The sequence below is a fragment of the Pyrus communis genome, chromosome 15 (assembly GCF_041283825.1).
Source record: "Pyrus communis isolate YQ-2024b chromosome 15, ASM4128382v1, whole genome shotgun sequence".
Taxonomy (NCBI): Eukaryota; Viridiplantae; Streptophyta; class Magnoliopsida; order Rosales; family Rosaceae; genus Pyrus; species Pyrus communis.
The window spans coordinates 20,121,302-20,265,480 of NC_142579.1; the positions used below are offsets into that span (position 1 = coordinate 20,121,302).

At 38.4% G+C, this 144,179-nt stretch overlaps 5 protein-coding genes and 2 pseudogenes across 8 annotated transcripts; 3 read left to right on the plus strand and 4 right to left on the minus strand.

Annotated features, from left to right (window-relative positions):
* Positions 1-4,375: 4,375 nt before the first annotated feature.
* LOC148690654 (uncharacterized) lies at positions 4,376-5,637 on the minus strand. The gene has a single exon (XM_088686751.1). It carries the CDS (start codon positions 5,512-5,514, stop codon positions 4,456-4,458), a length of 1,059 nt encoding a protein of 352 aa, XP_088542877.1. The 5' UTR covers positions 5,515-5,637; the 3' UTR covers positions 4,376-4,455.
* An 8,613-nt stretch (positions 5,638-14,250) lies between these two features.
* LOC137713377 (putative E3 ubiquitin-protein ligase EDA40) lies at positions 14,251-17,148 on the plus strand. The gene is made up of 2 exons (XM_068452668.2): positions 14,251-15,116; positions 15,237-17,148. Exons 1-2 carry the CDS (start codon positions 14,685-14,687, stop codon positions 17,004-17,006), a joined length of 2,202 nt encoding a protein of 733 aa, XP_068308769.2. The 5' UTR covers positions 14,251-14,684; the 3' UTR covers positions 17,007-17,148.
* Positions 17,149-20,074: 2,926 nt separating this feature from the next.
* On the minus strand, positions 20,075-21,200 carry LOC137724675 (protein RMD5 homolog pseudogene; annotated as a pseudogene).
* Positions 21,201-45,693: 24,493 nt separating this feature from the next.
* LOC148690655 (uncharacterized) lies at positions 45,694-47,052 on the minus strand. The gene is made up of 2 exons (XM_088684977.1): positions 46,646-47,052; positions 45,694-46,425 (listed from the first exon to the last, which is right to left on the minus strand). Exons 1-2 carry the CDS (start codon positions 46,913-46,915, stop codon positions 45,694-45,696), a joined length of 1,002 nt encoding a protein of 333 aa, XP_088541103.1. The 5' UTR covers positions 46,916-47,052.
* A 1,008-nt stretch (positions 47,053-48,060) lies between these two features.
* LOC137742231 (protein RMD5 homolog) lies at positions 48,061-51,542 on the minus strand. 2 transcript variants are annotated; one of them, XM_068482052.2, is made up of 2 exons: positions 51,409-51,542; positions 48,061-49,769 (listed from the first exon to the last, which is right to left on the minus strand). In XM_068482052.2, exon 2 carries the CDS (start codon positions 49,753-49,755, stop codon positions 48,595-48,597), a length of 1,161 nt encoding a protein of 386 aa, XP_068338153.2. In that variant the 5' UTR covers positions 49,756-49,769; positions 51,409-51,542; the 3' UTR covers positions 48,061-48,594. The 2 variants fall into 2 exon arrangements, with proteins under 2 accessions (XP_068338153.2, XP_068338145.2); XM_068482044.2 differs by having other exon boundaries at positions 48,061-49,812.
* Positions 51,543-57,773: 6,231 nt separating this feature from the next.
* LOC148690656 (uncharacterized) lies at positions 57,774-120,256 on the plus strand (annotated as a pseudogene).
* Positions 120,257-131,904: 11,648 nt separating this feature from the next.
* Positions 131,905-139,148, plus strand: LOC137744609 (phosphoenolpyruvate carboxykinase (ATP) 1). Of its 3 annotated transcripts, none has more exons than XM_068484396.2 (13): positions 131,905-132,040; positions 132,312-132,591; positions 132,863-133,047; positions 133,445-133,598; positions 135,367-135,451; positions 136,725-136,825; positions 137,079-137,377; positions 137,534-137,707; positions 137,837-137,902; positions 138,034-138,212; positions 138,304-138,473; positions 138,561-138,729; positions 138,820-139,148. In XM_068484396.2, the coding sequence occupies exons 2-13, from the start codon at positions 132,317-132,319 to the stop codon at positions 138,961-138,963; spliced, it is 2,001 nt and encodes a 666-aa protein (XP_068340497.2). In that variant the 5' UTR covers positions 131,905-132,040; positions 132,312-132,316; the 3' UTR covers positions 138,964-139,148. The 3 variants fall into 3 exon arrangements, with proteins under 3 accessions (XP_068340497.2, XP_068340486.2, XP_088542158.1); XM_088686032.1 differs by having other exon boundaries at positions 131,908-132,040; positions 132,317-132,591; XM_068484385.2 differs by having other exon boundaries at positions 138,561-139,148.
* Positions 139,149-144,179: the final 5,031 nt, after the last annotated feature.

Here is a 144,179-nt window from a genome sequence, read left to right on the forward strand (position 1 = left end):
AAAGTTAATGAGACTCTCTCAAAGTAAGACTCTATATAGACTTTCTGTCACATCATAATTTAATGTTAATTTCTTCCTTGCTAACATTATAAAATGTTATGTCAAAAATATGAGATGATGGAGAGTCTATATAGAGGCACTGGTTCATTATTGTTATAAAAGGGTTAAAGTTTGAGAGATAACCTTTTAAGTGGTAGGTGCAAGGTAGATGTAAAATGTCACACTAAAAATATAGCACAGGCAGATAACAAATAAAAAGCAAAGGAATAGATGATGTTACAGATATTTTTCTCTAGTTTTCTTTCTTCTTCTTATTTTCTTGTAACTTACAAACATGCGGAGTGCTCTATTTATAGAGCGTCTCCAAACTGATGCAGTTAATGCATCCTGAAATTTATGAAATTTCGTCTGACAATACAATCTTTCACTTTGCATGGGCATTGAAAACTTTGCCCATGCTGAAGACTTTTGGTTTGTGGGCATTCATTGCCATCAGACATGAGACTTTTCAACACTCCCCCTTGGATGCCCACATATCAACATGAGTTGCCTCGTTAAAACCTTGCTTGGAAAAACCCAGTGGGAAAAAACCATAGCGAAGGAAAAAGAGTACAACTTTTCCTGGATCGTTGATATAGTGTCAAATATGCTTATGTTGCCTCGTTAAAACCTTGATAGGAAAAACCCAGTGGGAAAAATCCTAATCGAAGGAAAAAGAGTACAACAAGCATGTATCAGGGATGCTCCCCCTGATATGTATCTCCCCCTGATTCCGCATTCTCCAAATGTAGCTGTTTGGTAAGTCGACGTAATCCGATGTCTTGCACTAACTTCTGAAATGTGCACTTTGGTAGAGATTTGGTGAACAAGTCTGCCAGATTTTCATTTGAACGGATTTGTCTGACTTCAATAACTTTAGCCTTCTGAAGCTCATGTGCACTGAAAAACTTTGGAGATATGTGTTTAGTCTTATCGCCCTTGATGAATCCTTCCTTCATTTGGGCAACACAGGCTGCATTATCTTCATGGATGACAGTTGGATTGTCTGTCTTCGAAGTTAGACCACATGAATTCCGGATATGATGGATCATTGATCTTAACCAAGAACATTCACGACTTGCTTCATGTAAAGCAAGTATTTCTGAATGATTTGAAGATGTAGCAACTAATGTTTGCTTGGTTGAGCGCCATGAGATTGCTGTATCTCCATTCTTAAACACATATCCAGTTTGTGAGCGGGCTTTATGCGGATCAGAGAGGAAACCAGCATCTGCATATCCAACAAGGATCTGGTCATCTGTGGAGTTCTTTGAGTAGAAGAGACCCATGTCTGTTGTCCCACGAAGGTATCGCAATACATCTTTGATACCCTTCCAATGGCGAATTGTTGGAGCAGAGCTATACCTTGCTAACAAATTAACTGAAAAAGCTATATCTGGTCTAGTACATTGTGCTAAATACAACAAAGCACCTACTGCACTCAGATATGGTACTTCTGGACCAAGGACCAGCTCATCATCTTCTTTTGGACGAAATGGATCTTTCTTAATGTCCAAAGAACGAACGACCATTGGTGTGCTTAGTGGATAAGCCTTATCCATACCAAATCGCTTCAGAATTTTTTCAATGTAAGCTGATTGGTGGACCAAAATTCCACTAGCACAATGCTCGATCTGCAGGCCGAGACAATATTTTGTTTTTCCAAGGTCTTTCATTTCAAATTCGCTTTTCAGATATTCAGCAGTTTTATTGAGCTCTTCAGGAGTCCCAACTAGATTCATATCATCAACATATACTGCCACTATAGCGAATCCAGAATTGGATTTCTTAATGAACACACAAGGGCAAATAACATTGTTGATATACCCTTCTTTGATCAAATACTCACTGAGACGATTATACCACATTCGTCCAGATTGCTTCAGACCATACAATGATCGCCTTAATTTGATCGAGTGCATACCTCGTGGTTTATTACTTGTTTCAGGCAACTTAAGTCCTTCTGGGACTTTCATATAGATGTCAGTATCTAATTCTCCATATAGATACGCAGTGATGACATCCATAAGTCGCATGTCAAGTCTTTCTGAAACCACTAAACTTATTAAGTAACGAAACGTAATTGCGTCCATTACAGGAGAGTATGTCTCCTCATAATCAATTACAGGTCTTTGAGAAAAACCTTGTGCAACGAGTCGTGCTTTGTATCTTGCAATCTCGTTTTTCTCATTGCGTTTCCTTGTGAATACCCATTTGTAACCCACGGGGTTTACACTAGGCGGGGTTTGGACTACTGGTCCAAAAACATTCCGCTTTTCCAAGGAATTTAATTCTGTCTGGATTGCATCTTTCCACTTAGGCCAATCCTGTCTCTGTTTGCATTCATCAACAGAGCGGGGCTCAATATCATCACTTAGGATGATTTCAGTGGCTACTGCAAATGCAAACATATCATCAATGATTATTTCATTCCGATCCCACAATTCATTTGTACATGCATAATTTATGGAGATTTCTTTGCTTTCATGTACTTTTGTCTCTTCAGGGACAGATGTCTCATCAAGGACATTTTCTTTTGCTGGAAGTCCAGAATTATGAATTGTGGATGTATCATTCATTTTCTCTTCCTGAATGATTTCATTTGGATTCAGTTGTGCCCTCGACTTTCTCTTTCGAGGAGCTGAATCTTTTGAACCTTGGGGTCTACCACGCTTCAGGCGTGCACCAGATGACTCATTTGCTGCCACTTTATTTTGTCCAACAGGGACATCAATTCTTGCAGGTGCATTTGCAGCTGGTATATGTGATTTTGTCACTTTCATAGCATCATTAAATGCATCTGGCATTTGATTGGCAATACTTTGAAGATGAACGATCCTTCTCACTTCATTTTCACATTGAATGCTGCGAGGATCAAAATGAGACAAGGTGGGAACAACCCATGTCAGCTCTTTCCGTTCTTCTGGAACGGTCTTTTCTCCCCCTAACGACGGGAAAATTGTCTCATCAAAGTGACAATCAGCAAAACGAGCTGTAAACATATCACCTGTCAAGGGTTCCAAATATCTAATGATAGATGGTGAATCAAAACCCAAGTAAATTCCCAGTCTACGCTGAGGTCCCATTTTAGTGCGCTGCAGCGGTGCAATAGGCACATAAACAGCACAACCAAAAACTCGTAAATGGGAAATGTTTGGCTGATGTCCAAACACGAGTTGTACTGAAGAGTATTGATGGTTGGCTACAGGTCTCAATCGAACCAATGATGCAGCATGTAAGATGGCATGTCCCCATGCAGAGACTGGCAATTTGGTTTTCATAAGCAGAGTGCGAGCTATTAACTGAAGCCGCTTGATCAATGCTTCTGCTAAACCATTTTGAGTATGGACATGAGGAACAGGGTGTTCAACATCAATGCCCAATGTCATGCAATAATCATCAAAGGTTTGAGACGTAAATTCACCAGCATTATCAAGTCGGATTGACTTAATGGGATAATCTGGGAACTGCGCTCGTAACTTAATTATTTGAGCAAGAAGTCTCGCAAAGGCTACATTCCGAGTAGACAAGAGACAAACATGTGACCATCGGGTAGATGCATCAACCAAAACCATAAAATATCGAAATGGTCCACATGATGGTTGAATAGACCCACAAATATCCCCTTGAATTCTTTGCAGAAATGATGGGGATTCAGCATCAACCTTTAGTTGAGATGGTCTAATTACCAACTTCCCTTGAGAACAAGCTTTGCAAGGGTTATCATTTGAGGCAGCAATGTGTCTGCTCACTAATGGATGTCCATTAGAGTTGGTAATGATCCTACGCATCATGGTAGATCCTGGATGACCCAGACGGTCATGCCAAAGCATGTAAACCTTTGAATCAATGAACTTCTGGTTCATGACAGTATGTGATTCAATTGTCCTTATGTATGTATAATATAATCCACTCGACATACCATGCAACTTCTCCAATATACGCTTCTGGGTATCATTGGAGGTAATGCATAGATACTCCACATTTTCTGCACTTTTTGTTTCAATGTGGTATCCATTTAGACGTATGTCTTTGAAACTCAACAAATTTCGAGTAGATCGAGTAGCATACAATGCATTCTGTATGGACAATATTGTTCCATTTGGTAACATAATCTGGGCTTGCCCTGAACCTTGAATTACATCTGAAGGTCCTGATATTGTTGTTACCCCTACTCTTCTAAGTCTTAAGCTTGAGAAATACTTTCGATCACGAAGTATTGTATGTGTGGTTGCACTGTCTGCAAGACAAATATCTCCGCCATTTTTCATGTTCTGAGAATAACCACAATTTTTATCCATGCTCTCTGAGTAAGAGAATCAGAGTTAAAAGCAAGTTATAACAAGAAATTTACATGCCACTTTTATTGAATCTGAAAATACTACAAGTTCAGCATAATAAAAGTACATTAATGATTCAATCGGACCGATATACTTCATTTCCCCTTTCCACAATATAGTCTGAAACATCTAGATGAGTTGTGTTCAATTGCCCTGATAAGTCGAACACTGGATCAGGTATATCCATTGGTCTAGCCTGGTCGAGAAAGTTGGTCTCGACACCCTTCTCCTTGAGGGAGGCTTGATACAGATCCACTAGATGTTTTGGGGTACGACAAGTACGCGCCCAATGCCCATTGCCACCACACCTATGGCAGGCTCCTTCAGAGTTTCTAGGAGCATGGTTCATATGAGCTTTGCCTTTGTGGCGACTCGCATTTTTGAAGCTCGGGCCTGAATTATGCCTCGGAACCTGGTTGTGAAACTGAACTCCATGGTTCTTGCCTTTCCTATTCCATCGACCTCGCTTGTGGCCACGTCCTCGTTTATGATTATCACCACCAGAGGATGTGGCATTCACTTCGAGGGAAGCAGCATTCACTTCTGGGAATGGTGCAGATCCAGTAGGTCGGGAATGATGGTTTTTCATCAGGAGCTCATCATTCTGTTCAGCTACTAAGAGCACAGATATCAGCTGGTTGTACTCAGTGTAGCCTCGCGCTCTATACTGCTGCTGCAGGAGCACGTTGGAGGCATTAAATGTGCTGAGAGTCTTTTCCAGCATATGCTCCTCAGTAATAATATCCCCACAGAGCTTCATCTGAGAGGTAATTCTGAACAATGCAGAATTGTATTCTGCCACTGACTTGAAGTCTTGAATCCTCAGATGAGTCCACTTATAGCGGGCCCTTGGAAGAATCACCGTTGTCTGGTGATTGTATCTGTTTCTCAAGGCATTCCAGAGAGCTAACGGATCTTCAACCGTTAAGTACTCGCTCTTTAACGCCTTATCAAGATGACGGCGAATGAAAATCATGGCCTTTGCCCGATCTTGAGAGGATGAGTTGCTCTCTTCCCTAATGGTATCTCCAAGATTCCGTGCTTCCAGATGGATCTTGGTATCCAGTACCCAGGTCAGGTAATTCTTCCCGGTAATATCCAGGGCAGCAAATTCAAGCTTCGCCAAGTTCGCCATTTTCTTTTCTGAAAGAAAATGAGATGTGTAAGAACTTGCAATAATATGTATTCCTGGGGGAATATGATGTTAGAACTTCTGGTTCTTACAAATTTTTCATTTTGATCTTCAGGCCAAAATGATAAGCACTCGAAACTTCTGGCTCGAGATTTTCAGGGTGAATGAGATGGGCGATCGTACCGCACCATTTTCATTGAAATACTGTAATATAGAATGGGCGATTATTCCGCACCACTCAAGTAACAAGAAAATTAAATATGCAGAGCAGCGTGGGCGATTATACCGCACCACATAAAATTGCAATGAAATTAAACAGCAGGTAAATTCAAATATGCAGGGTAGGGTGTGCGATTATACCGCTCCACCTAAAAATTGTAGTAAAATTAAATCTGCAGTCCAAGATAGGCGATGATACCGCACCGTCTTGGATCGTAGTAAGAATAAATTTGCAGTTCAAGATGGGCGATTGTACCGCACCATCTTGGATTGCAGTAGAATTAACATAAATAAATATTGGGTTAGTAATCAATCTCTACACCAAACAAGTAATCAAAGATGTATGTAACCGTTAGTTGGAGGACTATGAGCAGGCACGGAGCAAACAATTCGTCGCGAGGGTACACGGCGCAGTTGAGGCAGAGGAAGAAGATGAACAGTAAAAACCTTAAAGGAAACATTTTTTCTTTCTTTCGTTCGTTCGGCGAAGAGAGATGAGAGAGTAATTATATATAGAGACTCGTGCTGATAACGTGTTATAAAAGGGTTAAAGTTTGAGAGATAACCTTTTAAGTGGTAGGTGCAAGGTAGATGTAAAATGCCACACTAAAAATATAGCACAGGCAGATAACAAATAAAAAGCAAAGGAATAGATGATGTTACAGATATTTTTCTCTAGTTTTCTTTCTTCTTCTTATTTTCTTGTAACTTACAAACATGCGGAGTGCTCTATTTATAGAGCGTCTCCAAACTGATGCAGTTAATGCATCCTGAAATTTATGAAATTTCGTCTGACAATACAATCTTTCACTTTGCATGGGCATTGAAAACTTTGCCCATGCTGAAGACTTTTGGTTTGTGGGCATTCATTGCCATCAGACATGAGACTTTTCAACAATTATGAAATATTATGGAATTTTTGGGGTGTTGGTAGCGCGGTTGGGCTGGGGATTTGGGGTGTCGCCAGCACCAAATGCTTGAGGGAGATGGCACTGGTTCATAATTGAAATTAAAAAGGTAATGCTTTCTCAAGAAGAGGCACTGATGTGATAAGGTTTTTCAAGCTTCTGATGCGATAAGTTGTTTTGAGGAAGATTGAGAAGTTAAGATTTTAAATAAAATAAATTATTATTTCAATATCTATATTATACATTTTTCAATCATTTAATATAGTCACAGTAGTTTTATGTAAAAATTTACCAAACAATCAAATTTTTTTTTTCAAAGCACTTTTACAAAAAAAAAAAAAAAAAAAAAGTTTACCAAACACTCTATTGTTTTATTTTACAATTTTTTATTCTTATAACACAATAAAAATAGCTTTTTCAAAAATCACAGCAATAACAAACTAGCTCTTCATATCATATATAAAAGTTAAGCTGCTTCAACCTGAAGCAAGACCAGCATTGCCGGTCACCCCTGACAGGCAACCAAAGCCTAGGCTTGCTCGTAGGGAGGAATCACGTGGCACATAAATGTAACCTACTCAACTATCCACATTCCACTGTAGCCGGTATCCGTGAAAATTAAAAAGCTTTGATTCCAAAAAAAAATTACTTAAACTACAGTATAATAATAATTTTTTCTTTATCTACAAATTTTAGATTATACTCTAGTTAAAAATGAATTTTAACTATAATTCTTTTTTTAATGTAAATAATATTGTTTTTTAATAATAAACAGAAAAATGAGTTGTCGATTTGGACCAATTAACGAGGAGGTTAAGTCTTAATTATTTGTCATTAATTAAATCATCCAGCCATTGCACAAATTTTTACGGTGACGTTATGATGACTGAGCCAGTTCCAACTTCCGAGGTAAAAATAAAGACGACCAAAATGTGCATTTGTGACTTGGTGTGACTTGTGAGGCAGTTGACTAACGCCGTCCAAACGACCCGGTTTCGCAGTCGGTAGGAGGTTAACGAGTAGATGACGGCGTAAGTGCTTGGAGAGGGCACATGAGTGTCAGTCGTCTGTCAAATAGTGTCAATAGTCAAATCAATGCCCCTCCGGGGTTGCTCATTTTGGGAAGGGTACTTCACTTGTCCTTCAGCTAAAAACAGGTTGAATTATTTGAAAAAATTGTTGAAATATATAATAAAATTGGAAGTAAAATCATAAATTAACATGAGTAATCTCCTTGGCTCATTTAGTGGCGGATAAAAATTCTTAGCAGTGCGGTGAGGAAATTTTTAGTGTGATATCTCGTCGATCAATTAATGAGTTATGATCATCTATCGAGCCATATTGCGCAGCTGTTAATAAATTTGACAACTTCTAAATGAGTCTTTCAATTGGTGTCGACATATACAAGGAAGTCTTATCATTAGATGTCGACAGCAACGGTCACAAAGGCAATGCCAAGTGTTGCTAAGTCTCACTTAGGCATTTTATCAAGACCTATGTGCACGAAGCGGTTACACCGGACGACTAAGGGATCATCTAAGGCAGTCCTGAATTTTTCAACTGCCACAGGTTTAACTGACCCTGTCGACGCCAATGTGAATCCGCTAGATACCTCAGCCATGGTTTATTGGGGGAATGCTAGCAACATTTTTAGTTGGGTCTTCATGTTACCTTGCCACTTCTATTCATTATGCAATGTTATATGATAAACCAAGTTGCTTAATTTGTAGACCAACGTTAAAGATTAGCTTACCTAAAATTAATCAACTTTGAAACGATTAAAAGTCATCTAACAATTACTTAATAAATAAGCAAAGCCATGATAGTCAATTAATTACTAAAACATTGATAACACAAGTTAAACGATTTCTTATTTAGTTAATTCTCTGCAGAGTTAATTTTTAAAGAATAAACTAGAAAGTGGACGATTTTGATCATTCTGCAATATTTAAAATTAGAAAAAGAGCTAAGAAAAAAATGAGAATTTTCGAATAAAAAGGTTGTTAGCATCTCCAAGTACTATTGTAGTGTTTGAATTTTTTTTTTTTTTAAAAAACTAATTTATTAGTTACACTTTCTTCGTACAAATCAATACTTTGACTTGGACTTTAAGATTAAAATTTTGAGAGACCATTAATAAAAAAAACTAAAAATGGGAGATAATATTTTCTACACAAACTAATTATTGATTTAAGGGGAAAATGTGTTGACCTTACGACACATTTACTAATTCGTAGTTAAAATTAGTGGAATTCAATGAAGGAGAAATTTGAACAAGAAGTTTTTAGAATCAAAGTAAAAATGGTACTGATTGAATATAATTATTTATTAATTCACTTGAATCGGAATGAAAAATGAAAACTAGCTCTTGACGGCAAAAATGCTGTTTTTTTTTTTTTGTTTTTTTAATTTGTAGAATTTTAGTAATTATGTGGGGCCATTATTGGTCAGCAATCGAAATTTAATTTCTTATTCTGATTCCCATTACAGTACGTATATTAATGTCGTTCCAAGAGTCTATCCATCAATAGGTTTGCCACCAGATTCAAGAAAAGCTGCTTACATGTATTTATAATATGGAATCAGAACCCCCTTGTCACAGTATTAATGGTGTGCCTATGTTTTTCATAAACAAAGTTGGTTCCTAGCTTCTAAATATTAGTAGAGTATAGCTTTGTCAATAATTAGATAATAATTTTGGCAATGTAGGCAACTTGCTAGGTTGCTAAATTGCTATGGCCAATGGTAATTAACATATTTATTTGCTAATGAATTACGTTTCCAAAACTCCAACAAAAAATTAATTAATTTTTATGGCCTGGATTGAATGCTAAGGCCTTTCACAATAATTTAGGTGAGTACGACTCTTTTCATAACTCTTATAAATTTGATAAAAGTAGATTTATCTTTCATGTAACTTAAATTTCTCGGTTCTCTATAAAAATTTAGTTTCAATAAACTTAAAAAAAATTAAGCTTAACTTTACAAACCATTGTGCAGCGATTTGGAAGGCTCGATGTACAACGATTTTTTATCAAAAACCTCCCTCTCCAAATCAGGTCATTCACTCTATTTCTTGTGCGGTGAACACCTTTGTGGCTGCTAATCTCAGGGCTCAGGCTCCCTCTAGTCTCGGGCAAAAGCAACACCAATCTTCTTTTAACCGACGTTAACGTTTTGTCGGTTACAACCGACGCCGTGTTTCAAAGTATTTAATAAAAAAATTAAAACCTATGTCGGCTACAACTGACACCGGCTTTGAAAATAATTTAAAAACAATCATTAGTGTCGGTCAGAAGCAACATCAGTCTTCTTTTAACCGACGCTAATGGTATGTCGATTCAAAGCGACATGGTTTTCTTTTTTATGTGACGCCACTATTAAAAATTATTAAAATATATGTTGGTTATAAGTGACATTAACAGTTTATGTTGGTTACTACCGACAGTAATTCCGACACCATGTTAAGTAGGTGTCGGAATGTCTTATCCACCACTATGTTATATAAAACCGACACCAACTACCGACACAATAAGACCCCTTTGTAGTAGTGCTCCTCCCTTTCCTTTACGGAAAGTTAATGTGGATGCTAACTGGTGCATGACGACGGGGCAGGGATACTTGGGGATTGTTATCAAGGATCACGCGAGAGTGTTTGTTGCAGCTCAGCGAGGTCCAATTCTGGCATTGTCGGTGTTGGCTGCGAAGGCTTTGGCGGTGCTTGGGGGGGTGTTTGTTAGCTCGGGAGTTGTGGTTTTCCAATATTGTGGTGAAATCAGATTCGAAAAAGGTTATCTCTTCTTTGGAAGGCTCGATTCACCTTGGCGGTTGGGAGGTTTTCTCGACCCTTGCAAGGGTCGTTCAGTTGGGAGAGTCCCTTCAAGCTTGTCGCTTGTTTTGGATTCCAAGAACAGCCAACTTGGCGGCAGACATGATTGCGTCGAGATTGTTTCAGGAGATGGATGCTGGCACTTGGGTCGTGAGACCTCCATCTTCTTTGGTGCATATTTTTAACTACGATGGTTTGCTGTGTCCTCCTACTAGTTAGTTTTCCCTGGATTTTTAGAGGGTGACGCTTTGCACTCAATGTAGTGTCCGAGACTCCTTATCCCCTCAACATTCCAGTTGTTGTTTGTAATATGTTATGCTTTCTATTAGCCATGTGTCCTTAGGCTTTCCATGTACTCAATTGGCTTTTGCCCTGAAAACGAATTTACCAGTTTCAACGAAAAAACAAAAAAACAAAAACCACTGTTAAAAAGCTCGAGTACAACCTAAAAATAAGATGAATAATGGGTCAAATAATATAAGCAACAAAAAGGGCAAATGACTCTCTATCACAATCAGCTCGCTAATTTAACTTGTAATCTAACAAAGGAGAAAAAAAATATAAGTTACGTAAAGACTGGTTGAAAAATACATGAGGCAAGTGACTCTCTATCACTGCCAGCTCACTAATCTAACTCGTAATCTTACCTGGGAGAAAAAAAATGTAGCATCTCTGCTCTCACAGCACTGGGATTTTGGATTCCTGGGGATCGATGCAACAATAGCAACAGCAAATAATAGTATTCTATCACAAATCAGTGAGTGAAAATGACCATTATGGCCCTCGTAACGAACGATTCCAACGGAGCGGACCCCACATTGGAGCGGATAGGAGGAGCAGGGAGGGATCAAAGTTTTGTGGGGTCAGCCTCAGCCGAGTCTGTGTGTGATGCACACTGCAACGATACCAACATGACTGAAATCAATTCATGGCAATAACAAGTCATTTCAAAAGGAATCACCAATTTCGATATTTTGTATTTTGCTTTGTCAATAAAAGCTAAAACATGTACAAGAACAAGACTAAAACTTCAATAATTGAAAGAGCCAGAGCTCGAAAATTTTACTTTGTTTTAGTGTATCTTAAAAATGTAATTTTTTGTAATGAAATTTTTTATAATTAGACCATCGATGAAGGATTAGTGGCTAGAATTTTATGTGTATTAACAAAACTAGAGTAAAATGATTTAACCATTTATATTTTTAATGCACAAGATAAAAATTAGAGCATATGGAAAAATTAGAGGGCCATTGAATGAAATCGTCTAATCTAATAATAATTTTTTTCATTTATTAGTGATATTGTAAGTACACCGTCTGCCATGTTAGAGAGAGGAGATTTGTGTGCAGCAGAGGTCGGTGTCCATGACATCGTAATGGGGGCAATGATGCCTCAATTCCAAGAGTGGGTCCCGTTGACTTGTTACCGTGGTTAGGTAAAACTAAAAACAATCTTCATTTGTTAGTCACCTAAATTAAAAATGTCAATCTCAATTAGAAACCAAAGTGGTCATTTACCACAGTAACGGAAATATGTTGAGTTATTGTATGATGATGTGAGTTCAAACTTTGTCAGTAACTAATCTAACATCTAATCTAACAAAATCTATTGTTTGACAAAAAAAAAAAAAAAAAATTAGAAACGTTAAGCTTATGTGGAAATGGTTGAACCCCTTAAGTTAGCAAACGTTAATCAATTAGAGCGGGTCCCGTTGACCTGTTACTGTAGAAATGGTTGAACCCGAATGACCCGTTTTACTAACAGATCAACCGTTTCACTCGTTTATATCTGTTAACAAAAAGTAACTTGTACAAAAAATTCAGATCCGTTAAAAAGCGTCCAGACCCAGCACCTTTTGAAGCTTTATGCTCTCTCTCCCTCTCGCCAAAAAGTCAAAAAAGAAAAAAGAATAAGAAGCAGCTGCTGAACTTATTGCAATTTTGCGGGTAGATAATCAAGCTTTTTATAATTTGGTCTTATGGCACTTCGTTATTGTCTGAAACGAAAAAATTTAAAGATGTTATATGACTTTGTATATATTTTTTAACTTGTTATATAAACTAAAATTTTAAGTAATTTATTATATTAATTTTTCAAAATTATTAATTTGTCATCTCACTTCAACTCAGTTATGTTTTCCATTCAATATTTTCAAGGTTATTTCAATCTTTTTAGCATCTTTTCATAGTTTTATTTTTTTCAATTAGTACAAATGCTTAAATCTTGTATTTGTGAGTATTCACGGGGATCGTTGTGAACAAAATCTCTGAGAACAAGTATAGCATAGCAGCAACCCCTTCTGTGGCTTTAGAAACCTTAGATTTTTTTTTTTTTTTTTTTTTTTGTGTGTGTGGAATACAACTTAATAAAAGGGAAGTGAAGTGTTAAAATGACCCAAATACCCTAAACACAAGTCATGTGTGAGGCACATGTCGTACATAACTTATAGTGGATGAAAAACTTAACGGACTTAGGGTAAGATAACAAATTAATGATTTCAGAAAGTTGATATGACAAATTGCTTAAAAATTTAGTCTATATGACAAATTGAAAATTGTGTACAAGTTCATATGGCATTTCAAAATTTTTCCCTTGCTTGAAATCCAAAGCCTTCAAATGGAGGAATGTCAATGTTTGTTAATTGTTTCAAACTATTAACGGATTCTTAACGGTTTTGTACTTTGACCAAATCGAACCGTTAAGTAATGGTTCATTAACAGGTTCATTCATTATCAATTAGACCCGTTAAGCATCTATTTAAATACTAATTTTAACGGGTGGGTTGATTCGGGTTAACGGGTTGCATGCAAATTGCCACCTCTAATCTCGATGGTATCAATTAGAGGTGCAACTAGGCCAGGTTGGGTGGTTAGATAGTCAACCCAATCCTAACCCAACATTCCCAATTTAGGTTTGTGTTAGGTTTGAGCTTACTCGGGTTGGATTCAGATTTGTCCAATTTTATCAAATTCAATCTTATAACACATTATTTTATAAGATAAATATCAAATTATGAACCAAATAACGGAAAACTATTTAAAATTCAATTTTACACCACCATTCATACAAATAACATGAGACACATTTTTCAAGTTTCAACCATGCAAAGTTAAAATTAAATGACAAGACAATACCAACATTTTAACCAAAAGAATCGTAAAAGCAACACTATGCTCATTTTCAAATGAAAAGCAAACAACAAACTTCCAAATAGAACTCTCCCAAACTTGTATCTAGCTCATGTAATATAAAGTGGAAGGAAAGGGATCGCCTCTAGATCCCTTCCACCTAATCCTCCTCATCAAACAATCCGGGCCCTTTTCACTCTAAAAGTTATAATAACTTTAGCTGTTGGATCAAATTTCAAGGGTTTGGATTGTTTGATGAGGAGGATTAGATGGAAGGGATACGGAGAGGATCCCTTTCCGAAGTGGGAGGGGTATTATGTACATGAGCAAATTCGAGCTAGAAATTGGGTTGGGTTTGGGTTGGTTTGGACGGGCAAAGCAGCAACCCAATCCAACTCAACCCAATAAATAATCAAGTTGAGATCGGGTTGAGTTTGGACGGATTTTTACTTCATTCTAACCTGCTCAATCAAATTTGAAATCAGGTTGAACATATGCAGATTTTAGTTGACCCAACTTAAATTGCACCCCTAGTCTCCATCCTCTAATTTTTCCAAGTACATAAATTGCATTAATAGAAACCAGTATAAATATCATAAATAATTCTTGGGTAACAAAAAAAGAATTCTTGTTAATAATAGAAAGGGAAGGGAAAGGAAGCCCCTGTAGTTGTCTGTGTATTGTATATTACATATTGGCACATGTCATATCTCTACCATCCTATAGCTAGAGGCCCAGAGAGAGAGAGAGAGAGAGAGAGTTTTAGAGAAAGAAGCATTAGATAGAGAGAGAGAGAGACAGAGTATTGAATTTTGGCAAGAGCAGTGAGGGCTTTTCAATTGCTGTGTTGTGTTTCAGAAAGAAAGAGAAAGCACAGGGGAAGACGCAGAGCAATTGATGCAATAAGAAAAGCAGAAGTACTTCTTACTCAGAAGCTGCAGAGTAATAAGGAAAAATGGACACATGAGAAAGACCAAGGTGACAAGCCTATCTACTTCTTCCTAAATCCCACTCTATTCCATGTCAAACCCCCTTTTCCTTTTTCCAAAAGTGCTTATTTGAGAAGCAGATTTTGAGAGAGATTCAAAAATGGTGACTGGCTGGCGAAGGGCCTTCTGTACATCCATACCCAAAGACAGAGACTCAAAAGTGCGTATTGAGAAGCAGCAATGCAACGACAACGGCAATCAGCAGAATCCCAGAACCAGCTCCAAATTTGGCTTCTTCTCCAACCCATCAACCCCACGCCTGCAATCTCAACCCCAAACTCAACCTGTAGTATCTAGCCCCGGCGGCCTCCGCTGCCGAACCGCCGCCACCTCCACCGCCACAAACACCCCCACTTCCTCGCTACCTAACAGCCCAAAACTCCAATGCGACGTCTCGTCCGCCGCCACAACCCCCCAAAAAACCACCAGCTACAGCCCGAGACTGCTTTTCCAGTTCCAGCGCTCCAATCCATCGTCCCCAAAATCTCCCTCCAGGTTCTCAATCCTCAGGTCCACCCTACGCCTCTCCAAAGTAAGCATCTTTTTCCACAATCCCCTTTTCATAATTCCCTTTTTTTTTTTTTAACAAAAGAAATTCAACTTTTAGTACTAAAAACTTTTTAGTGACGATTGTTTTTTCTTCTCTTTGCAGAGTAGATGCGGAATCTGCTTACAGACTGTGAAAAGTGGTCAGGGCACCGCCATTTTCACGGCGGAGTGCTCCCATTCCTTCCACTTCGCCTGCATCTCCGCCCACGCCAAGAAGAACAGCCTCCTCCTCTGCCCCGTCTGCAGCACTGCCTGGAAGGAACTGCCGTTAATCTCCGTCAACAAACCACAAACCCAGCAGCAACCGCTGCCAATTTCATTGCCCAAGAAGCCCAGAGATGCTAAGACCAAACCTCCGAGAGTTTACAACGACGACGAGCCGCTTTCGTCCCCGACTTCCGGTTCCCAGTTCAACCCAATACCAGAAGAGAACGACGACGAAAACGACGCCGTTGAATTCCAGGGGTTCTTTGTCAATGCGAGTTCCAGGCCTCAATCACGTTTCCCTTCGGCTGACCGGAATGTGAAGAATGTGGAGGTCAGTCTGTTGCCGGAACTGGCGGTTGTGGCGGTCGGAAGGAGCTACGAAACGCACGCGGTGGTTCTGAAGCTCAAAGCACCGCAAACCAATGAGTCCAAGACGGCGTCGTTAGAGCTCCGCGCTCCGATTGACTTGGTGACGGTGGTGGACGTGAGCGCGAGCGCGAGCAATGCGAAGATTCAGATGATGAAGCGCGCGATGCGACTTGTAGTTTCGTCGCTGCGCGACACTGACCGTCTCTCAATCGTTGCATATTCCTCCACTTCGAAGAGGCTGTTGCCGCTCCGGCGAATGACCTCCGCCGGCCGACGTTCGGCTCGTCGGATTGTGGACGCGCTCTGCGCCGTCGGCCAGGGGATCTGTCTCAACGACGCGCTCAAGAAGGCCGCAAAGGTGATCCAAGATCGGCGCGAGAAAAACGCTGTTGCGAGTATCATGCTTCTATCGGATACCGCTCAACCAAAAACCAATCAGAAGCGATCTTCTTCCCCCGTCGTGTCCTCCACGCGCTTCCCTCACCTCGACATCCCCGTCCACACAGTCGCATTCGGGGACGGTTGCGACGACGCGCTTGTAAAGTGCATTGGAGGCTTACTAAGCGTCGTGGTCCAGGATCTTAGTCTCCAACTCGGCGTCATTTCGGGTTCATTACCGGCCGAGATCGCCGCTGTCTACTCACTCACGGGTCGGCCCGCAGCTCTAGGATCCGGTTCGATCCGACTCGGCGACCTCTACGCTGGAGAGGAACGAGAGTTATTAGTCGAACTGAAAATGCCGTTTTCCGCCACGGCGGGGCCCCACGCATCCCAGAACATGATATCCGTGAGGTCCACACACAGGGTCCCGTCGTCCAATGAGATTGTGTGTTCAAAAGAGCGGGTCCTTCTCCTACCTCGATCGCAGACCGTCCGATCCTCATCGTTGAACCCGAACATCGAGCGGCTGAAGAACCTCCACGTAGCGGCTAGAGCCGTGGCAGAGTCGCGGAGGTTCGTGGAAAGGAGCAGCGACTTTTCGGGCGCCTACCACCTGCTGTCGTCGGCGCGAACGTTGCTCCTGCATTCGAGCTCAACTTCGGCGGAGGAGTTCCTGCGTGGTTTGGAGGGGGAGATGGCTGAGTTGCAGAGGCGGCGGCAGGTTCAGCTGCTGGCGGAGGTTGAGGCGAAGCAAAGCAAGAAGGGATTCAACAACGGACAGGTGGAGGAGAAGCAGGAGCCGCTAACGCCGACGTCGGCTTGGCGCGCCGCCGAGAAATTGGCTAAGGTGGCTACGTTGAGGAAGTCCATGAACAGAGTCAGCGACTTACACGGCTTCGAAAATGCCAGATTTTAGTTCCTGTTTTTTCTTTTTAGATTTTATTTTATTTTTGATATATTTTGTAATTGTAATACAAAAAGGAATATAATGATATCAAAAAATTTCATGGCGATGAAAAAAAATATTTGAAAATATGGGCCCAGGCCCATAATGGCAACAAGTATTAACGGACGGCTTGGCCCTTTTGGAAAGGAGAGGAAAAGTAAAAAACATTGAACAAAAACCCCCCAATGAAAAAAAAATTGAGTATGAAACGTTGTTGGTGGGGATGACTCCTTTGATTTTGTCTCTATCAATTAGTATATTCCCCACCAAAACCCAAGGAGCTGTGCTCATCAGTCGCGTAGCGTCATAGCCGTTGATGAGGATGAGACCCATGGTGAATCCACAATCATCAACGGTTATATCAGCATTCGCTTGCAACTGAAGTTAGCACTTCTCATGCATAAACCTCCGATAACGTGATATTCAATGAACTCTTTCCATATATTTATGTAAAGGAGCATCAAGGAATGGGTTGTGGAATTCTTAAATAATGAAGCATGTTTTTGGGTTTTTTGGATATGGTGGATGGGTCTAATGAATAATGAGGTGCCGGTGATGATGTAGGGGCTAGAGTTCGTAAGTTTGTGTGAGGTGGTGTCATGTTGGTGTGGTTTTTGGTGGGTTTAAGACAAATGGCTTGACTGCATGACAAAGAATCATGCTTTTGCAGAAGGAGGCAGAGAGTGATGCCAAGACCCAAAACACTTACAAATTGGTTATTTATTTATTTATAATTATACTACTCTGCTGGAGTATAGAATATTATGAAGAGAATTAAGAAATATAATTAAGCATAAGAGTGCAAAAGATTGAAAGGGGAGTGCTAAAATTACTTTCTATTTGGTAGAGATCCCAATTAATCTGTGATTGTATTATTTTGAAATTATTGTATATAACTCAAGTAGGTAAGAACATCTTACAATGCATCCGATGTGCTGTATTTGGATCCACCTACATCACTTGTTTCATAAAAATAAAATCTGCATAACCAAAAAAAAAAAAAAAAAAAAAAAAAAAAATGAAAAAGAAGGATAGGAAAGAGAGGTGGAATGCACATGTTCCCTTTATCCATCATAACGTTAGGAGGAAAAGAGAGAGGGGGGGGGGGGGGGGGGATCATTCCCAATCAATGGAGACCCCACGATTGTCACAAATGAAATGGGGGTGATAATAACTTGTTTGGAATTGGATAGCATGCATGCACTGTTCTTTAATACAAATTACACACACACACACGCATATATATATATATATATAACTATATATATATATATATATATATATATATATATATAGTTATATATGCGCGCACACACAATGTTTCCAGATTGCAACCTTGTGCGCTCTGAAACGTTTGCGTTGCAACAAAACAAATAGAAATGTTCTCCCAACCGCCAAATGAAACACTAAAAGCACATCCACACATCCTCCGTTCTTGATATCCAATTCAATCCTTGGTCACCAGATAGCCAAGAGAATGAGACTCACAACACGAAACTTGTACAGTTCATTGAGCTGTCCAAATCTTTACCCTTAAACAGGAAACATGATAAGCTTTGCAAAATTAAGAAGGAAATAATCTTTCACAAGGTCCCCTCCAAAGAAGTAACTAGTAAGTAACTAATCACATGCTTATATTCATGACCACTTGCATTCCCATCATATTAACCCGAGACTACTTCTAATACCATGACCCTTTTTTTTTTCTTCTTAAAAAGGGGATCAGCTAATGGCTTCGCCACAGTAATCCATCCTTCTGGGGTAGGGAAGACTCAAAGTTGCATTTTAGTCTCCCCCGAGCTGCCATCGTGTGATTCACTAGTGCAAAAAATCTAACTCAGGACGTGTTGTGTGAAATACGGGCCTGAAATTCATCTCCAACCACTGGACCATCCCGTGGTGATTCTAATACCATAACTTCAGTTGCCCGTTAGTAAAACGTTAAAAAAGATGAAAAAGGTTCCAAAAACGCTTTACAAGTCTAAATCTGCGTGAAGATTGGTGACAGTAACTTGAGCTTGAAAAAGGGTTTTGATTTCTTCCGAAACACAGACCCTTCCTTCTTCCATGGTTCTCTTGTGGCCAGAGGCCAGGGAGAGAGCTCTTTATCGCACTTTTTAGGGGGAAAAGGAAACTCATAATTTCCTTAAATTTCGCTCACTTTTGGAAGCACTTTTTCCATGAGTGACTGCTTTTTTTATTGCTGCTGCTGCCGCTTTTCAAATGTGCTTATCTCCTCCACCAACAACTTGTACATAAATTATATCCCTAAAGCCACTTCGTCTCTGCATAAATATGTTACCACCATGACATGATTACATGTGTGTGTGAGAGAGAGTGTGTGGTGGTGCTGGTGTATGATTACTTAATCCCTTCTCTATCTTATGGTTGTTGGATTGAATAAATCAAAGGAGAATCAAATGACGGAAATTAATGGGGTGGGGAAATCCTTTTCCTTCTTAAATCAAGGAGGCAACGAGAAAAGAGGAAAGAAGGGAAAAGTGCCACTCACTAGCTATCCTGAACAACAAACAAGATAAGAATCCAAAGATCTATCTAAAATTTGTTTGCTAAGACAAGAAATTGAGAAAACTGACTTGATTAAATTACTAAAAGTACAAATTCAGAGTCTCTGTTGTGTTGGTAAAAAAGATGCAGATAAGAGAAAAGTGAGAAATTATGGAGGAGGCTCATTATTCTTCTAAAGGCAGGCAGGTCATTTGGGTCAGTTTAGATGCAATAGACTCTACACTGCCCCAGACGACGCAGTTTTATAGTATCGGCCTGGATTTGAGATCCATGAATTGAGGAGCCAATTACAATTTACATGACCGAGCAGGAGAATTAGAACTTATTCATGAGAATGACCAGCATGTCCTTGTGTTGGGGATCCTGAATCCCTGATGATGATGATGCATTCAAATTAGTCCCAGGGGAAGTGGATTGATTTAACCGCCAGAAAGTAAAAAGAATATCTATTCACAAACAATGCTTCAACACACCAAATAAACCGGCTTTTGACACCATAACCACACATCCTACCTATGCGACACAGGATGACTAGTTTCTACAAGCTTAACGAGTGGCCTGCACTGTGCTGAATCAACGTCGGAAGGACAATATGGACACTTGAAAGCTTTTGTCCCGTTCTTTGACATCTTCGTAATAGACTGCTTGCAGAGCACATGTCCACATGACATCAACATAGGCGGATTTTCTTCAGTCGACTGTTCCTTCGACACAGGACACACAAAAATAGAATGGAATTGAAACTCATGGTCTAACTCTACTGGCACAGGTAACAGCTTCTGAGACTGCCATTCCTGTCTCTTTCCTGCCATTACATTCATAAACTTGAGAAGAGGTGGCAAGCCCTGAATCCCTGCACCCATGGTCACTCTCAACGGGCTCTTGTAAGATTGGCCCAGAATATTGCGGAACTGCCTGGTTAGCTCCCCGGTAACTTTGTCCCAATTGGCTGGTGATAATAAGTGAGAGTATGGGGAGAACTCAAGCCTTCCAGTCCACAGAAGACCCCCCCATGAGCTTTTGTATTTCAGCCATATAGTCTGAAGCAGAAGGAGCAAGACAAGTTTTTGAATACTGGAGAGCTCTATTTCTGTTTCCCTTTTGCACTATTTCGACAAATTGCAGACTGTGAAGTTTCAGTAACATGTCTGATCCATTTGGTTTGAGTTTATTGGAATTAGTCGCGGCCCAGCTCAGTGCTGGCTCCAGATTCCGATGTTTCATTGCCTCAACTATCCGAAATAATTCCTGAAACTGAGATTTCAATGCAGCCGCAGATTCTGATTCCTCAGTCTCACTTATAAAACAGTCGCCAACTTCGAATAGGCCCTGCTGATAGAAATGGCCGCCAATAATCGCATTAGTTGTGTGGGTATCAAAGTCAATGTTTCTATAAGCCTTGGTAATATCAGGAATGAGGGATTTCTCCAGAATCTTTGGATACTTGCTAAGTGCTAGGTTCAGTTCCTTCTGCATGCTTTCCAACTGAGTGAGTGGAGCTATATCTTTTATCTTGACTTTAAGTTCAGCAAGAGAAGACTTACAATCAACCTGAGATTCACAACCATTAGGCGATTGTAGCTTTTGTAACGTCTGCTTCATTTCTTTGTCGATCAGATCGAACACTTCTTGAGCTTTAGACCTGGAATATCAGATGTTTTATGTGGCTCTATGTTGCGCTATATTTTTTTCCCTCCCAATGGGGGATCTATATCAGTTCAGAGCTAGTTAGGCATTGGATCCACACCGCAGAGGCTACGACATAAGTCATCTTACAAACTAGAACAAACAAAGCTTGACAGTGTATTTCCAACTTTTTCCCACAGTTGTCTATTGCCCAAAAAACGTACAGCCACCTTAACATACAAACATTTGGATATGCAGTGTACAAGAAGTGAAAGAACTATGGGAGTTGTGTAGAAAATAGTGAGAGAGTTAATTCCTTACACTAATCACCTTTCATGTTGGCATGGTAAAAATGGGAGAGCTTCAAAAGGGTGAAAAACCTAAGGCCCTAGATTCCAAACCAGTTCAAGGGTCAACCATTTTTCTTTATGTTTTTTTTATTTTTTATTCCGCGATACTTTACACTACCCTAATCTACACGGAGAGAGATTCGAACTCGGTTGCAATGGAATGGGCACACTGTCCTAGACAACTAGCCTAACCCGCATCCAAAATCAGCAATATGGTATGAAAAGGGAAAAGCCTTGACATATAAAAAGTATCTAAACTTGACATGTTGGGTCAATTTTAATTGCAATTTCCCAAGATTCTTGATAGGTGCATTATTTATCATATTTTCATATTAATTATCCCTAAGTTTTGTTAAGGAATTGATTATAAATGAGCCTTATTACTTTCCTTTTCTCAGTTTCAGCCATTATGTGCACTTAGGACGTTTTTGGTGATAATTCTACTTCCCGGAGAAGTTTTGATGCAAGGCCAATTGGAGAAGGAAGCTAAGAGGTTGAAGATCGTTGTTCCAAATTTCATAGTTTTCCATGGAGCCATTCATTCCAGTTTTACAAATCAATTCCGCAGAAGTTGTTTTCCCTTCAGAATTGCGCAGCTGTGGGAGAATGAAGATTTGGAGGCTTTCCTGATTTTTCCTAGTGGTGTGTAATATATGTCTGGAAAGATAAGAGATAAAGCTACGTTTCCCATATTTTTACAGATTTTTCCAGAAGATAAATCGACCCTAAAACTAGCGTGCAAGACAGATGACGTGTTTCCCAAGTTAACAAGGATTCTTTCTTAGTTTGTGTCATTAATTGTTTAGGAGTTTGTTTTATTTTAGGAGACTTTCTCCCAGACCTTTTAGGGTTTTTCTAGTATAAATAAGTGCCCTAAGCTCTCTCTAAGACATCCATCAATCCATCAATCCATCAATCCATCAATCCATCCATCCATCCATCCATCCACCACCGCACCATACTACCATTCACCATCTCCGCAATTTGTGAAGAAGAACTTAGGGACGTGCTTTGCCATGGATTCCGGGTTCCATCTTTCTTTTATTTTTATTTCTATGTGTAACTAAGTTATTTTCTAAGGTTTATGATGAAGCCATGTCATGAATATTTGCGAAGTACTTTATTGATTATTATCCGATTATATGCCATGTTACATTCTTAATCTTTGTGGGTATTTTATTCTAGGTTCGAGTTTCTAATGATTGATCACCTTTAGGAATTTTGCATCTAGAGATTTAGATAAATCTATGAGGATGACCAATGTCAATTAGGTTTATTGGAACTAAGATTAAGAAGAGTAGACAAACTAGTGAGGATGACCAATATCAAGCTAGTCCTACTTGGTTGACAAGATTCTTCTATGCTTATTGGGTTTTTATGTGTTTAATTGTATGCCTAACCAATAGGATATAATTATCATGTAGAGATACAAGAATTGATGCCTGACCACTGATTAATTCATATTTTAGAAAGAACAACATTTAACATTGGCATGGTAATTGGATAGTAATTGGCTCTAGGAAAAGTAAATAGGATTGTTATTGGTAGATTCATAACCTTAGGCTTTCTTGTGTCGTGTGTTTATTTTAATTCATTGTCTTTTCTTTTTCTTGTTAATTATAGTTTTACTCAATTATTCAATTCTATCTATCATTTGTTTGTTTAATGAAGTCTAGCGTGATTAATCGGTTAAATTGGTGTTAAAGCAATCCCTGTGGGATCGACCTCGTATTTTCATATATTACTACAATTGATTTGTGCGCTTGCGAGTTTAATTTGGTTTAAGTTAATCTATTATTTAGGTTAGTTTAAATCTACATCAAGTTTTTCTCATTAAGCATATCAATTTCAAGGGTCAACAAAGTGGGAGCTGTATGTGGATAGGTCATTTTAATTTCCCTTGAGGAGGTAGACCTGGAGTGTTCAGTTCAGTTAGATTTTCCAGCATCAAACAATGTGGTGGAATACGAGGCCTTGATATTGGGCCTCGAACTTGCGAAACAATTGAAGATAAGCCGCATTATCGTTCATAGTGATTCACAACTAATCGTTGGCCAAACAAATGAAGAGTACACAACCAAAGATGCGAGGACGGAGGCATATCAGGAGCTGGCGAACAAATTCAAGTATTTTGAACATAACCAAATACCTAGGGAGATGAACAAAAGAGAGGACCAGCTAACATGCATTGTGTCTGCAATTCAAGATAACTTAACAAGGGTAACCGCGGTAGAGGTTTTATACTCTCCGAGTATTGGAACCATGGAACCAGAAGTGATGCAGATAAACGGGCAAGAGTCGAGATCTGACGACACGTTGCCAAAGCAAGCTCAAGTTGAAGATGAAGAATGTTGGGTGATGCTGGTCGTAAACTACCTGATGAAAGGGATCAACCTAGAAGATCCGGTGGAAGCGAGGAAGCTCCGAATAAAAGCAGTAAGATACGTAATCATCAACGACACGCTTTACAGAAGGTCCTTCTCAGGACCTTGCCTCAGGTGCTTAATCCAAGGCAATCTGAATAGGTTATAAGAGAATTGCATGAAAAAATGTGTGGTAATCACTTTGGAGGAAAAAGCTTAGCACATAGAGCATTAACTCAAGGCTACTTTTGGCCGTACATGGCTCGGAACGTAGAACAGTACGTAAGGAAGTGTGATAAATGCCAAAAGTATGCCTTGGTTGTCTTACAGCCTGCTGAAGAACTCAATCCAATCGTGGGACCCTGGCCATTTGTAAAGTAGGGCATGGACATCGTAAGCCCGTAGCCGAGGGCACCTAGGAATAACAGATTTGTTCTTCTCACCACAAACTATTTCACTAAATTGGTAGCAGCATAAGCGTACATTTCTGTTACGCAAGATGATGTAATAAGATTCGTATGGCAGAACATAACATGCCAGTTTGGCATACAAAGGGCAATAGTGAAGGACAATGGAACATAATTCGATAATCGAAAATTTAGAAGTTATTGCATTGAGAAGAGGATCACATTATAATTCTCTTCCACAAGTTACCCCCAAGGTAATGGCCAAACTGAGAAGACAAATCGAACGAATTTCGATTGTTTAAAGAAAAAGTTAGAACAATGCAAACGAAAATGGCACGAGGAGCTACCCAATGTACTGTGGGCTAATTGCACCACGAAATAGAAGCCAACGGGTGAAAGCCCATTCTCCCTCGCTTATGGCACTGAAGTGATCCCACGGAAGTCAGTCTACTTGCAATTAGAACATTAGTGGTGGAAAATGGCAAGAACGATTAACAGCTAGCCTATGACCTCGACTTAGTTGAGGAACAAAGAGAGATTGCCGCACTGCGACTTGCGAACTACCAGAACCAAGTTGCCACTTACTTCAACAAATGGGTTAAATCAAGAAGGATCAACATAGGTGAATGGGTATTGCAAAGGTCATGAAAAACAAAAAAGATTTGAATGCAGGAAAGCTTGGACGCATATGGGAAGGACCATACGAGGTGACTGAAGCCCTTGGAAAGAGTAATTAGTTATAAAACAAAATAATAAAAATAGTCACACAACTTATTATCCTATTTTGTAAGGGTAGTGAATTCTACATTTCTTTTTTACTTCGTGCACTCCTCTCTTTTTCTCTAGCTATGAGATTGAATTTATTAGAAGGGAATCAAGAAATATAATTAAGCACAAGAGTGCAAAAGATTAAAAGGGAGTGCGGAAATTACTTCCCATTTAGTAGAGATCCCAATTAATGTGTGAGTGTATTATTTTGAAATTATTTCATGAAGCTCAAGTAGGTAAGAATTGTAAGAATATGAGCATAAGTATGAATTTGTGATCTTGGTTATTGGAATTTGAGATTAAATAGGAAGTCTTATTGGGAATGCATTTGTAATCCATATTATATTGAATTACTATTTGTAAGGGATTAGTTTTCTATAAGAATTCTAATAGGGGAATCCTATAGAACTTGGCAAGGATTATGCTATGTATATATATATATATAGTGGCCTCTGCTCTTGAAGTGTATATGCTCTTTTTCTAGACTAAGACCTATTATTAGTTAAGAGCAAAACTGATTACTGAAGAGAGGAGAAGGTGCACTGCTGTTGTATTGCAGAACTCCGACATGGCAACTCCTTCTAATTCATCTGCAGGTATGGTTCTTTTCTTTACATTGTGTTGGTGAATTATGGTTGTGTTTTGATTGCAGTAATTCATATTACTTGTTCTTGGTTTTATGTTTATTCTAACATGTGGTATCAGAGCCTGGAATCTGCAACATCTGCAATATCGTTGAAGACCTTGAATTTGTCAAATATTCCAATACTCACCCGGGGGGGGGGGTAACTACAAGAAGTGGAAGAGAGAAATTGGTTTGATGCTGACAATCAATGAATATGATATAACCATTGATACTCCAAAACCAGTGATAACAAATCAAAGTACTAGAGCGGAGAAGGCTGATCATTAGAGGTGGACAAGAGCAAACAAAGTTGCTTTCTCTATTCTTGAAAATGGAATGACTGATACAGTTCGAGGAGGGATTAAAACACATGACTTGGTAGCAGAGTATTTGAAATCCATTGAAAAGAAGTTTAAGGAGTTTCAGAAAGCAGAGATCAGTCAATACATGTCACTCCTAACAACTTACAAAATCGATAATGCTGGTTCAATCAGGGATCATATTATGAAAATGACTGATGCTGCTGAGAAGTTAAACTCCATGGATGTCAATATTGGTGAAAAGCAATTGGTTTTTATGGTTTTGCACGCCCTCCCAAATGAGTATTCTCAATTGAAGGTGTCTTATAACACACAAGATAAAAGTTGGGATGTGGATGAGCTCATTCGACAAAGGCAAGAGAGAGGCAAGGACACTGAAACTGTGAACTTTGTGCAAGGAGGGAAAGAAAGGAAATTCAATAATGCTGGAAATCATCCAGGCAATGCTGGAAATAATCTAGGTAAGAGTTTCAAGCACCTTAAACCTTACGATAAGTGATGTGTTACGAATGTGACACACAAATTAAACCCTATTTTTGACAATTGTAGTAATGATGTAAGTAGAGATCGTTCTAACCGGGGATTAACTAGGGGTGCTAATCTAATATAAATTGACTTAAAAACACAAAAACTAGACTTGAAGACTCTAACAAGACTACTATGACTCAAAACAGATTTGAAACACTCAAAGCTGCCTAAAACAATCAAATTGACTCAAACAGAAACTAAAACTTGAATTGGACGAATTTGGAAGTGCTTGTGATTCCAAATACTTAAAAACACAAAATAAGATAGATTTGAATGACTAAGACTCAACAAAATATGGGGGGATTGTGTTTGGACGAAATTAAACTTAATGGGCAGATTGTAAAGAGAACAGATTGTAAGATAAATTTGTGATGAATCAATGGATGATGGAATAGCTAAGGGGTTCTTCTCCACACATGAAATATATGCAACGTAAATCAATTTCCAGTTATCAATTCAATAAGTTATGAACCTCGACACTCCAAGTTAATTAGGTCCGCTTAAATTAACCTTCAGATTTCCCTAGAATCCTTGAATTGGATGAATATGCATCGCAAACAAATTATTCCTAACAAATTCTCTATATGAACAGCATGATAAAGACACAAGTTAGAATCATTACGTTCTTTGGAAATCATAAGCATCAACAAGGCATTTGTAACTATGAAAAGCATGATACTCCTGCCAGGAATCTACTTAACACGATCGTGACTAGCGACATTCACCACTTGCGAATATAAATTCATAACGATTAGGTGAAACAAACTTATACCCTAGCACCAGATTCAAGCATGCAAATTAAGCGTGCACTCTCAATCAACATACAAGAATAAGTTCTAAAACAAACGGTTAAGCAAATTGTATTCACGACTTATGTAACGATAACTGGAAGTAATCAACTTATTTCACATATATAATCATGGTTTCGAATACACCCTTAGCCAAACGAATTTAGCCAATCATACTCAAAGAAAAACAAAGATTACATGAATTAGACATTGAAATATAAGATAGAATACACCTAAAATTGTTCAACAACTCAGAATGAAGAGCCAAACAATTGCGTGAAACTGTCTCCTTTCCCTTGCTTGCGGCAGATTGGATGGGATGATTTCTGGGTTGTTTTGATGATGTAGAATGGATTTTGGGGGGTGTAGGTGCACGACAAGGGGTATAGGTTGAGTGTGGATGAGTGTTTGATGGTTGGAAGGTGGTGGAGAACTCGGCAAAGAGGGTGGAAGAAGGTGGAACGGTTGCTTGTATTTCTGGGCTCTAGAATGGTGTTTTTGGGATGAATCGATGTGTGTGGAATTGAATGGACGAATTTCTGTGGTGAATGATGAATGGCTGCCTAGGGTGTGTGTGTTAGGGGTTGCGGCACACTAATAGATATATATATATATATATATATATATATATATATATATATGATACGAGCATTATACGCATACAAATTAAACCCTCTTTTTGTCAATTGTAGTAAGTATGCAAGTAGGGATCGTTCTGGACCGGGGATTAGGAGGGATTGCAAATCTCTTGGAAACTGACACAAAAACGTAAAAACAATATAAAACGCTATCCTAGACTCAAAGAATGCAAAACTAAAGTTTAAAACACTAAGACAAACCAAAAACTCAAAATGCTTTAAAACATAAACTAAACAGATTCTAAGCACTAAAGAATAAGAAAGTAAAGGGGGATTGAGTTTTGAACGAAATTAAACTAAATGAACAAATTGTAATTAAAGCAGAATGTAAATATGAATATGATGAAAATAGAATGAATGGATGCTAGCCAAGGGGTTCATCTCCACACATGTTACACTTGCATAATAAAAAGATTTCCAATTGCGTTTCAACAAATCATTAATTCTCAACGCCCTGGGTCAATTAGGTCCGCTTAAATTAACCGTCAAGTTTTCCTTAAGTTAATGAATTGGATGGGTTAGCGCAACGCAATTCACAACATTCTCCAAAAGTCCTTTACGTGAAAAGCACAATAAAGATACAATCAAAGATCATTAAGCATCATGAAAACTATAAGTGTTGACGAGGCATTCGTTACTATGGAATACGCATGAAACTAGTGCCAAGAATTCATTTAACGCGATTGTTTATAAGCAACCTCCACTACTTGTGAATATAAGTTCGTAACTATTAGGTGAAACTCACTTATATTCTAGCGTCATATTTATGCATGAAAATTAAGCGCGCATTCTCAATAAACATACATAAATAAGTTATCAATCAAACGGTTAAACAAATTGAATCCACAACTTATGAAACGCAATTAGAAGTAATCAAATTATATTGCAAGTATAAACATATAATTCGAATCACCCCCTAGCTAAATGGGGGTTTAGTTCCTCATACAAAACAAAGAGAATTGAAATTAAACATTGAAATCAAAGAAACGCCTAAACATTCCAACAACTCAAACTTGAATTGTATGAACGTTTAGGCCCTCTTCTCTTCCTCTTTATTGTAGCATAAGGTCTAGGGATAATTGGTTTGGGGGATGGAAGTGTGGAATGGAAGAGGAGTGGTTGAGAAGTGGAAGGGGAATGGAAAAATGGTGTTTGGATTATAAGGGGAGAGATGGGAAGCTCACGGCTAGGGAAGGGAGAATGTGTTTGTAATGTGTTGTGTATGAAATGAGATGTCGGATGAATGAATGCAAGGGTATTTATAGGAGTAGTGGAGGGAACATATGGCTATGTCATTTGTAGGTGAAGTAGGTGGATGTTGTAGGTGAAGTAGGTGGATGTTGTAGGTGAATTAGGTGGATGTTGTAGGTGAAGTAGGTGGATGTTGTAGGTGAAGTAGGTGGATGTTGTAGGTGATTATGAGTGATAAATGATAAGTGTATGATATGTTAAGTGATAAGTGAATGATTATGATAAGTGATAAATGAATGTATGATATGATAAGTGGTGAATGATAAGTGATAAGTGGTGATGATATGTGATAAGTAATGAGTGGTGATGATAAGTATGGAGCATGTGAATTAACTAATGAAGGAAATGCATGTGCAATGACAATGTGTTAGAATGGATGTGTGTTATGCATGGCATGATTGGGATTAGGAAAGGTTTTAAATGTCCTAAAGCTAAAGAGAACAAGGTTCCAACACTTTGGTCTTCAATTAGGTCTTCAATTTCGTCCAACACTTTGGCTCCAAGCATAAGCTATCCATCCTTAGCCCAAAAGTGCTCCAAAAGTCTCCAAAATGCATCTTTTTGCTCCTTTAGCCCTTTGGACCTATAAACACACGAAAATAGCTTAAAGTACTAAAATAACTAAAGAAACATAACGTAAATGCACGAGAACAAGCCATTTAAGTCGCATGAATATGCTCCTATCAAATACCCCCACACTTATCTTTTGCTAGTCCTCGAGCAAAACAAAACAACAAAAGAACACGAAACTAGACAAAACGAACAAAACACAACCTACACCTTCCAACAATCGTATCAGGGACTTCCAATGCACATGACAAATTAAAAATCATTATTCTCACAGATTTGAGCCATCTTTACACTTAAGTACATTCTTACTCATAGTCACCACATACTAGTTCACAATTAAGCATTTAAAACCATGTTTTGAATGTAGTAACATGCCTTAGAGAATTCCCTCAATTTCTTACTAGATGTACTCTCGTTTTTCACACAGATTTTCTGACTACACACCCTACACTAGGTATATGTGAGAAGATTGATGTAAACATGTAGACGAACACTCACATATGTTATAATAAGGAAAGCATTTTCTGGAGTTAATAAGCATGTTTAGATATGATCTCATGAATGGAATGCTACTACTTAGACGCGAGAACCAGTGACACCATAAGCCCATACCAAGTTCAAACTCCACAAATTGAAATACACAACACTCAAGATAGAAGTCAAGGGTTGTAACGGGGCTTGGGGTATGTGGATAACAAAGAAGGGATATGGAAAACAAAGGTTTTTAAAGAAATAGTGAGCAAAGCATTTGAATCAACTTAGAATTCACTTTTGAATGAAAACTCAACTTTTGAACAAAAAGGGAGAGTTTAGACAATTTACACCCAGAATTGGTGTTTTGGAACCTTTCTTCAATCACTTATTCTTTCATTTTTTTCTTTTCTCTTTTTTTTTTTTTTTTTTTTTTTTTTTCTTTTGAATCTCAAAACATCAACACTTAAACATTCTCTCCCCCACACTTATTTTTTTTCATAATGTAACTCAAAAGGAATTCAATTAAGTCATGCTCACTATCTTTTAAGAACAAGGGTGGGGATTGTCCTAAACTAGGCTAGGTGAGGAAAATGTGGGTAAACAAAGAATAAAGGCTAAACAAGGCTCAACGGGGTTAAAACTTACAACATATACGAAGTATGGGAAGTAAGGCTATTTGGCTATGGTGGTGGTCACTACACAACTTCTTCTTGAATATGTGTTATGCAAATCAATAACATGCTTTGAATGAAATGGGCATGAGTTCTAGCATTTGGAACTATATGATGAAACGCCTTCTAAGTAGTAACCAAGCAAAGAATAATGAGATCATGCAACGACTTTAGAAAACAAGAAATCACAGATTAAACTCTCCAAAGAACGTTATAGGCTCAAGTCTCTCAGGGTTGTAGCGTTTGTTTGAGTTCCTTCCTTCAAGCATGTTACAAAAACGAATTTTTTTCTTCTTTTATGATTGCATGTGAAGTCATACATTATAACCATAACCAAGCATATACCAAGAGTAAATCATACTTTTCTCTATGTTTATAACTCTTTCTAACCGTCATGCAATTATAAACCAAATCCTTGTCATTGTGTTGGAAGGTATCCTAAGACACAAACACACAAAAACGACTCAAAACACTCTTTTTAGGCTTTTCAAAACAATTTTTTTTTCAAATTTTTATGGTATTTTCGGAGTTATAAAAACAAAACATACTAAAATACTCTAAAACAACTTAAAAACGCCTTAAAACAGTAAGGAACAACATTTGAAGTTATGGGTGATAAAATCTCACGAATTTGTATCAACAACATTAGTTACCTTCCCCACACTTAAATCAAACATTGTCCTCAATGTTTTAAGCTTAAAATCACACCAAACAAAAGTAAATATAAAAACAGCAACTAAACATACTAAACATGGCAGAATGTAAATAACAAAGAGAAGAGTTTAGAGACGCAAATCTGGTTGTGGAATGTAAATTCCATCTTCTCCTTGTTGATTTCATTGAGGCTTGATGTTGTTGATTCCACAGGGGTTCCTCCCATCGTTGATTTTCCTTTGTGCTACTCTTGAACTGGGCAGCAGGATTCTTTTGGTCTCCCCCGGAGGTCTGAGCTTTCCCCTTTTATCTGTTTCTTTGTTCAATCTTTGCAGGAGTGGTCCCTTCTCTGGAAGTGTATCAACCGTTGAAGATGACTACTCGAGAGCAACGCTAGGTAAGCAATCAGGAATAGATTCCAGGCAGTTGGCTCCAGATCGGAAGACTGGTTCCAAGTGCCGGCTGATTGCTTCTTTTACCTTGCCATGCGAGTAAGAACAAGGACAAAGAAAAAGACAGGGAAAGAGCATGATATGAGATACTTTTGCTTTTGACCTTGATGATATGAGATACCTTTGCTTTTGAAGAAGCGGTGAATGAATCAGCACATGTATTTGTTGTGCTGTTTCCTCCTGGGTCATATGTACTCCAGACATCTGGTATCATCTTTGGGGAAGAAGAAAAAATTGAGTAATTCGAAAGGCTTTGCTGGGAGTGCGCCCTCAGAGGTGAGGGAGAGTTGGGCATTTTCTTCAGGTTTGCCCTGCCATAAAAGACGAAGGTCGACATATATAGAGATAATATCAAGTGGTGGTACTTTTTACCTTTGTCGACAAACGTTTTGATCCCGCAAATCCGGCTTTTTGAAATAATGGCGCCTCTTCGATCTCTGAACACGCCTCTTCGATTTCTGAGCAGGCGCCCCTTTGATTTCTGAACGACGCCCCTTCGCTTTCTGAACGACACGTGGTAGTGCAGATGCGGCTCCTTTTGACAAAGCTGCACGCATCTTCTGAAAAGCTGAGAAAGCGTCGCCGAACTTTGCGCTTGTCGGCTAAAGATGTGTAGTTGCGATGATGGCCTCCACGTGTTGTCTGAAAAGAAGAACTCTTTTGACAAAGTTGAACACGTCTTCTGAAAAGCTGAGAAAGCGTCGCCTAAATTACGCCGGAAATTCCGGCTTTTTGAATTGGTGGACGCGTCGCCTTGGCTTTTTTATTGAGCTATCGATCACCACAACAAACACACTCTGAAGATTTCCCATTCTTGATAATCGACTCCGGCCCTTTGAAATTTAACTCCATCCACCCCTTCTCTTTGAACACTTTTGAAAAATGGCAAACCCATCGAACCTTAGCTTGGAATTGAGCCTTAGCAGTGATACGGGCGCGCCGCGTCAAGGTAACGTATGGCGCCCTTCTTTCTTATCTTCTAACGGTCCTCTTTCAGGTGAAGACTCAGTGATGCAGGACGCCACAACAGCTACAATAGTAGCTAGGAACCTCCTCACTCCAAAAGATAGTAGGCTGCTGTCAGGACGGTCCGATGAGTTGGCCGTTCAAGAGTCCCTCGCACTTAGTGTTCAGTGTGCGAGTTCTGTGTCCAACATGGGCCAACGCCTGCTTGCCCGCTCCCGTCAGGTGGAATCATTGATGGCGGAGGTGGAAAGTCTTAAGCAAGAGATCAAACTGCTTAAGTACGAGAATAGAAGTTTGCATGTGCTTGCAAACAACTATTCGACGGGCATGAAGAGGAAGCTTGATGAGCTGCAAGAATCCAATGGTCGCATGCAAAGTGACCGTCAAAGTGACCGTCAAAGGCTTGCAGCTTACTTCCAGAGGCACATTTTTCCTGGCTCATCCAGCGCTTGGCCAAGTATTGAGGCCTGGAATGCTCTAGCTCCGATGCCTTCTGCTCCGATGGCTTCCGCTCTGATGCCTCCCGCTTCTATGCCTTCCACTTCTATGCCTTCCGCTCCGACGCCTCGTAGTGGGGCTTCACGTAAACAACCTTTGTGAAGCTCCATCTTTCTCCATGTTTATTTTTATTCTTTTTTTTTTTTTTTTTTTTTTTTTTTTTTTTTTTTCAAACGGCATGGAATTGATCTTTGAATGGAAGGTGATACTTGAAATGATCCGGTAATGGTTTAAATTCTAGAGTGGATGCCTGAATCATTAACAACATATTAGTATAAAAGAAAATTGAAATTCGGGGAGGCGGCTTACCTTTGTGCTCCGAAATGAACTTAAGAATAAACACCCCTTCGAAAGTTATGACATGTCCCGTGTCATAAAATCCAACTTCTTTGGGAATTGTTGTCTCAAGTATATCCTCTTTGATGAATTCATGAAATTCCATACTTTGCACCTTTGGAAGGGCTTCCAAGATGTCTTCTTCACTTTCTTCTTCCTTGGAATTCATGAACCTGCAAGGAATAGGGATATTTGTTGGAACGGGGTTAGAAATAATGCAATTTGGAACAACCTTACCTGAATTAGATGGCGTAGGAGCGATAGGTGCCTGCGGTAAAGGTGTTTCCACCCTTTCCGTGGGTTGGGTGTATTCCTCTTCCTTGTGATTTGATTTTGATGGTTGAGGGTCCGTTCCAACCTCCTTGTCACTTCTCAACATGATAGCATTGGTGGTTTCAAATTCTCCCTTCTGATTTGCAATGGTTGAACTAGGGAGTTCGCCTTGGTCGCAAAATTGTCCTTCGAACTCCGTTATCTGCCCAATTTGCTTTTCCAGAGTAGTAAGTAATTGAAAAATCGTATCATTATCATTTGAATTACCTACATTACTTTGGGCAGGTTGTGGTGGCTGCATAGGCGTTGAATAGAACTCCTCATACGGCTGCCAATATCCTTCTTGTTGAGCCTCATTGTCTTGATTTTGTAAGCCCTGCACCAAACAAATTAATTCATCAAGCTTTTGATTATAATCTATTGACGAACTTAAATTTGGTTGGGCATATTGAATATGAGGTTGTGGTGGGTGCATAGGTCTTGAATAGAACTCCTCATATGGCTGCCAATATCCTTTTTCTTGAACATGTTGAGGTTCCCACCATATAGAGTTTGAATGATCACTCCAATCGGAATTGTAAGTATTGGAAAACACGTCGTTCCTTGATTGATTATGATCAAATGTACCAACTCTTTGCGTTTGGTACTCTTCCATAAGCTGTGACAAAAGAGAAACACTATCAAGTGCCATGTCTTGCATCTAAAATAAAACTAAAAATATATATATACACAAACGAAAATAAAACAATCCAAGAGATTAGCAAAGTTGCTAATCCCCGGCAACGGCGCCAAAATTTGATACGAGCATTATACGCATACAAATTAAACCCTCTTTTTGTCAATTGTAGTAAGTATGCAAGTAGGGATCGTTCTGGACCGGGGATTAGGAGGGATTGCAAATCTCTTGGAAACTGACACAAAAACGTAAAAACAATATAAAACGCTATCCTAGACTCAAAGAATGCAAAACTAAAGTTTAAAACACTAAGACAAACCAAAAACTCAAAATGCTTTAAAACATAAACTAAACAGATTCTAAGCACTAAAGAATAAGAAAGTAAATGGGGATTGAGTTTTGAACGAAATTAAACTAAATGAACAAATTGTAATTAAAGCAGAATGTAAATATGAATATGATGAAAATAGAATGAATGGATGCTAGCCAAGGGGTTCATCTCCACACATGTTACACTTGCATAATAAAAAGATTTCCAATTGCGTTTCAACAAATCATTAATTCTCAACGCCCTGGGTCAATTAGGTCCGCTTAAATTAACCGTCAAGTTTTCCTTAAGTTAATGAATTGGATGGGTTAGCGCAACGCAATTCACAACATTCTCCAAAAGTCCTTTACGTGAAAAGCACAATAAAGATACAATCAAAGATCATTAAGCATCATGAAAACTATAAGTGTTGACGAGGCATTCGTTACTATGGAATACGCATGAAACTAGTGCCAAGAATTCATTTAACGCGATTGTTTATAAGCAACCTCCACTACTTGTGAATATAAGTTCGTAACTATTAGGTGAAACTCACTTATATTCTAGCGTCATATTTATGCATGAAAATTAAGCGCGCATTCTCAATAAACATACATAAATAAGTTATCAATCAAACGGTTAAACAAATTGAATCCACAACTTATGAAACGCAATTAGAAGTAATCAAATTATATTGCAAGTATAAACATATAATTCGAATCACCCCCTAGCTAAATGGGGGTTTAGTTCCTCATACAAAACAAAGAGAATTGAAATTAAACATTGAAATCAAAGAAACGCCTAAACATTCCAACAACTCAAACTTGAATTGTATGAACGTTTAGGCCCTCTTCTCTTCCTCTTTATTGTAGCATAAGGTCTAGGGATAATTGGTTTGGGGGATGGAAGTGTGGAATGGAAGAGGAGTGGTTGAGAAGTGGAAGGGGAATGGAAAAATGGTGTTTGGATTATAAGGGGAGAGATGGGAAGCTCACGGCTAGGGAAGGGAGAATGTGTTTGTAATATGTTGTGTATGAAATGAGATGTCGGATGAATGAATGCAAGGGTATTTATAGGAGTAGTGGAGGGAACATATGGCTATGTCATTTGTAGGTGAAGTAGGTGGATGTTGTAGGTGAAGTAGGTGGATGTTGTAGGTGAATTAGGTGGATGTTGTAGGTGAAGTAGGTGGATGTTGTAGGTGAAGTAGGTGGATGTTGTAGGTGATTATGAGTGATAAATGATAAGTGTATGATATGTTAAGTGATAAGTGAATGATTATGATAAGTGATAAATGAATGTATGATATGATAAGTGGTGAATGATAAGTGATAAGTGGTGATGATATGTGATAAGTAATGAGTGGTGATGATAAGTATGGAGCATGTGAATTAACTAATGAAGGAAATGCATGTGCAATGACAATGTGTTAGAATGGATGTGTGTTATGCATGGCATGATTGGGATTAGGAAAGGTTTTAAATGTCCTAAAGCTAAAGAGAACAAGGTTCCAACACTTTGGTCTTCAATTAGGTCTTCAATTTCGTCCAACACTTTGGCTCCAAGCATAAGCTATCCATCCTTAGCCCAAAAGTGCTCCAAAAGTCTCCAAAATGCATCTTTTTGCTCCTTTAGCCCTTTGGACCTATAAACACACGAAAATAGCTTAAAGTACTAAAATAACTAAAGAAACATAACGTAAATGCACGAGAACAAGCCATTTAAGTCGCATGAATATGCTCCTATCAATATAGCATGGCCAAAACCCTAGCAATCAGATTTAGGGTTAACCTAGCTGATACAAGTGTTTTTGGGCCCCTAAGTTGCGGCATGGGTTTGGGAATTAAGTCCTAGCCCAATCAATCTCAGATATGGACTTATACAATCCAAATCCAAGAGAAAAAGGGCCAAATAAACTTAGAATCCAATCAGAAATAGGTTTAAGAATTTTCGTCCAAAATTGGGCCTTCTAGAAACTAAGTGTCTTATGGCTGATTTTTGGTATTCTAGAAGGCATAAAAAGGGGGGAAAGGTGTGGCACCCTTTTAAGGTCAGATAGGGCTTCTAGAAATTAGGGTTTTAGGTCCACTTGTAACTAGGATTAAGAGGGAACAAGATTAGGTTAGGATAAGATAGGATAAGGTTTGGATAAGATAAGGTTGGATAAGGTTTTGGATAATGTTTCCTCTTTTCTTGCACTTTCCTTATCTTCTTTGTCATGAACTTTCCTTTTCTGATTTGTAGCATGTTTCTAACCTCTTTTGACTCCAAATTCGTCCATCCACCTTGCTCCATATACAAGCTATCCATAATAAGCCCAAAACTGCTCTAAAAGGCTCCAAAATGCATCATTTCGCCAAATACGTCTTATGAACCTGAAAACACACAAAAGAAGCTTAAAGAACTAAAATAACTAAGAACTAATAACATAAATGCACAAAAACAAGCAACTAAGTCGCATAAATATGCTCCTATCAATAAGACTAGAGCTTCTGCTAAAATGCTTGAAACCTCTAAAGGATCTAACAATCTTAAACCAAAAGTTAAAAATATTGCTAAACTTGAGCGTTTTTTTCTGCAAAACTCGAGGTCATTTAAGAAATCAATGTGAAAATTTTAAGGATTATCTGAAAGCTAATAGGAAAGATATAGTTAATGTCTATGTAGAGTCAAACTTGATTGAAGTTCCAATTTATTCATGGTGGTTTGACACTGGTTGCACAGTACACATAACTAATTCACAACACGGTTTTGAAAAACAAAAGGACTCAAGTTTTAACTATTATAATGTTTTTGTGGGGGAATGAACAAAAGTGGCAGTTAAGGTTGTTGGGACAGTCAAGCTAAAATTGTCTTCTGGTTTTGTTCTACAATTGCATGATGTCCTTTATGTGCCAAAGATGAGGAGAAACCTAATTTCAGGCTCTAAACTTGTAAAACATGGTATTTTCTTTTTGGATGATAATGATTGTTTGAAACTTTATCAAAAAGGTTGTATTGGTTCAATCTTTGCTACTTTGGCTGAAAATCTATGGCAATTGGAATGTAGTGTAATTCTGAATGAGCATTAAACACAAGCACCAAGAGAATGTTAAACACAGATAGTTCTTATATCCTTTGGCACAAGAGACTAGGACACATTTCAAAAGACAGAATCACTAAGTTGTCAAAAGCTAATTTGATTCCATCATTTGATTTATCAACTGAAATTGAATATGTGGATTGTTTCAAAGGAAAACTCACTAATTTTCGAAATCTTAAAGCTAAAAGAAGCAAAGATTTTCTTGAGATAATTCATACAGATGTTTGTGGTCCCTTTCCAAAACAATTTGTGGAAACAGTTATTCTGTTAACTTTATAGATGATTTTTCAAGATTTGGTCACACTTTTCTCATAAGTGAAAAGTCAGCAGTTCTTAAGTATTTCAAAAATTTTAAGACTGAGGTGGAAAAACAACTAAATAAGACCATTAAGATTGTTAGATCAGATATGAGTGGAGAGTATTTTGGCAGGTACATAGAGTCTGGTCAACATAAACGTTTATTTGCCCTCTACCTTAAAGAACAAGGAATTATGGCTCAGTATACAACACCTGGCACACCATAGCAAAATGGAGTCTCAGAAATGAGGAATATAACAGTAATTGGAATGGTGAGAAGCATGATGTCAAGGACAAGACTACCTGGTTTTCTCTGGGGTGAAGCACTCAAGACTGCCAATTATATACTTAACAGGGTTCCTAGCAAATCAGTTTCGACTACCCCATTTGAAGTCTTGTATGGAAGAATGCCAAGCTTTGGGCACATATTTGGGGATGCAAGGCAGAGGCTAGGTTCTATAATCCAGAAGAAAGAAAGTTGGACCCGAGGACTGAATCATGTTATTTCATTGGTTATTCTGAGAAATCTAAGGGGTTCAAGTTTTATTGTGCACAAGCTTATACCAGAATCAAAGAAACTCACAATGCTAGATTTTTCGAGGACTAAGATGTTTCAAACTTTACTATTGAGAACTTCGTTTTTGAAGAAATTGAATAACAACAACCTGAAAAGCTTTCCATTGATCATTGTATAGTTTTGGTGTTTCCTCAATCAAGGGTTCAAGACATTGAGCATGATTGTTCTGAAGAACTTGTTCAGTTAGAAGAGTCTCAGGGAGCTACTAAAATGAGGGTTACTAAAATGGAAACTGAACCAAGTCAATGTATCACATATCAAATAGCAAGTGTGCAAATATAACCTGAGATTAGGAAATCCACATGAACAAGAAAACTTGTGATTTCAAAAGATTTTCTGTGTTATCATCAAGAAACTGATTACAATATTGGAGACATTGATAATCCAGTGACTTATGCACAAGCTATGAACAGCTCATAGTCAACCTTATGGCAAAATGCAATGAAAAAAGGACTGGAGTCTATGTTTAAGAACAAATTCTGATCATTGGTAGAACCGAAGTCTAGACTGAAGCCTATAGGATGCAAATGGGTGTTTAAGACAAAGAGTGATGCAAATGGTCAGATTGAGAGGTATAAAGCTCGACTTGTGGCAAAAGGATTCACTAAAAGAGAAGGTATTGACTATAATGATACATTTTCACCCGTGTCTTCTAAACATTCAATGAGAATAATCATGGCAATAACTGCACACTATGATCTCGAATTACATCAAATGGATGTAAAAACTGCATTCTTGAATGGTGATCTTCAAGAAGACATATGCATGGCACAACCTCTTGGATTTATTGAAAGGGGGAAGGAGAACATGGTATGTAAATTGAACAAGTCAATCTATGGTCTCAAACAAGCTTCTAGACAGTGGTATTTAAAATTTGATCAAGTTGTCACATCAAATGGTTTTATTGAAAACAAGTTAGATGATTGCATCTATCTTAAATTCAATGGAGCAAAATTTATTATACTTGTGTTGTATGTTGATGATATTCTGCTTGCTAGCTCTTGCACACAATTACTAAAAGAGACCAAGTCTGTGCTCAATTCGAAATAAAGGATCTTGGTGAAGCACATTTTGTTCTAAGGATTGAGATTGCAAGAGACAGAAATAAAAAGTTGTTGGGATTGTCACAAAAGAATTATATTGAAAGAATTCTAGCCAGGTTCAATATGGAGAATTGCAATGGATGTCATGCACCATAGAACAAGGGAGATCGGTTGTCAAGAGACCAATGTCCTAAGACTAAATTTGAAGTCAAGAAAATGGCAGAAAAACCATATGCATCTCTGGTTGGAAGCTTGATGTATGCAAATGTTTGCACGAGGCCTGATATTGCTTACATTGTAGGGTTGTTAGGGAGGTTTCAATCCAATCTAGGAAAAGCTCACTAGAATGCAGCCAAAAAGGTTTTGAGGTATCTTCAACAAACTAAAGGTCATATGCTTATGTATGGCAAAAAAGACGACCTTGAGGTTATAGGGTGCACAGATTCCGATCTAGCAGGTGATTTAGATGACAGAAAATCTACTGGTGGTTATGTTTTTCTTTTTGGTGGGGGTGTAGTGTCCTAGAAAAGTGCCAAGAAGACAGTCATTGCAACTTCTACTATGGAAGCCGAATTCGTAGTTTGTTTTGAAGGAATGAAACAAGCAGTTTGGTTGAGAAATTTTGTGGCAGAACTTAAAATTGTAAGATCAATATAGAAACCTTTAAAGATGTATTGTGACAACAACTCTGCAGTTTTCTTTGAAAAGAACAATAAAAGAACATCTGCTTCGAGACTCATGGATGTTAAGTTCTCAAAGGTGAGAGAAAAAGTCAAACAGGGAACTATTGATGTGCAGCATATAAGTACAAGCTTAATGGTTGCTAATCCCTTGACTAAAGTCTTGCTAGTTGGTGTTTATGAGATGCAAATCTCTCAGATGGGTTTACTTGAGTCTTTTGATCAATGGGAGTAGTTTGTTGTTCTGTTTTAGAAAGATGAATTGTTGTTTTGAAGACAGTTGCAATAATAAAATTTGAGGAGTGCTGCTATTGTGAAGTTCGAAGCGCTGGTGTAGCAGTAATGTTCTTATCTAAAGATAAGTTTATGTTTAGCTAGTATAATTATCAGTTAGTTAGCTAGTTCTATTGCAATCAGAGATTCAATTTTTGTAATTGATTGGTCTGATATATATATATATATATATATATATATATATGTGGTTTTTGAATTCAATTTGATGCTTTGAGGATCTTTGTGATTTAACTCGAGCAGTTGTTTGAATTCATGCATATTGATTTGGAATGGATTACAAGTTGACAGTTTTGCTATCTGTGTTAGGCTTAATTGTTTCGAATTAAGTTGTGAAATAGTGGGACTGGATATTTGGATCCACTTATATCAGTTTGATCATAATGTTATAAGTACAAATTGAACATAAGTAATCTGAGAGCGTTAGTTACATGTTGGTTGTGATTATAAGCTTTTGGATTCAGTGTTTTGAAATGTACGGATAGATTGTTTATGATGTTACTCAAAAGGCTTGGTGACACCTTATTGTAATCTTGATTGAACTAAGTTTATTTGGTTCATACTGGCTCAAGTGGAAGAATGTAAGAATATGAGCATAAGTATGAATCTGTGATCTTGGTTATTTGAGATTAAATAAGAAGTCTTATTGGGAATGGATTTGTAATCCATATTATACTGAACTACTATTTGTCAGGGATTAGTTTTCTATAAGAATTCTAATAAGGGAATCCTTATAGAACTTGGCAAGGATTATGTTATGTATATATATAGTGGCCTCTGCTCTCGCAGTGTATGTGCTCTTTTTCTGGACTAATACCTATTATTAGTTAAGAGCAAAACTGATTACTGAAGAGAGGAGAAGGTGCACTGTTGTTGTATTGCAGAACTCGGACATGGCAACTCCTTCTAGTTCATCTGCAGGTATGGTTCTTTTCTTTACATTGTGTTGGTAAATTATGGTTGTGTTTTGATTGCAGTAATTCATATTACTTGTTCTTGGTTTTATGTTTATTCTAACAAGAACGTCTTACAATGCACCCAACGTGCTGTATTTGGATCCACGTCCATAACTTGTTTCATAAAAATAAAATCTACATAGAATTAAAAAAAAATAAATAAATAAATAAATTAGGAAGGGAAAGAGAGGTGGAATGCACATGTTCCCTTAATCCATCAGAACGTTAGGAAAGGGGGATCATTCCCAATCAATGGAGATCCCACGATTGTCACAAATGAAATGAGGGTGATAATAACTTATTTGGAATTGGACAGCATGCATGCACGTTTTTTTAATACAAATTATATATATATATATATATATATATATATGTGTGTGTGTGTGTGTGTGTGTGTGTGTGTGTGTGTTTGTACAGAGTGTTATCCAGATTGCAGCCTTGTGCGCTCTAAACGATTGTGTTGCAACAAAACAAACAGAAATATTCTCCCGGCCACCAAGTGAAACACTAAAAGCACATCCACGCATCATCCATTGTTGATATCCAATTCAATCTTGTCACCAGATGACCATGAGAATGAGACTCGCAACACAAAATTTGTACCGTTCATTGAGCTGTCCAAATCTTTACCTTTAAACAGGAAACTATTACATGCTTTGCAAGTTATTTAGGGAAATAATATTTCACAAGGTCCCCTCCAAAGAAGTAACTAGTAACGAATCACATGCTTATATTCATGGACCACTCGCATTCCCATCATATTAACCCGAGATTACTCCTAATACCATGACTTTAGTTGCACGTTAGTAAAAAGTTGCAACAACGACAACAACAAAGTTTAATCCCACTAAGTGGAGTCGGCTATATGAATCTTAGAACGCCACTGTACTCGGTTTTGTGCACGTTAGTAAAAAGTTCAAAAGGTAAAAAACTGAAAAGGGTTCTAAAACACTTTACAAGTCTAAACCTGCGTGAAGATTGGTGACATAACTTGAGCTTGAAAAGGGGTTTTGATTTATTCTGGATCACAGGCCCTTCCTTCTTCAATGCTTCCGTTGTGGCCAGAGGCCAGGGAGAGAGCTCTTTATTGCACTTTTTAGGGGGAAAGGAAACTCATCATTTCCTTAAATTTCGCACGCTTTTGGAAGCACTTTTTCCATGAGTGGCTTTTTTTATTGCTGCTGCTGCTGCTTTTCAAATGTGCTTATCTCAAAGCGCCACCAACAACTTGTACATAAATTATATCCCTAAAGCCACTTCTCTAAGAGCAACTCCACCCCTATCCACTTTGCGCCAGCACCCAGCCCATTTATCCACTTAATTGAACAGTAATAGACTCAATGAACAGTAATAGGACAAAGCATCTCCACCCCAAAAAAAATGTGCTGGCACCCAGTCTAAAAAATGCGCTGGCACAAACGATCTCCACCCCTACAAAATGCGCTGGCACCCAGTCCATTTATAATATTAAATAATTTTTTTATAAAATAATAAAAAAAAAATAGTTTTACTTTCGGATAGGATTTTTAACCAATCTCGTCACGCCACGTGTCATTATCCGAACGTACTATTTTTTGAATAGATTTCCGCTAAGATTTTCAACCAATCCCGACAACCCACGTGTCACTTCCTGTTTACAATAATTTAGGCAAGATTTCGATAAGATTTTTAACCAATCTCGTCACGCCACGTGTCATTATCCGAACGTACTATTTTTTGAATAGATTTCCGCTAAGATTTTCAACCAATCCCGTAGTGCCACGTGGCATTGTCCAGAACCTCATCTTTTTTTTTTTTTGTCCATATAAACCCTACATCCCTACATCCATCCTCACACTAAACTCAATCCTTTTTTTTAGCTCAGAATTCTTCTTTATCGTTTTCAAATCTTGAGTTCTTACAATGTCTTCTTCAAGGAGAGCGTATAAACAGTTGCAAGAGCAGCAGAAAAGGTTGTTGGCACAACAGGAAGAATTGGTCAATCTTGACCAAGGTGGAGGTGGAGATGAGGCCTTCACAATGGAGGAGGATGAGGATGATCACCATAGAAGGCGGAGGGCCTCACATTCCCGCCGTATCATGGAAGCTATGGGTCAGATAGCCAAACCCAGACGTGCGGCAAACATCGATAGAAGAAGGGAAAGACGAGGTAAAGATCTCTTGGAAGATTATTTTATTCCCAACAGCGTTTTCCCTGATCATGTTTTCAGACGTCGTTATAGAATGCAACGAAGTTTGTTCGCTAAAATCATGAGTGATGTTTGCAACCATGATCAATATTTTGTGCAAAAAGAGGATGTTTTTCATGTTCTAGGTCTTCTTCCTGAGCAAAAAATTACGGCTGCCTTGCGAATGCTTGCATATGGAGCATCTGCAGATCAAGTGGATGAGATCGCAAGGATGGGAAAAACAACGGTTCTGGAGTCCCTGGTGCGGTTTTGCTCTGCAATTGAAGCCCTCTACACCAATGAGTACCTTCGGCAACCCACGACAAGGGACTTGCGAAGGCTTCTGAGGAAGGGTGAGATGCGAGGCTTCCCTAGCATGATTGGAAGCATCGACTGCATGCACTGGACATGGAAAAACTGTCCAAGTGCATGGCAAGGAGCTTATGGCGACAGAAAAGGAGCCAAAATCATCATTCTGGAAGCGGTGGCTTCTTTTGATACATGGATTTGGCATGCTTTTTTTGGTGTTCCAGGAGCTCAGAATGACCTAAATGTCCTTGCCCAATCTCCAGTGTTTGATGAACTGCTACAAGGAAATGGGCCGAGATGCACATATTGGGTTAATGGTAATAAATACGAGGGACCATACTACCTTGCAGATGGTATTTATCCAAGGTGGTCAACATTTGTCAAAACAGTGCCACACCCGCAGAGTGAAAAAGAGAAACACTTCGCAAAGTGTCAAGAAGGGTGTAGGAAGGATGTCGAGCGTTGTTTTGGTATCCTGCAAGCTCGTTGGGCCATTGTCAGGGCTGCAGCTAGAATGTTTGATGTCGAGGCTCTTCGAACCATCATGATGATGTGTATTATTCTCCACAACATGATTGTTGAAGACGAGTACGATTATGATGTCGTCGATGAATACGAGCCGGATCCGATGAACAACTCAAGAACATAAATCTACTATGCTCATGACCGGACCGAAGATCCCGTGCAACACGAGCCGTTGGAACGGGATGGACGTTATAATGAATTGATCGTTCAACGATACACTTCATTGCAAGAGCCATACTGGCACATAGCCCGCCAGAATGACTTGATTGACCATCAGTGGAGATTGCACGAATGCGAAGATAATTAAAATAAGGCTTGTGGTTGAAGAATAAAGTGTATTGTTTTTTAAGTAATCTTATTTAGTGTGTTTGTTTTTTTTTTTTTTAAGTTTAAATGGTGAGGTTATGTAATTTTATTTGGTGTTTTTTTTTTAAATGTTTATTTGGTGAGTTTATGTAATCTTATTCAAATATTTAAATAAAGTACAAAAATTACATAAGAAATTAAATAAAGTTCTAAAAGTAAATAAGAAATTACATAAGAAATTAAATAAAGTACAAAAAGTAAATAAGAAATTACATAAGAAATTAAATAAAGTTCTAAAAGTAAATAAGAAATTACATAAGAAATTAAATAAAGTAGTACAAATAAATGCGAAATTATACAAAGTCTGTGGAGTTTGGATATGTGGTGCTAGGATCTTGGTTGCTAGGATTTCTGTAGCTGGAACCCCCTTGACTTGTTTCGGCATCTCTTGCACGCCTCCTTCGCACGACATCTTTTTTTTCTGATGTCCAAAAATATTTTGAATTCGGAGACAGTCCTACTAGAGACTTGTTCATAGTGTCACGATCTGTTTGAGCCATCCTTTCTTCTCTAAGCATCTCATTCTCTCGATGAAGTGCTTCTCTAATCATCTCGTTCTCTCGATTAACTATTTCTCTTTGTCTCTCAGCCGCCGCATCACGAGCCTCAGTAGCTGCAATAATTGCTGCCATAGCAGTAGCTTTTTCCTCATCTCTAGCCTTTTCCCATGCCATGTTCAGTTCACCTTGACGAGTAAGTTCCTCCATATATTTAGTGTAGTCATTTTTGGAAGAACTACCTTTTTTCTTTGATGCCTTTTTACCTTGAGGCCTGAGGGACTGACGAGTCGGTTGGGTCTCTGGCACTTGTTCAGGCGTCCCTTCCGTGTCTTCAAATGTGTTGGCTTCTTGTTCGGCTGTGTCTGCTTCTGGCGAACTGTGTAGACCCATACCGTGCATGACAACTTCTGGACCGGTTGCCACAATTTTGTATCTAGGGCAATCTTTGACAATTTGCCAACATTCCCATTTGTTGAATGATTTGTTATGGTTCTTTTCATTGTAGAATGCTTGTGCTTGTAGTGTCTATAAAAATGTGGGATAAGATAGTATTAAAAAATACGGGTGTAACACAAATAAATAAATTAAAATATTGATGGACGTGGAATGCATATAAATTACATAAGAAATTACATAAAATATTGATGGGCGTGGAATGCATATTACATAAAATTACATAAGAAATTAAATAAATTAAAATATTGATGTGGGTGGAATGCATATAAATAAATAAAAATATTGTTACCTCATCCGCTAAACTTGTCCCACTACGCAGATTACCAGAAGCATGAGAGAGGGCGTTTTTCCAACAAGTAAAGGATGCGTTGAGTTTTTTCCAACGACCTTGAAGACCTTGACTAGATCTGGCATCTTTTCCATGTACATCGCAAAACGATTTCGTAATTTTACTCCACATTTCTCGCTTATCCATCTCATTACCCGTAATCGGGTCATGAGTAGTGCGAACCCAACATTCACACAACGTAACATCTTCACTGAGCTTCCACGAAGTCATTTTTTTCTCTCAAAGTGTACAAAATATTCAAATGTAGAAAGTGTAGAAAGTGTAGAAAATATTGAAATGTGGTGTAAGGTGGAAGATGAGGGTTAGGTATTTATAGAAAAAAAAAATTAATTTTTTAAAATTTTTCTGTATTTTTTAAAAAATTTTTGACAATTTTTAATTAATTTTTAATAAATTTTAATGTTGTAATTAATCTGGACCGTTGGATTTGAAAAATAATCAAATCCAACAGCCAACAGGTTGCCACGTGGCCAACGGTCAAATTTCTGACCGTTGGGCCTTTTCTTTTTCTTTTTTTTTTTTTAATTTTTGGTGAAAAATACGTGGACTGTTGATCTGTGATCGGACGGTCCAATTTAAAAGTGAAATTTAATTTTTTTTTACCGTTGGAAATCCAACGGTCTACAAAAACTAGCCGTTGGAAATCCAACGGCTCTGAGGAGGGCCACGTAGCCCTCACCCGGTCGAACCCACTTGCCCTGCACGCGGGCCCCACCGCCTGCAATTGCTGTCGGCTACTCGCGGGATGGAGAGCGTGTTGTGCACGCGCCAATGAAATGGACCGGCCTCTGGGTCTGTCCATTTTGGGTTGGGCTCCTGCCTGTCACAGGCTGGGTGCCAGCCTGTTTTGCGGGCTGAAGCTGATTCACTTAGTGCCGGTCCATTTGACACGGGCTGGACATGCTCTAAGACTTAAGACTATACCTCTGCATAAATATGTTACGACCATGACATGATTACATGTGTGCGTGCGTGTGAGAGCGTGTTCAGTGGTGGTGGTGAGTGATTGCTTAATCCGGTTTCGACTTTGAACTGGAGTTTCGAGCGGCATATGTTCGAAGAACCCTTGTAAGAGTTGAAAATCCAAGGTTATCGAGACTTTTCTTAATGGGAAATGATTTTCACGTCCCATTTTCTCTCCTCACACACCCTTCCCTATTTTATGACCATCAGATTGAATGAAGTAAAGGAGAATCAAAGAACGGAAATTAATAGGGGTGGGGAAATCATTTTCGTTCTTAAATCAAGGAGGCAACGAGGAAAGAAGGGAAAAGTGCCACTCACTAGCTATCCTGAACAACAAACAATATAAGAATCCAAAGATCTATCTAAAATTTGTTTGCTAAGACAAGAAATTGAGAAAACTGACTTGATTAAATTACTAAAAGTACAAATTTACAGTCTATTATGTGTTGGTAAAAAAGATGCAGATAAGAGAAAAGTGAGAAATTATTGACGAGGCTCCTCATTCTTCTAAAGGCCGGCAGGCCATTTGGGTCAGTTTAGATGCAATAGACTCTACACTGCCCCAAACGACGCAGTTTTATAGTATCGGCCTGAATTTGAGATCCATGAATTGAGGAGCCAATTACACTTTACATGACCGAAAAGGAAAATTAGAACTTACTCATGAGAATGAGCCAGCATGTCCTCGTGTTGGGGATCCTGATGATGATGCATTCAAATTAATCCCAGGAGAAGTGGATTGATTTAACCGCCAGACAGTAAAAAGAATATCTATTTACAAACAATGCTTCAACACACCAAACAAACCGGCTTTTGACACGACAACCACACATCCTACATACACGACACAGCATGACTAGTTTCTACAAGCTTGACCCAGTGTGGCAGAAACACAGTTGCAACTAGTTCCTTTTGCAGATACATCAGAAAATTAGTGGCCTGCACTGTGCTGAATCAACATCGGAAGGACAGTATGGACACTTGAAAGCTTTTGTCCCGTTCTTTGACATCTTCGTAATAGACTGCTTGCAGAGCACATGTCCACATGACATCAACATAGGCGGATTTTCTTCAGTCGACTGTTCCTTCGACACAGGACACACAAAAATAGAATGGAATTGAAACTCATGGTTTAACTCCACTGGCACAGGTAACTGCTTCATAGACTGCCATTCCTGCCTTTTTCCTGCCATTACATTCATAAACTTGAGAAGAGGTGGCAAGCCCTGAATCCCTGCAGCCATGGTCACACTCAATGGGCTCTTGTAAGACTGGCCCAGAATATTGCAGAACTGCCTGGTTAGCTCCCCGGTAACTTTGTCCCAAATGGCTGGTGATAATAAGTGAGAGTATGGGGAGTACTCAAGTCTTCCAGTCCACAGAAGACTCCCCATGAGCCTTTGTATTTCAGCCATATAGTTGGAAGCAAAAGGAGCAAGACAAGTTTTTGAATACTGGAGAGCTCTGTCTCTGTTTCCCTTTTGCACTATTTCGACAAATTGCAAACTGTGAAGTTTCAGTAATATGTTTGAACCATTTGGTTTTAGTTTATCAGAGTTAATCACGACCCAGTTCAGTGCTGGCTCTAGATTCCGATGTTTCATTGCCTCAACTATCCGAAACAATTCCTGAAACTGAGATTTCATAGCAACCACAGATTCTGATTCCTCAGTCTCACTTATAAAACAGTCACCAACTTCGAATAGGCCCTGCCGATAGAAATGGCTGCCAATAATCTCATTAATTGTGTGGGTATCAAAGTCAATGTTTCTATAAGCCTTGGATATATCAGGAATGAAGGATTTCTCCAGAATCTTTGGATACTTGCTAAGTGCTAGGTTCAGTTCCTTCTGCATGCTTTCCAACTGACTGAGTGGAGCTATATCTTTTAACTTGACTTTAAGTTCAGCAAGAGAAGACTTACAATCAACCTGAGATTCACAACCATTAGATGATTGTAGCTTTTGTAACGTCTGCTTCATTTCTTTGTTGATCAGATCGAACACTTCTTGAGCTTTAGAGCTTGACAGCTTTTGTTTCTTTGTCACATGATCAAATCCATCTTTAATAGTGGTCAGCTCCATTTTTAATTATACAACTGTATAATTATAGCTTGTGATGAGAAACAAAGACGAAAGGATCTACCAAAAAAAAAAAAAAAGAGTGGAAAGAACTCTAATAAGCTTAAAATATTATAGCATAGCATACAACTGTAACTGATGAAAATGCACACGAGAAGATCAAAGGATCAATTGGAAACTGCCAAATATGTTCCAATACAAAAACATTAACAAACAACAGAAACAAGGTTAGTTTAACTTTATGCTTCGCATGAAATAGTTTCTTGGCATGAATAGAGAAATACCCAAAAAAAAGATAGGGCTTTTCACATTTAAGCCCTTGATAACAACACACTTTAGGAAAAAACAGTTCAAACTCAATACTTTATAGAAAAAATCAACTTACTTCGTAACACCAAAGGAATTTCACTACTAAGAATCAATTGGAACATGACAAACGAATAGAAGAGAGTTTGTCGTTCTTTCTCCAATTGAGCTCTTCAAGCGTTTTTCTTATAACAAAAATAAAAAATATAGTTGTCGTGGTGTTTTTTCTAATTTAAAAAGAATGATATGGAAGTACAAAGGCTGTGGTCATATTAATAAAGCAACCGAAAAATTCTTATAAGAAAAAGCTTCAGAAAACACAGCCACTCAGGTGTAACAAATTTATCAAAGGTAGAAGGGTCTCTTGACTCATTGAAATGATACTGGAAATTGAATTTCTCATATGTTTTGAATATCAGATGTTTTATATGTGGCTCAAAGTCATGCTATGTTTTTTTCCCTCCCAACGGGGTTTGTATATCAGTTCAGAGCTAGTTAGGCAGTGGACGCACGCCGCAGAGGCTATGACATAAGTCATCTTACAAACTAGAACAAACAAAGCTTGATAGTGTATTTCCAACTTTTTTCCACAATTGTCTATTGCCCAAAAAACACACAGCCACCTTAACATGCAAACATTTGGATATGTGTACAAAAATTGAAAGAACCATAAGAGTTGTGCCAAAAAAATAATGAGAGAGAGAATTCCCTACACTAATCACCTTTCATGTTGGCAGGGTAAAAATGGGAGAGCATCAAAAGGGTGAAAAACCGAAGGCCCTAGATTCCAAACCAGTTCAAGGGTCAACCATTTTTATTATGACTTTTATTTTTTATGCCGCGATACTTTAAACTACCCTAATCTACACGGAGAGAGATTCGAACTCGGGTGCAATGGACCGGGCACTGTCCTAGACAACTACCCTAACCCACATCCGAAATCAGCAACATGGAATGACAAGGGAAAAGCCTTGACATATAAAAACTATCTAAACTTGACATGTTGGGTCAATTTTTTTAGGGTAATTGACATAATACTAGGTATAAATTACGAGAATTGAACACCAACAGTGCTGTATAGAGAATTCGAATACAAGGATGAAGCTTTTTTTTAATTCCTTTTTATTTGAGAAATCAAGTAATCTGTTATTCTTTTTGTTTGAGGTTTTCAAGCGATGCATATAAATTAAATTGATCAACGCAAACCAAAGCTCCAGTGAACAATCACATATGGTATTACATTAAATCTTTCATCTTTTTCAACTTTGCCCAATTGAAATTTCATAGTTCTGTGCCTCGTGTGTGTACGAGAGAGAGAGAGAGAGAGAGAGAGAGAGAGAGAGAGAGTACCGCGAGATGAACACGAAGTTGGAAGAGTGGCGAAGGGCTTCGGGACGTCAGCCGGAAAGAGGGCGAAAGAGAGTTGCAGATGAGCGACAGAGATGGAGAATTTGTGTGGTTTAGGTTTTGTCAGTTAAAATTGTTAGGGGTCGATTTTGTAAGAACAAGGATTATAAAGGGTAAAACGGTACGAAAACTCTAGTTTATAAAAGTTGATTATAAAATGAATAATTTGAGTAAATAATTATAAAAAATCAAAATGATCTGAATTTTTGTGAGAATAAGTTCGATACTCTCAAAATTAGTTTGGAGTAAAAAATTCAAAATTATTCAAAATTCTTTTAATTTTCATTCTTAAGTTTTTAGAAAATATTTAAATTCGGGATTTCGGGTTTGTATTCAAAAAATTTACTTTGACAATCGAAAAGCCATTCCAATTTGCACCCTTTATTTAGGTAAGCTTTTTTGCTAGATCGCATTAGAAACACATTGTTCCAATTTCAATTTAAAAAAGTCTCAGAAATGAATATTAATTCCAATTTTTTAATCTAATTTAGCACCTGCAACCAGGGGTTAGAATTTTTGGTGATTATTTTATTAGAGAGAGAAAGAGTTGTCAGCCAAAGGAGGCTGGAGGTAAAACTAACGATTGAGAGTTGCACGCGAAGCCATTTCGACAAGGTATTAATCTAATTTCACACCTGATTTTTATGTATGAGAAAGTAGACAAACTATTAAGACCATCTCCAACTCTTCTAAGTTAAATTTTTAGCTCAATATTATTAAAAAATAAATTTATGATAATTTTTTTTCTTAAAGTAACTTTAAAAAAAAAGAAATTATGTAGACTGTCATAATTTAATTTTATTGCATTTTAACTTCAAAATATTTAGATTCCGATAAATATTAAAAACTCACTAAACCGATGCTATGAAACTCGTGGAACACTATGAAAGAATATGAAATACATGAAATAATTTTTATTAATTACTTTAGCAATGAGATTTAAATTTGGATCGTTAGATCTTTTTTTTTTTTTACTGTTATATTTGATCATATTAGATCTTAGCCATTGAATTCAATGAACTTATAAATATTATTGATGCACAAAATCAGTGAGACTTTGGAACAACGTAAAGTATCAAATTTGTGACCATCACTTGGTTGCTCTAGTCACTTAGTGAGTATAATATGTAAAGAGATAGAGATAGGGAAGCAAACACAAGATGTACGTTGTTCACCCTAAGTTTGACTACGTCCATGGAGTCGAGGAGTTCTCATTAATAGTGAAAGGTTTACACAATACATAGGTTCAAGCATGACCATCAGTAGTGAGTTCTAATGATTAGTTTAAGTACAATAATGACATTAGAAATTAATTGTAAGAAGATGGTCTTCTTTTATAGTTGAGGATAGTCTCTAGCTTTCGTCCACGGTCGATGTGGAACTCTATGAGTTTTATTCTGACGGTAACATGTGTTGTGCTGTAATTGGCCACCTGATTAGAGGGAAACTCTTGGCGCTTCGGCATGGGTGCCTCAGCATGAACCTCTCAGTGGGTCCTTGAATGTATGAAATTGACCAGTGCTTGGTAGTTTCGGGATTGCTCAAGTATAGTGCAAATAGTGCTCCCCTAAGTTCTTGAGTGAGGAAAACTTCTCGATTGGGGACTTAAAAAAAATCTAAGTCACTGTGTAATCATAAAACTTTTGAGTACCGAAGTGTAGTAGCTTATAAAAGGAGTCTCCTAAATCTCTAAACGAGGAATGTTGCCGTAAGAGGCGCCTCTAAAGTTCCTTGGTCATTGAGAAAGGAAAGGCTTCAAAAATTTTTTCCCGTTTCCTTATACACACACACAAGCACGCGCGCGCGCGCGATCGCGCGCATATATATATATATATATATGATAAATGTGAAGCCCAAGAAAGAGAGATCCAACGGGTTGTAAGTGTCCCTCATTTCCTTTGGTCAAATGCCCCTCTTAATTGGGCTCCTTATTTTTTTTATATTTATTTTTTTGTCGTGGGTTGTCAGCCTAGATGTTGAGGCCTAGGGAAGAGTAGCCCAGTCTTTGTTTGAAATCGGCTTGAGGCCTAGCCTTTGTTTAAAACCCTAACCCTCCATCCTTCCCTATCCTTTCTAGAAAACAAGCTCAAGGCCGTCCCTTCTAAACACACTGTCCCCTACCCTTTTGATTCCACATATCGTAACCAGGCCGTCCTGTTCAGTTCAAGGTACCTAGAATTTGTGTTTTCCAAGTCATTGTTCACACAGACCCTCAGGTGGGATTTGGAGTGGAGATCCTAAGTTCGTAAGGGCTGAGCTCGCGGTGGTCACAGCTTCTCGTGCCTTCATTCTCTTGCCCCTCCTTCGTTTAAAACCCTTGTTGTTGCAGCCGCTGCAGCCTCAAGCCGCAGAGACTACCGAGAGAGAGAATGCTGCTGGGGACAAACTCAAACTGTCACCCGCTGCCAATTTGGAGGTGGTGTTGAGGTTCGAATGAGGAGTGGTTGCTGCAGAAAGTCGTCCTCATTTTAGCTAGCCATGACGGTGGTGATCCCTAAGTCTGATAGGTTGAGGGTGGGTCGGGGAAGAAGATCCCGCGTTTGAGAGATTGAGGTGAGATCGAGGAAGAAAATGTGGGTGGCTGGGTAATGATAATTTTGTTTTTGGCTTTGGGGCTGTACAATTGCAGTCGGTGAAGGTGAGGTGAAGGTCTTCCCGAGGAGATTTGAAGGTGGGTGAAGTCTGAAGCTGCAAAAACAGCGGGGAAACTTTCTGGTTGTTGAATGGATTAGAAATAGACAAATTGTTTAATTGTGCTTCAGAGGTCCAACACTCCTCCTTTTATTTGGGCGTCAAAATACTTGGAATTTGATTGTTTAATTGTTTAATTGTTCTTTTGTTTATAATATACCTGAATTGTATATGAAATAGGGACCATGTGAATTTACTATGTGAAAGAGGTTTATGTTTTATGTTTGTTTGTTGAATGGAGAAGAAAAGGACAGATTGAAAAGTTTTTTGGGCCTTGTGAATTTTCTGAATTTTGTGGCTAAAATTTGTGTCTGAAGAATAATTTAGTAGTTGAAAATTTATGGTTGTGGTTTAATGGGTGAAGGTATATTGATTGTAAATTTTGGTTGTAGGTTTTTTGTTTGGGCACATAGCTTGAATAGTTGAAGCTATTTCTAGGACATCATAAATTGATTTTGTTTCACACTATCTTGATCAAGAGTGTGTGAAGCTTTTACATGTTTTAGTGTTGAAGTTTTTTTTTTTTATTAAAGCTTTATAGGTGAAGCTTTGTGGGTGAAGCCTTTAGATTGAAACTTTGTGGGTGAAGTCTTTAGGTTGAAGTTTTGTAGGTGAAACTTTTAGGTTTAAGCTTGTAAGTGAAACTTTTAGGTTAAAGCTTTGCAGGTGAAGCTTTGTAGGTGAAATATTTTTGTTGAAGCTTGTAGGTGAAGGTTAGGCACATAGCTTGAATAGTTGAAGCTAATCGTTGGGCACCGCAAATTGATTTTGCTTCACACTATCTTGATCAAGAGTGTCTGAAGCTTTTACACGTGGTTGCATCTTATGTGTTGAAGCTTTTGTTGGACATCATAAATTGATTTTTGCTATACACTAACTTAATCAAGAGTATTTGAAGCTTTTACATGTTGTAGTTGCATTCTATGTGTGAAATTAATTAATGATTATTAATCAATTACTTAGTTGACTAATAATTAATTAATTAGTAATTAACAATTAATGATTAATTAAATAATAAGTAATTGATTAATTAATTTTTGGTTTTTTTTTAATTATTTCTTTTATTTTGAATTTTCCTAGCTTGTGTGGAAGTCTCAAGGCTTGACATGTGGGGCTTTCTTATGGGTTGAGTTTGAATTTCTTTGCCCATGTTGGACTATATAAGAAAGAGTGCTCTCTAGTTGAGAGAGATTTTTTTGTGGTGATTTTTTTTAAGATAGAGTGCTCTCTAGTTGAGAGGGATTTCGACAATGCTTCACACTATCTTTAGGTTGGTTGTCTTCTTAATTAGATTAAATGCTTTCATTCTTGTTGAATTTTTGAGTTTCTATGCATTTTGGCTAAGAACATGTTTTATTGGTTGTGCTTTCCTCATGCTCTAGTAACCTTTTAGGTTTCGATCCTTCACATAGTGATGGAGTTTGTTTCTGTTTGTTGTAGATGTCAGAGCCTGGAGGTCCTAGCGATGAGGGCTCCCCTAGCTCTAGCTCTAGGTTTGAGCCAACAATATCTGAGTCTTCAGGGCCTTTGTTAGAGTCTTGTCAAGAAGAAACATTGGATGACCTTCATGATCATCGAACATGCATTCCACTTCTTTCTCCCGAAGCTTCCAATGAAGGGATAAGTGAGCAGTGTAGGTCTAGGGATGTAACCATAACCTTGTAGACATTGAAATTTCAGTGAAATAAATGTTGACCAATGTATTAAAACTATAACCTTTATTCATTTCACCTACATCACACACTCATTTCACCTACAACTTCCACTTACTTCACCAACGTCACACACTCATTTCACCTACATCACACACTTATTTCACCTACCAACTCCATTTATTTCACCTACAACATCCACTCACTTCACCAAAAAAATGGATTGTTGTGATTCACTCTCAAAGCATATAAATAGGCTTCTCCATTAAGAGAAAAAGGAGGAATTTACATCACACCAAAACCTTGAAGCTTTGAAACTCTAAAGCTCTAAAGCAAATCCCGAAGGATCAGTAAAACCCTCTTCGTTCTTTGTCAAATCCTCTTTCAAGATCAAGCCCCGATGACCCTTGAAGAAACTTCCCCAACCTTTGAAATCAAGCCCTGACGACCCTTGAAGAAAGTGTTCATTCATCACATGTTCATCCTAAGATCAAGCCCCAACGACCATTTGGATTAACAAAAATCAACAAACCCATACACCCATTCTTTAAGATCAAGCCCAACGGCCCTTGAAGATCCATTCATCAAATGGTCATCCCTAGATCAAGCCCCAATGGCCATTTGGATTAACAGCTCATCCACAAACCTACACCCTACGAAGATAGAATCAGAGGATCAAATTACAAGGAGATTGTAACCCCAAAATCAATAATATAAAATATATTTTGTACACGTGTTCTTGTTTCAGGAATTTTCGTGTTTACAAATTTGGCATGCCGGGTGGGACATCTCTACCTCTTATCTTTATCCTCAAATCATCAAAAAGCGTAAATGGCATCAAGAAAGGATCAAGCTGTTCCCGCAATCAAAGCGAAGAACAAGAACATCATTGTCGCAAGTGGTGATATTTCAGGCATCACAACCCGAAGTAAGGCAAGAGCTCTTTTTGCCGCGGCTTCCGCCCCTGCATTAACTCTTTCAAAGGAACAAGAGCACCTGAGGCACGAGCCTGTGATCACCCTAGCCTCGCTAAGGGTGCCAAGAGGGGAGAGCTCGAGGAAATACTCAGAGTCCTTACTCTCTGATCTTGACTTGAGTGACAGTACAAACATGCAAGTCATGACCACTGGAGCAACTTCAATCAAGAAGCAGCTAGCTCAGATGAATGAAGCAATCACAAGGCTCACACGGACTGTGGAAGAGAAGGACTTGCAGATCGCCGCATTTATCAACCAACTAGATATGCGGCTCGACGTGAAAGTCGACCTAAATGTTGGTCTATTAAAGAAAGAAGTCGACGAAAAAGAGGAGCCTCCAGCGGAGAAAGTCGAAGAGAAGCTGAAGCTAGACCAAGCAACGACGTTCATGGGATCTCTCTCTGTCCAGCAGCTACAGGAGATGATCGCAAGCACCATTAAGACACAATACAAAGAAAACTCACATGATTCCGTACTGTACTTAAAACCTTACTCCAAGAAGATTGATGCTTTGAAGATGCCAAGGGGTTATTAGCCCCCAAAATTCATGCAGTTCGATGAAAAAGGCAACCCAAAGCAACATGTCGCCCATTTCATTGAAACTTGCAACAATGCTGGGACAGAGGGAGACTACCTCATCAAACAGTTCGTGCGTTCGCTGAAAAATAACACTTTTGACTGGTATACCAACCTCGAACCCGAGTCTATCAACAGTTGGGATCAGCTAGAAAGGGAATTCTTCAACCGCTTTTACAGCACTCGTCGCACTGTAAGCATGCTAGAGCTGACCAATACGAAATAGTGGAAGGATGAACTTGTCGTCAAGTACATCAATAGATGGCATTCTTTAAGTCTGGATTGCAAAGATCTGCTTTCTGAAACCTCCACCATTGAGATGTGCGTTCAAGGTATGCATTGGGGGTTACATTACATCTTCCAAGGCATAAAACCGAGAACATTTGAGGAGCTGGCAACTCGTTCCCATGACATGGAGCTGAGTATCGCTAATCACAAGAAGAAGGAGCCGATTACTAACTTCAAGAAGGATAAAGTATTTGCCTCAAATGTAGACAAGACTAGCAAGAAGCCCGCTAAGGAAGCTTTCACCATCAACACTACCCCCATCAAGACATCCTCAGTGCCCATCAAGATATTCTCCAAAAAGAAAACGAAGGAGATAAAGAAAGGTGAGCCTTCTTGCACCCAAGACAGATACAAGAACACCTTGAGGGAGCTGGAACAGAAAATGTACCCTTTTCCTGACTCTGACATGGCTGCAATGTTAGACGACTTGTTGGAAAAAAAGGTGATCGAGCTACCCGAATGCAAGCGTCCTGAAGAGATAAATTGCATAAACGATCCTAGGTACAGCAAGTACCATCGTATTGTGAGCCATTTTGTTGGCAAGTGCTTCATTCTTAAAGAACTCATCATGAAGCTAGCACAACAAGGGCAAATTGAGCTCAACCTTGAAGACACGGCTGCAACGTATACCACTACAATTGCGTTTGGATTGTTCGATCCCATGCCTTTCCAAGCGACACCTGACTATTCTCGTGAATGCTCAAGTTGCACGACACCTCTTGCACAACCATCACCGGGGGAAAGCGACCAAGATGCACATACCGATGATGAAGAAGGATGGACATTGGTAACCTACAAAAAGATAAGGAAGCCAAAACCACGAGTTATATAGCCAAAGGCAGAACAAAGAGGAAATCACCACCGCTGCAACAATGAGAAACTTAAAAGAAACATAAAAGTTGATAAGACAACATATGCTGGGGAACCTATGAAGCAAGAGCCACGCATTCCCATTTCCTTGCACGAGTATTTCCCAAAGGACTTTTTCCAACAGTGCACTATCATCGCCTGTCACATGGTTGAAGTAGAAATAGAAGAGCCCTTAAAAGGCAAAGCTATCGCCACTGAGGTAGAAAAGACATTCACACCCGAGGAAGGTCTGCCAATACACTTTAGCATTGAGGAAGTGCCACAATTGCCAAAAAAGATGAGAAGAGCACTAACAACAGTCTTGGCAAGTCCCGGTGACCACGAAGTGCAAGAAAGCAACGACAAAGACTTGAAGCTTTAGCCACATGAATGTGCCACATGTTGTGTTGCCCATGACGCAATTAACTTCACTGACGAAGACTTATTGTTAGGATCAAAGCCTCACAACCGTCATCTTTTCGTCTCGGGGTATGTAAGGGAACACAAAGTCAACCGCATACTTGTGGATGGTGGGTCGGCCATAAACATCATTCCAAAATCAACAATGACCACGATCGGCATCAAGGTGGATGAACTATCCCTGAGCCGTCTGCTGATCCAGGGTTTTAACCAAGGAGGACAAAGGGCGATGAGAATGTTTTGAGTATAGATGACCATTGGTGAGCTCAAATCAAACACGATATTCCACGTGATTAATGCAAGAACTTCCTACAGCTTGCTCTTAGGAAGACCTTGGATCCACGCAAATGGGGTAGTACCGTCCACCCTTCACCAATGCTTAAAATTTTACCGAGAAAGAGTGAAGGTGATCCAAGGCGACACCAAGCCATTCATCGAAGCCGAATCACACTTTGCAGACGCCAAGTTCTACATGGATGAAGACATGGTGCCCGAAGCTCTTCCAGAAGAAATCAAATCCACAGGCAAAGCAGAACCTAAAAAGCAGGAGTGACAAACCATGCCTAAAAAGCAAAAAGGGCAAGCCGTGCCATCTTCAAGCAAAGACGATGACGAGCTTGCTAAACCTGCAACAAACAAAGGGAGTATAATGCCTTCAAAAGGACCAAACACACCCATATTCCGATACATCCCGATGTCAAGAAGAAAGAATGGTCAATTTCTATTCGAAATTGGAGCAAGAAAAGCTGATACACAGTGGCACAAAGATAATATGAAGTTGCTCAAGACGAATGTAGTTTTTCCTCTGACACAGCTAGGCGGTGCTAAGGTTGCAAGACTACCACAAGGCTTCATAAAAGCTCTACCAAAGGGGGTGGAATCAAGCTTTCTTCTAACCAAGAGGACCGAGGAAGGTTTTGACCCAAACGCCTACAAACTCATGTCGAAGACTGGGTATGACTTCGCTTCCTTTTCTAATCCTGGAAAGAAGGTTTCAAACATCGTCAACGACAAAGAACGTAACTTCACCAAGACTCAAAAGAAGTTGAAGGAGCATGGTTACGGAGTTGACAACAACAAAGCTGGACTTGGCTTCACACCAAATGCACCTGTGATGATTTCAAACAAAGCAAAAAACACTAGCTCTCAGTACGTCAGCGTGAGCATTAAACAAGGCCAAGAAGGGCCCAAACCCACATCTCGGACGTCAGTCTTCGATAGGATGAGCCGTTCAAGACCCAGAATTTCAGTGCTTAATCACATTGGTGGTCAAGACCAAACCTCCATCTTCAAGAGACTTAACGCACCAACATCCCAAAGCTCTGTTTTCGAAAGGTGGTCAAAACCTAAGAAACAAAGCAACACAGCTAGCTCTCCTCCATGATGGTCAGCTTCAGAAAAATTTGAAGATAATGAGAAGCCTTCTAGAAAGAGGAAGACAACACTAAAGGAAGAAAAGCTCGACGAGTTAGCAGAAAAAGGCGACGTTCGAAGTTTGATTCCTTCAAGGATGAAGTGCCAAGCAATCTTAGATGTTGACTTAAATGGACCATTGAAAGTAAGTAAGCGTACTATCATCCACACCGGACAATCCTTATGCCAATAAGCTCGAGAGGGCAGCACTGAAGAAGAGGTCCAAGATGTTTTCCATATCACGATTCAAGAAGGCAAAGAAGACGAAATTCCCGAGGAAGATGTCACTGCTGCACCACCACAGCTCGAAGATAGGGGGCAAGCCATGGTTGATGATCTCAAGGAACTCAACTTAGGCACAAGCAAGAAACCAAAACTTATCTTCATAAGTGCATTATTAAGTATGAATGAGATAGATGAGTATTACCAGCTACTATTAGAGTACAAAGACGTCTTTGCTTAGACCTACAAAGAAATGCTCGGCCTGGACCCTATCATCACTATTCATCATCTTGCAGTCAAACCTAGAACGCGACCAATAAAGTAAACTCAAAGACGCTATCGATCTAAGCTCATCCCACAAATCGAGGTCGAGATCGACAAGTTAATCGAAGCAGGCTTTATTCGAGAAATGCAATACCCTAAGTAGATTTCCAACATCGTCATTGTCCCCTTAAGAAATCAGGACAAATACATGTTTGCGTAGACTTCCGGGACCTCAACGATGCTTGCCCAAAAGACGACTTCCCCTTGCTACTCATTGAAATCATGATGGACGCAACCACTGGCCATGAGGCATTGTCATTCATGGATGGCTCTTCTAGGTACAATCAAATTCGCATGGCCCTCGAAGACGAGGAACTAACAGCCTTTGGCACTCCAAAAGGTATCTACTGCTACAAGGTGATGCCATTTGGTCTTAAGAACGCTGAAGCTACATATCAACGCGCAATGCAGAAAATCTTTAATGACATGCTACACAAAAACATAGAATGTTACGTAGATTATGTGGTGGTCAAGACAAAGAAAAGATCAGATCATTTGAAGGATCTGCGAATAGTGTTCAAAAGGCTGCGAAAATACAACCTCAAGATGAACCTGTTAAAGTGTGCATTTGGCGTCACCTCTGGAAAATTCCTCGGCTTCATCATCAAGCACTGTGGTATTGAAGTGAACCAATCAAAGATTAAGGCCATTCAAAGCATACCCGAGCCAAGAAACCTAGACGAGCTGAAAAGTCTACAAGGATGGCTAGCCTTCATCAGACGCTTCATCTCCAACCTCACAGGGCATTGTCAACCATTTAGTCGCCTCATGAAGAAATATGTTCTTTTCGTATGGGACGAAGCATGCCATAATGCTTTTGAAAGCATAAAGAAATATTTATCAAGTTCACCTGTCTTGGGGGCCCTTGTGCCCGGGAAACCGCTCATATTGTACATTGCTGCTCAGGAAAGTTCAGTTGGAGTACTCTTGGCACAAGAGAATGAATCTCAGAAAGAATGAGCGCTTTACTACCTCAGTCGAACTCTCACCGGCGCTGAGTTGAACTACTCCCCAATAGAAAAGATGTGTCTCGCCTTGGTGTTCGCCATTCAGAAGCTCATACATTACATGCATGCTTATGCCATTCACTTGGTTGCTAAAGCTGACCCTGTCAAATAAGTCATGTCCAAGCCAGTCTTGACAGGGCGACTCGCTAAATGGGCTTTGCTTGTTAATCAATGCGAGATCATCTACGTCCCAGCTAAAGCCGTCAAGGGACAAGCACTAGCAGACTTCCTTGCTGATCACCCAATCCTAGCTAATTGGAAAATCTCAGACGACTTGCCTGACGAGGAGGTACTCTACATCGACATCTTCCCGACATGGATGACGTTCTTCGACGGATCCGCACGAGCAGACGGAGCGAGGGCATGAGTAGTATTCATGTCGCCACAAAGGAAAATACTACCTTACTTCTTCCAACTAAGTGAGCTATGCTCCAACAATGTCGCTGAGTACCAAGCACTAATTATCGGGCTCCAAATGGCGATCAACATGGAAATCACAGCTCTTGAGGTATATGGCGACTCTAAGCTCATAATCAATCAACTTTTAACTGAATATGAGGTGAGGAAAGATGGCCTCATCCCATACTTCTAATGTGATAAATAATAGCACTCAAATTAAACCCTCTTATTGACAATTGTAGTAAAGATGTAAGTAGGGATCGTTCTAGGCCGGAGATTAGGAGGGATTGCTAATCTAATAAAAACTGACTCAAGAATACAAAACTAGGCTTAAAAACACTTAAATAGACTCAAAGACTCTTAACTAAACTTAGATGACTCAAAACAAATTGAAAAGACTCAAAACAACTCAAAACAATCAAATAGACTGAACCTAGACTCTAGGACTTAATTTGGATGAAAATAGAATTGGTTTTGACTCAAAACACTTAAAAACACACAATAGGACATATTTGACGCAACAAAGTAAAAGGGATTGGGTTTTTGACGAATTTAAGGTAAAAACAAGTAACTAAAGGACTTAAGCAAAGTTTGGAAGAATTTGGGTATATAGATTGGTGATTAACTAGCTAGAGGATTCTTTTCCACACATGATACATTTGGAAACAAGTTGATTTCCAGTTGCTTTCTCAATAAACCACGAACCTCAACACCCTAGATTAACCGTGACATCACTAATTAACCTTCAGATTCTCCTTTAGTTATTGAATTGGATGACATCATTCGACAACCTAAAGCATTCTTCAAAAGTTTCCTACATGACATCATAATAGAGATACAATCAAAGATCATTACATTCTATGAAAATCATAAGTATTGACAAAGCATTCGTAACTATGATATCATGATACTTATGCTAGGAATTTAAGTTAACATGATTTCGAAAACAATCTTAACTACTTGTGAATATAAGTTTGTAACGATTATGTGAAACTCCCTTATATTCTAGCACCGAATTCAAGCATGTAAACTAAGTAGGCCTCCCTAATCAACATACAAGAATAAGTTCTCAATCAAACGATTAAGTAAATTGCATTCACAATTTATGAAATCACAACTGGAATTAATCAATTCATATCACAAACATAATCATGGTTTCAAAGCTTCCCCTAGCTAAAACGCGTTTAGCCTCTCATGTTCACAACAAAACAAAGAAAACTTGAATTAAACATTGAAAACAAAAGATAGATTACACCTAAAAACGTTCCAACAATCCAACTTGAATGCAAAAACATCCAAGGCTTCTTCTTTTCTTCTTCTTCCTTGTTATGCTGCGGCACAAAGGTTTTAGGGATGATTTTGGATGTGTTTCTGGGTTAGGAGTGGAATTGGGTTTGTAAGGGAGTATGGCAAAGTAGAGGAATGGTGTATGGATGTGTGGTTGAAGGTATGAAAGTATGGGAATGGTGGAGAATGAATGAAAGCTGCGGTAAAGGTTGGTGTGTCAATCAAGGATGGCAGATTGTGTATTTGAATGAATAGGGTTCTCTATGGGTGTGGCAAAGGGTTCTTTATTTGAAGGAAAAGATCTTAACTTTTATTAAATGGTTTAGGAAAGAATTAAACCCCAAATCCACAAGGAAAATGAGACTTAAAGTCAGAATCCAAAGGGAAAAGGAAAGGAACTTGCGGCAAAGAAGAATATGAATGGGAATGTGTTTTAAGGCTGAAATTAGGCAAGGATTTAGGATAGAATAGGAATGTATGGTGTGGCATTGACTAGGGTTAAAAAGGAATATGATCTTGGGACACAAAATAGGGAATAAGCAATCCCTTTGCACGGCAAGGAAAGGAAAGGGTAAGGTGAGCCACGGCAAGGGTTAGAATGATGCAAGGAAGGTTTAGTTTGTGTCTTAAAATGCATAAGAGACCTTCAATGTTGCTGGAACTTAGGGCTTTTAGGATTAGGAAAGGTCAAACCAAAACAGGAAACCTTGGCTTAACTTTCCTACTTCAAGTAGGAATCCTTCTTTGATTAGGAATCCTTCTTTGATTAGGAATCCTAACATCTTTAGGTCTTCAATTTCATCCATTCCTTTTGCTCCAAGCATATGCTATCCATTCCAAGTCCAATTTTGCTCCAAAAGGCTCCAAAATGCACTTTCTTGGTACTTTAGCCATATAGACCTATAAACACACGAAAATAGCTTAAAATACTAAAATAACTATGAACTAACAACATAAATGTAAGAAAACAAGTTAACTAAGTCGCCTAAATATGTTCCTATCAACTTCCAGCTGGCAACTCAACTACTACAAAAGTTTGAGGCCGTGACACTAAAACATGTGCCAAGAAAGGAAAATCAAATGGTAGACGCTCTCGCCAATCTAGCCTCGAGTATGACACTAGGAAAAGATGAAGCTGCAGACGTGCCAATTTGCCAAAGATCGGTGATCCCGCTCGTTACTAAAATGTTACTTGATAATACAAATGTCATCTCAGTATTTCCAGTCGACGCTGAAGAGTGGAGACAACTGCTGATCGACTACTTAGAGCACGGAAAGTTTCCAGATGATCTTAGACACCGTTCCGAAATACGTCGACGAGCACCCCGCTTCCTTTACTACAAAAGAACATTCTACCGACGCTCTTTTGAAGGAGTGCTCCTGAGATGCCTAGGTGAGGAAGAAGCCAATCAAGCCATGGAAGAAGCACATTCAGGTGTGTGTGGGGCGCATCAGTCTGGACCAAAGCTACATTTCCAGCTCAAAAGAATGGGTTATTACTGGCCAAGCATAGTGAATGACTGCCTAGAACACGCCAAAAGGTGTCAAGCCTGCCAATTCCACGCCAACTTCATACATCAACCGCCTGAACCATTACACCCTACAGTTGCTTCATGGCAGTTCGACGCATGGGGATTGGACGTCGTATGACCAATTACGCCAAAGTCATATGCAGGAGAAACTTACATCCTAGTTACAACAAATTACTTCTCCATATGGGCTGAAGCTATACCCTTAAGGGAAGTCAAAAAGGAAACTATTGTTTGTTTCATCAAGGAGCATATCATCCACCGATATGGTGTGCCTCGCTATATTATCACTGACAACGAAAAATGATTCTCCAACCTACTCGTAGACGAGCTCTGTGACAAATACAAGTTCAAGCAGCACAAGTCTTCCATGTATCATGCTCCGGCCAACGGCCTTGCGGAAGCATTCAACAAGACGCTGTGCAACCTCCTGAGGAAGGTAATCGGCCGAACAAAGAGAGACTGACAAGAAAGAATAAGTGAAGTACTTTGGGCATATAGGACTACACACAGGACTTTCACCCAAGCTATGCGTTATTCTCTCGTATATGGCATGGAAGCTGTTCTACCGCTCGAAAGTCAAATCCCCTCATTAAGGATGGCTATACAAGAAGGCTTAACTGATGAAAAAAATGCAAAGTTGCTCCTTCAAGAGTTGGAAGCGCTGGATGAAAGAAGGCTCGAAGCTCAACAACACTTGAAATGCTACCAAGCACGGCTATCCAAGGCATTCAACAAGAAAGTTTGCCCAAGGTCTTTCCAAGCCGGAGATCTCGTACTGGCATTGCGTAGGCCTATCATCACAACTCACAAGATAAAAAGCAAGTTCACATCAAAGTAGGGTAGACCATACCTAATACAACAGGTCTACACCAACGGCGCCTACTTAATCATGGCAGAAGATGGCTTGAAGATCGGCCCCATCAACGACAGATTTTTGAAGCGCTATTACCCCTAAAACAAACGCGCCACACTTCTGGCCCACAAGAGCATAAACTGTGTACGGCAAAATCATCATCAAAATCATCATCAAAACCATCACTCATTTGAACTACGTCATGACCTGATCCCTCCTTAACCAAGGGTACGTAGGCAACTTGAAACTTCAAAACTTCGAGTACAGTCACATCACCAACAAAAACACAAACACTTTGAAGCATAAAAAGAAAATTCAAAATATGAATACTTTATTTCTTTAAAGGAATGATTTGGTTACAAAGCTATATTACAAGGGTGAGCATCACATTAATGTAACCACCGAGGAAAGTTGTGACCAAAAGGCACTACACAGCATATACTTGCTGCAATCTTTTGCACAACCCCATATGATAAAAGTGACGCATTGGAACAAGCTCCAAACAACAACGACAAAGAGCCCACGACAAGCAGCAAGGTCAGTGTGCACGGTAACGTCACCACCGGGGAAAGTTGTGACCAAAAGGCACTACACAACATAAGCTCGTTGCAGTCTTTTGCACAACAACCCATGGTAAAAAGTGATGCACTGCAACAAGCACCAGGCAAAGAGCACAGTTGCACCCACATCCTGCTCACTCCGTCACCAATTGCAAATTCACAAGAAGCTTCCACCAATTGTGAACATGGGTAATCCGTCAAAACAGCAAGGAAATCCGTGAATGCAGTGAGCACCTACACAAAAAAAAAAAAAAAAAAAAAAAGAAAAGAAAAAAGAAAAAAAGAGGGAGCCTTCACAAAGGTTGCTCACGTGAAGCCCCACTACTTGGCGAAACCCCAGGAGCGGGAGGCATTGAAGATAGATTATTCGAAGCCTCAATACTTGGTTGAACACTAGATAACGAAGGCAAAAGATGCCTCTGGAAGAAAGCCACAAATCTCTGATGGTCACTTTGAATCCGACCTTCAGATTCTTGCAGCTGATCAAGCTTCCTTTTCATGCTTGTCGAATAATTATTTGCAAGCATGTGCAAATCTCTATTCTCGCACTCAAGCTGTCTGATCTCTTGTCTAAGATTTTCCACCTCGGCCGTCAATGATTCAACTTGACGGGTTCGAGCAAGTAGGTGTTAGCCCATGTTGGACACAGAGCTCGCACATTGAACACTGAGAGCTAGGGACTCTTGAATGGCCAACTCATCGGACCGTCTTGGAAACAGCCTATTATCTCTAGGAGTGAGGAGGTTCTTAGCTACTAACGTTGCCGTTGTTGCATCCCTCATCACGGAGTCTTCACCTGTAAGAGGGCCATTAGAAGATAAGAAAGGCGAGCACCATATATTACCATGACGCGGCGCACCTGTATCACCGCTGAGACTCAAATCTAAGCAAATGTTAGATGGGTTAGTCATTTTCAAAGATGTTAAAAGAAAAGGATTGGATGGAGTAAAATCTCAAAAAAAAAAAAAAAATACACCAGAGACAATTTTCACGAACGAGCAATCTTCAAAGTGTGCATGTTGGAAGTGATCAATACCTCTATAAAAGGAGACGCACACTGATTCAAAAAAAAATCGAAGAGACACCACTCTTCGAATTCTAAAAGCCGGATTTTCCTGCGTAAAGTTCGTCAACACTTTTCAGACGCAATCTTAGCTTTTCAGATAACGCGTGCAACTTTGTCAAAGATCTCTGACAAAGTTGAAAACACGTGGAGTTCACTATTCCAACTACCACACTTTTGCCGACAAGCGTGGGTGACCAAGCCGCACCCGCACCACTACCTGCTATTAAAATCCTTATATATGTCAACATTCATGGCAAGGCATACATCCAAAACGCCTGACTCTTCGTCTTTGCCAAGAATGCAGCTGCAACCAAACTTCTTAATATACTTAGTTTTCTTCTTCCTTGAAAACACTTCTTCAACCAAGTCTTCAAAAGTAAACGTATCTCATATCATTAGGGTCGAAAGAAAAAGTATCTCATAACATGCCTTTTCCACGTCTTTTCCTTTGTTTTTGTTCTTCCTTGCAAGACAAAGAGAAAGAGAACGATCAGTAGGCACTTGGAATCAAGCTTTCCGTCAGGAACCGATTGCCTGGAACCCCTTCCCTAATTGCTTACCCGACACTGCTCTCAAGTACTCATCTTCAACTGTTGATGTACCCCCAAAGAAGATACAAGATGCCTGGAGAACGAATGATGCAGGAAGAAACGGTAGATCGAAGCATGTGGAGACAAGTGCAACAAATATATGTGCTGATTTATCCGCTACTTCTTCAAAAGCAAAAGTATCTCATATCATCAAGGGTGAAAGCAAAGGTATCTTATATCATGCATTTTCCCTGTCTTTTCCTTTGCCCTTGCTTTTGCCTGCAAGACAAGGAGAAAGAAAGCAATTAGTTGGAACCCGAAATCAAACTTCCGATCTAGAACTGATTGCCCAGAACCTTTGCCTGGTTGCTTACTTATCGTTGCTCTCGAGTGCTCGTCTTCAACTATAGGCGAATCTCGAATTCCCTCAGCGAATACTTCAAGACAGGTGACATGATGTCGGATCTTTACACTGAAGCTGCCAAGCATGGATGAATCGCTGAGAAGTGATGCTCTGAAAGACCATTTAAAGGCAAAGGGTTGCGCAACATCTCAGCTATGCAAAAAAGAAACAAGCAGAGAAGAATGCAGTACAAGGAGCTGGAACAAATCACTGTAACACGATGCCCTCCCCTGCAGAACTGCATAATCCAGATGGAGGAGTTTAAGTCAAATCCAAGCTCGACATTGTTGTTCTAATCAAAGAGCTTGAGAAGCCTCAACAACCTTTCGCTGGCATCGTCGCCAAAGAACAAAGCCTCACTGCGCGACGCCATCAAATCGCCAGTACTTCTTCAAAAGCAAAAGTATCTCATATCATCAAGGTCGAAAGCAAGAGTATCTCATATCATGTTTTCTCCATGTCATTTCTTTTGTCCTTGTTTTTACCTGCAGGGCAAGGAGAAAGAGAGCAATCAGCCGGCACTCAGAATCAGCCTTCCGATCTGGAACCAACTGCCTGTAACCTATTCCCTGATTGCTTACCTAGCGTTGCTCTCGAGTAGTCGTCTTCAACGGTTGATAAACTTCCAGAGAAGATACCACATCTGCTTGGAGAACAGATAAGACGAGTGACAATGAAACATCAATCTTGTGGATCGTCAGCAAACGCAACAACTGCACGTGCTGATTCATCCCCAACCCTCTTCAATATGAATTGGAAAGATTGAACAAAGAAACAGGCCATCACCTCCACCTTGTGCTTGCCTACCATGTGTCTGAATCCTGAAACCGTTCATGGTCCTATTTTCATTCAAAATCAAGCCGTGATGGCCCTTGAAGAAATCACAAGTTCGATTCAAAATCAAGTGTTCACCACCCTTGAATCAAATTCAACTCCAGATAAAAGGAGTAAGTTCACACCTTTGGAGGAGACCAGAAAACCCTCCAGCCCAGTTCAAGATTAAGCCTATGGAAAATCAACGATTGGAGGACCAGAAAATCTTTCAGTCGAATTCAAGATCAAGCCCCGATGGCCCTTAAAGAAATTTCCAGCCCAATTCAAAATGAAGCCTTGACGGCCTTTAGATCGACATCTACATTAAGGGACTTCAAAACGCATTTTCTACACGTGACAAGCAAATGTATACGACGCGCTTTGAAGTGGGGGCAATTGTAGACATTGAAATTTCAATGAAATAAATGTTGACCAATATATTAAAACTACAACCTTTACTCATTTCACCTACATCACACACTTATTTCACCTACAACTTCCATTTACTTCACCAACCTCACACACTTACTTCACTTATATCACACACTTACTTCACCTACATCGCACACTTACTTCACCTACATCGCACACTTCACCTACCAACTCCATTTATTTCACCTACAACATCCACTCACTTCACCAAAAAAATGGATGGTGGTGATTGACTCTCAAAGCCTATAAATAGGCTTCTCCATCATGAGAAAAATGAGTAATTTACATCACACCAAAACCTTGAAGCTTTGAAACTCTAAAGCTCTCAAGCAAATCCCGAAGGATCAGTAAAACCCTCTTCGTTCTTCGTCAAATCCTCCTTCAAGATCAAACCCCGACAGCCTTTGAAGAAACTTCCCTCAACCTTTGAGATCCAGCCCTGACAGCCCTTGAAGAAAGTGTTCATCGTTCATCACCTGTTCATCCTAAGATCAAGCCTCAACGACCCTTTGGATTAACAAAAATCAACAAACCCATACACCCATTCTTTAAGATCAAGCCTAACTGCCCTTGAAGATTTATTCATCAACTGTTCATCCCTAGATCAAGCCCCGACGACCCTTTGGATTAATGGCTCATCCACAAACATACACCTTACGAAGATAGAATCAGAGGATCAAATTACAAAGAGATTGTAACCCCAAAATCATTAATACAAAATATATTTTGTACACGTGTTCTTGTTTCAGGAATTTTCGTGTTTACAAGCCTATATTGGTTCTACCTCTTACGTGTCAGGGGGTGAGAAGGTTGCTCTTGATGCCATACCCATCTTTCACTCTAATTTCATAGCGAACCACTTGAATAAAAACTTGTTAGATAGTAAAGAGCAGCTTGAGGCCTTAAGGCAGTCATGTAGTATATCCAGCAATGTAGGAATGCGTTTGGTGCGTGATGAAGAATTGCCCACTAAGCCGCCCAAGGGTTATGTCATGTTTTACACCTAGATACTAGTGACGTTAGGGGTGAAGCTACCCTTGCACCCATGGTTGCAAAATGTATTATCTCTCATTGGATATGCGCATGGATAACTCAATCCTGGTTTTTGGGATACCTTGGTCGGGTTTTATATTATTTGGATGGAGTGTGAATTAGGTGAGCCTTCCTTCCATTAGTGGCGCTGCTGCTATAAGATGCGTCTGGTGAAGTCATGCATTGGCTATGCCGAGTGTGCATGTTGAAGCAAGAGAGAGTGTATTGTCCTTGGTAAAAAAAGACGTATTGCACTTGAAAAAACCTTTGGTGCTTTCTTTATAAGGATTGGGATCATGCTAAGGGTATCACACTTAAACGACGTGTTCCTACCCACTTGCAGACCATAGGTTGTAATGTATCCATTGTTCGTATGCTTTGCTATTTATTGTGATTTCTACTTGCTTCTAACATTTTATTTCATGCAGTGACACAAGGCACCATCAAATTGTCTGGACGAGAGCTTGTCGATGTAGAGAAGGTGTTGAGGGTGCCAAAATAAAATAAACACTTGGGCAAGCTACGACCTTTGTTTTAAAAATACAGTTTCTAGCCCTTAATGTCCGAGTCCCAGAGACGAGCGAGTAAGTCATATCCTACGTTTGCCCTTTTTTTATATATAAAGTTGTTTTTCTTTAAACAAAGTTGTATTCCTTACTTTGATTTTCCTTGTTTAGTGGAGAAGGTGAGTAGGAAAAGGGAAACTAGCACCAAGAAATGGAAGATTGACACCAAGAAAGAGAAAGCAACCATGTTAGTTTCTGTAAACGACATTCTGTTTCATAAGAGAGCTCGCAAGCATAGGGTGAAGCCAATCCCTAGGCTTAGAGGAGGTCCTCAAGATTGCTGCCTCCAAGAAGGTTGAAGCTAAGGCCATCAAATATGCTGCTTTTATAGTTGGAAGGGAGGAAAGACGACTGTTGCCTCCTCCTCCTAACATCGATTTCATCTTTCCTCCAGTCATGGAGCACGCTAGCTAAGATGGTAACCCTAGCTCTAGCCGTAAGAGGAAGTATAAGGAAGAGGCTGGTAACATCCCCTGGAAAGACTTAAAGGTTGCCATGCAGCCAAGTAGCTTTAGGTATGTTAACAATTACCTTGCAGGGCGTCGAGCCACTGTTGACGAGTTCGATGGGCCACTAGCCGAGAACGAATCGGATCGTGACCGGATGATGAGGCTATCTACTTATGTAAGTGTTACTTTGTCATTTCCTTACTTTCTCTTCCTTTTCCTTCGTCTTCATTTTCCTTTGGCACTAACACTCATCTTGCCATGTAAGTTATGATTGAGTACGATGATAGGCTATGAGAGGTCGAGCGATACAAGGTAAAGTTTTAAGAGAACAAGTAGCTTGTGGATGACACCAGAAAGAAGAGCAAAGCTTGGATTGAGGCTGTCTAGCTCAAGGACCAAACCTTAGAGAGGTTGAAGAGGCGAAATGATGAGAACTTGCGGCTCAAAAAGTAATTGGAGGCAACTATCCTTGAGGCTTCCAAGGTCAGAGAGAAGCAAGATAGTGCCTTGGCTAAGGTTTCTGAGCTGAAAAAGAGCCTTCCAACTGAAAGAGAAGCTGCCGTGCGAGAGTTCTTACATTCTCAGGCCTTCCGCTATGTCATTAGGCCCTACTACACCTGAGAGATTTGGCTTAAGAAAAGGAAACAAATGGCATTCCTTAAGCGATATGACTGCAGAGGCATTATCGACAAGTACCATGAGGAGATGAAGGAGCATCGATGAAAGGGTGAACCCTTTCATCCTTGAACTCAATCCTAGTGGTGATAAGGAGTCTGAGGATGGCACCAGTGCTGATGAGTAGACTCAGCAGGGTGAAGATGGTCTCAGAGATGCTGAGGATGTCGGTGATGACGATGGAGGTGAGACGTAACATGATATTATCGAGAGTTCGACCTCAGATGAAGATGATTCGTAGTGCCTTCACTTCCTACATGTACTAGTTTGTTGTATGTGTGCCATTTGTTAAGTTAGGTGCCTAAGGGCTTTTTGTTTATGGATGTTTACGACATTGCTCCATTTATTTTGATGTTAAGTGCCAAATATTTGCACTATCATTTATGAATGCTTGGCTATGTTCGAATAGATCCCCTATTTGGATATAATCTATGACTTGGGTATAATTGAATGAATACAATTTGAAGATTTTTGTTTATTTGCGTAGTCTTGTTGACATATACTTAGACTTTATTTCACGTTGAAAGCATTCATGTTAAAGCTTTAAACTTGAGTATGCGGTATCATTTAAGTTGAGGTTTTGAGTTCGGATTTTATTAAGTGAGGGTGAGACCAAGTGTTTCGGTGTTAGGGATGTAAAAGAGTTAGGACCAAGTTGTTTGAATCACCTCTTTATTGAGTTTATGTTGGATGGCCTTTATTACAAAAGATGTTGAACGACTGTATCTCAACACTTGCACAATGTAGGTCTACTTGTAATAGTACTTCAGGTAATCAGCGTTCTATGGATGGCCAATGGTCTTGCCATCGGAACTTTTGAGTTTGTAGGAGCCAGGACGACTGATGCCAACAACTTTAAATGGTCAATCCTAGTTTGGACTGAGTGTGCCTTCGCTTATAACTCTGTCACAGAGTAGTCTTTTCTTCAATACCTAGTCCCTCACTTTGAAATAGCGAGGTTTGACCCTAGAGTCATAGTAGTTGGAGATGCGCTGATTGTAATAAACCTGGTCCCTATGTTCCTCGACTAGATCGAAATTGAGGGTGAGTTATTTGTCATTTTCACTTTGCATGTAGTTCTTAACTTGGTATGTTGCTTGCTTAAGCTCAACTGGGACAATTGCCTCTACACGAAAGGCAAGTGAGAATGGAGTTTCTCATGTTGAAGTTCGATACAAAATTCGGTATGACCAAAGAACCTGGGGTACAAGTTCTGGCCAACAGTCTTTAGCCTTGTCCAAGCTGGTATTCAAGGTGAGCTTGATTATCTTGTTGATGGCCTCAACTTGTCCATTAACCTAAGGATGAGCTGGGGAGGTGAAACATAAGTTGATGTTGAACTTAGGGCAGAAAATCTTAAACTTCTTGTTGTCAAACTATCACCTATTGTCGGTGACAATTGCATTAGGAATGTCGAATCTGCAAATGATGTTCTTCCATACAAAGTTTTCTATCTTTGCCTTAATAATGGTTGCCAAGGGTTCTACTTCAGCCCACTTTGTGAAGTAGTCAATTGTAATGATCGCATAACTAACCTTGCATTTCCCCACAAACATTGGGTTGATCAAATCACGTCCCCACTAGGCGAAGGGCCAATGGCTGATCATAGGAGTGAGAGGCTTAGTAGGGGAGTGAAGAATAGTTGCGTAGCGTTGACATTTGTCACAGAAGCGAGATATTTTGATGGCGTCTTGGTGAAGTGTTGGCCAATAATATCTTTGGCGAAAAGCCTTGTGTGCTAGGGATCAAGATCCAGCATGATCTCCACAGACTCTTTCATGTATCTCTCGAATGACAATTTTCCCCTCAGCAGGTGTAAGACATCTCAAGTATGGTAGGGTAAAACCTCGTTTGTAAAGTTGGTCATTGATGTTCAGGTAGCGGGTAGACTTGTATGAAATTTGCTTAGCTTGGACTTTATCATCTGGGATGGTGCTATGAGCAAGGCATTTATAAATCAGGGTGATCCAACTATCCCTCTGTTGTAAGTTGCACACTTACATGGCCATGGTGTTTGGTGCTACCAAAAACTCGACATGAATGTTTCTTCTAATCTCGTCTTCCACTGCTGAGCAAGGAGAACTAAGGCGTCTGCATGACTGTTTACCGCTCGAATGACTTGGGTGATCTGGTAATGGAAGTGCTTGAGCAAGATATGCTATCATGGAGCTATCCTTATCATCAAAGTTGTTTGTGACTTAGGTTAGCCACCAACTGAGAGTCGCTGAAGATATTAAGCTGTTTAACTCTAAGGTGTTTGGCCAAACGTAAGCCTGCCATAAGGGCTTTATATTAGGCCTCATTGTTTGATGCCTTGAATTTGAAGCATAGAGCATATTCCATTGCAACTTTTTCAGGCGTAGTAAGGACTAGTCTTGCTTCACAACCCTATTGGTTGGATGAGTCATCAATATATAAAGTCCATACTAGAAGGGTTGGTTTTACTTTCTGAGATTTTGAGGGTAACAAAACGAATCCCTCAAATGTAGGAGAAATGTCAATAGGATATGTGAATTTAGCGATGAAATCTGCAACTGCTTAACCCTTCTCAGCTAGCTTTGGTTGGTAAGAGATGTCAAACTCACATATTGATATCGCTTACTTGATCATTTAGGAATCTGGAGTATCTGTCGAATGGGGTAATTGTTAAGCACAATGATGGAATGTGCTTGAAAGTAAGGGCGAAGTTTTCGAGCAGACATGATCAATGTTAGAGCCAATTTTTCAATGTCAGAGTACCATGTCTCTTTATCTTGTAAGGCCTTATTAGCGTAGTAGATAGGTCGTTCAACATTACCATCCTTTCGAATGAGAACATAACTGATTGTTGAAGCCGAAACAGATAAATAGATAATGAGAATGTCACCAGCTTCAAGTTTGGAGAGTATAGGGCTTTACTCATGTACTCCTTGAGGTTTTTGAATGCCTCAGCACATTCGTCAGTCCATGTAATGTACTTCTTACTTCCCTTAAGTGCTTTGAAGAAAGGAGCACATCTGTCTGTGGCCTTAGAGATAAACTTGGTCAAGGCTTCCACCTTGCTAATAAGGCTCTGGATGTCTTTTAAAGTTACCGGCTCTTTCATGTCAAGGATTGCTTTGATTTTTTTTGGGGTTAGCTTCGATACCTCGTAGGCTAATCATGAAGCCCAAGAATTTGTCAGAGCCCACGCCAGGCACATTTGTTGGGGTTCAATCTCATTTGGTACCTCCTCAAGATGATGAAGGTTTCAGACAGTTTGATGATGTGTTGGACATCATGCTTACTCTTGACTAGCATATCATCAACATTGAAATTCCATGCTCTTGCCAATTTGTTCGGCGAACATTGAATTAACTAATCATTGATAAGTTGCCCCTGCATTCTTGAGGCCGAAGGGCATGAATTTATAGCAATGTAGTCTTATGTCAGTAGTGAAAGTTGTGTGCTTTTGGTCTAAAGGATACATGAGGATTTGGTTGTACCCTGAATAAACATCCATGAAGCTCAAGAGTTCACACCCTGCCGTTGAGTTTATAAGTCTATCGATGAGAAGGAAGGGAAAGTTATTCTTTGGGCATCCTTTGTTGAGGTTAGTGTAGTCGACACACATTCTCCACAAGATCTTTTTAAGCAGGAAGCTTTCCTTGGTCGGATTTTTCTTAACAATGACAACATTTGCTATCTACATTGGATAGTTGACTTCATGGATGAAGCCTATTTGACTTCTGCCTTAATTACCTTGTATCGTTCAATGTCATAAGATCTTCACTTCTATCTCTCTAGCTTGGTCTTGGGATCAATGCTCTAGCAATGACAAATGATATCGGGTGAGATGTCTGGCATGTCCTCATATGCGCCTAAAGATGACATTGTACGCCGTTAGGCAGTCGACCACTAGGAAGTTTGTGGTAATAGTAGCTATGTAAGGGCATGTACCAATGGTGAGTGGTAGGTGTATACTCCCCAAAGGTTGCACAATATCATCAGAAAAGCTTATCAGGCGAGTAATTGAGGGATCGAGCAAGTGTTAACTATATTAAGTGTGTTGAAACTTCGGCGAGCATGATATTGACCAAATCACCTATGTCTACAAGGATTCGTTGCACATCAAAGTTGACTATGTGAGCCTCCACGATCAGTGGGTCGTTGTGAGGGTAGATGATGCCGCTTTCCTCCTCAGGGTAGAAACATATTGGATCCCAGTTAGGCTTTTGATACTTGCCTCCCCTAATGTCTTCCACATGAAACACTTGGTGGCTAGACCTCAAAGTTCGTTCACTATTTTTCATGGCCTTGTTGGAAGATTCAGAGAGGGGTAAGCCAACACTAATAGAATATATCATGTTCACTTGGCGTTGGTTACGATTATCCCTTGGAAGGTGAAGAAGAAATTGATCAATTTTCCCTTTGCGTGCCAAAGCTTCTATATGGTTATGGAGGGTGATACATTTCTCGTTGTCATGGTCTTTATACTCGTGGTAGAAGCAAAACATGCCCGTGTTCTTCATATACTTATAATCTGGATGTCTCGGCTTGGCTTCAAGTGAGCTATACTAGGGTAAATGGCTGCGCATATGACATTTAAAGGTGTATATGTTTCATACCTTGGGGTAGGGCCTGTCTTGACCTGCGTTTGGCCTACTGCATTAACTGCTTGAAGGTGGGCGTTATCATAGCGACACCCTTGGTTATCCCGATAGTGTCCTTTATTATTCTTATTAAAATAAGACTGTTAAGGATGAAAATCCTTCATCTTACCCTGAGATTGATATGTCTATTGTCTTGGCGAAGTGTTAGGTAAAGCAGGGGAAATGTAACAAGCGTTTGGAAGGTTGAGGTTTTCTCACTTGGTTGGATCTGGTTTCCACCTCCTACTTGTTGATAAGGGATAGCCATAAGGGGTTTCCCTTAATATGTCCTTACTTCGGCGGATGTATGGTTGTAAACCTGCGCTATCACCTCAAAGTAAGTCTTCCAAGTGTTGGCATTGATCATGTATTTGAATAAACAATCACGTAAGCCTGTCGTGAAGACTTTGAGGGCAGTCTTATCATCTGCCTTAGCACAACGAGAATACTCACCGCTGAAACGGCTGGCATACTCACGTAGTGACTCGTCTAGCTTTTGGCAAATAATGTACAAGTTGTCTTGCGGAGTACAAGAAACAAGTCTAGAAAATGTGTTGAGAGACAAGTAGTTTCCTCCATTCCTCAAAGGAATCTATTGTCTCAGGTGGAAAGCGGAAATACCAGTTCAAGGCTCCACCAAAGAGGATGGAAGGGAAGAGAAGACATTGTTCTTCATCAGTATGCATCTAGTATGCCATGGTGGACTCAAAGAGGTTAAGGTGTTCAATTGAATCCTCCATTCCGGTATATAGTTGTAGGCCTAGCTTTTGCTTTGTCTTTACTTGAAGAAGCGTGTCAAGGATCCTTGTTGTAAGAGGGCTGGGCCTTGGTTGATTCCAGTCAAGTATCTCGGCATGACGTTCGGCCTTCAACTTGTTTACTTCCTCAAATAGCTGCAGGACAAGAGAGTCCTGAGTAGAGTCATGTACTGTTGAAGTTTTCCTTTGTAAGTTTCCATTACTTCTTGGAAGTAAGGAAATTTGATCAAGGGCATGTGGTCTTTCCTTGGATTCATCGTACTGGCTTTTAGGCCCTGTCATTCGAACCCTCATGTTCCTCTAAGACTTGTCATTCCTTCCTTGGATTGGTAGCTGGCCTGGGCCGTGGTAGAGGACCGAGTTTTTCGAAGACCCTTGAGTCATTGATCTTTGAGCTTATGTGAATGGGGTTCTCTTGACGTTGCCTTAAAAAGTCTCAACAATCACGATAAACTGCTTTCAATCCTTTCACTCCCTCTGCAAGAAGGTGTCTCCCTTCACTTCTCCTGCTTCAGGTTGAAGTAGCTGGGTTGAGAGAAATCTCACATTAATCAACAAATTGATGAGTAACTTGGTTTTTATCAGGAATATCCATGTTGAAAACTGATAGGAGCATATTCATGCGACTTAAATGGCTTGTTCTCGTGCATTTACGTTATGTTTCTTTAGTTATTTTAGTACTTTAAGCTATTTTCGTGTGTTTGTAGGTCCAAAGGGCTAAAGGAGCAAAAAGATGCATTTTGGAGACTTTTGGAGCACTTTTGGGCTAAGGATGGATAGCTTATGCATGGAGCCAAAGTGTTGGACGAAATTGAAGACCTAATTGAAGACCAAAGTGTTGAAACCTTGTTCCCTTTAGTTTTAGGACATTTAAAACCATTCATATTCTCCCATAGCCGTGACTTCCCCTTCTTTCCAACATAATTCACATGCATTTCAGATTGCATTCCCATTCTTTAATTCAACCAACACAACCATGCACTCCACATGCATTTCCACCCTTACAAGACCCTAATCATTCATCCACACAATCTGCCATCATTCACACAAACACCATCATTGCCATGCATCCCATTCCATCTCCCATTTCAGATTGCATTTCATTCATTCTAACCAAGCCACATGCACTCCCTTTAAATATATTCAACCTAGCTGTCATTCCACTTCATTGCACATGCATTCCCTTCATAAATAATTCACATGCATTCATCATCATTCCCCCTTTAATCCACATGCTCTCCCATTTCAAATTACATTACCATTCACCACAGAAAAACACCATCATTGTCGTGGCTTACATGCACTCCCATCCTTTACCATTTCAGCCACATGCATTCATACAAAGCTTTAATCCACATGCATTTCCACCTAGCTTTCCACCTCACAACCACCAGAAATCAACCAAAACCGTGCATTCCCTTTCATTTCTGTCAAAGCACATGCATTCCCACCCTTTAATCACATGCATAAATCAGCACATGCATCTCCCATTCCCATCAGATTTCCATCATATTCACATGCATTCCATCCTTTAAAACATTGCATATGCACTCCCTTTAATTAATTAAGCCACATGCATTCCCATCCATTTCATCATTGCAGCCAACACATGCTTTCACATGCATTTTCAGATTGTCCCCTTACACATGCAACCACATATTCATTGCACATGCAATTCCAACCCACATGCATCCTTTAATCATTCAAACATGCAGCCACATTCCCTCCTAGCTGTCATGTTCCCCCCATTTCACCTATAAATAAGCATCCATTCTCATTCATTCTTCCTTACACATTTCAGTCACAAACACCATCCACAAACCTCCAAGGCCGTGCCTTCCCTATTAATCCAAACACCACCATCCTTCCATTTTCACCACTCCCCAAACCATTCACACCATCAAACTATCCTTAGACCTTGTGCTACAACGAAGAGGAAGATAAGAGTGCCTAAACGTTCATACAATTCAATTTTGAGTTGTTGGAATGTTTAGGTGTTTCTTTGATTTCAAAGTTATGAAGAACTAAACCCCCTTTAGCTAGGGGATGATTCGAAATATATGTTTTTGCTTGCATTTTGATTTGATTACTTCTAATTGCGTTTCATAAGTTGTGGATTCAATTTGTTTAACCGTTTGATTGATAACTTATTTATGTATGTTTATTGAGAATGCACGCTTAATTTTCATGCATGAATATGACGTTAGAATATAAGTGAGTTTCACCTAATAGTTACGAACTTATATTCACAAGTAGTGGAGGTTGCTTATAAACAATCGCGTTAAACGAATTCTTGGCATAAGTTTCATGCGTATTCCATAGTAACGAATGCCTCGTCAACACTTATAATTTTCATAGAGCGTAATGATTCTTGCTTGTATCTCTATTATGCAATCATGTAGGGGACTTGTGGGGAATGTTTTGAATTGTTGTATGCGCTAACCCATCCAATTCAATAACGTTAGGAAGATTTGAAGGTTAATTAGTGCATCACGGTTAACTTGGGGTGTTGAGAATTCATGGTTTATTGAAATGCAATTGGAAATCATTTTATTATGCAAGTGTAACATGTATGGAGATGAACCCCTTCGCTAGCATCCATTCATTCCATTTCATCAATTTCATTTTTACATTCTGTTTTGTTTAGAATCTGTGCATTTATTTCAATTCGTTCAAAACCTAAATCCCCCTTTACTTTAATGTCAAATTAGTTAGAAATCAATTTAGTTTGTGTTTTTAAGAGTCTTGAGTCAATTTATTACCCAATTTCGTCCAAAGTAACCAAAGTGCTCAAATTTGCCCAGAAAGTGATTTTCAGGCAGTTTTGAGTGTTTTGGGTGCTATTTGAGTCTTTTGGTTTGTTTTAGTGTTTTAAGTGTTTAGTTTTGCATTCTTTGAGTCTAGTTTAGTGTTTTAAACTTTATTTTACGTTTTTGAGTCAGTTTCCAAGTGATTTTGCAATCCCTCCTAATCCCCGGTTAAGAACGATCCCTACTTATACATATACTACAATTTGACGAAAAGAGGGTTTAATTTGTGTGCGTATAAATCTCGCATCAAATTTTGGCGCCGTTGCCGGGGATTAGCAACTTTGCTAATCCTTTGGATTGTTATTTTCGTTTTCTTATTAGTTTTAGTTTTAGTTTCCGTTATATATTTTAGTTTTAGTTTGTGATTTGTGTTTTGTTTATTGAATTCAAGTACTAGAGAAGCATAACATGGCACTTGATAATGCTTCTCTTTTGTCACAGCTCATGGAAAGGTTCCAAATGCAAAGCGTTGGTACATTTGATCTTCAATCAAGGAATAACGTGTTTTCCAATACTTACAATTCGGATTGGAGTGATCATTCAAACTCTATGTGGTGGGAACCTCAACATGTTCAACAAGAAGGATATTGGCCACCATATGAGGAGTTCTATTCAACGCCTATGCAGCCACCACAACCTCATATTCAATATGCCCAACCAAACTCAAGTTCGTCAATAGATTATAATCAAAAGCTTAATGAATTAATTTGTTTGGTGCAGGGCTCACAAAATCAAGACAATGAGGCTCAACAAGAAGGATATTGGCAGCCACCATACGAGGAGTTCTATTCAACGCCTATGCAGCGACCACAACCTGCCCAAAGTAATGTAGGTAATTCAAATGATAATGATACGATTTTTCAATTACTTACTACTTTGACGCAGGGAGTCCAAACTCAAAACAAAGAGAGGGAAAATCAAGACAAAAGGTTGGACTACTTGGAAAAGCAAATTGGGCAGATCGCGGAGTTCGTAGGACAGTTTCGAGACCAAGGTGAACTCCCTAGTTCAACCATTGCAAATCCGAAGGGAGGATTTGAAACACCTTTGCCGGAAGCACCTATTGTTTCTACGCCATCTAATTCAAGTAAGGTTGTTCCAAATTTAATTAGTTCTAACCCCATATCACCTAATGTCCCTATTTCTTGCAGGTTCATGAATTCCAAGGAAGAAGAAAGTGAAAAAGACACCTTGGAAGCCCTTCCAAAGGTGAAAAGTAGGGAATTTCATGAATTCATCAAAGAGGACGTTCTTGAGATAAACAACCCCAAAGAAGTTGAATTTTATGACACAAGAGAAGGACCAATCCTCACATGCAATCTGGCCAAGTCCAATATCCCTGAAACTTTCAAAGGAGTGGTGTTTGTCATTGAGTTCTTGTCGGACAAAACAAGTAAGTCATCTTTTCCAAATTCCATTACATTTTATACTAACTTGCTGTTTTTTATGAATCAGGCACCTACACTAGAATTCAAACCAATGCCGGTTCACTTCAAGTATCACCTTCCATTCAAGGACCAATTCCATGCCGTTTGATTTGATTAAAAAAAAAAAAAAAAAAAAAAAAAAAAAAAAAAAAAAAAAGATACTAAACATGGAGAAAGTGGAGCTTCACAAAGGTTGTTTACGTGAAGCCCCACTACGAGGCATCGGAGCGGAAGGCATCGGAGCCGAAGGCATCGGAGCGGGAGACATCAAAAAAGAGGCCTCAATACTTGGTGGAACGCTAGATGAGCCAGGAAAAATGTGCCTCTGGAAGAAAGCCGCAAGCCTTTGACGGTCACTTTGCATTCGACCATTGGATTCTTGCAGCTCATCAAGCTTCCTCTTCATGCCGGATGAATAGTTATTTGCAAGCACATGCAAACTTCTATTCTCGTACTGAAGCAGTTTGATCTCTTGCTTAAGACTTTCCACCTCTGCCATCAATGATTCCACCTGACGGGAGCGGGCAAGCAGGCGTTGGCCCATGTTGGACACAGAACTCGCACACTGAACACTAAGTGCGAGGGACTCTTGAACGGCCAACTCATCGGACCGTCCTGACAGCAGCCTACTATCTTTTGGAGTGAGGAGGTTCCTAGCTACTATTGTAGCTGTTGTGGCGTCCTGCATCACGGAGTCTTCACCTGTAAGAAGACCGTTAGAAGATAAGAAAGAAGGGCGCCATACGTTACCTTGACGCGGCGCGCCCGTATCACTGCTGAGACTCAATTCTAAGCTAAGGTTCGATGGGTTTGCCATTTTTCAAAAGTGTTCAAAGAGAAGGGGTGGATGGAGTTAATTCTCAAAGGGCCGGAGTCGATTTTCAAGAATGGGAAATCTTCAGAGTGTGTTTGTTGTGGTGATCGATAGCTCTATAAAAAGCCAAGGCGACGCTTCCACCGATTCAAAAAGCCGGAATTTCCGGCGTAATTTAGGCGACGCTTCCTCGGCTTTTCAGAAGACGCGTTCAACTTTGTCAAAAGATTTCTTCTTTTCAGACAACACGTGGAGGCCATCATCGCAACTACACATCTTTAGCTGACAAGCGCAATGTTCAGCGACGCTTTCTCTGCTTTTCAGAAAACGCGTGCAGCTTTGTCAAAAGGAGCCGCATCCGCACTACTACGTGTCGTTCAGAAAGCAAAGGGGCGTCGTTCAGAAATCGAAGAGGCATCGTTCAGAAATCGAAGAGGCGCCACTATTTCAAAAAGCCGGATTTGCGGGATCAAAACGTTTGTCGACAAGGGTAAAAGAAGAGTACCACCACTTGATATTATCTCTATATATGTCGACCTTCGTCTTTTATGGCAAGGCAAACCTGAAGAAAATGCCCAACTCTCCCTCACCTCTGAGGGTGCACTCCCAGCAAAGCCTTTCGAAATACTCAATTCTTTCTTCTTCCCCAAAGATGATACCAGATGCCTGGAGTACAGATGACCCAGGAGGAAATGGTGGATTGAAGTGTGCTGATTCATTCACCGCTTCTTCAAAAGCAAAGGTATCTCATATTCTAGCGTCATATTCATGCATGAAAATTAAGCGTGCACTCTCAATAAACATACATAAATAAGTTATCAATCAAACGGTTAAACAAATTGAAATCACAACTTATGAAACGCAATTAGAAGTAATCAAATTAAAATGCAAGCATAAACATATATTTCGAATTACCCCCTAACCAAGGGGGGTTTAGTTCCTCATAACTTTGAAATCAAAGAAACACCTAAACATTCCAACAACTCAAACTTGAATTGTATGAACGTTTAGGCACTCTTCTCTTCCTCGTTGTTGTAGCACAAGGTCTAAGGTGAGGTTTGGTGGTGTGAATGGTTTGGGGAGTGGTGTAAATGGAAGGATGGTGTTTGGATTGTAAGGGAAACTCACGGCACAAAGGGGGAAGTGTTGGTGGTATGTACAATGGAATGAAAGTGTTTGTGACTGAAATTGAGGTGTGGAAGAATGAATGAGAATTGATGCTTATTTATAGGTGAAATGGGGGGAACATGACAGCTAGGAGGGAATGTGGCTGCATGTTTGAATGATTAAAGGATGCATGTGGGTTGGAATTGCATGTGCAATGAATATGTGGCTGCATGTGCAAGGGGACAATCTGAAAATGCATGTGAAAGCATGTGTTGGCTGCAATGATGAAATGGATGGGAATGCATGTGGCTTAATTAATTAAAGGGAGTGCATGTGCAATGTTTTAAAGGATGGAATGCATGTGAATATGATGGAAATCTGATGGGAATGCATGTGCAATGAAGTGGAATGACAGCTAGGTTGAATATATTTAAAGGGAGTGCATGTGGCTTGGTTGGAATGAATGAAATGCAATCTGAAATGGGAGATGGAATGGGATGCATGGCAATGATGGTGTTTGTGTGAATGATGGCAGATTGTGTGGATGAATGATTAGGGTCTTGTAAGGGTGGAAATGCATGTGGAGTGCATGGTTGTGTTGGTTGAATTAAAGAATGGGAATGCAATCTGAAATGCATGTGAATTATGTTGGAAAGAAGGGGAAGTCACGGCTATGGGAGAATATGAATGGTTTTAAATGTCCTAAAACTAAAGGGAACAAGGTTTCAACACTTTGGTCTTCAATTAGGTCTTCAATTTCGTCCAACACTTTGGCTCCAAGCATAAGCTATCCATCCTTAGCCCAAAAGTGCTCCAAAAGTCTCCAAAATGCATCTTTTTGCTCCTTTAGCCCTTTGGACCTACAAACACACGAAAATAGCTTAAAGTACTAAAATAACTAAAGAAACATAACGTAAATGCACGAGAACAAGCCATTTAAGTCGCATGAATATGCTCCTATCAAATACCCCCACACTTATCTTTTGCTAGTCCTCGAGCAAAACAAAACAACAAAAGAACACGAAACTAGACAAAACGAACAAAACACAACCTACACCTTCCAACAATCGTCTCACGGATTTCCAATGCACATGACAAGTTAAAAATCATTATTCCCATAGATTTTAGCTATCTTTACACTTAAGTACATTCTTACTCATAGTCACCACATACTAGTGCACAATTAAGCATTTAAAATCATGATTGGAATGTAGTAACATGCCTTAGAGAATTTGCTCAAATCCTTACAAGAATGCACTCTATTTTCACACAGATTTTCTGACTACACACCCTACACTAGTTATATGTGAGAAGATTGATGTAAACATGTAGACGAACACTCACATATGTTATAACAAAGAAAGCATTTTCTGGATTTACGACAATGACATGAATATGATCTCATGAATGGAAAGCTACTACTTAGAACGAGAACCAGTGATTCCATATGCTCATACCAAATTCAAACTCCACATATTGAATACATAACATCAAGATAGAAGTTGAGGGTTGTAACGGGGCTAAGGGTAATGGTTTAACAAAGAAAGGTAAAGTAAAACCAAGGTTCTTAAAGTAATAGGAAGCAAAGTAATGAAATTGACACTTAAACTCACTTTTAATGGCAGAAATCAACTTTTAAACACAAGGGAAGATTCATGCAACAACTAGGGTCAAATTAACTCTTTTGGACCCTTCCTTCAATAACCAATGCTTGTGAGATCATTCTCACTTATTTTTCAACTCTTTTTCTTTCTTTTCAACAATTTTTTTTTTCTTTAATTCATTCTTTGGCCGTGCCCTATTATCTTCCCCCACACTTATTTTCTGCAATATATTGATCAAAAGGAGTTCATTCTAAATCATGCTTCACTATACTTCAAGAACAAGGGTATGGGAAAGTCCTACTCTAAGCTAGGTAAGGGGTGATGTGGTTAACAAAGAAAATAGGCTGAAAAAGGCTAAAAAGGGTTAAAACTTACAACAAATAAGAAATATGAAAAGGGATAGGCTTTTTGGCTTTGGTTTGACTAACAACTTCATCTTATTGTATGTTATGCAAACAATATCATGCTTTGAATGAAACGGATATAAGTTCTAGCATTTAGTTCTATTATGATACAATTGCATTCTAAGTAGCAACCAAGCAAGGAATAATGAGATCATGCAACAACTTTAGAAAACAAAGAATCACAGAAAATAACTCTCCAAGGAAGGTAATGGCTTGAGTCTCACAGGGTTGTAGCGTTTGTTTGAGTTCCTTCCTTCAAGCATGTTACAACAACGAATTTTTCTTTTATGATTGCATATGAAGTCATACATTATAACCATAACCAAGCATATACCAAGAGTAAATCAAACTTTTCTCTATGTTCATAACTCTTTTTAACAGTCATGCAATTACAAACCCAATCCTTATCATTGTGTTGGAAGGTACCCTAAGACACACAAAAACAACTTAAAAACAACTCTTTTTGGGTTTTCAAAACAATTTTTTCAATTTTTATGGGTTTTTCGGATTTTTAAGTCAACACACTCTAAAACACTCTAAAACAGCCTAAAAACACCTTAAAACAGCAAGGAACAACATTTGAAGTTATGGGTGATAAAATCCCACGAATTTGCATTAACAACATTAGTTACCCCCCCACACTTAAATCAAACATTGTCCTCAATGTTTTAAGCATAGATTCACACAAAACATAAGTAAACACACAAAAAGCACTTAAACATATTAAACATGGCAGAATGTAATTAACAAAGAGAAGAGTTTAGGGACGCAAATCTGGTTATGGAGTGTAAATTCCCTCTTCTCCTTGGTGATTGCATTGAGGCTTTGATCTTTGTGATTCCACAGGCTCATTCTTGAACTGGTTTCCTCCCATCGTTTGTGCTACTCTTGAACTGGGCAGCAGGATTCTTTTGGTCTCCCCCGGAGGTCTGAGCTTTCCCCTTTTATCTGTTTCTTTGTTCAATCTTTGCAGGAGTGGTCCCTTCTCTGGAAGTGTATCAACCTTTGAAGATGACTACTCGAGAGCAACGCTAGGTAAGCAATCAGGAATAAATTCCAGGCAGTCGGATCCAGATCGGAAGACTGACTCCAAGTGCCGGCTGATTGCTTCTTTCACTTTGCCATGCGAGTAAGAACAAGGACAAAGAAAAAGACAGGGAAAGAGCATGATATGAGATACTTTTGCTTTTGACCTTGATGATATGAGATACCTTTGCTTTTGAAGAAGCAGTGAATGAATCAGCACACTTCAATCCGCCATTTCCTCCTGGGTCATCTGTACTCCAGGCATCTGGTATCATCTTTGGGGAAGAAGAAAGAATTGAGTATTTCGAAAGGCTTTGCTGGGAGTGCACCCTCAGAGGTGAGGGAGAGTTGGGCATTTTCTTCAGGTTTGCCTTGCCATAAAAGACGAAGGTCGACATATATAGAGATAATATCAAGTGGTGGTACTCTTCTTTTACCCTTGTCGACAAACGTTTGGATCCCGCAAATCCGGCTTTTTGAAATAGTGGCGCCTCTTCGATTTCTGAACGACGCCTCTTCGATTTCTGAACGACGCCCCTTTGCTTTCTGAACGACACGTAGTAGTGCGGATGCGGCCCCTTTTGACAAAGCTGCACGCGTTTTCTGAAAAGCAGAGAAAGCGTCGCCGAACATTGCGCTTGTCGGCTAAAGATGTGTAGTTGCGATGATGGCCTCCACGTGTTGTCTGAAAAGAAGAAATCTTTTGACAAAGTTGAATGCGTCTTCTGAAAAGCCGAGGAAGCGTCGCCTAAATTACGCCGGAAATTTCGGCTTTTTGAATCGGTGGACGCGTCGCCTTGGCTTTTTATAGAGCTATCGATCACCACAACAAACACACTCTGAAGATTTCCCATTCTTGAAAATCGACTCCGGCCCTTTGAGAATTAACTCCATCCACCCCTTCTCTTTGAACACTTTTGAAAAATGGCAAACCCATCGAACCTTAGCTTAGAATTGAGTCTCAGCAGTGATACGGGCGTGCCGCGTCAAGGTAACATATGGCGCCCTTCTTTCTTATCTTCTAACGGTCTTCTTACAGGTGAAGACTCCGTGATGCAGGACGCCACAACAGCTACAATAGTAGCTAGGAACCTCCTCACTCCAAAAGATAGTAGGCTGCTGTCAGGACGGTCCGATGAGTTGGCCGTTCAAGAGTCCCTCGCACTTAGTGTTCAGTGTGCGAGTTCTGTGTCCAACATGGGCCAACGCCTGCTTGCCCGCTCTCGTCAGGTGGAATCATTGATGGCAGAGGTGGAAAGTCTTAAGCAAGAGATCAAACTGCTTAAGTACGAGAATAGAAGTTTGCATGTGCTTGCAAATAACTATTCATCGGGCATGAAGAGGAAGCTTGATGAGTTGCAAGAATCCAATGGTCGAATGCAAAGTGACCGTCAAAGGCTTGCGGCTTTCTTCCAGAGGCATATTTTTCCTGGCTCATATAGCGTTCCACTAAGTGTTGAGGCCTCTTCTTTGATGCCTCCTGCTCCGATGCCTTCCGCTCCGATGCCTCGTAGTAGGGGTTCACGTAAACAACCTTTGTGAAAGCTCCATCATTCTGCCATGTTTTTTTTTTTTTTTTTTTTTTCACGGCATGGATTTTATCTTTGAATGGAAGGTGATACTTGAAATGATCCGGTAATAGTTTAAATTCAAGATTGGGTGCCTGAATCATTAACAACAGATTAGTAATAAAGAAAATTGAAATTCGGGGAGGCGGCTTACCTGTGTGCTCCGACATGAACTCAAGGATAAACACATCTTCTTTGAACATTGTAGGACCAGAAAATCCAACGTGTTTGGGAATTGTTGTCTCAAGTATATCCTTTTTAACGAATTCTTGATATTCCATACTTTGCACCTTTGGAAGGCCTTCCAAGATGTCTTTTTCACCTTCTTCTTCCTTGGAAGTCATGAACCTGCAAGGAATAGAGATCTTTGTTGGAACGGGGTTAGAAATAATGAATTTTGGAACAACCTTACCCGAATTAGATGGCATAGGAGCAATAGGTGCCTCCGGCAAAGGTGTTTCCACTCTTGCCGTGGGTTGGGTATATTCCTCTTCCTTGTGATTTGATTTTGATGGTTGAGGGTCCGTTCCAACCTCCTTGTCACTTTTCAACATGATAGCATTGGTGGTTTCAAATTCTCCCTTCGGATTTGCAATGGTTGAACTAGGGAGTTCGCCTTGGTCGTAAATTTGTTCTACAAACTCCGCTATTTGCCCAATTTTCTTTTCCAAGTACTCCAACCTTTTGTCTTGATTTTCCCTCTCTTTGTTTTGAAGTTGGACTCCCTGCGTCAAAGTAGTAAGTAATTGAAAAATCTTATCATTATCACTTGACTTACCTACATCGCTTTGGGCAGGTTGTGGTGGCTGCATAGGCGTTGAATAGAACTCCTCATATGGCGGCCAATATCCTCCTTGTTGAGCCTCATTGTCTTGATTTTGTGAGCCCTGCACCAAACAAATTAATTCATTAAGCTTTTGATTATAATCTATTGACGAACTTGAGTTTGGTTGGGCATATTGAATATGAGGTTGTGGTGGCTGCATAGGTTTTGAATAGAACTCCTCATATGGCTGCCAATATCCTTCTTGTTGAACATGTTGAGGTTCCCACCACATAGAGTTTGAATGATCACTCCAATCCGAATTGTAAGTATTGGAAAACCCATCATTCCTTGAAAATGTACCAACGCTTTGCATTTGGGACCTTTCCATGAGCTGTGACAAAAGAGAAGCATTATCTAGTGCCATGTTGTGCTTCTCTAGTACTTAAAATCGACAAACAAAATACAAATCAAAAACTAAAACTGAAATACATAACAGAAACTAAAACTAAAACTAATAAGAAACTGAAAATAACAATCCAAAGGATTAGCAAAGTTGCTAATCCCCGGCAGCGGCGCCAAAATTTGATGCGAGAATTATACGCGCATAAATTAACCCTCTTTTTGTCTATTGTAGTATAAGTATAAGTATGGATCGTTCTGGACCGGGGATTAGGAGGGATTGTTAACCACTTGGATTTGACTCAAAAACGTAAAATAACAAAATGAAACACTATACTAGACTCAAAGAATGCAAAACTAAACTTTAAAACACTAAGACAAACCAAAAGACTCAAAACAACACAAACACACTCAAATCTGCCTAAAAACCACTTTCTGGGCAGATTTGAGCACAAACACAAATTTGGACGAAATTAAGTAATAACTTGACTCAAGAACGTAAAAACAAAATATAAAACACTAAACTAACTCAAAGAATGTAAAACTAAACTTTAAAACACTAAAACAAACCAAAAGACTCAAACATCACCCAAAACACTCAAAACAGCCTTAAAATCACTTTCTGGGCAGTTTTGAGCACTTTGGTGAATTTGGACGAATTTGTGTAACAAAATGAATCAAAACACTTATAAACACAAACTAAAACACTTTCTAACTAAATTGGACATTAAAGTAAAGGGGGAATTAGGTTTTGACGAAATTAAATAAAATGAACAGATTGTAAGTAAAAACAGAAAGTAAAGATGAATGTGATGGAATTGAATGGATGGGAACCTAGCTAAGGGGTTCATCTCCACACATGTTACACTTGCATAATAAAATGATTTCCAATTGCATTTCAATAAACCATGAATGCTCAACACCCCAAGTTAACCGTGATGCACTAATTAACCTTCAAATCTTCCTAACGTTATTGAATTGGATGATGCATGCGACAATTCAAAACATTCCCCACAAGTCCTCAACATGAATGCATAGAAGAGATACAAGCAAGAATCATTACGCTCTATGAAAATTATAAGTGTTGACGAGGCATTCGTTACTATGGATTGCATGAAACTTATGCCAAGAATTCGTTTAACGCGATTGTTTATAAGCAACCTCCACTACTTGTGAATATAAGTTCGTAACTATTAGGTGAAACTCACTTATATTCTAGCGTCATATTCATACAAATTCGTGAGATTTTATCACCCATAACTTCAAATGTTGTTCCTTACTGTTTTAAGGTGTTTTTAAGTTGTTTTAGAGTGTTTTATTATGTTTTGTGTGAATCTATGCTTAAAACATTGAGGACAATGTTTGATTTAAGTGTGGGGGGGTAACTAATGTTGTTGATACAAATTCGTGAGATTTTATCACCCATAACTTCAAATGTTGTTCCTTACTGTTTTAAGGTGTTTTTAAGTTGTTTTAGAGTGTTTTATTATGTTTTGTTTTTATAACTCCGAAAATCACATAAAAATTTGAAAAATATGTTTTGAAAAGCCTAAAAAGAGTGTTTTGAGTCGTTTTTGTGTGTTTGTGTCTTAGGGTACCTTCCAACACAATGATGAGGATTTAGTTTTAAATTACATGACTATTATAGAATGTTGTAAACATGACTGGAAGATGATTTATGCTTTGGTTTATGCTTGGTTATGGTTATAGCTTATGAATTCGCATGTAATTACAAAGAGAAAATCTGTTTTTGTAACATACTTGAAGGAAGGAACTCAAACAAAAGCTACATCCTTGTGAGACTTGAGCCTATAACGTTCTTTGGAGAGTATAAATCTGTGATTTCCTGTTTTCTAAAGTCGTTGCATGATCTCATCATTCTTTGCTTGGTTGCTACTTGGAATGCATTTCATTACAGTTCCAAATACTAGAACTCATGCCCAATTCATTCAAAGCATGATATTGTTTGCATCACATACAATAAGATGAAGTTGTTAGTCAAGCCAAAGCCAAAAAGCCTATCCCTTTTCATATTTCTTATTTGTTGTAAGTTTTAACCCTTTTGAGCCTTTTCAAGCTTATTTTCTTTGTTAACCCCTTGTTCTTAAAGGATAGTGAAGCATGACTTAGAATGAACTCCTTTTGATCAATATATTGCAGAAAATAAGTGTGGGGGAAGATAATAGGGCACGGCCAAAGAATGAAATAAAGAAAAAATTGTTGAAAAGAAAGAAAAAAAGAGTTGAAAAAAAATAAGTGAGAATGATCTCACAAGCATTGGTTATTGAAGGAAGGGTCCAAAAGAGTGAATTTGACCCTAGTTGTTGCATGAATCTTCCCTTGTGTTTAAAAGTTGATTTCTGCCATTAAAAGTGAGTTTAAGTGTCAATTTCATCACTTCGCTTCCTATTACTTTAAGAACCTTTGTTTTACTTTACCTTTCTTTGTTAAACCATTACCCTTAGCCCCGTTACAACCCTCAACTTCTATCTTAATGTTATGTATTCAATATGTAGAGTTTGAATTTGGTATGAGCTTATGGAATCACTGGTTCTCGTTCTAAGTAGTAGCTTTCCATTCATGAGATCATATTCATGTCATTGTCGTAAATCCAGAAAATGCTTTCTTTGATATAACATATGTGAGTGTTAGAATTCCTATTTACATCAATCTTCTCACATATACCTAGTGTAGGGTGTGAAGTTAGAGAATCTGTGTGAAAATAGAGTGCATTCTAGTGAGGAATTGAGGAAATTCTCTAAGGCATGTTACTACAATCCAAATGTGTTTTAATTGATTAAATGCGAACTTGTGAATGGTGACTATGATTAAGTGTTTGTTGAAGTGTAAAGAAAGCTAAATGTTGTGGGAATGATGTTCTATATTGTGTCATGTTCATTTGAAATTCCTGAGATTCATGTTGGAAGGTTTAGATTGTGTTTTGTTTTGTTTTTGGTTTCTTTTGTTTTGTTTTGCTCGAGGACTAGCAAAAGATAAGTGTGGGGGTATTTGATAGGAGCATATTCATGCGACTTAAATGGCTTGTTCTCGTGCATTTACGTTATGTTTCTTTAGTTATTTTAGTACTTTAAGCTATTTTCGTGTGTTTGTAGGTTCTAAGGGCAAAGTATGCAAAAGGATGCCTTTTGGAGCCTTTTGGAGCAAATTAGAGATTGGAATGGATATCATATGCTTGGAGCCAAGAGGATGGACGAAATTGAAGGATTCCTAATCCATTGCAGCCACATGCACATTCAATCATTCACACCAAAACCTTGCACATGCTTTCCCATTTCATTATTCATTCACTTTGCAGCCACCATTCCCCCTTTAATCCACATGCTCTCCCATTTCAGATTGCATTTTCACTCACCACAAACAAGTCACATGCATTCATCAACATATCTAGCTGTCATTCACATGCATTTCATTCATCATTTCCACCCCCACATGTCCCTTTAATCATTCAAACATGCAGCCACACCTTCACCCACATGCACCATTCAAACATACACCCAAACACCACCAGAAATCATCATTGCCGTGGGTACCTATCCCATTTCAGATTGTTATTCCACTTCATTGCACATGCATCTTCATAATTCAACACATGCATTCATTATTTATTTACTTTGCATCCTTTAATTTAATCACATGCACATTCAAACAAACACAATCATTCCAGCCATACCTTGCATTTTCAGATTGTTCCTCCATCATTGCACCACAATGCAGCCACATGCACTTGTTCCTCTAACATTTCAGCCACTTGCACTCCCATTCTCTCCCAAAACCGTGCACATGCATTCTCCTTGCATTTCCAGCCATTCCACATGCTATTTCAGCCACATGCACTCATAATCATTCAACCAACTTTGCACATGCATTCATCATCATAACCTAGCTGTCATGTTCCCCCCATTTCACCTATAAATAAGCATCCATTGCATTCATTCTCATTCACATCCATTCACCACAGAAATAAGGCCTTTGTGCCAGAAATTCACCCATTCCACAAACACTTCCATTACATTGTACATACCACCAACACTTCCCCCTTTGTGCCGTGAGTTTCCCTATTAATCCAAACACCACTCCCCAAACCATTCACACCACCAAACCTCACCTTAGACCTTGTGCTACAACAACGAGGAAGAGAAGAGTGCCTAAACGTTCATACAATTCAAGTTTGAGTTGTTGGAATGTTTAGGTGTTTCTTTGATTTCAAAGTTTAAATTCAATTCTCTTTGTTTTGTACGTATGAGGAATGGAAGAGAAGAGTGCCTAAACGTTCATACAATTCAAGTTTGAGTTGTTGGAATGTTTAGGTGTTTCTTTGATTTCAAAGTTATGAGGAAATAAACCCCCATTTGTTAGGGGGTGATTCGAAATATATGTTTATGCTTGCATTTTGATTTGATTACTTCTAATTGCGTTTCATAAGTTGTGATTTCAATTTGTTTAACCGTTTGATTGATAACTTATTTATGTATGTTTATTGAGAGTGCACGCTTAATTTTCATGCATGAATATGACGCTAGAATATAAGTGAGTTTCACCTAATAGTTACGAACTTATATTCACAAGTAGTGGAGGTTGCTTATAAACAATCGCGTTAAACGAATTCTTGGCATAAGTTTCATGCAATCCATAGTAACGAATGCCTCGTCAACACTTATAATTTTCATAGAGCGTAATGATTCTTGCTTGTACCTCTTCTATGCATTCATGTTGAGGACTTGTGGGGAATGTTTTGAATTGTCGCATGCATCATCCAATTCAATAACGTTAGGAAGATTTGAAGGTTAATTAGTGCATCACGGTTAACTTGGGGTGTTGAGAATTCATGGTTTATTGAAATATAATTGGAAATCATTTTATTATGCAAGTATAACATGTATGGAGATGAACCCCTTAGCTAGGTTCTCATCCATTCCATTTCATCAAATTTGTTTTTAGAATCTGTTTTGTTTACAAGTTTCTGTTTTAATTTTAAATTCGTCAAAACTAAATCCCCCTTTACTTTAATGTCAAATTAGTTAGAAATCAATTTAGTTTGTGTTTATAAGTGTTGTGATTCAATTTAGTACATAAATTCGTCCAAATTCACCAAAGTGCTCAAAACTGCCCAGAAAGTGTTTTTAAGGCAGTTTTGAGTGTTTTGGGTGATGTTTGAGTCTTTTGGTTTGTTTTAATGTTTTAAGTGTTTAGTTTTACATTCTTTGAGTTAGTTTAGTATTTTATATTGTGTTTTTACGTTCTTGAGTCAAGTTATTACTTAATTTCGTCCAAATTTGTGTTTGTGCTCAAATCTGCCCAGAAAGTGGTTTTTAGGCAGATTTGAGTGTGTTTGTGTTGTTTTGAGTCTTTTGGTTTGTCTTAGTGTTTTAAAGTTTAGTTTTGCATTCTTTGAGTCTAGTATAGTGTTTCATATTGTTATTTTACGTTTTTGAGTCAAATCCAAGTGGTTAACAATCCCTCCTAATCCCCGGTCTAGAACGATCCCTACTTGCATACTTACTACAATTGACAAAAAGAGGGTTTAATTTATGCGCGTATCAAAGCCTCAATGCAATCACCAAGGAGAAGAGGGAATTTACACTCCATAACCAGATTTGCGTCCCTAAACTCTTCTCTTTGTTAATTACATTCTGCCATGTTTAATATGTTTAAGTGCTTTTTGTGTGTTTACTTATGTTTTGTGTGAATCTATGCTTAAAACATTGAGGACAATGTTTGATTTAAGTGTGGGGGGGGTAACTAATGTTGTTAATACAAATTCGTGGGATTTTATCACCCATTACTTCAAATGTTGTTCCTTACTGTTTTAAGGTGTTTTTAAGTTGTTTTAGAGTGTTTTATTATGTTTTGTTTTTATAACTCCGAAAATCACATAAAAATTTGAAAAAAATGTTTTGAAAAACCTAAAAAGAGTGTTTTGAGTAGTTTTTGTGTGTTTGTGTCTTAGGGTACCTTCCAACACAATGATGGGGATTTGGTTTGTAATTGCATGACTGTTAAAAAGAGTTATAAACGTAGAGAAAAGTTTGATTTACTCTTGGTATATGCTTGGTTATGGTTATAATGTATGACTTCACATGCAATCATAAAAGAAAAATTCGTTGTTGTAACATGCTTGAAGGAAGGAACTCAAACAAACGCTACAACCCTGTGAGACTCGAGCCATTACCTTCCTTGGAGAGTTATTTTCTGTGATTCTTTGTTTTCTAAAGTTGTTGCATGATCTCATTATTCCTTGCTTGGTTGCTACTTAGAATGCAATTGTATCATAATAGAACTAAATGCTAGAACTTATATCCGTTTCATTCAAAGCATGATATTGTTTGCATAACATACAATAAGATGAAGTTGTTAGTCAAACCAAAGCCAAAAAGCCTATCCCTTTTCATATTTCTTATTTGTTGTAAGTTTTAACCCTTTTTAGCCTTTTTCAGCCTATTTTCTTTGTTAACCACATCACCCCTTACCTAGCTTAGAGTAGGACTTTCCCATACCCTTGTTCTTGAAGTATAGTGAAGCATGACTTAGAATGAACTCCTTTTGATCAATATATTGCAGAAAATAAGTGTGGGGGAAGATAATAGGGCACGACCAAAGAATGAATTAAAGAAAAAAAAAAAAAAATTGTTGAAAAGAAAGAAAAAGAGTTGAAAAATAAGTGAGAATGATCTCACAAGCATTGGTTATTGAAGGAAGGGTCCAAATGAGTGAATTTGACCCTAGTTGTTGCATGAATCTTCCCTTGTGTTTAAAAGTTGATTTCTGCCATTAAAAGTGAGTTTAAGTGTCAATTTCATTACTTCGCTTCCTATTACTTTAAGAACCTTGGTTTTACTTTACCTTTCTTTGTTAAACCATTACCCTTAGCCCCGTTACAACCCTCAACTTCTATCTTGATGTTATGTATTCAATATGTGGAGTTTGAATTTGGTATAAGCATATGGAATCACTGGTTCTCGTTCTAAGTAGTAGCTTTCCATTCATGAGATCATATTCATGTCATTGTCGTAAATCCAGAAAATGCTTTCCTTGTTATAACATATGTGAGTGTTCGTCTACATGTTTACATCAATCTTCTCACATATAACTAGTGTAGGGTGTGTAGTCAGAAAATCTGTGTGAAAATAGAGTGCATTCTTGTAAGGATTTGAGCAAATTCTCTAAGGCATGTTACTACATTCCAATCATGATTTTAAATGCTTAATTGTGAACTAGTATGTGGTGACTATGAGTAAGAATGTACTTAAGTGTAAAGATAGCTAAAATCTATGCGAATAATGATTTTTAACTTGTCATGTGCATTGGAAATCCGTGAGACGATTGTTGGAAGGTGTAGGTTGTGTTTTGTTCGTTTTGTCTAGTTTCGTGTTCTTTTGTTGTTTTGTTTTGCTCGAGGACTAGCAAAAGATAAGTGTGGGGGTATTTGATAGGAGCATATTCATACGACTTAAATGGCTTGTTCTCGTGCATTTACGTTATGTTTCTTTAGTTATTTTAGTACTTTAAGCTATTTTCGTGTGTTTGTAGGTCCAAAGGGCTAAAGGAGCAAAAAGATGCATTTTGGAGACTTTTGGAGCACTTTTGGGCTAAGGATGGATAGCTTATGCTTGGAGCCAAAGTGTTGGACGAAATTGAAGACCAAAGTGTTGAAACCTTGTTCCCTTTAGTTTTAGGACATTTAAAACCATTCATATTCTCCCATAGCCGTGACTTCCCCTTCTTTCCAACATAATTCACATGCATTTCAGATTGCATTCCCATTCTTTAATTCAACCAACACAACCATGCACTCCACATGCATTTCCACCCTTACAAGACCCTAATCATTCATCCACACAATCTGCCATCATTCACACAAACACCATCATTGCCATGCATCCCATTCCATCTCCCATTTCAGATTGCATTTCATTCATTCTAACCAAGCCACATGCACTCCCTTTAAATATATTCAACCTAGTTGTCATTCCACTTCATTGCACATGTATTCCCTTCATAAATAATTCACATGCATTCATCATCATTCCCCCTTTAATCCACATGCTCTCCCATTTCAAATTACATTACCATTCACCACAGAAAAACACCATCATTGCCGTGGCTTACATGCACTCCCATCCTTTACCATTTTAGCCACATGCATTCATACAAAGCTTTAATCCACATGCATTTCCACCTAGCTTTCCACCTCACAACCACCAGAAATCAACCAAAACCGTGCATTCCCTTTCATTTCTGTCAAAGCACATGCACTCCCACCCTTTAATCACATGCATAAATCAGCACATGCATCTCCCATTCCCATCAGATTTCCATCATATTCACATGCATTCCATCCTTTAAAACATTGCACATGCACTCCCTTTAATTAATTAAGCCACATGCATTCCCATCCATTTCATCATTGCAGCCAACACATGCTTTCACATGCATTTTCAGATTGTCCCCTTGCACATGTAGCCACATATTCATTGCACATGCAATTCCAACCCACATGCATCCTTTAATCATTCAAACATGCAGCCACATTCCCTCCTAGCTGTCATGTTCCCCCCATTTCACCTATAAATAAGCATCCATTCTCATTCATTCTTCCTTACACATTTCAGTCACAAACACCATCCACAAACCTCCAAGGCCGTGCCTTCCCTATTAATCCAAACACCACCATCCTTCCATTTTCACCACTCCCCAAACCATTCACACCATCAAACTATCCTTAGACCTTGTGCTACAACGAAGAGGAAGATAAGAGTGCCTAAACGTTCATACAATTCAATTTTGAGTTGTTGGAATGTTTAGGTGTTTCTTTGATTTCAAAGTTATGAAGAACTAAACCCCCTTTAGCTAGGGGGTGATTCGAAATATATGTTTATGCTTGCAATTTGATTTGATTACTTCTAATTGCGTTTCATAAGTTGTGGATTCAATTTGTTTAACCGTTTGATTGATAACTTATTTATGTATGTTTATTGAGAATGCGCGCTTAATTTTCATGCATGAATATGACGCTAGAATATAAGTGAGTTTCACCTAATAGTTACGAACTTATATTCACAAGTAGTGGAGGTTGCTTATAAACAATCGCGTTAAACGAATTCTTGGCATAAGTTTCATGCGTATTCCATAGTAACGAATGCCTCGTCAACACTTATAATTTTCATAGAGCGTAATGATTCTTGCTTGTATCTCTATTATGCAATCATGTAGGGGACTTGTGGGGAATGTTTTGAATTGTTGTATGCGCTAACCCATCCAATTCAATAACGTTAGGAAGATTTGAAGGTTAATTAGTGCATCACGGTTAACTTGGGGTGTTGAGAATTCATGGTTTATTGAAATGCAATTGGAAATCATTTTATTATGCAAGTGTAACATGTATGGAGATGAACCCCTTCGCTAGCATCCATTCATTCCATTTCAGCAATTTCATTTTTACATTCTGTTTTGTTTAGAATCTGTGCATTTATTTCAATTCGTTCAAAACCTAAATCCCCCTTTACTTTAATGTCAAATTAGTTAGAAATCAATTTAGTTTGTGTTTTTAAGAGTCTTGAGTCAATTTATTACCCAATTTCGTCCAAAGTGCTCAAATATGCCCAGAAAGTGATTTTAAGGCAGTTTTGAGTGTTTTGGGTGCTGTTTGAGTCTTTTGGTTTGTTTTAGTGTTTTAAGTGTTTAGTTTTGCATTCTTTGAGTCTAGTTTAGTGTTTTAAACTTTATTTTACGTTTTTGAGTCAGTTTCCAAGTGATTTTGCAATCCCTCCTAATCCCCGGTTAAGAACGATCCCTACTTATACATATACTACAATTTGACGAAAAGAGGGTTTAATTTGTGTGCGTATAAATCTTGCATAAAAAACCAGTGACCCCCCTTGTTGGAGGTTACCCAGGTGATGGTTGACATCCGCATGGGCAATGGCCTCGTGTGATTGAGCATGTCTAGCCTCGTGGAGCATTTCGAAGAGCTTCTCATACTGCTCCTAAAGGATCTCAATCCAACTATTCGACTTTAGCTTAAAGAGCAAACTTCTTTCGTTCTTTCCTTCGTTGCCTCACACTAGGCACGAGGGGAATGTCGTTCTGTGTGATGTGGATCCCTTCGCTCCCCATGTTGGGGAGGGATGCTTGGTCAAAGGAAAGTGTACGAACGGTGGAAACTAGCTTGATAAAGCTGAATAGAGTAGGAATAAGTGTCTTTCCCACACATGGCGCTAAATGTTGACGCACAAAATCAGTAAGACTTTGGAACAACGTAAAGTGTCAAGTTTGTGACCTTCACTTGGTTGCTTCAGTCACCTAGTGAGGATAATATGTAAAGAGATAGAGATAGGGAAGCAAACACAAGATGTACGTGGTTCACCCTAAGTTTGGCTACGTCCACGAAGTAGAGGAGTTCTCATTAGTAGTGAAAGGTTTACACAATACATAGGTTCAAGCATCATCATTAGTGAGTTCTAATGATTAGTTTAAGTACAATAATGACATTAGGAATTAACTATAAGAGGATGGTGGTGCGAGAATTACTTGACACTCAAATTAAACCCTCGTTTGACAATTGTAGTAGAATGGATAAGTGAGGGATCGTTCTAGACCGGGGATTAGGAGGGCTTGCTAAAACCTTCTAAATTGACTTAAAAACATAAAAACTAAATTAAAATACTCTTAACAAGACTACTATGACTCAGAATGGCTTTGAAAAACTCAAATTGTCTAAAACAATCAAATTGACTCAAATAGAAGCTAGAACTTGATTTAGATGAATTTGCATTTATTTATGACTCCAAAAGCTTAAAGATACAAAAATAAAACATATACGAATGATTAAGACTTAACAAAATAGGGGGGGGGGAATTGTGGTTGGACGATATTAAATTAAAAAGACAGAATATAATTAAAGGCAAAATGTAAATATGAATAAAAATATGGATGATGGAATAGCCAAGGGGTTCTTCTCCACACATGTTACACTTGCATACAAAATTGATTCTCAGTTGGTCTTTCGATAAGTTGTGAAACTCAATGCTCCAAGTTAATTAGGTCCGCTTAAATTAACTTTCAGATTTCCCTAGATTCGTTGGATTGAATGGAATACGCATTACAACCAAATTATTCTTAATCAAAGTCCCTAACTATGGAATACGCATGATAGAGACATTCAACAAAGATCATTAAGTTCAACGGAAATCATAAACATTGACGAGGCATTCGTTACTATGGAATACGCATGAAACTTATGCCAAGAATTTGTTTAACGCGATTGTTTATAAGCAACCTCCACTACTTGTGAATATAAGTTCATAACGATTAGATGAAATTCACTTATATTCTAGCGTCATATTCATGCATGAAAATTAAGCGCGCATTCTTAATAAACATTCATAAATAAATTATCAATCAAACGGTTAAACAAATTGAATCCACAACTTATGAAATTCCAACGAAAGTTAATCAATTCATAATGCAAATATAAACATAGTTTTGAATCACCCCCTAGCTAAAGGGGGTTTAGTTCCTCATAAGTTTGAAATCAAAGAAACCCCTAAACATTCCAACAACTCAAACTTGAATTGTATGAACGTTTAGGCACTCTTCTCTTCCACTCTCATACGTACAAAACAAAGAGAATTAAATTTAAACTTTGAAATCAAAGAAACACCTAAACATTCCAACAACTCTAACTTGAATTGTATGAACGTTTAGGCACTCTTCTCTTCCTCGTTGTTGTAGCACAAGGTCTAAGGGGAGCTTTGGGGATTATGTGAAGTGTTTTGGAGGGATGGGAAGTGGTTGGAGATGGAAGAAAAGATGCAAAATGGAAAGAAACTCACGGCTAGGGAAGGAATGGAAGTGTTTGTGGTGTGTTGTGTATGAAATGAGATGCTAATTGAATGAATGAATGCAAGGGTATTTATAGGAGTAGTGGAGGGAACATATGGCTATGTCATTTGTAGGTGAAGTAGGTGGATGTTGTAGGTGAAGTAGGTGGATGTTGTAGGTGAAGTGGATGTTGTAGGTGAAGTAGGTGGATGTTGTAGGTGAAGTGGGTGGATGTTGTAGGTGAAGTAGGTGGATGTTGTAGGTGAAGTGGATGTTGTAGGTGAAGTGGATGTTGTAGGTGAAGTAGGTGGATGTTATGTTAAGTGATAAGTGATAAGTGATATGATATGTGGTTATGATATGATAAGTGGTTAAGTGGTGATGATAAGTGATAAGTGATTAAGTGATATGATATGTGGTGATGATAAGTGATAAGTGCATGTGGGTTAACTAATGAAGGAAATGCATGTGCAATGACAATGTGTTAGAATGGATGTGTGTTATGCATGGCATGATTGGGATTAGGAAAGGTTTAAATGTCCTAAAACTAAAGAGAACAAGGTTCCAACACTTTGGCTCCAATTAGGTCTTCAATTTCGTCCAACACTTTGGCTTCAAGCATAAGCTATCCGTCCTTAGCCCAAAAGTGCTCCAAAAGTCTCCAAAATGCATCTTTTTGCTCCTTTAGCCCTTTGGACCTACAAACACACGAAAATAGCTTAAAGTACTAAAATAACTAAAGAAACATAACGTAAATGTACGAGAACAAGCCATTTAAGTCGCATAAATATGCTCCTATCAAATACCCCCACACTTAGCTTTTGCTAGTCCTCGAGCAAAACAGAAAAACAAAACAAAAAGAACAAAACACAACCTACACCTTCCAACAATCGTATCAGGGACTTCCAATGCACATGACAAGTTAAAAATCATTATTCTCACAGATTTGAGCCATCTTTACACTTAAGTACATTCTTAATCATAGTCACCACATACTAGTTCACAATTAAGCAATTAAAACACATTTCAAATGTAGTAACATGCCTTTAGAGAATTCCCTCAATTTCTTACTAGATGTACTCTCGTTTTTCACACAGATTTTCTGACTACACACCCTACACTAGGTATATGTGAGAAGATTGATGTAAACATGTAGACGAACACTCACATATGTTATAATAAGGAAAGCATTTTCTGGAGTTAATAAGCATGTTTAGATATGATCTCATGAATGGAATGCTACTACTTAGACGCGAGAACCAGTGACACCATAAGCTCATACCAAGTTCAAACTCCACAATTGAAATACATAACACTCAATATAGAAGTCAAAGGGTAGTAACGGGGCTAGGGTATTGGCTAACAATGAAAGGTGAAGGATAAACAAACATTCTTAAAGCAATAGTGAGCAAAGTATTGAATTAGACACTTAGAATTCCCTTAACAGCGCAGAAGTCAACTTTGAACACCCAAGGGAAAATCACACAAAACTTAGGGCCATATTCAACTTTTTGGACCCTTTCTTCAACCATCAACGCTCGTGAGTTCATTCTTACTTATTTTCACTCCTTTTTTTTTTTTTTTTTTTTTTTTTTTTTTCTTTTTTCTTTTTTTTTTTCTTCTTTTTCTTTTGAATCTCAAAACATACATGTAAACGTAAGAACAAACTTTTACTCCCCCACACTCATTTTCTTGCATAATGTAACTCAAAAGGAATTCATTTAAGTCATGCTCACTAAACTTTAAGAACAAGGGTATAGGAAAGTCCTACTCTAAGCTAGGTAAGGGGTGATGTGGGTAAACAAGGAATAAAGGCAAAACGAGGCTCAACGGGGTTAAAACTTACAACATATACGAAGTATGGGAAGTAAGGCTATTTGGCTATGGTGGTGGTCACTACACAACTTCTTCTTGAATATGTGTTATGCAAATCAATAACATGCTTTGAATGAAATGGGCATGAGTTCTAGCATTTGGAACTATATGATGAAACGCCTTCTAAGTAGTAACCAAACAAAGAATAATGAGATCATGCAACGACTTTAGAAAACAAGAAATCACAGATTATACTCTCCAAAGAACGTTATAGGCTCAAGTCTCTCAGGGTTGTAGCGTTTGTTTGAGTTCCTTCCTTCAAGCATGTTACAAAAACGAATTTTTCTTTTATGATTGCATGTGAAGTCATACATTATAACCATAACCAAGCATATACCAAGAGTAAATCAAACTTTCATCCATGTTTATAACTCTTTTTAACAGTCATGCAATTACAAACCAAATCCTCATTATTGTGTTGGAAGGTACCCTAAGACACAAACACACAAAAACGACTCAAAACACTCTTTTTAGGCTTTTCAAAACAATTTTTTCAAATTTTTATGGTATTTTCGGAGTTATAAAAACAAAACATACTAAAACACTCTAAAACAACTTAAAACACCTTAAAACAGTAAGGAACAACATTTGAAGTTATGGGCGATAAAATCCCACGAATTTGCATTAACAACATTAGTTACCCCCCCACACTTAAATCAAACATTGTCCTCAATGTTTTAAGCTTAAAATCATACAAAGCATAAGTAAACACACAAAAAGCATTTAAACATACTAAACATGGCAGAATGTAATTAACAAAGAGAAGAGTTTAGAGACGCAAATCTGGTTATAGAGTGTAAATTCCATCTTCTCCTTGATAATTGCATTGAGGCTTTGATCTTTGTGATTCCACAGGCTTACTCTTGAACTGCGCTGCTCCCATCGTTGATTTTCCTTTGTGCTACTCTTGGACTGGGCAACAGGCTTCTTTTGGTCTCCCCCGGAGGTCTGAGCTTTCCCCTTTTATCTGTTTCTTTGTTCAATCTTTGCAGGAGTGGTCCCTTCTCTGGAAGTGTATCAACCGTTGAAGATGACTACTCGAGAGCAACGCTAGGTAAGCAATCAGGAATAAATTCCAGGCAGTCGGATCCAGATCGGAAGACTGACTCCAAGTGCCGGCTGATTGCTTCTTTCACTTTGCCATGCGAGTAAGAACAAGGACAAAGAAAAAGACAGGGAAAGAGCATGATATGAGATACTTTTGCTTTTGACCTTTATGATATGAGATACCTTTGCTTTTGAAGAAGCGGTGCATGAATCAGCACATGCATTTCCTCCTGGGTCATCTTTACTCCAGGCGTCTGGTATCATCTTTGGGGAAGAAGAAAATTTTGAGTAATTCAAAAGGCTTTGCTGGGAGTGCGCCCTCAGAGGTGAGGAAGAGTTGGGCATTTTCTTCAGGTTTTACCTTGCCAAAAACAAAATGAAGGTCGACATATATAGAGATAATAGCAAGTGGTGGTACTTTTTACCCTTGTCGACAAACGTTTTGATCCCGCAAATCCGTCTTTTTGAAATAGTGGCGCCTCTTCGATCTTTGAATACGCCTCTTCGATTTCTGAACGACGCCCCTTCGCTTTCTGAAAGACACGTGGTAGTGCAGATGCGGCTCCTTTTGACAAAGCTGCACGCGTTTTCTGAAAAGCAGAGAAAGCGTCGCCGAACTTTGCGCTTGTCGGCTAAAGAGGTGTAGTTGCGATGATGGCCTCCACGTGCGTCTTCTGAAAAGCCGAGAAAGCAACGCCTAAATTACGCCGGAAATTCCGGCTTCTTGAATCGGTGGACGCGTCGCCTTGGCTTTTTATAGAGCTATCGATCACCACAACAAACACACTCTGAAGACTTCCCATTCTTGAAAATCGACTCCGACCCTTTGAAATTTAACTCCATCCCTTCTCTTTGAACACTTCTGAAAAATGGCAAACTCATCGAACCTTAGCTTGGAATTGAGCCTTAGCAGTGATACGGGCGCGCCGCGTCAAGGTAACGTATGGCGCCCTTCTTTCTTTTCTTCTAACGGTCCTCTCACAGGTGAAGACTCCGTGATGCAGGACGCCACAACAGCTACAATAGTAGCTAAGAACCTCCTCACTCCAAAAGATAGTAGGCTGCTGTCAGGACGGTCCGATGAGTTGGCCGTTCAAGAGTCCCTCGCACTTAGTGTTCAGTGTGCGAGCTCTGTGTCCAATATGGGCCAACGCCTGCTTGCCCGCTCCCGTCAGGTGGAATCATTGATGGCAGAGGTGGAAAGTCTCAAGCAAGAGATCAAGCAGCTGAAGTATGAGAATAGAAGTTTGCATGTGCTTGCAAACAACTATTCAACGGGCATGAAGAGGAAGCTTGATGAGCTGCAAGAATCCAATGTTCGAATGCAAAGTGACCGTCAAAGTGACCGTCAAAGGCTTTCGGCTTACTTCCAGAGGCACATTTTTCCTGGCTCGTCCAGCGTTTGGCCAAGTATTGGGGCCTGGAATGCTCCCGCTCCGATGCCTTCCGCTCCGATGCCTTCTGCTCCGATGTCTTCTGCTCCGATGCCTCCCGCTCCGAGAGTTTTGCCCAGTAGTGGGGCTTCAAGTAAACGCCCTTTGTGAAGGCTCCATCTTTCTTTGTTTAGCAGTGCCTATCAATAAACAAAACATTTTCTTAATGTTACAATCATAGACTCACAGAATTAATAAACAAACAAACAATAACAACTAAACAACCTAACAAGTCAAAAACGAAATAGCAACAAAGAAAAGAATTTTAATAATTTATTTATTTTTATTTTTATTTATTTTTTTATTTATTTATTTATTTATTTATTTATTTATTTTTTTTTTTTTTTTTTTTTTTAAAACAGCAAGAAACAACATTCTAAGTGATAGGTGAATAAATCCCACGAAATTCATGCAAATACAAATTGTTTACCCCCCCACACTTAAATCAAACTTTGTCCTCAATGTTTTAAGCAGAAAGTCACAACAGAGCAAGCAAATAAACAAATACGAGAAAGAAAGCAAAGTAAAGGCCGTAAAGAAAAAGAAAGGAATAAAAATAAGTTTCTTAAAGGGGTTTCCAAGTTCTTCTCTATTCGGATGCATGGGTTGCCTCCCACTAAGCGCTTTCTTTTACGTCTTGCAGCCGGACGGTACCTCCGTTTAAGCTTGACTAGGTTCCACGGCATGGAGGGGTACCTCCTCCACAACATGCTCCTCAAATGTCTCGTAATAGGGCTTCAATCGATGCCCATTCACTTTGAATTCTTGCTGCGTCCTTGAACTTTTGATTTGCACTGCACCATGAGGGAAAACATTAGTAACAACAAACGGGCCAATCCATTTGGAACGCAACTTACCAGGAAACAAACGTAGGCGAGAGTTAAAAAGTAACACTTTCTGCCCAACTGTGAAGGTCTTGGTTCGAATCATTTTATCATGGAATGCTTTGGTCTTGGCTTTGTACATCCGGGCATTCTCATAGGCTTCATTCCGAATCTCCTCAAGTTCATTCAATTGGAGCTTCCTATGAACTCCCGCTGCATCTATGTCCATGTTGAAAATCTTCACGGCCCAATGTGCCTTGTGCTCTAACTCTACAGGCAAATGACATGGCTTACCATAGACGAGCCGAAAAGGTGACATCCCAATGGGTGTTTTGTATGCCGTACGATATGCCCACAGTGCATCATCTAAACGTAAGCTCCAATCCCTCCTTGTTGGTCCAACGGTCTTCTCCAAAATTTGTTTGATTTCTCGGTTAGACACCTCGGCTTGGCCATTTGTTTGAGGATGGTAAGGTGTGGAGACCTTATGGTTGACATGGTACTTTCTTAGCAACGCCTCAATGGTCCGATTGCAAAAGTGAGACCCTCCATCGCTTATGATTACTCTCGGCATTCCAAACCTAGCAAAAATGTTAGTTTTTACGAAATCTGCAACCACCTTAGAATCGTTAGTACGGGTGGCTTTTGCTTCCACCCATTTAGAAACATAATCAACGGCTAGCAAGATATAAGTGAAACCATAAGATGGAGGGAAAGGGCCCATGAAATCAATGCCCCAAACATCAAAAATTTCAACATTAAAGACAGGGGTTTGCGGCATTTGGTCCTTGGTACCTATGTTACCCATTCGTTGGCAACGATCACAAGACATACAAAAGGTTCTAGCATCCCTAAATATAGTCGGCCAATAAAAACCACACTCTAGAACCTTAAGGGCAGTGCGTTGTGTGCCAAAATGACCACCACATGCATATGTGTGACAAAAGCTTAGAATTGAGTGAAATTCAGAATCATGCACACATCTACGTATAATTTGATCTGAGCAATACTTCCACAAATAAGGGTCATCCCAAACATAGAAACGTGCATCATTTTTAAGCTTATCACGTTGGTGCTTATTTAGTTCATTTGGAATTTGTTTAGCCACCAAGTAATTCACTAAATCTGCATACCATGGTTCACTTACCTCAATGGAAAGCAGCTGCTCATCGGGAAAAGTTTCAGGGATAGGTACGGCATGTTCATGCTCCTCATGGATCATTCGGCTTAAATGGTCAGCCACTACATTCTCGCTTCCTTTCTTATCCCGGATTTCAATATCAAATTCTTGAAGAAGAAGAATCCAACGGATAAGCCTCGGCTTTGCTTCCTTTTTCGTGAGCAAGTACCTCAAAGCTGCATGATCAGAATAAACGATTACTTTAGTACCAATTAAATATGAACGAAATTTATCTAAAGCAAAAACCACAGCTAGAAGTTCTTTTTCCGTCGTGGAGTAGTTCAATTGGGCATCATTGAGAGTCCGAGAGGCATAGTATATGACATGCGGCCGCTTGTCTCTTCTTTGTCCTAGAACAGCTCCTAATGCATAGTCGGATGCATCGCACATGAGCTCGAACGGAAGGCTCCAATCTGGAGGTACAATAATGGGGGCTGAGACTAGCTTCTCCTTGAGTTGGTTAAATGCCGAATTACACTCTTCATCAAACTTGAATGGCACATCTTTTTGAAGCAATCGGCAAAGAGGGTTGGACATCTTGGAGAAGTCCTTGATAAAACACCTATAGAACCCTGCATGGCCAAGAAACGAACGTACCTCTCTAACCGAAGTAGGAGAGGGTAAGTGACGTACAAGGTCTATTTTTGATTTATCTACTTCAATTCCTTTTTCTGAAACAATATGTCCTAAAACTATACCTTGTTTCACCATAAAGTGACATTTCTCCCAATTCAAGACAAGGTTAGTTTCAACACATCGTTTCAAAATTAAGGTCAGATTATCCAAGCAATTATCAAATGAACTCCCAAATACACTGAAATCATCCATGAAAACCTCAATGATCTTTTCAACAAAATCGGAAAATATACTTACCATACACCTTTGGAAAGTGGCCGGTGCGTTGCATAAGCCAAATGGCATGCGACGATAAGCAAATGTTCCAAAGGGACATGTGAATGTGGTCTTCTCTTGATCATCCGGGGCTATCACAATTTGGTTATATCCAGAGTATCCATCAAGAAAACAGTAAAAAGCATGACCGGCTAACCTTTCGAGCATCTGGTCGATGAATGGCAAAGGAAAGTGATCTTTCCTAGTCATGGCATTTAGCTTCCGGTAATCGATACATACTCGCCATCCAGTCTGAATGCGTGTAGGTACGAGCTCATTCTCATCATTCTTGATAACAGTTACTCCGGACTTCTTGGGAACGACTTGAACTGGAGAGACCCAACGGCTATCAGAGATAGGGTAGATCACTCCGCAATCCAAAAGCTTGATTATTTCCTTCTTCACCACTTCCATCATCGGAGGGTTGAGACGGCGTTGAGCCTCTCGGGATGGCTTAGTCCCCTCCTCAAGAAGTATACGGTGCATGCATGTGGTAGGGCTTATTCCTTTAATGTCGGCCAAAGTCCACCCTATGGCCGTTTTGTGCTCTCGCAGCACCCTCATAAGCTTCTCCTCCTCCATTGCCGTGAGACTTGATGAAATGATGACGGGCAATGTTTCGCCTTCTCCCAAAAACACATACTTCAAATGGTCCGGCAACGGCTTAAGTTCAAGCGATGGTGCCTGAACAACAGAAGGTAGCATCTTAGTGGAAACCGAATTTGAAAGTGAGAGTGGAACCTTACCATATTGTTGTGGCAATGACTCAAGGGCTGCCACAACCTCAATTATTTCTTCACTAGAACCCATGGCAAAGAATTCCTCCTCCTTGTCGTGGCCTTGCATTGGCCCAAATCCTTCATTTTTGCGCTCTATGGCCTTGGTGATGGTTGTTTCCAGGGCGTCCTCGTTCAATTCTTCAAGGTATACCTGCGCCAAAGAATCGATAACATCAATGGAAAAACAAGAATGGTCATCAACGGGATATCTCATAGTTTCAGAAATATTAAAATCAATCACTTCCCCATCGAATTCCATTGTCAAGGTGCCTTTGTATACATCAATCTTCATTCGGGCCGTCTTCATGAATGGCCTACCAAGGAGAATCGGCAAAGATGTAGAATGGGCTGAATCCTCCATGTCTAGGACGTAGAAATCAGCCGGAAAAATTAAATGGTTCACCTGCACAAGCACATCTTCCAAAACTCCTTTTGGATACGCGTTAGAACGATCGGCCAATTGTATAATTACACCATCTTGTTTTAATTCACCCAAATTCATAGATGCATAAATAGAATAAGGCATGACATTTATGGATGCACCTAAATCAAGCATGGCATGTTCAAAACGATTATGTCCAATCACACAAGGAATTGTGAAACTACCGGGGTCTTTGCACTTGGTAGGCAGTTTACGTTGCAAAACAGCGGACACATTCTCGCTTACCTTCACTACCTCTTTGTTTGCCCTTCTTCTCTTTGTATTGCATAGGTCCTTGAGGAATTTAGCATACTTTGGAACCTGTTTGATTGCATCGAGAAGCGGTATGTTCACTTGCACCTTCCGGAACGTTTCAAGAATGTCCTTCTCGCTTTCTTCCTTTTTTTCTTGCATGAACCTGCGAGGAAAAGGTACATTGGGCAGATTAGGACGTGAAGTACATGAATTTGAACTTAAATTACCTGATTTGGCCGAGTTAGGGTGATCTGCCTCAGGTTGTGTCGTCTCTTCATCTACTTTCTGGGTAGATTTGGGATTGTTTGGCTCGGTCCCAACTTCTTTTCCACCCCTTAGGGTGATGGCCTTGGCGGATTCGAATCCTCCCTTTGGATTGACTGTGGTTGAGCTAGGAAGCTTTCCTTGTTCTCTAATCTGTCCAAGGAACTCAGAAATCTGCCCTATTTGTTTCTTCATATCCATCATCTCCTTCTCGTTATTTTCTATCCGGTTGTTTTGATTTTGCAACCCCTGTGAAATAGAGGTTAGTAATTGCATAGCTTGATTACTTTCCAAAGACGTACCTGAATGAGATGATGCCGAAGGTTGTTGAGATTGTTGGGGTGCATACGGCTTGGAATAAAAACCAGGGGGGTTTGGCCTAAATCCTCCTTGTTGGGCAGTTTGTTGTGGCTCCCTCCATTTGAAGTTTGGATGGTCCCTCCATCCGGCATTGTAAGTGTTCGAGTATGGGTTGTTTTGATTTTGTCCTTGGAAACCAATTGCATTGGCGGATTCCCACCCACCATTCTCGATTAGTTGAGGGCAATTGTCGGATGGATGCCCTTGAATTGAGCATACGCCACAAACTTGGTGTTCTTGTGCTTTTGGACCAATCACAACCTGAGAAACAAGAGAAGTAAGATTAGCAAGCTGTGATTGAATTTCAGAAATAACACTCACCTCATTTACACTTTGTTGCCGTGGGCCTTCCCTTTGGCCCACTCCTTCATATTGTTGAGCGTTGAGCGCTCGGTTGGCTATGAGCATCTTGGCATCCCTTGGTGTTTTGTCCACCAATGCTCCTCCTGCTGATGCATCAAGCATTTGACGTTCGATAGGAAGAAGGCCCTCATAGAAGTATTGAAGGAGAAGTTCCTCCTTCATTTGATGTTGAGGACATGAAGCTACAAGGCCTTTGAAGCGCTCATAATAAGCCGGGAATGTCTCACCATGGTTCTGTTGAATACCACTAATTTTCTTCCGTAGGAGAATCACTCTCGAAGTAGGGAAGAATTTCTCCAAGAAAGCACGCTTCATACTCTCCCACGAAGTCACAGTTCCCGGGGCTAGTTCGTAGAGCCAATCTTTGGCCTTGTCCATAAGTGAAAATGGAAAGGCCTTCATCTTCAGTATACTCCCATCCACATTGACGGGGGTCATGCTCGAACAAACCACCTCGAACTCCTTCAAGTGTTTGTTGGGGTCTTCCATAGACAAGCCATGGAATTTCGGAATATGGTGTAACAAACTGGATTTGAGTTCAAATTCGTCAGTCTTCCCCTCTGCAGCCGTGGGGTATTGGATACAAAGAGGCAATGCATTATCCAAACCCGAGGCCGAAAGCTCCTTGATGGTTCTATTATCTGCTGCCATGGCTTGTTCTTCTTCAAAAATCTGATCCGTGGGCTTTTCTTCTACACCGACTTCGTCTTCTTCAAGCCCAGGTTGTGGTGGAGGTTGTGGTGGCTCTTGTTGACTCCTCGTTCTCCTCAAAGTGCGTTCAAAATCACCGTCAAAGTCGGAGATGTTCTCTATAATAGGCCGAGAGCTACGAGTCATACACAGTACCTAAAAAAAAAAAAAAAAAAAAAACAAGGAAACAAACAAACTAAGAATTTGAAATAAGAATGCACGAAAAACAAAATATAAAAATAAAGACAAAGGATTAGCAAAGTTGCTAATCCCCGGCAACGGCGCCAAAATTTGGTGCGAGAATTACTTGACACTCAAATTAAACCCTCGTTTGACAATTGTAGTAGAATGGATAAGTGAGGGATCGTTCTAGACCGGGGATTAGGAGGGCTTGCTAAAACCTTCTAAATTGACTTAAAAACATAAAAACTAAATTAAAATACTCTTAACAAGACTACTATGACTCAGAATGGCTTTGAAAAACTCAAATTGTCTAAAACAATCAAATTGACTCAAATAGAAGCTAGAACTTGATTTAGATGAATTTGCATTTATTTATGACTCCAAAAGCTTAAAGATACAAAAATAAAACATATACGAATGATTAAGACTTAACAAAATAGGGGGGGGGGAATTGTGGTTGGACGATATTAAATTAAAAAGACAGAATATAATTAAAGGCAAAATGTAAATATGAATAAAAATATGGATGATGGAATAGCCAAGGGGTTCTTCTCCACACATGTTACACTTGCATACAAAATTGATTCTCAGTTGGTCTTTCGATAAGTTGTGAAACTCAATGCTCCAAGTTAATTAGGTCCGCTTAAATTAACTTTCAGATTTCCCTAGATTCGTTGGATTGAATGGAATACGCATTACAACCAAATTATTCTTAATCAAAGTCCCTAACTATGGAATACGCATGATAGAGACATTCAACAAAGATCATTAAGTTCAACGGAAATCATAAACATTGACGAGGCATTCGTTACTATGGAATACGCATGAAACTTATGCCAAGAATTTGTTTAACGCGATTGTTTATAAGCAACCTCCACTACTTGTGAATATAAGTTCATAACGATTAGATGAAATTCACTTATATTCTAGCGTCATATTCATGCATGAAAATTAAGCGCGCATTCTTAATAAACATTCATAAATAAATTATCAATCAAACGGTTAAACAAATTGAATCCACAACTTATGAAATTCCAACGAAAGTTAATCAATTCATAATGCAAATATAAACATAGTTTTGAATCACCCCCTAGCTAAAGGGGGTTTAGTTCCTCATAAGTTTGAAATCAAAGAAACCCCTAAACATTCCAACAACTCAAACTTGAATTGTATGAACGTTTAGGCACTCTTCTCTTCCACTCTCATACGTACAAAACAAAGAGAATTAAATTTAAACTTTGAAATCAAAGAAACACCTAAACATTCCAACAACTCTAACTTGAATTGTATGAACGTTTAGGCACTCTTCTCTTCCTCGTTGTTGTAGCACAAGGTCTAAGGGGAGCTTTGGGGATTATGTGAAGTGTTTTGGAGGGATGGGAAGTGGTTGGAGATGGAAGAAAAGATGCAAAATGGAAAGAAACTCACGGCTAGGGAAGGAATGGAAGTGTTTGTGGTGTGTTGTGTATGAAATGAGATGCTAATTGAATGAATGAATGCAAGGGTATTTATAGGAGTAGTGGAGGGAACATATGGCTATGTCATTTGTAGGTGAAGTAGGTGGATGTTGTAGGTGAAGTAGGTGGATGTTGTAGGTGAAGTGGATGTTGTAGGTGAAGTAGGTGGATGTTGTAGGTGAAGTGGGTGGATGTTGTAGGTGAAGTAGGTGGATGTTGTAGGTGAAGTGGATGTTGTAGGTGAAGTGGATGTTGTAGGTGAAGTAGGTGGATGTTATGTTAAGTGATAAGTGATAAGTGATATGATATGTGGTTATGATATGATAAGTGGTTAAGTGGTGATGATAAGTGATAAGTGATTAAGTGATATGATATGTGGTGATGATAAGTGATAAGTGCATGTGGGTTAACTAATGAAGGAAATGCATGTGCAATGACAATGTGTTAGAATGGATGTGTGTTATGCATGGCATGATTGGGATTAGGAAAGGTTTAAATGTCCTAAAACTAAAGAGAACAAGGTTCCAACACTTTGGCTCCAATTAGGTCTTCAATTTCGTCCAACACTTTGGCTTCAAGCATAAGCTATCCGTCCTTAGCCCAAAAGTGCTCCAAAAGTCTCCAAAATGCATCTTTTTGCTCCTTTAGCCCTTTGGACCTACAAACACACGAAAATAGCTTAAAGTACTAAAATAACTAAAGAAACATAACGTAAATGTACGAGAACAAGCCATTTAAGTCGCATAAATATGCTCCTATCAGATGGTCTTCTTTTATTGTTAAGAAGAGTCTCCTGCTTTCATTCGTGGTCGATGTGGGACTCTATGAGCTTTATTCTGACGTTGACATGTACCGTGCTATGATTGGCATCCTGGTTGAAGGGAAACTATTGGCGCTTTGGTAGGGTTGGCTCAGCATGAACCTCTCAGTGGGTCCTTGAAGGTATGAAATTGACCGGTGCTTGATAGTTTCGGGACTGGTCAAGTATGGTACTAACAAATATAAAACTAATATATATATACACACACATATACATATATGGTGAGCCAGCTCACTAACCCAGGAGAATTCGAACCTAAAATTTGCTCCAAAAATGAGGTTTGGGTTAAAACTTATATTTGGCCCGAGAGTTGGAACAAGTTGGGGTAGATTTCGAACCTAAAATTTGAGTTTTACTCCAAAGGTGTAGGTAACAGTTCTAAAGGCTCAAGAACCATTGTAAAATGCTAAGATTTCAAATGTCTATGAATTTTACAAGTTGAGTCTCACTCACCAATGCAATGTCTTTGATCAATAATGTACCAAATACCTTTGGACAAACTATATCTACATGAATGAAAAATGGGTTTTGACCATATATGTGTATAAACCATGCATAAACCTGCGAGACCAACCAAACAATCAAGTGTAAGTGGTGGATTGCTCTAATAATTAGAGTTTTTTTTTTTTTTTTCCAACTCAACATGTCCTGAATTCAAACTCTTTTCCTTCTATTGGTGTAAATTAATTTAATAATATTACTTGTAATAAATAAATAAAAACCAAGCAATCAAGTTACAAGGGGGCCAGCACAACAAATTAAAACTTGGGCCACAACATTAAAACTTAATCTATCAAGAACCCATGAAATAACAAAACTGGTTACAACACGAAGGCCCATAATTAGAGCAGCCACATTTCTCTAGATATGACCTCCTCCTCAAATAATCCAAGACGGTTAAGACACTTGAATAATTTAGAGGTTATTTGATTAATCATTTCGTTTTAAGGAAAACTAACGAAAAGTAAAAAAAAAAACTTTAGTTTTAATGAAAAATGACTAATAAAGGTGTAGTGAATAGTATCAAAGAAATGTAAAAATGTGGTATTTCGTTAAAAGTGAACAGTACCCGGAGTGTTTCGTTAAAACTCCTTTGGTTTTAATTTTTAATTTTAATTTTTTCGTGCTATGGATATATTAAAAAAAGGAAAGTGATTTTTGCACACTATATTTTACTTCTCTCACATCTATTTTTATTTGTGGCCATCTGTTGGGGGACTTATAGGTTGAGATGGACTTAGGCTTTGAGAATGTCCTCTTGTCTCCCTTGGTTTGATTTCGTACCAAGTTTCGGAATATCTCGAAAGAGTTATCTTGTCTTAGGAAATATCCTGGTTAGATCAATGACTCAAAGATGAGCATGATTGAACAGATAAGGACTTGTTCAAGAAAAGCGTGGTGTAGAAGCTAGAAGTTCATCAATTTGCATGAAAGAGAGAGATTGGATGGTTGTATAGTGTTTTTTGTGGATAATCTAGGCTTCCTAAGGTGGTGGCAGGGTTTACAATGGCTGGGGTACTTAGAAGAAGGATATGGAAAAAACTAAGGTCGCAAGGTGGTGTTTCTGAGCTTCTCTTGTTCTCTACGTGAAAAATGGGGGAATTGGAGGACCCCTCTCTAAGGTTCTCCTGCTATATTCGTAGTTGAATGATCCCTTCACAAGGAATCTCTATTTTGGACTTGTTTTTCTCCCCCCTTTCTCTCTAGTTCTCTTGCTACCCCTTATAGGTGTAAGGATGACAGACTCTCGGACCTGGCATGTCTTTTTCTTGAGGCGCAACTTTCCACATGCGCTACTTTTACACTATGTTTAGATGAAGAAATTTAAGAATTTTAAAGAATTTTAAAGAATTTTAAAATGATGGAAATTGAAATGCCGGGATTTTATTTTCTAGAATTTGTGAATTTCCTTGTTTGGTTAACCAAAAAGAACAAATGAATTGAATACGGAATTTTTTATTTTTAAACTCTCAATCATAGAAATTAGGAAATGACACTTATTTACATGGAATTTGAACTTGGGAATTGGAGATCCCAAATTCCAAGTTTTCTTTTTCCACGCGGAAATTCTAAATTTCTATGTTTATGAATCCAAACAAAGGAATTGGTACATGTCAATTTATAAATTTTGACTTTTATCCAAATTCTAAGTTTATTTCCCTCATCCAAACATAGTGTCAGTAGCACACCTTATGGTTTTCGCACGTTGAACTTCTACGTAAGCTGGGAAGAGAAAGTCCGCATTAAATGTCTGTTTTGAAGTGCTTTCACGTGAACTTAGGAATGGAATCTGGTTTGGTCCTAACTGAACTAGCTAGCTTGCTAGGGAAATAGGTAGACTAGGCTTATTCTCTCTCAATACCTGCCTACGTGGACATCAAAGGTTATGGGCTAGGATCTTTGGGCTCCCAAGTAGCCCAAAGTCTTCCGTAACCTGGATCCCACATAAGCCCGATGAATTCCTGTAACCATCCGCACCACAATTCACTTGACAAGCCCCGAGTATGTGACTTGGGCTTATTTCAGCATGACAATCAGCATGGCTTGGTTTATGAATATCCGGTTTAACTACCGTAGCATGGCATGTTTGTAAATATATTTCTTCCTTGATCCCGCACCTTTGCACGTATTTGGGCTCAAACATGGTCTTGTACAACAATTGGGTTTCGAGGCTTGGTCGGACTTGTTCGTGACATTTTTGGGCCTCAGCACCATCATATCAAACATAATCAAAATTAACGATTATAATTAAACACGGGTACATAAGTGGCTAAAAAGAGTGCGTCAAAAAAGAAAGTATATGATACTTTTTGGTTAATTTGAGGCTCCCAGATTTCATTTACTATTTAGGATGTGTTAATGGAGTACCTCTGTTAATGATTTACTATTATATGCAAACTTTTATTAAATCTCTTTACAACTCTCATGTGATGCATTTCAAAGCTGCCCTCCTATTTATTTTGTCATCCATTATTTACAAACTTTACCTCAAATCCTTTGAGAATTAAAAGTCTTCACCCACATATCAAGTTTCCGAGCAATCAAACACACAATTAAAACATGTGACTTGTAGGTGGTTAAATGTATAAGAAGTTTATTCGAAACTTTATTTCAGAACACAAATATTAAATTTACCATATTTTATATATACTCCATTTGTAACACTTATTTAATAGATGTGTGAAATCTACTTGTGGTGGGCATTATCACTATTAAAAAGATAATGCAAATGTGATACATTAAATATAATAAGTATAGAATTACTCATTTAGGATGACAGAATACATTGAAAACTGTGTTATTATTGTCTAAAAAAGAAGAAGAAGAAAATTTGAATTTGATAAATTTATTCATATCCCATCTCTCGATTGATATATATATAGGCAACGATTACATACTTTGGGGCCACTCGCGGACATGAATATGATCTCCTCCAAGCTTGGAACTTCCCACCATCTTCTGTTTTGTTTATTTATTACTCCAAGAAATAGAAATATAAAGAGTACCCACTTCCCCCCAAATCAGACAAATCTTGGCCATGCCATCTTATATGTTATATCATATATTTAATATTCACACTTTCATTCTTTTTATTTTTATTTTATTTTTTTAATTTTTAGAGACGATATGATTTTCATTCAATGCCATAAATAGGCTACTCGGTATAAGCGATGAAGATATCCTCCTCAATTAAATAACAAATCAAAGAGAGAGTTTCATCAAACCAAGTACAATCAACCTTGAATGGAGTTCAATACGAACAATCTTATGGGCAACAGAGTTTGCTTGACGGCGGACATGGAATGTAGCTTCAGCTGTCAGTGTCCCAATTGCCTCTACCGCATAGTCCCTTACGAGCTGGTTACTTTCCTTTCCTCCTCTAAATTAAACCACTACCAAACTTCACCTTTTGAATTCAAGAAGCATATAGTTCTTGAAAGTTTCCCTCCATAATTGTTATTAGTTTATGGTTTATGTGAAATTATGCAGATGGATCAATTTAAAGTTCATTAATCAAGATTTACATTGGATCTCTAATTGTTACACATTACTACCTCTCTATTATTGCAAATACGCAAAACGATGAAAAATGTATCAGATTTTTCTTAACGCCAAAGCCAAGTGGACTACAACTCCTTTCATTTGGTGAAGGATCCATACGATTGACGTTGTGCAGAGTAAATGAATGATAGAGATATAAAGATGTCAGGGCTAAAATACCAATAAGTGAATATGTATACAAATAAGGGTGTGGTATCTACACATCCCTTTTTACTTTTTACACATATCTTGTTAATTTATGTTCGTTGATTTTTTTCAATTCATCCGATTCGATAGCCGAAAACTAAAAAGATGTAGGAGAAGTAAAAAGAGATGTTTGGATATCACACCCTTACAAATAAATGGGTGATCATTGACAAAATCAAAGCTGGAAGTGTAGAAAGAGAAAACCAAAAGTGTGAAAATCACTATCCTAATACGATCACTGCTCTCCAATAGTGGGGCAATAGTGTATTGACCCTAACGACATTTATTTCAAAAGTATTTACCTTCACACCCTATGTTAGCGTTTGAACCCTCCTTTGTATTCTTTTGTGCGTTCCAAGAAGGGATGAGGTGTTAAAAACTTATTTGTATAATATTAGGCGTTTCCAAATAAATGTGAATTTGCCAATGAGTCTCAACTCTAATGAAAAAAAAAATGGAAGGAATTGAAGGTAAGAAAATAGGTGTTCTCATTTTACTTTGAAAACAAACAGATTACAAAAGCCAATATCCAAATCTCACCATATCTGTTTATGCATACATATATAAGTTTTTATCACAAATGACCCCTAAAATTGAACTACTCAATTAAGATGGTATCTGAAATTGAAAATCGATCAATGTAATCTCTGAAAATGGGTGTCACAAATCAATGTGATCATTCCGTCATAACTTCGTTGAATATTCTGTTATATGATGATGTGTCGCTTAGCTAGGTCCCACAAATATAATTAAATATTGTCATATAAATTAAAAATATTTAAATAATGAAATAATAGCTAGGTCCCACAAATATAATTAAATATTGTCATATAAATTAAAAATATTTAAATAATAAAATAAAAAAATTTATTTTGTGTAATTAAAACTTAAAAAAATAAAAAAAATAAAAAATCATCATCTTCCCATCTTGATTATGAAGATAAGAATGATGGAGATAACAATTAAGCAAAGTTTCAACTGTGGATACAAAGTCAAGCAAACAAGATCAAGCAAAATCATACTTTGTGATTACAAAGTCAAGGGTCTATTGTATAGGCACTCATTGTTGTATAGCCTAGCTTTTATTATATGTCGTTGGGAGCTGCTGCCTTTATTGCATGAGACTCCAGCACTCCTATATAAGGAGTTTCTTGTACCATTTCTAAGTGAGACAGATAGACATATTATTTCTCCAAAACAAAGTTTAATTATAAGTTTTCAAATACCATTCTCTTCATGGTATCAAGAGCCATTTGTCTAACGACAAACCTCTGACTGTAGTTTTTTTTCTTTTTTCCTCTTCTGCCTTACCATCTTCTTAACTTTTCTTCAGCTTCCATGGCCGCTTCTTCTCTTCTTACCAGCTCCCTTCCTAATATTTCCTATTTGGTTTCCATCAAACTTGATCGAACCAATTACATGTTGTGGCTTGCCCAATTTAATCCCTTACTTAAAAGTAATGATCTTGTTGGCTATGTTGATGGTACAAAAACATGTCCAACCAAGTTTCTTGAGGATGCTACTACTCTCAATCCCGAGTACGTGACTTAACAGCGACAAGACCAACAATTGATGAGTTGGATTAACTCAACTTTGACACCAAATGTGTTTTCCATCGTCGCAACTTGTGACACGTCCGAAGCTATTTGGGATACTTTGAAAACACGATTTGCTTCTCAATCTCGCACCCGTGTTCTTCAACTTAAGCACCAGATGCAGTCCACTAAAAGAGGTAACATGTCCATTACAGATTATGTTGATAAATTAACTAACTTTGCTAATCCATTGGCTCTTGCGGGAAAGCCTATTGATGATGATGATCTTATGGAGCTGATTTTAAATGGTGTTGGTCATGCTTTCAAAAGTACTGTTACTTCAGTTAAAGCAAGAGAAAATCCTATGAGTCTTGACGATATGGTTGCTTTGCTCTTGAGCGCTGAAAGTCGTATGGAAGACTATAGCACTACTTTCAGTCCTGATCACACTACTACAACTCTCTTTGCACCTTATGGCTCTTCTATAAATCATGGTCATGGAACCATACTTCACCGTGGTAATGGTCTTACGTCCTCATTCCGTCGTGGTGGTTTTCAAGGTCATGGCTCCTTTCATGGTCGCGGTGCTGGTAATCGTTTTGTTGGTCGTCGTGGTGGTTCAAATGCGGTTTGTTTCATGGTGGATCCAGTCGCGGCTCATTTCAGAGTCAAGGAATTCTTCCTACACCTATTGTTGCTTTTCCTCGCTCTTCCTATCTTCCCAACCATGTTGCGGTTGCTCATTTATCTTCTGGATATCGTAACATTGGTTATTCCTCTAATGGTTGTTACTATTGTGGTGATCATCGTCATTCTACTACAAACTGTTTCAAGTCTTCTTTTTCCGAAGGCTGATATCCATATTCACAATCTCATGCTATGATGGCTGCCTCTCCTGTGGGCAATGAACGGTCCCCTACATGGTGTACCGACAGTGGCGCATCATCACACATCACCAATGATTTAGCTAATATGAGCCTCCCCACAGAATACACTGGTCAAGATCAAGTCGTTGTTGGTAATGGTGCAGGTTTGTCTATAAAGCATATTGGTTACGGTTTCGTGTCTAAATTTCCTTTAAATTCTGTGTTGCATTGTCCTTCTGCTTCCGTTAATCTACTGAGCGTTCATCGATTTTGTTGTGATAATCATTGCTATTTCATTTTCACTCCTACTGATTTTTTTGTGAAGGTTCTATCCACAAGGAATACGCTTTTCCACGGCAATAGTGAGAATGGATTGTATCCGTTTCGTGTGGGTTCGTCGAAATTTCCCTTCAAAACCATGGCATTCTTTGGACAACGAACCTCTTCATTTATGTGGCATCAGCGTTTCGCCCATCCATCTCATGCAATTTTTACTAAAATTATGTCTTCTATTCCTATTAAGGATTCTAAGTTACCTAGTTTTTGCTCTACTTGCCCATTGGGCAAAAGCACTAAATTACCTTTTGCTTTGTCTCTATCTATTTCCGTTTGTCCTCTTCAATTGATCCATTGTGACGTTTGGACTTCACCAATTGCCTCTGTTAAGGGTTCCAAGTATTTTATAATATTTCTTGATGACTATTCTCGTTATACTTGGATATTTCCTATGAGATTTAAACATGAAGTTTTTTCTTATTTTCAAAAATTTAAATTGCTTGTTGAAAATCTTCTATCTATTCATACTGTCTATAAGATAAAATCTTTACAAACTGATGGCGGAGGTGAATTTATGAGTAAGGAATTTCAACAATTTTTAACTGATAATAGCATTAAGCACCGGTTAACATGCCCTCATACTCCTGAACAAAATGGTGCTGCTGAGCGGAAACAACGACATATTGTTGACATGGGTCTTACTTTACTTGCCACTGCTAAAATGCCTTCTTCTTTTTAGGTGGATGCTTTCCACACCTCAGTCTATTTAATTAACCATCTTCCAGCACGCCAATTGAATTATGTTTCGCCTTATGAAAAATTGTTTAGTGCCAAGCCTTCTTATTTATGTTTTCATGTTTTTGGTTGCGCTCTCTTTCCCTATTTACAACCTTATAATAAAAATAAATTGGAATTTTGTTCAAAACAATGTGTTTTCATTGGTTACTCACTTAATCAGCAGGGCTATCGATGTTATGATCTGTCAAATGAACGAGTTTATTTGTCACGCCATGTGGTCTTTAATGAGGAAACTTTTCCATTCGACAACCTGATGCGAAAATTAACTTAACACACAAATTAAACTCTCTTTTGACAATTGTAGTATATATGTAAGTAGGGATCGTTCTTAAACTAGGGATTAGGAGGGATTGCTAAACACTTTAAACTGACTCAAATAGATAAAACTAAGCTTTAAAACACTTAACTAAACTTATAAGACTCAAAACAAGTTCACAAGACTCAAAATAAGCTAAAAACACTCAAAACTGCCTAAAAACACAAACTGGGCAAATTTGACTCTAAACACAATTTTGGACAAATTTTGGTTTTAATTTGACTCAAAACACTTGAAAACACTATCTAAAACAGATTCTAACTAGTTAGACACTCTAAAATAAATGGGGATTTGGTTTTGGACGAAAATAAATTAAACAAAATAGAAATTAGAACTAGGCAGATTTGCACGAATTTGGTGGAAATAGATGGATGATGGGCTAGCTAGGAGGTCTTTCTCCACACATGACATACTTGCATACAAAACAATCTCCAGTTGCTTTTTCAATGAACCATGAACCTCAACACACAAAGTTAATTAGGTACACTTAAATTAACCCTCAGATTTTCCTTAAGTCATTGAATTGAATGGAATTAACGCATTGCAATCAAATTATTCCTCAAAAGTTCTCTACATGAAAGCACATAATAGAGAAACAATCAAAGATCATTAATTTCTATGAAAATCATAAGTGTTGACGAGGCGTTCGTAACTATGAAAGCGCATGATACTTATGCCAAGAATTTACTTAACATGATTGTGACTAACAACCTTAACTACTTATGAATATAAGTTCACAACTATTAGGTGAAGCTCCCTTATATCCTAGCATCAAATTTATGCATGCAAATTAAGTGTGCACTCTCAACCCACATACACAAACACGTTTTAATTCAAATAGATAAGTAAATTGAATTCACAATTCATGAAATCACAACTGGAAGTAATCAAATCATAATGCAAATATAGCCATGGTTTCAAAATTCCCCCTAGCTAAGAGGGGATTAGTTCCTCATACTCACAAAGCAAAGATTCTTGAATTTAAACATTGAAAAACACAAGAAAGATTACACCTAAAACGTTCCGGCAACTCCAAGTCAAATGGCATGCACGAGTAGGGCCTTCCTCCTTCTTCCTTGTTGTGGCACAAGGTGTGGGTGATGGTTTTGGGGGTTATGAATTATGTATTCTTGCTTGGGATGATGAATGATGGCTGATTAGGGTGAGAGGGTGCGGCAAATTGTGTATGGAAGTGTATGACGTGAATGAATGATGGAGAATGGAAACTAAGGTTTGCGGCAAGGATTTTCTGAATGGCATAAAGGGTTCATGCGAATTTGTGGCTGAAAATATGAATATATAGTTCGGCCAACCCTAGGGTTAATTAGAATAGGGTTACAACTTAGCAGATTTTTAAGGATTAGGGCCCTAGGTTTCGGCACAAGTCATTAAATCCACTTAGGAGGGGGTTTGGCCCAATTAATTTCAGAAAAGGATTTGTGTAACCCAAATCCACAAGGAATGAGGCCTAATAAATCAGAATCCAAAAGGAAAAAGGTTTAGGAAATTCGTCCAAAATTGGGCCTTCTAGAAACTAGGTGTTTTGTGGCTGATTTTGGGTTTTCTAGGAGAGATAAAAGGGGGAAGGATGCGGCACCCTTTTAGGGTCAGATAAGGCTTCTAGAAATCATGTTTTTAGGTCCACTTGCAGCTAGGATTAAGGTGGAACAAGATTAGGTTAGGATAAGATAGGATAAGGTTTGGATAAGATAAGGTTGTTAGGATAAGTTTCCATATTTCTTGCTCTTCCCTTATCTTCTTTGTCTTGAACTTTCCTTTTCTGATTTGTAGCATGTTCCTAGCCTCTTTTGACTCCAAATTCATCCATCCACCTTGCTCCATATACAAGCTATCCATTTAGTGCCCAAAACTGCTCCAAAATGCACCAAAATGCACTTTCTTGGTACTTTAACCCTTTGGACCTATAAACACACGAAAATGACTTGAAATACTACATTAACTAAGAAATAACAACATAAATGCAGAAGAACAAGCTAACTAAATCACACAAATATGCTCTTATCACAACCCTGCATAATCTTCCTCAGTCCCATTGTCAGAAGCTTATTCTCCCGTGGTTATCACTCATTCTCCCTTACCACTTCTTCCTCAGGTACCTTCATCATCTCATATTTCTATTTCTCATAATCTGACATCCTCTTCTAGTGTAGCACCTCTCTCCCCCTTGTAACCTTTCTCAAGTTCACCATTGCCTACACATCCACATTCATCGCTACCTCATTCTCAACCTGCTCATGATAGCTCTCATAGTTTGATTTCCATTAATGAGGCCCCTCCACCTTCTTTAGCTTCTGCTCCCCATCCCATGCTTACTCGTTCTAAATCTGGCATTCGAAAACCAAACCCCAAATATGCTTTATTGACATCATTACAGGCTCTAGATTATGAACCAACCTCATTTCGAGAGGCAAATCAATTATCTCATTGGCGTGGAGCAATGACATTGGAGTTTAAGGCCTTGAAAGATGCTGGTACATGGGAGTTGGTACCTTCCTCATTTGCTACTCATGTTTTTCCTTGTAAGTGGGTCTATCGCACAAAGCGAAAATCTGATGGTACAGTGGAGCGATATAAAGCTCGTCTTATCGCCAATGGATTTCATCAAAAGATAGGTGTTAATTACACCGAGACTTTTAGTCCAGTGGTTAAACATGATACCATTCGTCTGGTTCTTGCCCTTGCAGTTTCTTATAATTTGCCTATACGCCAACTTGATGTATAGTACGCGTTTTTGCACGGGAATCTCTCTGAAGAAGTTTTCATGAAACAACCACTTGGTTTTGAAGATCCCGAGTATCCTCATCATGTTTGTCGTTTGCACAAGTCCTTATATGGTTTGAAGCAAACCCCAAGAGCCTGGTTTCATCGTTTTTCTGAATATCTTATTGATTTGGGCTTTGTGGCATCACAAGCAGATCATTCTCTCTTCATTTTTAATAACCATGGAGTGTATTTGATTCTTCTAATCCATGTTGACAACATCCTTATCACAGGAAATCAATGCTCTTATGTTGATTCACTTATCCATGCACTTGGTCAGAGTTTTTCTATGAAAGATTTAGGACCCTTCCATTTTTTCTTGGGTCTTGAAGCAACTCGTGGAGATGATGGGTTACATCTAAAGCAAATAAAATATATTGTTGATTTGTTGAAGAGTGTAGATATGTTGGAAGCCAAGCCTTGTGCTACTCCAGTTCAATCTAGCTCCTCATTTCGCTCTCTTGATGGTGTTCCCTTGCATAATCCTACCAGCTACCGAAGTGTGGTCAATGCTCTGCGATACTTAACCATCACCAGACTTGACATCACGTATGCAGTGAATCAGGTATGTCAGCATATGCACCATCCCACCTCAGTTCATTGGATTGCAGTCAAGCGAATCCTTCGTTACTTAAAAGGCACAACTGAGGAAGGGCTCCAGTTTCGTTGTGGTGGTACTGATTTGGTTGGCTTTTCAGACTTGGACTATGCCAGGGATCCAGACACTAGACACTCCACTGGTGGTTTCTACATATATTTTGGTCCAAATTTAATTTCTTGGAGTTCCAAAAAGCTACGCACAGTTGCTCGTTCAAGTACCGAATCAGAATATCGACAGCTGGCCATCACAGCAACTAAACTTGTTTGGCTCCAACAACTGCTGTAGGAGCTTTGCATCAGTATTTCGACTCCTTTGATTTGGTGTGATAACACAAGCTCCATTGCATTGGCGTCTAATCCTGTGTTCCATGCTAGAACAAAACATGTTGTTATGGATTATCATTTTGTGTGTGAGCTTGTAGTGGCAAGGTCATTGCATGTCCGTCATGTGTCTACTAAATTTCAGATTGCAGATATCTTCACCAAGGGCTTGTCTGCTGATCGTTTTCATTTCTTAAAGTCCAAGCTCGTTCGTCTTCCACTCATGAGCTTGCGGGGGGATGATGAAGATAAGAATGATAGAGATAACAATTAAGCAAAGTTTCAACTGTGGATACAAAGTCAAGCAAACAAGATCAAGCAAAATTATACTTTGTGATTACAAAGTCAAGGGTCTATTGTATAGGCACGCATTGTTGTATAGCCTAGCTTTTATTACATGTAGTTGGGAGCTGCTACCTTTATTGCATGAGACTCCAGCACTCATATATAAGGAGTTTCTTGTACCATTTCTAAGTGAGACAGATAAACATATTATTTCTCCAAAACAAAGTTTAATTATAAGTTTTCAAATACCATTCTCTTCATTTGACACTCCAAACAATCCAATCGGCCATGCAACTCCTGAGGAGCTCAGCGCTGCCGAACCAAACTCCGAAATTCTGATGAATTACCTCATTTTGCAGGTGGCTTTGCACTCTAGGAAAATTTTGGAAAAAGTTTTAGATGGGCAGTGCGAGGGAGTGGTATAGTAGCAAAGACTGGAGCTTTGCCGTATGTGCACCCAAAGTCATGCTGGAGAACGAGCTGGGTGCAGGGCTTGGTTTTGGAGAGTTTTATGGGTTTGGTAGTTTCGAAGAAGAGAGTTGGTGCAGCGTCCTTTTGAAGGGTGGGCTGGGAGAGGAGATTTGATCTGGGTATTTTGTAGAAAAGGTAAAGACCCAAGTTTCATTAAGATTTGAATGAATTTACAAAAAAAATAGTGGTTAATCTTTCCAAATGGGGATTTGGGTATATGGCTCGTTGGCGCGGAGCTTCTTAGGAGTTGCACACTTGCACAGTCGACTGGGATTTTTTGGTGTGTGACGACAGGAAGAAGATGACCATCATCTTTTTTTATTCTTATCCTTTTTTTTAATTCTTAATTATAAAAAATAAAATAGTTATTTTATTATCTAAATATTTTTTAATTCATATAAGAAAATTTATTTATATTTGTGGGACCCAATGAAGTGCTACATCATCACATAATAGAATATTTAACAAAGTTACGACGGAAGGACCACATTAATTTGTGACATCTATTTTCACTACATTGATTTGTGACATCTATTTCAAGTAGTACATTGATTGATTTTTAATTTCAAGTAACCATCTTGATGGGATAGATCAATTTCAGGGAACATTTATGATAAAAACCCTACATATATATACACGCACATATACTATAAGGGGTTAGTTGGGAGATTAAATTAGCTTCAAACTCGTTATTCATAAGATTTGAACTTAAAACCCCTCACTTACATACAAGTAAAGAAAAATACCATATTATTAAGTGGGATAATATGTTATCTGGAAGGTTTTATTCTTTAAAAGTATATAATATTTTGGATTTTGGGAGACAAGATCTAGAAATCTAAAAGCTGACCAACCACGGACTTGGTCCTGTGCTTAAAAGCCTCGGACTAGAAAAAACGAGCATTGGTTTGAAAACTGCAGAATCGTCAGCTAGCATTCATCCCTTGCCAATTGAACAAAAACGGAAGCCCCAACTTACTTTTCAATTTTTCTTGTATCAGATAAACATCAAATGAATCCTGATATGTATAAATTGGGTGGAAAATGGAAGAGGGGAAGGTGGGTGGGTGGGTTGTTCATATCTAATATTTGAGTAAGTCTAAGACAATAATCAATTCATGTATCAAGAATTCAAGCGGAAAACGTATAGATATACTCAAGTTCACGCCTTGAAAATCGTTATATATCAAGTTGGTGTCACAATTTACCACCACAAAGTCAGAGTTGTATGAAATGTAATGATTGTTTTGTGTACTCAATTTGTAATCTTAGAAATTGTAGAGTTTTTCTTGAGACTAGGATGGTCTTTTTAATTCCTCGGTTATTTAAGATGAATGATGAGAATGAGAGTTGAACTATTGTCATAAGTGTTAGAATAGTCTTTTTAATTCCTCGGTTATTTAAGATGAATGATGAGAATGAGAGTTGAACTATTGTCATAAGTGTTAGAATATAACATGTTATCTACCATTGGAGTTAGATGACTCACACCATACAATTATCCTCTTGTATGTCTATGGTACGTGATGATAGTGTTCTAAACATAAATGGATATACGTGTTACGTACGTTACAAATTTTCTTTCCACATAACCTAATATAGCGCCTTGTTTCTTAGAGAGTATCAATATATTGAAGGAATAAATGGATAGCAACTTTCATATTTTGTCCAACTTAATTGAAGGTTATTTATGAAGAAAATATATTGATACTATGCAGACTTAATTGAAGGTTATTCATGAATGAAAGATAGTCATACTAATCGGCATAAAAATGATAGGATTAAAAGAGACAACTTTTCTTCATGAATAACCTTCAAGTTGTACAAAACAAGGAAGTTATTATTTATATCTCATTCAAAATGTCTTCAATTTCTACCCAACCTAATCATCTCCAACAAACGAGGCCTCAGTTACTAATTGTCACAATGATTTTTGCAGCAAACTTTAAATTTTCTAGTAGTCGATAATATACATACATACATACAATGAATCAAATGTATTCATTGTATTGTCCAAGCAAGTTGATGCTGATCCACTGCCAAAAACCCAAGAATTTGAACTGCAGGAAAAGCTAGTTCTTTAAATCCTCACCCCTACAAAGTCCGTAATAATAGATACTAATGCTCACTTATTAGGTACTACGTACTGGGCAGTACTGCTTGCTGGTATAAATATATATAGTCTCTGCATGCAATATCAGCATCTGCATGGATTATGGTGGTTCATGCATGGTCCACATGCCAGAGTTCACAATTGATTAATCAGCAAAAGTTAAAAGAAAAAATTCAAAAAATGTTAAACAATAAAAAATGAAAAGTATGAAGCAATGGGATTCGCTTATTTAATCGGTGTCGGTCTAACGGATGGGACTGTACGTTTAAACCTCGGATAATTTCAATAAAGGACAGCATGCCGATATGATGCGGTGCTTCATTTGTTGTGGTTACTGTTTAAATCAAATCGAACGATAAGCTGCTGACAAGGACATCTTGTTTTTCATTTAGAAAGTGAGTAATCCTACACTAATAATTTTCTTATAATATATTTGTAATACCATTATGATAGAAGTAAGATTTACCAATACATATAAATCTCATATCTATTAGATAAATGATATAAATATGATACGTAAAATGTGGCAGTACTGATAAATTATCCAACATCGATTTCTTGAGTTTCTCCGGCACCTTTTTGCAAGACGCCCACTCCGTAAGACAATTGTTCCGCACAATTGTCCCAATGTCGTGCGCAACCATAACGTGCGGCTCCCTCTCAGATCTCCTGAAATCATCAAAGATGATTAGTCTTGACCGTCCATCAATCCCCCTTTTGCCCTCCTTAGACTTTCTCTTCATTTTTTTGTCTACGAAAAAATTAAACATTTCATAGTCAAACTAAGTAATTCGCCCAATATTTCTTTCAAACGAAAAAAACTATTGAATGCACACACAATTTGGCTTTACCTTTCCGATGTCCTTCTCCCCCACATCCCTTACTTGGAGCAGTAGCGAAACTAGCCATCGTACAGAAAAATAAAACAAGAATTCAGATACGAGGGGTTTGGGAAAGAAGAAAACGAGGGGAACTTGAGGGTTTTGGGGAAAAGTACGTGAGGAAAGGGGAGAGTGAATCTGTGATTATATACAATCTGTGGGACCTTTGTGCGACAAAGACTTTGTTGCGCAAAGCTCGTGGTAATTACTTTGCCTTAAATAGCTCACCGACCATTTTAGAGCACCTTGCACAACAAAGTTTTTGCGGAAAAATGTTCATCGCGCGAGATATTGGTGCCAAATCTCTCTCCACCCGCATTTTTTATCAGCCTTTGCGCGACGAACATATGGTGCCGTCTCGCAAATGACTCTTGCACGACAAAATAGTTTGTCACATAAGGTTCTAATAATTTTTTTTGGTCAAGACGTTTTTGCGCAACAACACCCTTATCTTGTCGCGCAAAAAGTCATTGCGTGACAAAATACCGTGCGTCATGCTAATTTTCATCGCTCGAATGCTTTTTTCTACTAGTGTTCAGATACCCCTTGATTTCGTACTTTTGCGTGAATTTAAGCTCGGCTTGTGCACTTTTACGATGATTGGGTTTGTAGGTGAGATTTTTGAGCCCTAACAGTATGAAACATCCATGGCATTTGGTTTGGTTATCATAATAAAACTTATTAAGGTTTGTGGAAATTTATAGAAAGACTACACAAATTCTGGAGTATGGCATCTACTACTAAAAAAATTCATGGCATAATCAGCAAGATGCTTAAACTCGAATGAAGTATAGCATCTACCTTCAATCACATCAAATTTTACTAAGTTAATATCAAGATGTTAAATGTGTGCCCTAATTAAAAACAAGCATATAAACACACACACACACACACAAAAACTCAATGAGAATGAAAATTTAAAATTAATCCAACTCAAGGTCATAAACATTTATGATTATGGCTACATGTCACCCAAGTTAAGAGAAATTAGTTTCGAAACATCATGAAAAACATTTCAAAAGCAATCATGAAAATAACGAAATTTGAAGTTCAAAAAACTCTAAAACGGACCACTACAACTACTAACGATGATCGGGCTATATCTCAATTAGTACAAGAGTGACGTTTATTGTCATCATCATACAAATTACTTTCTGTCTTCCGCCCTCTTTTGTTTTTATCAATTGAATCTGCAAATTATGGTGGAAACATATTAAATTTCATTCAATTTTTATCCACATATTATCGAAATTTAATGAGCCAAAACCAAATCCATTTTTCTGTTACAGAGCATGTTTTGACTATATTTTTCTTTCCTTAGCAAATTACTATGGATTATGGATGAGATTAATAAAGACCAAGCATTTTTCAGTTACTGTTGTTTACTCTTAGCAGTCTAACCGTGAGGATATAGCTGTTGCCCATCAACTAATAGTATGAGTGATTGGATGGTTGAAAATGAAACAATAGGCGGGTCCTACACCAACAAACACTATTCTTGCAGCATGCCGACGAGGAGAAACTCTACCGCGTTTCAATGCACAAATATTGAACCTGCTACATATTAGGAAATGGAATTTGAGATTCTGAAAGTAGCACTCCAGAAAAAAATATTCGTGCATTCTAGACCATGAAAACACCGGTTGCCTACTAATCAATCAAAAAAAGATAAATGAGGAAACTGACTCTAACACTTGGACAACTGAAGAGAGATAGAATGGTTATGGGAGCAGAGAATTGCAGCTGGTCTTTATCCTTTTTGCACAGGTCTTTATCCTTTTTGCACAGCTCCTTTAATGGATTTGTGGAATTTATCACCAAGCTTTGAGTATTGACCAGGTAAGACTCCAGAGAGATAGGATCTATCCATGGTTAGATTTTGACCTCAGTTCACTATACACTCTGGTTAACAACGTCCGACACTCTTTATAAAGCACTCCACTCCCTCCTCTTTTCCCTCACCATTTGCTTGTCACCAATTACTTATTATACTCAACCTTGATCCTCTCTATCACTTCCCCATTTTTCTTTCTCAATTAGACTCACTCCTTTAGTTTCCTCACCTAGCTTAATCTTTACCTCTCAATTTCTGGTAATCATCCCTCCCTCTATTTTCTTCATTCTCATTAATTTTGTTATTTTTTGTCTAAAAGTTCTCATATATATAATGTTGTTATTCATTTTATGTGTATGATTCTCTGATCACGTAAAATTCAGGACAAGAGAGACTCACATTATCATTAATTTTGTATGTATATCTCTATTACAAATACTGTGACGGACACAAAAACTAAATAAGGCTCAACAATTTAATTACGCATAAATCTTATTTGAAACTGAATTATGATGATTTTTTATGGCAGAGAAGATGATGGCGTCGAACGGGAGCAGAGAGTTCAGCTTTGCAAACGGTGACAGAACAGCGAGGAAAGGGCTGGCGAAGATCCAGACGCAGAAGAAGGGCAATGAGGTGTGTCACGACGACAGCATACCATCTGTGAAGGCTCAGACGATCGACGAGCTCCACTCGCTGCAGAAGAAGAAGTCGGCACCCACCACCCCTATCAAGGGCACTCAGGGTGTTGCCTTTGCCGTCACCATCTCTGAGGAGGAGCGACACAAGCAGCAGCTCCTGTCCATCAGGTACACACTTGTCGCCTAACCTATGCACCCTCGTAACCCTTTTCACGATCCGAGCCCTCGAAGTCGAAGATCCAATGAATTTGGTTTTTCAGTTTTTTTTGTTAAGAATAAAAAGTATAAAAATAATCTCTTGGTGGTCCTGGTCCAGGGCCATAATTTCCTGCTTGGTTTAATTTTGACAAACAGAAACACCTCGAATTTTACCAGAAATTTCTCACAGCTTGTTGTTTTGTGGGTTTTGATCTGTTCATTTTGTGTTTGTGGGTGGCAGTGCATCTTTGGCGTCGCTGACGAGAGAGACGGGGCCAAAGGTGGTTCGAGGAGACCCGGCTAAGCAGTCTGATACGCCTAAGGTTTCGTCGCACGTGTCGCACCACCACCACTTCACGCCCACCATTAGCGTCAGTGACAGCGCCCTCAAGTTCACACACGTCCTCTACAACCTTTCTCCAGCTGGTAATTATATCACTACTATCCTTCAAATTTGCATGTATGGATAGGATACGAGATAACTCTGTTTTGCCAGACTTACGCTATTCAATACACATGTATGTTCCTGTACATACAGTTTGCTAAAAGAACATCTCTCTTTTTCAAATAACAGAAACAAAGGCAATCAAGGTTTGGCTAGCTAGGGTCTAATAATTTCGAAGTTATATGATTTCGACACCTAATTTAACCTATGAGATTTCAAATAGATTACTTTATAATTTCCATACGGATTACTTTACAACTTTATAAATAAAGAGTGAAAATTGTTTCCCTCGATTTACAAAGTGCCAAATTGATTGAGATTGTACCCTGAGCATTAGGGTTTTTGATTGATGTGTGGTTTGGGTGGTATGTGGTGCAGAGCTATATGAGCAGGCGACAAAGTATGAGAAAGGGTCGTTCATTACGTCAACAGGTGCACTAGCAACGCTTTCTGGAGCCAAGACTGGTCGCTCTCCAAGGGATAAACGCGTCGTCAAGGATGACACCACCGAGGACGACCTGTGGTGGGGAAGGTAATGACTTATAGTAAGGGGTGTGCTATCCACACACTCCATTTTACTTCTCACACATTCCTTGATAATTTTTGTCTGTTGATCTTCGTTAATTCATCCAATCCGATGACCGAAAATTGAAAGGTGTGTGAGAAGTAAAATGGGGTGTGTAGATATCACACTCCTATAGTAATTTATTAATATTACTACTGCCCAATTTTCACTTTTACATTTTTATTACTGTGTAATTATTTAAAGGATGCTTTAGATTTTGGCCCTTACAATTCATTATTTCTTGATAAAAACTCATATATCTTTAAAAATCCAGTTTAAGCCCAAATTTAAAATTTGCAAACAGATAGGAACACTATTGACCTATTAATGCAATTTATTTACACTCATGCCACTCGTGCTTTATGGTCTCTTTTTCAAATTCCTAAATTTATGTCAAATTAAAAGTAGTAGAAAAAGTGAAATAAAATGAAAAAAAGTGTTTGCATTAACCGTATCTATGTTAAACTAGAAAAGTAGATTTTTTTTTTCATGATATATTTTGTAGCAATTTTATCCATATTAATTGGTAGGTAAATTAGTTTGTTCCAATTATTTAAAAAAAAAAAAATACTGCACCTATATTATATATTTTGAATCAAATAACATTCCTCTAACTTGTAGGTAAATTATTTTCTATGTATTGTTATATATGTTAGACACGTTTTGTTGTTGTATAAACATGAGTGGAACATAATATTGTTGATTTTATACATCAAACTGCATTTCTTTTGTTATAGGTAAATTATTTTCCATGTACAAGTACTAATGTTAGGCAAGTTTTGTTGTTGGTACATACAATATTTTGTATCATTGTAAAGAAAGATATTACATTACACCCATGGTATAATTGTTGTAGGTAAATTATTGGAAATTAATTTGTAGTTAGGTAATGAACATTTTGCATCATTGGAAATGAACATTTCAAAGAGTAGGTAGGTAAATTAATTTGTTCTAATTATATAAAAAAAATTACACGACACCTAGTTATATTTAATTTTTCCAATTATTAAAAAAATTTATGCTACACCCAACCAAATAACATTTCTCTAACTTGTAGGTAAATTATTTTCCATGTATTGTTAGATATGCTAGGCACGTTTTATTGTTATATAAACATGGGTGTAACATAATATTTTTAATACTATGCATCGAACTACATTCCTTCTTAATATAGGTAAATTATTTTCCATGTAATTAGTACATATGTTAGACACGTTTTGTTGTTGGTATAAACATTATTTTGCATCATTGTAAAAAAGAGATATTATATTACACCCATGGTATAATTGTTGTAGGTAAATTAATGTGCATGTAGATAATGAAATACAATGTTCTAATATATTACTAAAAAGGGATAAATTCAAAAGTATTCAAGAGTAGGGTGAAAAAACTAAATCGAATAGTTTTATGAAAATTCAAAACCTTTCTAAAAAATTAATATGCAATAAATTTTTAACATTAATGTCTTTTTTTTTTTTTTTTTGTTGCAAAATCATTTACTATTTCCTTACAATTAATTGTCATCAAGTATGTAATAGGGGTATTTTAGGCATGTGAAAAATGTAAAATGTGTGAATTAATATGATGTTAATGAATTTACTTATGTGGATCTTAGTCATTGAGTTTTCTTTAAGTAAAAAAGTTATGTTGGATTTTATACGAAGAAAATTGAATTTGAAGGACTAAAATCATATTTTCATTTATTTAAACTTGGTGGTAATTTTCATGTGTATAGGGGCTCACCTAACATTGAAATGGACGAGCACAGCTTCATGGTTAACAGAGAAAGAGCTGTGGATTACTTGAATTCTCTGGACAAGGTCTTTACTTTTCTTCTTTTTTAATTATTTTTTTCTATTAATAAGGGAAGGATTTATAGGCGAGAAGTTTTAGGTTTTAACTTTCGCGTTAATTTTGTGGTCCTACCACATTTTTGTATTAGAAACACAATTTACTTGTTCTTTCTAAAACATGTATAAAGATTTTATGCCTGGTTTAGAATATTTATACGTTGAGGAAAAAGATTGGTGACCAAAAAATCCATGCATTTTCATTTTTTGGAATGAAAATGTTAAGAGACAAAAAATTTAGACCTTTTTTTTTGTATACCACATGATATTGTGATTGATGGCTTGACTCTTTGTTAATTATTAAAAAAAAAAGAGTTCAACCCTAAACTGGCAAACATAATAATTCACAAAAATATTTAAAAATTTAGTTTTTTTAAACATAAATTGAATTTATTGCTTTGAGGAGATAGTGATGTGTCGGTGGTGGTATCTCCATTGTCTTTTTTTTCAACTTGGCCAAGATTTGGGAGTAGCAATTTTGTCGGTAAATGCATTATTATAATTAATTTTACTAATATTATGAACATCGGTTGCGGTTATCTGCATAATTTACTCGTTCACGTTTAACAGTGCTTTGTATTTATCATATGCTTGTTGTGTTGTATAACTTGTATTCGATCTCACCACTGCTTCACTAGGAAACGGATATATTCATTAAGAATAGGGTAACACTAAGGATATTAAATTTGTAAACAAAATTTACAAATTAAATGATGTACCACTAATAAAAATGAGCATGTTTATCAACGCATAAGTAATAATCTAATTATAAACTTCTATGTCATTTAGTTTACAAAATTTAGTATATAAATTTAGTCTATCAAAAAATTATTGTGTGGCACTAGAACATCGTCTAGATATATGTTAGGACACAATGATTTATTATTTATATTATACCTTAAAGCATAATTTTATTGTTCACATTACATATATTATAACATGTGAAAAAATTGAGACTATAGTATGTATGTAGTGTTATGATGTTCATAATGAACTAAGAAGTAGGGCAGTTAATGTCTTGCTTACCAAATGGGGAAAGTGTTTGAGGGAATAAATTAGTTGATGATTTTTTTTGCTGAACTTGCAAATGGAATGCTTGTAGATCATGGTTACTAAATGAAATGATTTGTTTGAGTATGGACCATGGATATATAAATTGTGTATAGCTATATTCTTTTTTCGTACCTTGTTGAATAAGAGACGAATGGCGGGATTGACGGTATTCACATTTTGTTATTTATAGGTCTTTGTAAATGATCAATTTTTGAATTGGGATCCGGAAAACAGAATCAAAGTTAGAATCGTGTCTGCCAGGGCTTATCACTCATTGTTCATGCACAACATGTAAGTAAAACATACGAATATCTATGAACAATTTGCTTTCTTTGTAGTGTATTGTCCTGTATACGTTCATTCTTCTATTCTTTAAGCCTGCCAAATAAGTCTTCTTAACGTTACATTTGAGTTTTGACATGTAATCTTTTTCGAGTATTATCTATGCATGGTCCCTAAGCACGTGGATTTCCGTCTAGGTAGGTGCAAACATGTGTCATATTAGCTTAGTGTACGCACACTTCGATAACTGGGTGGGTGGCAGGTGTATCCGACCCACTCCTGAAGAGCTGGAGAATTTTGGTACTCCGGACTTCACTATATACAATGCTGGCCAGTTCCCGTGTAATCGTTACACCCACTACATGACATCCTCTACTAGCATAGATCTTAATCTTGCTAGGAAGGAAATGGTCATCCTCGGTACCATGTACGCCGGGGAAATGAAGAAAGGTCTCTTCAGTGTCATGCATTATCTCATGCCTAAGCGACGAATCCTCTCCCTGCATTCTGGCTGCAATATGGGGAAAGATGGAGATGTTGCGCTCTTCTTTGGATTGTCAGGTATAGTATCATCAATTGATCGTGGTTGTGGTCTGGCTCTTGCAGCCATATGATATGTTCCCTCTTACCTATATATATATCTCTCTCTGTTAGCTATGACATTTTAATTGTTTCTTATGAATGCTATTTAGCATTTCTTTTCATTTTACTATTTAGGTACTGGAAAGACGACTCTGTCTACGGATCACAATAGGTACTTGATTGGAGATGATGAACACTGCTGGACTGAGAGCGGTGTGTCAAATATCGAAGGTGGTTGCTACGCCAAGTGCATTGACCTCTCAAGGGAGAAAGAGCCTGACATTTGGAACGCCATCAAGTTTGGCGCTGGTAATATATCACCTCGATTTCTTGGATATGTTGATATGACAGAATCTAGATGATGAAGAAGTAGTAGTGTTTAATTTGTTTGATCTTTTGAATTCGACTGGAACTTACATAGTTTATCTTCTTTGGCAGTGTTGGAAAACATCGTGTTTGATGAGCATACACGAGAGGTGGACTATTCTGACAAATCTGTTACAGGTAAATCTCAATTGTTTTCATCCAAAAGTTAATCACACAATTTGAGATTGAATCTCACGGTGATTAATCATGCTTATACATAATTCTGATAGACCATACAACATATTGAGCGGTTTTTCTTCTGGTTGCAGAGAACACTCGTGCAGCCTACCCCATCGAGTACATTCCCAACGCAAAGATACCATGCGTAGGTCCTCATCCAAAGAATGTCATACTTTTGGCATGCGATGCATTTGGTGTGCTCCCTCCTGTGAGCAAGTTAAACCTTGCTCAGACCATGTACCACTTCATCAGTGGCTATACTGCTCTGGTAAATTCAACTTCTCCATTTGTACTTAATTGTGAACACGTAGCATTTTCGTTTCGGTTACTGTTTTAATTAATTGTTGATAAATTTATAGGTTGCTGGAACTGAAGATGGTATCAAGGAGCCGACGGCAACATTCTCAGCGTGCTTTGGTGCAGCATTTATAATGTTGCATCCTACTAAGTATGCAGCAATGCTGTCTGAAAAGATGCAGAAGCACGGTGCAACAGGATGGCTTGTCAACACCGGATGGTCCGGTGGAAGGTATATGCGCATTCAACCATCGTCATAGTGTTACAATTATTTCTTGTGATAAAATCTTAACCAAACAAATATCTTTCTTTCCTGCAGCTATGGAGCAGGAAAGCGCATTAAGTTGCCCTACACTAGGAAAATCATTGATGCCATCCACTCTGGCAGCCTCCTAAACAAGAATTACAAGAGGACTGAAGTGTTTGGACTTGAGATCCCCACTGAGGTCGAGGGAGTGCCTTCAGAAATACTGGATCCAGTGAACACTGTAAGTTGGTTTTCTCCTTATATACCGTTTCCCGGTTCGGTCTTGATCTGCATTGTTAATGTGATATGCAAATCTTATTTGTGGTTGCAGTGGTCGGACAAGAACGCATACAATGAAACTCTGATGAAGCTGGCTGGCCTCTTCAAGAGGAACTTTGAGACTTTCACAAACTACAAGATTGGGAAGGACAACAAGCTGACCGAAGAGATACTCGCGGCCGGACCAAATTTCTAAAACCTGGGCAGAAAAGAAGAAAAACTATAAACTCTCCAAGGGAAGCTTGGGGGTGAATGCAATTGATGGAAATAAGAATTGGACAGATTCAGAAGTAGGCGTATTGTTATTTTAGTCATTAGATATGCTAAATGGTTCTTTTGTACTTTTTAAGTTCTATAAATAAATAAGAATTTTAACGAAAAGCTTCCGATACTGTTCATTTTAACGAAAAACCATATTTTTCACTAAAAAGCCAATTCAGGTATTATTTACTTTACCTTTTATTTTGTCCTTATCGTTAAAACTCAAAGTTTTCAAGCCCTTTTCATTAGTTTTCCTATAAATAAATATATAATCAAAGGAGGTTGTTTCTCTCCATTTTCTTCCCTTCTCATTTTCTTTAAAATTCATCCGTTGAAGTTAATTTGAAATTCTGGAAATAAAAGGGAAACAAAGAAAAAGAAGGCATTTTCCAGTCACGACTTTACGAAATTGACTAGTTTTGGACAGTATTTTCAGAATTAAAATACAATATCTACTATATTCCAACAAAAGAACCTGTTGGGTAAAGGAAAGTTTTAATTTTCACTGAAATATAAATTTTAATTTCACTCAAAAGTTATTTTAAATTGTCCGTGCATTGTAGACGAAAACTTTAATATTTAGACTCAAACACATTTCACTTTTGTGGGAGCCAAGAAATCAAATCCTGTTTTCGGTGGAAGGTAAAATTCATTATCAAAAGATAGGCCTGACATACAGGTCGTGTTTGTCGTGTTTTATATAACACCTGTTATCTTAACATGTCGTATTATGTCATTCCCGTTATCTTAATGGGTTATTAACAGATTTGGTCACTTTACCCAACAGGTAAAATGACCCGATCCGTTAAGAAAAATATTTTTTTTTTTTTAAATTTACACATACCACATTATCACATAAATATTAATTCAAAACATAAAAACATATTTGTCGTTAAGTACTATATCTACACTCTAAAATAAGAGCTTAATAAAAAAGCACCAATACACTAATAGTCTACAACAAAATATTAAATGTGCAAAGATATGCAAAATGAAGGAATTTTTCTTTTCTCAGAAGTTAAAACCTTATCAATAAAACTCAAAGCTTGCATGTTATTCATTTTACAAGATCCTTCAATTTTCATCGATCATCATGGGGAAATTATATTGGAACTTTGACTTGATCTATTACCTTCAAGAGCTATGTTGATGATGTTTTAAGTAAGGTTTTTCACATCAGAACTCTCTTTCGTATAAATTAAGTATAGAAAAACCAAACATTATAAACTATTCAAATTATGAAAAGTTTACCAAAATAATTATGAAAAAAAATAAAACAATAGTACTATTACATATAAAAATATATTACCTCATTTTCCAAATTTTCTAAATTTATTTTAATATATATAATATTAAGTGTGTGTGTGTGTGTGTGTGTGTGATTATATATATAATTATTATAGTATTTTTAGAGGTATAAAATTATTAAATTAATATTTTGCTTATTGTGTATTGGGTTACCTACGTGTATACCCAGACCAATTCGTTATCTTAATAAGTGCTTATCGAGTTATCCGATAACGACCCGATTCATTATCGTGTCGACCCGATAACCTGTTAATTTCGTTTCGTTTCGTGTCGGGTTAACAGGTTGTGTCAGAAATTGCTAGGCCTATCAAGAGAGCACAAGTACATACATGGGGGCCCAAATACATTTTAAAGAACAAAACAAAAAATGAACCCCAAGATAACACTGTGAAGTCTAGATTTATTGTTTGGCTTCTCTTGTCAAATGTTGTAAATTGTACCACCATACTTTAGTTAAATTTAGGGTTAAAATACTAATTTGGAATCTTGCTATTGGAAATCATTTCAAGAGCATAACTTCTCATATTAAGGGTTTGTTCATGCATATGCATTTCATACTTAAATTTTCAGTTCATTTTGTCTAGTGGTTCTGTCTCGTCAAAACTTCTCATTGCTTTCCAGTTTGCTGGGCACACACTTTAAGACAATCTACATGGCCAGACTGACATCTTTTTCCCAAGTGTGGTTTTCCCACCCTTGATCTGAAACGATTGTTTTGGCTTTTGACATATGTCTCCTTGCTCCCTTTATCTGCAATATCCATGCCTCTCTTAAAAAGGGCAACTAGAGTTTATTTGGTTTTTGGGGCTGAGATTGGAAAAATATTTGAGATTTTTTTTTTCATCTCCATCTCAGATCTCCTAGGTGCATTAAGCATATTTTATGAGTACTGTTCTTCATTGAATATTTATACATTTATCTTTGAAATTGCTTGCTTACATCATTTTTATATGCTCATTTGTTTTGGCTAGGAAGTTTACATTTTCTCAAAAGAGGGTTTTTAGCTTTGAGCTACCTCTTATGTTCTTCATTGAAACCCTAGCCACAAAACCATATTTATGCATCAAACACCCAATCATTGCATATTTAGGAAGCATTGTTTTCATGGTTTTGTTTTAATTTGGTGGTCAAGTTATTTGAGTTTCGAATCTTTAAACTAACCTCTTTTTGCATTCGAGTCAGTTTCAGTTTGACTAGTGAAACAGACTGGATATTTGAATCCAGATCTGCATAACATTTTCATATCATCATATGCATAGTTTGAGAGTTGGTCTTGGTGCTACAATGTGAAAAATTTAGGAAGAGCTGCCATCTTGTGAAGACTAGAGACACCTTTTCGATGCCACAAGGTGAAAAGCTCAAGAAAAGCTGCTACTTCATGAAGACTAAAGGAATCTATCTCGTGTAAGGCAAGGTTGCACAAAGGTAAAGTTACTCCATAGACTGGGTCTAGGAATTGAGTTTTGCATGGTACCTTGTAAGAATCTTGTTTACACTAATGGATTGGACTTAGTGGAGAGCCCAAAACAAAAAAAAAAAAAAAAAAAAAAAAAAAAAAACAATAAGAACTATAAAAATCAGCTTCCTTTGCCACTGCCGAAGTACCTGCTGCCGACCACAAACCATCATCCTGTGCCGAAGATCTTACCTAACACAGCCCCATAATTGGAAAAGAAGAAAGCTCCATCTTCCTCCACCAAGCATCGCAAAAATTGAATCTGCAGTCACCAAAGGGAGAAGCTAGTGGGAAAAAACATTCCCCCAATAACAAAGCCGAAAACAGCATACAATTGGAAGGTGGTGGTGTGTACACCCGAGCCGTAACTCTACACACCTTCCTAGCATATCGCGAAACGCAGGTGGAAGACATGGTTGCAGATCTAGATATTTGTGAGAACGATGGAGAACAGAAGCGATAGTTAGAAAATGGCTGGATCAGAGTCATGAAAGTGGAAAAATTGGAGAGAGAAGAAGAAAAATGAAGGTTGGAATTGGGGCTTTCTGATGAGGTCGATGAAAGGTTAGATCAGAGGCAATGGGGGGTGGATTACCAAGAAAAATGAAACATGAAAAAAAAAAAAAAAAACCAGGTGCACATAAGAGAGAACAGAAGCAAAAGAAAAATTAAAAGGGATGCCACCGACCCTGGCCACTACTTGGGCGGGGGCTGAGCGAGTTGACGAAATTGGAAGCATTCACACACCGGTGAGAAAACCTCACTTAGAGAGAAGGTCTCCAACAACATAGGGAAGTCCAATCCTTTAGTAACCTAAACTAGGAAAATGGAGCTAAAATGTGCAAGAAATATGCATATGTTCTTGATCTCACTAAAATGATCAAATAACTTGTGGATTATTGGTGAAATTAAAAGACGTGAGACTTGAGCTCAAGATTTCAATGGGCTATAAAAAGCTAGTAAACTCACTAGCACCAAAGGTTAATGGAGAATGTATGACACACTAAATATATACTCTGTATTTTTATTAAACTTCTAAATAAAAAATGACTTAAGCGTTAAAAATGTTTTCTTACAATTACTCATTCTCCCTCATTGGTGGCAAGTGGAGATAGTGTCATACTTCTCAACAAGGTTGCAAGATCATTGTTAGAGGACTCGAAAATGTTTGCTCCACAGTTGGCACCATTTGTGAGTAATTGAACAAAAAGACACTTTTGGAATTCATTGTGATCATTAGGAAAAAAAACAAAAAAGAAAAAAAAAAGAAAAAAACTAATGACCAATGTTTTACGTTTTTGTTTTGTTTTTTGTTTTTTTTTTCTTTTCAATCTACTGAAGCCTTGAAGTAGCCTCAGGACTATATTGATAGTATCATTATGTGTGGTGCAGAGCCATATGAGCACGCTTTCAAATTTGAGAAGCTCCGACGCCAAAACCCAGAGATAAACGAGTTGTCAAGGATAGTTCTACTTAGTATGAGCTTTGAAATGACGAGCACACGTTTATGGTCAACAAGGAAAGAGTTGTAGATTACTTGAATTCTTTGGACAAAGTTATCCTTTTTTACTCATTTGTTAATTAATCTCATTATATTAGTATAATTAAGAAATGAGCAACACACAATCACAATAATGTGTCATGAATTTTTTATTTGTAGGTTTTTGTAAATGATTAATTCTTTGGATGGTCAGATAATATATAGTGTCAACTGATGATCGAGCATAAAGCGCACACTGAGATGCCAGTTAATTAAGATAAATGTTTGTTTGCATGTTTTAAGCATTAGGTACCAAAAAGACAACTCTGTCTACGAATCACAATAGGTTTTTGATTGAAGATGTTGAACACTGCTGGAGTGAGTTTGGTGTGTTGAACATTGAAGGTGTTTGCTACGCCAAGTACATTGACCTCTCCAGGGAGAAGAATACCATCAAGTTTGGGGCTGGTAATACATATATCATTTCAACTTCTAGTCTTTGTCCTTTAATTGATCTTGTGACTTCAACTATCGATTGAATCTATTAGGAGTAAAGCACCAGATTAGTACCTAGCTTGTTAGATAAGTTTGTATGCAATATGTGTTAGTTATGTAAGTTACTTTGTAAGTATAGTGGGCATATTGTTATTTGTGTATAAATACTCCACATGTATATTCTTTAAGAGTTAATGAAATACAATCTTCAGAATCTCTCTCTATCTCTCTAACTTTCCTTTTCTCTCTTTCTAACTGATTCTCTCATATCTGGAGTCGATCAATCTGGCAGTATTCTTGGTGTTGGTCCATCACCATCTGGAGGCTATTCATCTGGCAGTTCCATTCCATGCCAATTGTGCAACCAATATGGACATCTTACTCCACAATGCAGTCGTCTTTCTCAATTTGC

Coding starts and splice junctions, on each gene's coding strand:
- LOC148690655 (XM_088684977.1), bottom strand. CDS start 46,915: ATGACTTCGTGGAAGCTCAGTGAAGATGTTACGTTGTGTGAATGTTGG. Junction 46,426..46,645: donor GGACAAGTTTAGCGGATGAG/GTAACAATATTT, acceptor ACATTTTTATAG/ACACTACAAGCACAAGCATT.
- LOC137744609 (XM_068484385.2), top strand. CDS start 132,317: ATGATGGCGTCGAACGGGAGCAGAGAGTTCAGCTTTGCAAACGGTGAC. Junction 137,903..138,033: donor TTCTGACAAATCTGTTACAG/GTAAATCTCAAT, acceptor TTCTGGTTGCAG/AGAACACTCGTGCAGCCTAC. Junction 138,474..138,560: donor ACCGGATGGTCCGGTGGAAG/GTATATGCGCAT, acceptor TCTTTCCTGCAG/CTATGGAGCAGGAAAGCGCA.
- LOC137713377 (XM_068452668.2), top strand. CDS start 14,685: ATGGTGACTGGCTGGCGAAGGGCCTTCTGTACATCCATACCCAAAGAC. Junction 15,117..15,236: donor CCACCCTACGCCTCTCCAAA/GTAAGCATCTTT, acceptor TTCTCTTTGCAG/AGTAGATGCGGAATCTGCTT.
- LOC137742231 (XM_068482052.2), bottom strand. CDS start 49,755: ATGGAGCTGACCACTATTAAAGATGGATTTGATCATGTGACAAAGAAA.
- LOC148690654 (XM_088686751.1), bottom strand. CDS start 5,514: ATGGCGAACTTGGCGAAGCTTGAATTTGCTGCCCTGGATATTACCGGG.